This window comes from Triticum aestivum, chromosome 4A, assembly GCF_018294505.1.
Source record: "Triticum aestivum cultivar Chinese Spring chromosome 4A, IWGSC CS RefSeq v2.1, whole genome shotgun sequence".
NCBI lineage: Eukaryota > Viridiplantae > Streptophyta > Magnoliopsida > Poales > Poaceae > Triticum > Triticum aestivum.
In genome coordinates, this window is record NC_057803.1 from 405,664,362 (window position 1) to 405,808,540 (window position 144,179).

The window sequence follows — 144,179 nt, forward strand, 5'->3', positions numbered from 1 at the left end:
TGTTGAACGGAAGGCAATAAAGTGGTCGATGATAACACAAATCATCGAGGGGAAGGATGGTATTTCTCATCATGAATTCGATTGGTATCCTGGAAGGAGTTAAAATGTTGATGATGATCACAACAAATTTTGTCGAGAGGCTCCATGAGGATGCAATCGCTCGGCGATGACATCCAGCTAAAGGGAATGGTGAAGCAAAAGTTTATTATAACCATAGATAAGATGCCATCTCAGAATTCAGAGTTGTCTCTCAAGACAAACAATATGATGATGAAAGTTCGATGTAAGCTTAGAGCACTATCGGGATTGTGTCCCGAGGATGAAGGACATAGGTAGAATGGTCAAGCAGTCAGCCTGACGATGATGATGTGGTCAATCAGCTGGGAATGACACGATCGAGTACAAACTCGTATGCATTGAAGATTACTAAGAGTTGTTGAATCGCAGTGCGGACTCGATTCAGTTATCGATGTCTTTGAGTGTTAAATTACTCAGAGCCCATGAAAAATTGGAATCAATGAGAATGTAGCACTTGATGAAGAACTCATAAGAAGTTATGCAGTTCCATGATAATCTTGAGATACCAGGGGGGTAATACTCGACGCCAAATCAAAGTAGAGGTTGGTCTGGGGTATTACCCCACAGAAGACAAGTGCTTAAACTTGCACGAGAAATGGTATTTAAAGGAGAACATGGTCGGAACTACGATTGGAAAAGGCCAGATCCCAGATATAAGATGAACTTATACCAAAGGAATAATTAATTAAGAGAAGCTTTAGTGATAAGATCTACATCGTGTCCATGGGCATGAACGCAAGGTTCAAGGTCGACTCCCACTTCTTCAATGCATAACCTTTCATTCACTGCTCTAGTTAAAAATGATTTCAGTGTCAAAACCTACCTGGTGAATTACCAGAGGAGTATGACTCGTGAAAACTCTCGGGTTCACACAGATTAAGAAAGGCATAGGTTCAACCCATCGGGGCATCTTAGAAACATATACCACAAGCTTCAAGAGTAAATATCAACAGCTCGAAAGTAAAGCATGGTTGACAAAGCAGAGGATACAATTTACCAAAGGCATTTCATACCCGCGAAAAGGTTCACAATTTTATTGAATATGAAGGACACTGTCGGATAATAAATTCAACAAAGGATCTAAAAGTCCATAACGGAGCTGATGTGAGCACCAACACACAATTAGAGGAAGAAAACAATGCAAGGGCATTGGCTTATAGAAACAACTGACTAAACCAAAGCTCAAACGAAAAGGAATTATGATTTCCAAATCAATGGATCAGAAGCAAACGCTCTGATTAAGGATGGATAAGTTGAGTAAGCATAGGGGTACAATCGACGACAATTGGATTGGTCAAGATCCAGCTCATGTTTAAAATGACGCCTGAGCCGGAAGGACGAATTCTAGGAACTGGCTGAAGATTGCGAGCAACCGCAACATATTGAATCAACGGACTCAAAATAATAATGACAAAGGATGTTAATTTTTTTACTAGACTTATGGGATTAACCATAATGTAAGTAAGCAAGAATTTCAAGAGCAAAAGGCTCTTGAGGATTTTCAGAAGATCGAATGGTATTTTGAAGACTTTTGTGAAACACATGAACAACTGGGGATGAGCGGATACTCGACAAGTGCGAGGACTTATTTGTAGGGGTATTCATGTGGCAAAGAACTGCAAGGCAGTAGGCACAAAGTATTCTCGAAACAATAGAGAAAACTTCGGGGTATCTTGTAATAACCAGATCAATGGGGGATGATCGTATGAATGGCAAGTAGTTATCCATAGGGATTTATCGATGGTCAGGAATAGCCAAAGTGGTTGGCACAAGTCTCGAGAGAATATCGAAGAGTATCTTCGGAATCTTCTAGTGAAGCAGGCGGTCATCGGTAACACAGGGCTCTCCGGTTGGAAGTGATCACGAGATCCTAATGTTAGAGTTAGCAAAATTCATTTAACCTGAAAAGAAGGGAGATCAGAGTCCCAGAGTATAGTCGAGGAGTAAAAGATCCTAATACCACCCAATGGTGACGTGAGCCCGTAAGGTACACAGCCATGTTAGTAAAAGTTTTGTAATGTCTAGACTCGACTTCGGCCAAAGAGTATGGAAGGGGATTCCTACAGGCAGTCGGCTCTGATACCAACTTGTGACGCCCCCAATTTGACCGTACACTAATCATACACGCAAACGTGTACGATCTAGATCAGGGACTCACGGTAAGATATCACAACACAACTATACAAATAAAATAAGTCATACAAGCATCATATTACAAACCAGGGGCCTCGAGGGCTCGAATACAAGAGCCCGATCATAGACGAGTCAGCGGAAGCAACAAAATCTGAGTACAAACATAAGTTAAACAAGTTTGCCTTAAGAAGGCTAGCACAAACTGGGATGCAGATCGAAAGAGGCGCAGGCCTCCTACCTGGGATCCTCCTAAACTACTCCTGGTCGTCGTCAGCGGGCTGCACGTAGTAGTAGGCACCTCCCGAGTAGTAGTAGTCGTCGTTGACGGTTGCGTCTGGCTCCTGGGCTCCATCGTCTGGTTGCAACAATCGGGTTTAGAAAAGGGGAAAAGAGGGAGCAAAGCAACCGTGAGTACTCATCCAAAGTACTCGCAAGCAAGGAGCTACACTACATATGTATGCATTGGTTTCAAATGGAAAAAGGGTATCATAGGTGGACTGAACAGCAGAATGCCGGAATAAGGGGGGATAGCTAGTCCTTTTGAAGACTACGCTTCTGGTAACATCCATCTTGCAGCAGGAGAATAGAGTAGATGGTAAGTTCACCAAGTAGCATTGCATAGCATAATCCTATCCGATTCCTCCCCTCGTCGCCCTGTGAGAGAGAGATCACCGGTTGTATCTGGCACTTGGAAGGGTGTGTTTTATTAAGTATCCGGTTCTAGTTGTCATAAGGTCAAGGTACAACTCCGGGTCGTCCTTTTACCGAGGGACACGGCTATTCGAATAGATCAACTTCCCTGCAGGGGTGCACCACATAACCCAACACGCTCGATCCCCTTTGTCCGGACACACTTTTCTGGGTCATGCCCGGCCTCGGAAGATTAACACGTCGCAACCCTACCTAGGCACAACAGAGAGGTCAGCACGCCGGTCTAAATCCTGTGGCGCACGGGTCTGGGCCCATTGCCCATTGCACACCTGCACGTTGTGTACGCGGCCGGTGAGCAGACCTAGCAACCTCCATTACAAAGGAAGTTGCGTTACGTGGTCCAACCCGGCACGCGCCGCTCAGTCGCTGACATCACGAAGGCTTCGGCTGATACCACGACGTCGAGTGCCCATAACTGTCCCCGCATAGATGGTTAGTGCGTATAGGCCAGTAGCCACACTCAGATCAAATACCAAGATCTCATTAAGCGTGTTAAGTATCCGTGAACGCCGACCAGGGCCAGGCCCACCTCTCTCCTAGGTGGTCTCAACCTGCCCTGCCGCTCTACCGCAAAGTAACAATCGGGGGCCGTTGGGAACCCAGGCCCACCACTACCTGGATGGAGCCACCTGCCCCTTCAGCCCCCATCTCTGAACAGTATCATAAGTAATGTAACAGTATAAGTATATATCATATGCCCGTGATCACCTCCTGAAGTGATCACGGCCAGTAGTATAGCATGGCAGACGGACAACAGTGTAGGGCCACTGATAGAACACTAGCATCCTACACTAAGCAAGTAGGATTGCAGGTAAGGTATCAACAGTTGTAACAACAATGACAGGCTATGCATCTGAATAGGATTAACGGAAAGCAGTAATATGCTACACTACTCTAATGCAAGAAGTAGAGAGAAGAGTAGGCGATATCTGGTGATCAAAGGGGGGGGCTCGCCTGGTTGCTCTGGCAAGAGAGATGGGTCGTTAACTCTGTAGTCGTACTAGGTAGCAACAGCGTTGGTCTCAGTGTCGAGCGAGAGAAGAGGGGGAAGAAACAATAATGAGGCAATACGCGGTGCTAGGTATGCCCTAACACGGTAGGAGGTGATACCGACGAAGGGGAGAAACATCCGGGAAAGTATGCCCGGTGTTTTGCAATTCCGGACAGATGAACTGGAGGGGGAAAGTTGCGTGTTTGCTATGCTAGGGATGTGTGGCGGATGAACGGGCTACGTATCCGGATTCGTCTCGTCGTTCTGAGTAACTTTCATGTACAAAGTTTTTCCATCCGAGTTATGGTTTATTTTATATGATTTTTCAAAGATTTAATCCATTTTTCCAAATTATTTGTATTTCAAAATTAATAGACAAAATGCTATGGGTACCCAGCCCTGTGTACACAGAATGTACACAAAGGCTGACATGTGGGCCAGTGGACCCAGTTGACCAGTCAAACTTTGACTGGTCAACAGTAGGGTGGGGCCTCCTGGTCATTGACTGCTTAGGTTTATCTATTAGTTTATTTAAGTTACTAACTAATTAGTTAGTTAATCAGGCAATTAACTAAGTTAATTAATTAAATTACCAATTAATTAATCTTATTATTATTTTTAGTGCACTGGGGCCCATATGTCATAGATTAATTAGGAGGGGGAATTAGCACTGATTGGGGGTTATCCCCTAAACTAAATGGGGTCGGGCCCATGGGGTAGTGGCCCAAGCCAACCACGACCACCAAGCAGCGCTCGATGCCCTCGCAGGCAACGACGGTGGCGCGGGGCGCCGGCGGCCACGGCAGCAAGGAGGAGCACAGGTGGGAGGCGGCAGGGCGCGCGAGGCGGGTGAGGCCAACGAGGCCGGCGCGTGGGCGTGTGGCCCTGAGGTTGGGGCATGGCCCATCGCAGCAGGGGAGAGGCAGTTGGGGCATGGCTGGGCAGCGGTGCCGGGGCTAGGGGCGGCAAGCGCGAGCAGCAGCAGCAGGAGCAGCAGCTACGAGAGCAGGGGCATGGCCCGGGCGGACATACGCGCGCGAGGGCGCGGCCTGGGGCGCGCCCGGTGTGGGAAAGGGTGGCCAGGGGGCACACGGGAGCGGGCAAAGAGCAGCATGCGGGCGCGCATGCGGACGTGGCGAAGACGAGCTCGTGGACGACGACTACGGCACGGATGGAGGACACAAGCAGGGGGGCATGGAGGAGGAGCTCACCGCGGTGCGGATGACGAGCTCGGGGGGCTGGAGGCGGAGAAACGACGATGAAGGCGATGATGTGTTGTTTCCCTGCTCGAATCAATTGCACTGGTGGATGGAGGAGTCGACGCCGGAGCTCGTGGACATCACCCTGGGCGCCGGGGAGCACGTAGGCCGCGATAATGCGACGGCGGGCGCGGTTACTTCGCGAGTTCTCAAGCTCATTTTAGAGCAGAGGAGGAGGGGGCGCGATGGGGAAAAGGAAGGGATCGAGCGAGGGCATGCTAGGGTTTCGCGGGAGCGCACTTATAGGCCGGGGGGGCACATGGAGGCCATCCATGGCCATGGCGCCATGGATGCACGCCACGCCCTCCCTGCCTCCTATAGCAGGAGGTTGAAGGAGAGAGGGTGGGCTGGGCCTTCTCTTGTAGGCTGTGGGCTTAAGTGCACAGTGTCATTTCCATTTGCTCTTTTTCTTTAATTCTTTTCTATGTATTTTCTGACATTCTCTTGTATTTTAGTTTAGTACCAAATGAATTTTTTTTATAAACGGAATTTTGCGCTTAATTCAAGCACAAAGTTTAGGGACCACCCACAAGTTCTCAAATTATTTTGAAAGGCTTATCTATTTGTTTATTTTGAGAAGGCCAAAATAATTGATGTTGGACCATTTATTATTTTCCTAGAAATTTATCTGTGAGTCAAATGATGTTGTTTTCTAGATGATGATTCCTTAGTGAATATTTGCAACACCACCAACATTTATCCTTTTATTGTTTGAAAAATTAAAATTTTGACATGCAATCTAAATATGATTTCAAACTGGGTTTTGACCAAGCGAGGTTTAGCCAAATAATTGTGATGGCATAACATCATTAGGGTGAGGTTACTGTAGCATAACTATAGGGGTGTTACAGAAAGGGGGTGCCGCCCCCTCCCGTAGTACAATTTGGACTTCCATGGGGGGGCGCAGCCACCCGTTGTGAGCTGCCTCCTCTCTCCCCTATGGCCGATAGTGGGCCATTATTTTCCCCGAGGGGTTCCGGTAACCTCCCGGTACTCCAAAAAATACCCCAAACAATCTGGAACCATTAAAGTGTCCGAATACTATCGTCCAATATATCAATATTTACCTCTCGGTCATTTCGAGACTCCACGTCATGTCCATGATCTCATCCGGGACTCTAAACAAACTTCGGTCACCAAAACACATAAGTCATAATACAAATCATCATCGAACATTAAGCATGCGGACCCTACGGGTTCGAGAACTATCCAGACATGACCGAGACATATGTCTGGTCAATAACCAACAGCTGAACCTGGATGCTCATATTGGTTCCGACATATTCTACGAAGATCTTTATCGATCAAACCGCAATGACAACATACGTTATTCCCGTTGTCATCGGCATGTTACTTTCCCGAGATCCGATCGTCGGTCTCCTCATACCTAGTTCAATCTCATTACCGGCAAGCCTCTTTACTCGTTCCTTAATGCATCATCTCGCAACTAACTCATTAGTCACATTGCTTGCAAGGCTTATCGTGATATGCATTACCGAGGGGGCCCACAGATACCTCTCCGATACTCGGAGTGACAAATCCTAATCTTGATCTATGCCAACCGAACAAACACCTTCGGAGACACCTGTAGAGCATCTTTATAATCACCCAGTTACGTTGTGACATTTGATAGCACACAAGGTGTTCCTCAGATTTTCGGGAGTTGCATAATCTCATAGTCAAAGGAATATGTATAAGTCATGAAGAAAGCAATAGCAACAAAACATAACGATCATTATGCTAAGCTACCGGATGTGTCTAGTCCATCACATCATTCTCTAATGATGTGACCATGTTCATCAAATGACAACACATGTCTATGGTCAGGAAACTAAACCGTCTTTGATTAACGAGCTAATCAAGTAGAGGCATACTAGGGACATACTATTTTGTCTATGAATTCACACATGTATCAAATTTCCGGTTAAAACAATTCTAGCATGAATAATAAACATTTATCATGATATAAGGAAATATAAATAATAACTTTATTATTGCCTCTAGGGCATATTTCCTTCAGTCTCCCACTTGCACTAGTGTCAATAATCTAGTTCACATCATCATGTGATTTAACACCAATAGTTCACATCTTTATTGAGTAGTTCTCATCGCCATATGACTAACATCCAAAGGGTTTACTAGACTCAATAATCTTGTTCATGATGCTATGTGATTAACACCCAAAGAGTACTAAGACGTGATCATGTTTTGCTAGTGAGAGAAGTTTAGTCAACGGGTCTGCCACATTCAGAGCCGTATGTATTTTGCAAATTTTCTATGTCTACATGCTTGGCATGGAGCTACTCTAGATAATTGCTCCCACTTTCAATATGTATCCAGATTGAGACTCAGAGTCATCCGGATCAGTGTAAAAGCTTGCATCGACGTAACTCTTTACGATGAACTCTTTATCACCTCCATAACCGAGAAATATTTCCTTAGTCCTCTTAGGTAACTAAGGATAACTTTGACTGTTGTCCAGTGATCCACTCCTGGATCACCATTGTACCCCCTTGCAAAACTCATGGAAAGGTACACAATAGGTTTGGTACACAACATAGCATACTTTATAGAACCTATGGCTGAGGCATAGGGACTGACTTTCATTCTCTTTCTATTTTCTGCCGTGGTCGGGTTTTGAGTCTTACTCAACTTCACACCTTACAATACAGGCAAGAACTCCTTCTTTGATTGATCCATTTTGAACTTCTTCAAAATCTTGTCAAGGTATGTTCTTTGTGAAAGTCCTATTAAGCGTCTCTATCTATCCCTATAGATCTTGATGCCCAATATATAAGTAGCTTCACTGAGGTATTTTCATTGAAAAATTATTTATTCAAATATCCTTTTATGCTATCCAGAAATTCTATATCATTTCCAATCAATAATATGTCATCCACATATAATATCAGAAATGCTACAGAGCTCCCACTCACTTTCTTGTAAATTCAGGCTTCACCATAAGTCCATATAAAACCATATGCTCCGATCACCTTATCAAAGCGTGTATTCCAACTCCGAGATGCTTGCACCAGTCCATAGATGGATCATTGGAGTTTGCACACTTTGTTAGCACATTTAGGATCGACAAAACTTTCTGGTTGCATCATATACAACTCTTCTTTAAGAAATCCATTAAGGAATGCAGTTTTCACATCCATTTGCCAGATTTCCTAAAATGCGGCAATTGCTAACTTGACTCGGATAGACTTAAGAATCGCTACGTGTGAGAAAATCTCATTGTAGTCAACACCTTGAACTTTTCAAAAACCTTTTGTGACAAGTCTAGCTTTGTAGATAGTAACATTACTATCAATGTTCGTCTTCCTCTTCAAGATCCATTTATTATTAATGGTTTGCCGATCATTGGGCAAGTCCACCAAAGTCCACACTTTGTTCTCATGCATGTATCCTATCACAGATTTTATGGCCTCAAGCCATTTATCAGAATCTGGGCTCATCATCGCTTCCTCATAGTTCGTAGGGTCATCATGGTCTAGTAACTTGACTTCCAGAACAGGATTATCATACCACTCTAGTGCGGAACATGCTCTGCTTGACCAACAAGGTTCAGTAGTAACTTGATCTAAAGTTCCATGATCATTATCATTAGCTTCCTCTCTAGTTGGTGTAGGCATCACTAGAACTGGTTTCTGTGATGAGCTACTTTCCAATTCGAGAGAGGTACAATTACCTCATCAAGTTCTACTTTCCTCCCACTCACTTCTTTCGAGAGAAACTCCTTCTCTAGAAAGGATCCATTCTTAGCAACAAAGATCTTGCCTTCAGATCTGTGGTAGAAGGTGTACCCAACAGTTTCTTTTTGGGTATCCTATGAAGACGCACTTCTCCGATTTGGGTTCGAGCTTTATCATGCTGAAACTTTTTCACATAAGCATCGCAACCCCAAACTTTAAGAAACGTCAGCTTAGGTTTCTTGCCAAACCATAGTTCACACGGTGTCATCTCAACAGATTTAGATGATGTCCTATTAAACGTGAATGTAGCTGTCTCTAATGCATTACCCCAAAACGATAGTGGCAAATCGGTAAGAGACATCATAGATCGCACCATATCTAATAAAGTATGGTTATGATATTCGGACACACCATTACGCTGTGGTGTTCTAGGTGGCATGAGTTGTGAAACTATTCCACATTGTTTTAAATGAAGGCCAAACTCGTAACTCAAATATTCGCCTCCGCTATCAGATCATAGAAACTTTGTTTTCTTGTTACGATGATTTTCCACTTCACTCTGAAATTCTTTGAACTTTTTAAATGTTTCAGACTTGTCTTTCATTAAGCAGATATACCCATATCTTCTCCAATCATTTGTGAAGGTCAGAAAATAATGATACCCATCGCGAGCCTCAACACTCATCGGACAGCATACATCAGTATGTATTATTTCCAATAAGTCAGTGGCTTGCTCGATTGTTCCGGAGAATGGAGTCTTAGTCAACTTGCACATGAGGCATGGTTCACAAGCATCAAATGATTCACAATCAAGTGATTCCAAAAATCCATCTGCATGGAGTTTCTTCATGCGCTTTACACCAATATGACCTAAATGGCAGTTCCACAAATATGTTGCACTATCATTATCAACTTTGCATCTTTTGGCATCAATATTATGAATATGTGTATCGCTACGATCGAGATTCAATAAACCATTCATCTTGGGTGTATGGCCATAGAAGGTTTTATTCATGTAAACAGAACAACAATTATTCTCTGACTTAAATGAATAATTGTATTGCAATAAACATGATCTAATCATATTCATGCTCAACGCAAACACCAAATAACATTTATTTTAGGTTCAACACTAATCCCGAAGGTAGAGGGAGTGTGCGATGGTGATCGTATCAACCTTGGAATCTCTTCCAACACACATCATCACTTCACTCTTAACTAGTCTCTCTTCATTCTTCAACTCCTATTTTGAGTTACTAATCTTAGCAACTAAACCAATATCAAATACCCAGGGGCTACAATTAACACTAGTAAAGTACATGTCAACAACTTGTATATCAAATATGCATTTGTTCACTTTGTCATCCTTCTTATCTACCAAGTATTTGGGGTAGTTCCGCTTCAAGTGACCATTCCCTTTGCAGTAGAAGCAATCAGTTTCAGGCTTAGGTCTAGCTTTGGGCTTCTTCACGGGAGTGGCAACTTGATTGCCATTCCTTTTTGAAGTTCCCCTTCTTTCACTTGCCCTTTTTCTTGGAACTAGTGGTCTTGTTAAGCATCAACACTTGATGATATTTCTTGATTTCTACCTTCGCTGATTTCAGCATCGCGAAGAGCTTGGGAATCGTTTTCGTCATCCCTTGTATATTATAGTTCATGATGAAGTTCAAGTAACTTGGTGATAGTGACTATAGAACTCTGTCAATCACTATCTTATCTGGAAGATTAACACCCACTTGATTCAAGTGATTGTAGTACCTAGAAATTCTGAGCACATGCTCACTAGCTGAGCTATTCTCCTCCATCTTGTAGGCAAAGTACTTGTCAGAGGGCATGAGTCTGAAATATCAAATTTAGCTCTTGAAACATCTCATATGCTCCATGGCGTTCAAAACTTTTTGAAGTCCCGGTTCTAAGCCATAAAGCATGGTGCACTAAACTATCAAGTAGTCATCATACTGAGCTTTTCAAACTTTCATAACGTCTGTATCTGCTCCTGCAATAGGTCTATCACCTAGTGGTGCATAAAGGACATAATTCTTCTATGTAGCAATGAGGATAATCCTCAGATCACGGACCAGTCCCATCATTGCTACTATCATCTTTCACCATAGTTTTTCTCTAGGAATATATCAAAAATAATACAGGGGAGCTATAAGCGAGCTATTGATCTACAACATAGATATGCAAACACTATCAGGACTAAGTTCATGATAAATTAAGTTCAGTTAATCATATTACTTAGGAACTCCCACTTATATAGACATCCCTCGAGTCATCTAAATGATCACGTCATCCATATCAACTAAACCATGTCTGATCATCACATGAGATGGAGTAGTTTTCAATGGTGAACATCTCTATTTTGATCATATCTACTATATGATGCACGTTCGACCTTTCGGTCTCCAGTGTTTCGAGGCCATGTCTGTACATGCTAGGCTCGCCAATTTTAACCTAAGTATTCTGCACGGGCAAAACTATCTTGCACCTGTTGCATGTGAACGTAGAGCTTATCACACCCCATCATCACGTGGTGTCTCGGCACGACGAACTGTCGCAACAATACATTCTCAGGGAGAACACTTATACCTTGAAATTTTAGTGAGGGTTCATCTTATAATGCTACTGCCGAACTAAGCAAAATAAGATGCATAAAAAGATAAACATCACATGCAATCAAAAAATGTGACATGATATGGCCATCATCATCTTGTGCCTTTGATCTCCATCTCCAAAGCACCGTCATGATTTCCCTCGTGACCGGCTTGAGACCTTGCTCTCCATTGTAGTGTCATTGTCATCTCGTCAACTATTGCTTCTACAACTATCGCTAACACATAGTGATAAAGTAAAGCAATTACATGGCGATTGCATTTCATATAATAAAGTGACAACCATAAGGCTCCTGCCAGTTGCCGATAACTTCTACAAAACATGATCATCTCATACAACAACGTATATCACATCAGGTCTTGACCATATCACATCACACCATGCCCTGCAAAAACAAGTTAGATGTCCTCTACTTTGTTGTTGCAAGTTTTACGTGGCTGCTAAGGGCTTATAGTAAGAACCATTCTTACCTACGCATCAAAACGACAATGATGTTTTGTCAAGTTTGTTGTTTTAACCTTCAACAAGGACCAGCCATAGTCAAATTGGATTCAACTAAAATTGGAGAACTAGACACCTGCCAGCCACCTTTATGCAAAACAAGTTGCATGTCTGTCGATGGAACCGGTCTCATGAACGTGGCCATGTAAGGTTGGTCCGGGCCGCTTCATCCAACAATACCGCCGAATCAAAATAATATGTTGGTGGTAAGAAGTATGACTATCATCGCCCACAACTCTTTGTGTTCTACTCGCGCATATCATCTACGCATAGACCTGGCTCGGATTCCACTATTGGGAAACATAGCTTGCAATTTCAAAAAAATCCTACGCTCTCGCAAGATCTATCTAGGAGATGCATAGCAACGAGAGGGGGAGACTGTGTCCACGTACCCTTGTAGACCGAAAGCGGAAGTGTTTGACAATGCGGTTGATGTAGTCGAACTTCTTCTCGTTCCGACCTATCAAGCACTGAACATATGACACCTCCGAGTTCTGCACACGTTCAGCTCGATGACGTTCCTCAGACTCTTGATCCAGCAAAGTTTCGAGGGAGAGTTTCGTCAGCACGACGGCATGGTAACGGTGATGGTGAAGTGGTCCGCAGAGGGCTTCGCCTAAGCACTCCGACAATATGACCGGAGGCGTAAACCGTGGAGGGGGCGCCACACACGGCTAGGAATTAATGTTGTGTCTCCAAGGGGTGCCCTGATCGCATATATAAAGGAGGGAGAGGGAGGAGGCCGGCCCTTAGGTGCGCACCAAGTGGGGGGAGTCCTATTAGGACTCCCAATCCTAGTAGGATTCGACCCCCCTTCTTAATCCTTCTCATGAAGGGGGGAAAGGGGGAAGGAGAGGGTGGAGGAGAAGGAAAGGGGGCGCCGCCTCCTCCCCTAGTCCAATTCGGACTCCCATGGGGGGCCACCCCTTGTGGGCTGCCTCCTCTCTCCCCTATGGCCCATAGTGGCCCATTATTTTCCCTGGGGGGTTCCGATAACTCCCGGTACTCCAAAAATACCCGAAACAATCCAGAACTGTTCCGATGTCCGAATACTATCGTCCAAAATATCAATCTTTACCTCTCGACCATTTAGAGACTCCTCGTCATGTCCGCGATCTCTTACGGGATTCCGAACAATCTTCGCTGTCGTGGAATTTTCACGGCAGATGTCCTGGTGTGAGGACTTAGTCGTGGAGCTATCGCGTTGAAGTTAGCTTAAAGGGGTTAATCAGGACAAAGGACACGAGGAGTTTATACTGGTTCGGCCCCTTACGATGAAGGTAAAAGCCTAGTCTACTTCGTAGTTGGTATTGCTAGGGTTTCGATGAGAAGGGAGCGAATACGCTTGACCCAGCTCTCGATCTGTTGTTTTCTGTCCTAAGCCGCCGCTAGGTCGTCCCCTTATATACACGGGTTGATGCCCTACGGGATACAGAGTCATGGCTGGCTTATACAACATATCCGGCTCGGTGACCTTCCTTACATGCCTTACATTACAAGTTTACATACATGGCGGTTTATATCCATGGGCCTTAAGCCGCCTTCGGGCCTGGGCCCTCTACCAAGCCTATCTATGAACGGCCATATGATCTTGGGATTAACTGCGATGAATCATCATAGGGATGACCCGGCCACTCCTTGGAGGGTCATACCTAATAGTTATATCCCCAACATTAGGCCCCATGTTGATTTGAACTTGTTCATGTCAATCTCTGAGACTTAGAAAAATCCTTCCATATCCACTGCAACAACTTTGTCACCCTCCATGACATCATCTCCAAGAAATTTGGAACCTGTCATGACGTCATCTTTAACGGATATTTATCTTAATGTCTTCCCAAAAATCGAGGCGTCCAATTAGCTAGATAACCATCATTTGGCCTCCTCGTCTTTCGCGCCTACCTGTTTCTTGTCTCCTTATAAATAGGACCCGAAAGCCATCTCCCATTCTTCTCCTTCTTCTTTCTTCCTCCTCACAATGTGACATCCTGCACGAATCTCGCCGCCGTCGACCTTCGTCTTCGACCTCAACTCCGGCTGCTGCACCACCCTGAGTGGACCAGAGAACTGCAGCGCCACCCCGCTGCGTGAACAACATAGGTAAGCTTTCCGCTCCTCATCACGGATCTATCATTAGGGTTTGTTGGTGTTCTTCGCTGTTCGTCGGTGTTCATCACTGTCCTTCCTTTTTCTTTGTTTAGATCCATAGGTTAGATCGAAAATCTATAGGAATCTTGCGCGGCAGCAGTTTCAATACTTGTTTTAATACTAGAACATATACCTACCGTGACAGATCTTCTCTAGGGCTCCCCTGATCTTCCTCTGTCACTTTTTGTAGATGAATTTATCCCCCTTTTTGGAACAGCGGTAGATCCAAATTTATAACCTCAATTTGCAGAATCTGTTTGTCCCAATACTTAGTAAATTATGTTTTCGATAACTCTTGAATATCATAGTCATGGCGGCTTACTCCGCCGGTTTATCTTTACTTCATATATCATTAGCCCTTACCTAAGCCACCATTATAAACACGCACTGTATTAGTTGACTTGCAATCCCACCAACTAACTTGAGCCGACAAATTATTTCCTCTTAGATTGTCCTTTCATCATGCCGACAAAGATGATCACAACTTGCAACTAGGTCCCTTCCACAGTCACAGAGAGCACCTTGAAAGATTTTGTCACTGTCGGATACTTACCGGAAAAAAGTGTCATGCCTTACCGCGCTCCTAACCTGGCTGAAGAGTGACCTTAGCCGAAGGAGGGTGAAATTATTGTCTTCACTGATCATATGAACCGGGGCTTCTCGCCGCCCGACTCAAAATTCTTTAGAGATGTTCTACATTTTTTCAAGCTTCATCCGCAGGATATCGGACGCAATTCCATATCAAACATCTGTAACTTCCAAGTTTTCTACGAGGTTTATCTTCAAGAAGAAACTACTATTGAGATCTTCAGACAATATTTCTACCTGAACCGCCAGAACGAATATACCAACGGTCCCAGCTTGGAACTTGGCGGGATTTCGATTCAACACAGATGAGATGCCATCTTCCCTTTAGTAGTCTTGCCAAGCCATCCGAAGGACTGAATCAAACATGGTTCTACTGCAAAGACACCTCACCGTCTGAAGAAAATCCAATGCCGAGTTACCGCGCTGAGCGTCTTGACACAAAATACCAACTCCCTGATAAACTTACTGCCGCCGAACGCAAGAAACTTTTCCCCACAATCAAAAAAGGTCAAGCCTTGATGGGAAACGGCTTAACTGGAGGTGACTTGATCCACTGTTGGGTCACATGGCGGATCATCCCTCTGAGCCGCCGATCCAATTTGATGTGTAACTATACTGAAGGAACAGATGATCCATTACGTCATAGCTCCCTGCGTCTGACCGAAGAAGCCATTATTGAAATGGCAACCACTCTTGTCAATAGCAAGTTTGAAGACTGCAACATAGTAGGGTTAAATCCTTTTTGCAAGCTTAACCCGGCGCCAGGGGTAAATCTTCTTGACTTCTTTTTCCTCAACAGTTAAGTATTTGCGTGAATTTCAACATGTTATCTTTCCACAGGCTAAATCTGACTTTTGGAAAGACAAATATGACCATGAAGCTATCAAAAAAGCTAGAGCTACTATGATAGCCGCCAAGAAGATAGTCAGAAAGTCGAAGAAGAAACCAACTGCCTCTGATTTACTCAAGCTGGATGACACCTCTGAGTCGGAGGTAGCCATTGACTCTCTTGGCCTGTTTTTTAACAACCTTATTGACACTGACAATTGCCAGGATGACACGGGGACCAGCCAGGCAGTCGAAGACGAGGTAACTATTATTTCCTCCGACTCCAAACCTTTACCAAGGCAGAAACTTTGGCGGGTAACCCGGAAAGTAAGGTTTTCACTCCCCTTGGCTTATTTAGATCCTCATTTTCTTTTGCAATGACAGCAACATGAAAGCCGCTGCTAGACCCGGACTGGTGGAGATGACGATTTACCCTCCGGGTTACCGAAAACTCCTCGGAAACACCAAAACGAGGTTCTCTTTAACCTTAACCCTTGCATTGACCATCGAGTTACTTTTATTAATCACTCAATTGTGATTCCACTGTTGCAGGAGATTTCTCGTTCCTCCTCTAGCGATTCTTCACAAACTCAACTACCGACTTTTAAGACTACCCCCGGGTAAAGATAATTATCCTTCTTCTGCACCTTTATATCCGCATCATTATACTAACTTATCCAAATTCTTTTTAGCGGTCAAGCAAAGCCCAAAAAAGCAAAGGTGACAAATCCAGCTGAGGATCCGAAAAATGCTGAACCGGAGCAGCCAACTCTTGTACCGGAACATTCTGAAGCACTGGAAGATCCTGCTATCAACACTAGCTCGAATAGATTTACCTGAGCCGTCTGTTGACGAAACCATTCCTGATCCATCAACTATTGAACCATCAAGCTCAGCTAACCAGCCATAGACTCATGGCGATGATGTTTTAATCACTGGCTCCAGATTCACTGAACCGGGAAATCCAACTGTGCTGGCAAGACACTCCGCAAAACAAGAAGTCATGGACAGGGCAGAAAGTGAGGTTTGACGTCTCCCACTATACTCATCTGAGTATTAGTGAAGTTCTATCTGGTTATCTCAGTCAAGTGCACTCCAGCTGTGATTTAGAAATTGAGATGGTCAAACAGATGCAGCAAAAATGTGAGGTACGTTCTTCGGCTTATATAAATTATATATCCTGCCAGCCTACAAGTCTTCTGATTATGATAAGATTGAATGATCTGTAGACTTAAAAGACTTATAAGCCTCTACCTTAGACATCCTCCAAGTCTGGATTTCCACTAAACCCGATGCTGATAGTATTTCAATTTGCATGTGTAGCCCCCAAGGGCCGGTTTATTCAGTATGAATGAGCCGGTCCTACTAGTCATTGCATAGAACTAAACCGTATAGCCCTCATGAGCCGGATGAGACTGTTGACAGCTTATCCGGCTCATTTGTAGAAAAAAGTCAAGCAATATGCATTATCCCCCAAGTGCCAACTATTGTTGCCTGCAAAACACTTGGGACTTGTTTTTTATAATCTTCCATGAAACTGAACAACCTTATGCTGTATGCAGGCTGCGACCGCAGAGATGGAATCCCAATTATCTGAGGCTAAGAGCCAGCTGGCGACACAAGAGACTGAAACAAAGAAAGCTGAATCCAAATTCTAGTTTAGTGTGTATGAAATAGGAAAACTGAAGACCAGCTTTACTGTGGAGAAAGAGGCTTGGGCCAATGAGAAGACTGCCTTGACGTAGCGTGCGGAGAAGGCTGAGGCGGCTCTGGAAGAGGTTACCGCTGAACTCACCGGTTTAAAGAACCGTGTGTCTCAGATGGTTTCTGCAGTCTTTGGTAAGTCACCTTGTTACGTACTCAAAGTGAGTAATTTCCATTATAAACCGCCACTTAACCCATTGTGTAAACTTTGCAGGTCCCAGGAGCAGCAATCTGAGCTGAGATACACTGGTAAAGCTCAAGGAGGTTTACACACTTGTGGAGCAATTTTATATTGGAGCTCAACGGACTCTTGCCATTATCTCCCCCATGAATCAAGGACCAAACTTATTAAGCGATGTCTTGAAGAAGCTGTCTATCTTACCCGCTAGGTTCCAAGAAATCAAGCGATCTTATGCTAGAGCCGGAGCCGTGACAGCTTTGAGCCGCTCCAAAGCCTGGGTACCGGTGTTAGACCCGGCGGACGTAGCCAGTGGGTATCCCGGCCTTAAGGAAGATGGAACTCCTTTTGACCAAGAAGACTTTGCTGCCTGCGTAAACGAAATTCGCCCTCATGCGACCATCATTGCTGAAGAAACCAACCTCACCAAGTATCAGCCGGGTTTTGATGTAGACAATAAGAAAATGGTGACTCCTTCATATAAAGCAATGGACTTAATCCCGCCGATTCGTAAGCACACTTTCGCCCCTGAGATTGACCCATCTGGCCTGATTGATGATGAGGCTGAATTCGTCGCCCTTCATGGCTTTGACTGGTCCAAACCCAACTTCTAGACTGTGGAGGAGGACGCACCGGCAAGGGATGAGGCGCAACCATCAAGTCAGCCCAGCCAAGACTCATGAATCGGCTCCGGTTTATCATCTGCTGTATGGGAGACTGAAAAACAGTTTATCATTTTGGGCTCCAAGCGCCTTGTAATAGGCTAGCTTTAAACTTCTCACTCTGTTATGCTCTCGTGCATATTGTGCTACTTATAACACTTATTTATCCGTTATGTGAATATATGCTATATATCCCTTACGGTATTAACAATTTTGAATCTTTTCCTGCATACAACAGATAAAAAGTGTCCTAGCGGTTTACCACTGGATGGGTTATAATGCCCCAACATGAACTTAATATGATTTATAACCAAGGCTAGTCAAAATAATAATCATATATGAAAAAATCTATCATACATGTGATATTTGATCACACTTGTTGATTTTACCAAGCTAGTGTAGTAAGGGTGATAACCCAAGACTTTGGATGCTTATAGTTATCAGAGATTGCCGGCTTATGAACAAAACTGGACCGGGTTAATAAACACCAGATATTAACCTTTATTTTATACTAGTGACTTATAGTCGAAGACCAGGCCAGGTTAATAAACTCTGGTTAATGTCATATATGACTCAGAAGGCATTATAAGCCTTATTGTCTTTCAACCATGTATTACTATGTCGCAAAATAAAAAATCTCAAAAGACATTCAAATCAAAACAACAGAAAAAATCCGAGGCTTTCATAGGCCGCCAAGCCAAAATATCTTCTTCAATGAAACTACCATTAGCCACTGGAAGGTACACGCTTTCCGTGAGCCGACCCTCATTGACCCAATCGACCTTTTAACCTGGATAAGTTCAGTTCTTATTTAAAGATAGACTTATCAGGAGTATGCGGGGTTAGAACAGCATCGTGCATCACAGGCCGATTTATCCAAGTTTCAAGGAAGGCGGCATTACAGCCTGAGCTTCTCCTTGCTATACGTAAACCGTTCCCTCTCATGACAAACCGGCATTTGAACCTTAACGAGTTCAGGGTCTTGTTTAAAAGATTGACTGTTAAGAGTTCGACAGGTCAATCAGGATTACCTGATGGAGAAGCATCTGGCATCCAGGCAGGACAACCCAGGGTTTTAGGTGAATACCCATGGCTTGCAAGCCTGGCTTTTATAGCCTATCCCAAGGTTATGAAATCTTCGTTCTTTAGAACGAAAGAGCCCCGAAGTGATATTTTGAGATGTGCTCAGGGGGTACCTATGTTTGAGTCATGCTTTTGCCACAGACTCTCTTTGGCCCCAAGTTTTTATGTGACCTAAAGGCCGGATCAAAGGGTAATTATAACTTTGTTGTATAAAGCAGAAGCCCCCATGTAATCAAAGACTCATTAATGTAGAGAAGAAAAAATGACAAAGGCCCTGCTTTAGCAGACATGCCGGCTTTATTATCTTGATCATAATATATACCTCATCAAAATATGTACATTGGAAGAGCCGGTGGCTCAGGTGTAGTATGGCCTAAGCTGATCAATATTCCAGGGTCGGCGGGTCTCCTCCTCCGACGAGCGTGAGTCCTTGTGGTCTCGAACATCGATAAGGTAATATGACCCATTGTTTAGATTCTTGCTGACCACAAAGGGTCCTTCCCAAGTCGGGGATAACTTTTGCATATCCGTCTGATCCTGGATAAGCCAGAGCACCAGGTCGCCTTCTTAAAAAGTTCTGGTTTTAAGCCAGCGGCTATGATAACGGTGCAGATCTTGCTGGTAAATCGCCGAACGAGCCGCTGCTATGTCACACTCCTCATCTAACAGATCAAGTGCTTCTAGACATGCTCTTTCATTGTCATCTTCAACATAAGCTGCCACACGAGGCGAGTCATGATGGATGTCACTAGGGAGAATTGCCTCTACTCCATAAACCATGAAGAAAGGTGTGTATCCCGTAGATCTGTTTGGGGTGATATTCAAGCTCCATAACACGAAAGGTAACTCCTCCACTGTAACACCCACGATGCGGCTATATCTCCCATGTGTCGGAGCACGACTTAGAGGCATAACCTCATTGTAGTCATGTCGCAAGAGGGGTAATCTTTACACATCCCATGTACTGAGTAAGAAAGAGGTACAGAGTTGGCTTACAATTGCCACTTCACACAATACATGAATATAGCATTACATCATCCAGATACAATCAAGGTCTGAATACGGAACCAAAATAAAAGAAGACTACCCTAATGCAAAAGATCCCCGATCGCCCCAACTGGGCTCCTCTACTGATCAACTGAAACGAAAACAACACAATGAACGAGATCTTCATCGAGCTCCTCCTTGAGCTCGGTTGCGTCACCTGCACGGTTTCATCGGCACCTGCAAACTGGTTTTGGAAGTAATCTGTGAGCCACGGGGACTTAGAAATCTCACACCCTTGTGATCAAGACTATTTAAGCTTATGGGTAGGATAAGGTATGAGGTGGAGCTGCAGCAAGCACTAGCATATATGGTGGCTAACTTACGCAAATGAGAGCGAGAAGAGAAGGCAAAGCACGGTCGTGAACTAGAAGTGATCCTGAAACTACTTACGTTCAAGCATAACTCCAACATCGTGTTCACTTCCCGGACCCCGCCGGAAACAGACCATCACGGCTACACACGCGGTTGATGCATTTTAATTAAGTTAAGTGTCAAGTTCTCTACAACTGGACATTAACAAATTCCCATCCGCCCATAAACGCGGGCACGGCTTTCGAAAGTTTAAACCCTGCAGGGGTGTCCGAACTTAGCCCATCACAGGCTCTCACGGTCAACGAAGGGTATTCCTTCTCCCAGGAAGACCCGATCAGGCTCGGAATCCCAGTTACAAGACATTTCGACAATGGTAAAACAAGACCAGCAAAGCCGCCCGATGCGCGAACATCCTGATACGAGCTGCACATATCTCGTTCTTAGGGCAACACCGGATAGGTCATGCTACGAGTAAAACCAACCCTCAAGTTTCCCTGAGGTGGCCCCGCAGGCTGCCCATTTCGGACCAACACTTAGAGAAGCACTGGCCCGGGGGGTTAAAATAAAGAGGACCCTTGAGTTTGCAGAACCCAAGGGAAGGTGATAGGTTGTTAGTGCAAATGGTAAAACCAAGGTTGGGCCTTGCTGGAGGAGTTTTATTCAAAGTGAACTATCAAGGGGTTCCCATTATAACACAACCACGTAAGGAACGCAAAATCAAGGAACATAACACTGGTATGACGGAAACTAGGGCGGCAAGAGTGGAACAAAACACCAGGCATAAGGCCGAGCCTTCCACCCTTTACCAAGTATATAGATCATTAAGTGAATAAGATATATTGTGATATCCCAACAATAATCATGTTCCAACATGGAACAAACTCCAATCTTCACCTACAACTAACAACGCTATAAGAGGGGCTGAGCAAAGCGGTAACATAGCCAAACAACGGTTTGCTAGGAAAGGTGGGTTAGAGGCTTGACATGGAAATATGCGAGGCATGATATAGCAAGTGATAGGTATCGCATCATAGGCATAGCAATAGAGCGAGCAACTAGCAAGCAAAGATAGAAGTGATTTCGAGGGTATGGTCATCTTGCCTGCAAAGTTCTCCGAGTTGACGTAAGCTTGGTCCTCGTAAACATACTCAACAGGTCCTCGAACACGAACTCGTCTCCCGGCTCTACCCAAGGCAAGAACACAAGCAAAGAGGACAACAATCAACCACGGTGCAATGCACAAGCAACATGATGCAAAACATGGCATGATATGCGGGATGTGATATGCAATGCATATGCGTGCTCCGGAAGGAAAAGATTGAACCAGGCCTCAACTTGGCAAACCAAGAGTGCCGCTGTAAAGATGAGTTGATTTCGGTCGAAATCGATATAAAGATCACCGGAATCGGATGCACAGTTTGCAAATGGCAAGCAAACCAAAAATGGCAGAAAGCTGCGATTAACAGCATGATGCCATCTAAATGCATCAAGAAACTAAGCTACTGCACTCTAACATAGCAACAAAGCACATGGCAGTGATCTACTCAAGATGCTTGACAAAACATGAACACTGAGCTATGTCTAAATCACACAAGAGCAGGTTCAAACAAGCATGGCAAAAGTGCAAAAGATATCAGGTTCTACGACTTGGTGAAAATAACATGTTAGGATTTAACATCAGGAAGCAATGTTTAGAACAAGATAACAACATGCTACAGGATCAGATCATGGCAAAACAAGGCATGGCATGACTCTACTCAAAGCATATAACAAAAGTCCCTTACTGACCATAAGCCAAAAAGGATCAGAAGATATGATGGCACCCATGTAAACATAGCAAGTTTCGTTAACAGATTCAGACTTAGCAGAAAAACTAGACATGGCATGAACAGAATTACGAAGGCATGTTTGCGAGCTCGATGCACTTAACACAAGGCATGGCATGACAAACTAAGCATACACCTATCAAGAAGACATGATCAATAAGCTAACCATGGCAAGAACAATCTCATAGCATGCATGGATCAACTACAACAACCTTGGCAAAATTGATTAACACGTAAACAATCTTCCAGGAACATTTTATAGCAAAAGTAGAGCAAGATTGAGTCATGCTAGGGCACTCCATAATTGCAAACGAAGACATGGATGGATAGAGCATAACAATATCTCAAAATCATCCTTAATGTACATGCTCAAAAGAGGCATGGATCACTCTGTAGCAACAAGAATACATGGCATAAATATAACAACAGGAAAACGACTCAGTGAAATTCCAAGTCCCTGAAATCAGCAATATCACGAGAGCTACTTTGCATGCTTGTGCTAGTCACCACATTGATCACAAAAATACGTGGCATACACCCGTGTAAAGATGGCATGGCATAGCCCAAAACACATGTAGGGCTCAAGCACATAGGAGGCACACATTAATCATGGCAAAAATGACAAATGTCCATAATCTGTTAAGAAACAGAAACTAACATTACATAGCACTCTTGCAACAGAATTTAGGGCATCAAGATGGACTCAAACAAGCATGATGCAATGGAATGAAATGAAGAGGGCATCCAGACGAACAATTCAATATCTCATGCATGCAAAACGGAGCAACGGATGATGAGATATGGCCTGATGAACATGCATAGAAAATAATGCAGAAAAATGACTTAGAAGAATATTTAGACCTCCAGATCTGAGAAGTAGGATTGACTTGGCACGCAATCCGAGGTTCGTCGAGGAAGTTGATCGGAGATGACGGGGAGAACGCCGGCGAGGTGCGGGGCGGCGGATCCGGCCGGTCGAGGCCCTTCCCGATCAGATCCAGGGCCGATGCGGGTCGGGGAGGCCGCCGGGGACGAGGAAGACGGTGGGGCCTCCAGGCGGCGGCGTGGCGCGCCGACGCGGTGGTGGGATCCGGTGCGCACACAGGGCAGCGCTAGAGTTTTGGCGGCAGGGATGGGGCGCTGAGGCGCGGACCGAGCGGGCGGACGGCGGCGGCGGCACGGGCTCGCGCGGGCCCGATCCGGGTCTCGCGGGCCGCGTGATGAAGGAGAGAGACGCGACGACGCATGGCGGCACGCGATTGGACGTGGCGGCGGCGGAGCTGACGTGGCAGCGCGCTATTGGCCGGGGCGACGTGGCGGCAGGAGGTGGACGTGTCCGGTGCGGACGGACATGTCCGGCAGCGCGGAGGGAGTTGGATCTAGGGTTAGACTGCGCGAAATTTTTGGAGGAGAGCACACATTTATAGGTTGAGGGAGCTAGGAGAGTCCAAATGAGGTGTGGTTTTTGGCCACGCGATCGTGATCGAACGACCAACAGGATGGATGGGGTTTAGGTGGGTTTTGGGTCACTTTGGAGGGGGGTTGGTCTGCAACACACACGAGGCCTTTACGGTTCCCCAGTTAACCGTTGGAGTATCAAACAAAGTCCAAATGGCACGAAACTTGTCAGGAGGTCTACCGATAGTATACCAAGGCCGCTTGGCAAGTCTCGGTCCAATCCGAGAACGTTTAACACCCGCACACAAAAAGAGACAAAAGAGGGCGCCGGAGGACATAGGAGTACCGGAATGCAAAACGGACAACGGGGAAAATGCTCAGATGCATGAGACGAACAAGTATGCAAATGCGATGCACATGATGACGTGATATGAATATGCATGACACACAAATAAATGACAAGGCAACAACAACGAATAACTAGAAGACACCTGGTACAACGGTCTCGGGGCGTTACATCCACCCAACAAACCGGCGTCCTCTGCGGGGGAACCATAAGCCGGGGTTTGATGCCTTTCAAGATCTCTTGGTTTGCTCTCTCAGCTTGACCATTGGATTGAGGGTGAGCCACTGATGATACATCAAGCCGGATATGCTCACGTTGACAAAATTCGTCCATAGCACCCTTAGAGAGATTAGGGCCATTGTCTATTATAATGTTGTGTGGAAAGCCAAAACAGAAGATCACCTTCATCATGAATTGAACCGTCATTGCTGCATCACACTTACTGACCGGCTCTGCCTCTACCCACTTAGTGAACTTATCAACCACCACCAAAAGGTGGGTCTTCTTATCGTTGGATCTTTTGAAAGGCCCAACCATATCGAGCCCCCAAACTGCGATCGACCAAGTAATTGGAATCATATGCAATTCTTGAGCCAGCACATGGGCTCGGTGTGCAAATTTCTGACATCCATCATACCTGCTGACGAGGTCCTCTGGATCAGCATGAGCTGTTAGCCAATAAAACCCATGATGGAAAGCCTTAGCCACAAGGGACTTTGAACCGGCATGATGAGCACAATCTCCTTCATAAATTTATGTAAGATCTCACAACCCTCTTCTGGAGAAACACAACATTGAAACGCCACTGTGACACTATGATGATGTAACTCTCCATTAACAATCGTCATTGACTTAGACTGTCGGGTTATCTGCCTGGCTAAAGTTTCATCCTCAGGTAAGTCGCCCCGGGTCATATAGGCCAAGTAAGGGACTGTCCAATCTGGGATTACATGAAGAGCCGCCACCAATTGAGCCTCCGGGTCAGGGACAGCCAAATCCTCCTCTGTAGGTAACTTGACCAACGGGTTATGTAAGACGTCAAGAAAAACATTAGGTGGCACCGGCTTACGTTGAGAATCCGACCGGCTTAAAGCATCCGCCGCTTCATTTTCCCTCCGATCAACGTGCTCAACTTGATAACCTTTGAAATGACCAGCAATAACGTCCACCTCTCGTCGATAAGCCGCCATGAGTGGATCCTTAGAATCCCAAGTACCAGAGACTTGCTGAGCCACCAAATCTGAGTCGCCGAAGAACCTAACCCGGCTTAAATTCATCTCCTTAGCCATCCGAAGACCGTGGAGCAAGGCCTCATACTCAGCTGCATTGTTAGTACAAGGAAACATCAAACGGAGAACATAACAGAATTTATCACCTCGAGGGGAAGCAAGAATAACTCCAGCCCTCAAGCCCTCCAATTTCCTGGACCCATCAAAGTGAATGGTCTAATACGTGTTATCCGGCTTTTCCTCGGGCATCTATAGCTCTGTCCAATCATTGACGAAATCCACTAGCGCTTGAGACTTGATGGCCGTGCGAGGCATATATTTTAACCCGTGAGGTCCAAGCTCAATGGCACACTTAGCAACCCGGCCAGTTGCCTCCCTGTTTTGGATGATATCTCCCACAGGAGCAGAGCTAACCACAGTGATGGGATGTCGGTGTACAAAAGTAGGGGCTCTCCTTTTGACCCCTTTACTTCTGCGCGGGCGATTAGAGCCACGCACCGCGGCCACACTTAGCAGGGTAGAGGAGGGAAGCCGGAGAGAAGCCGAAGCACCAAGGCAAGCAAGGCAATGCCAAGGCCGAGAGCACAAAGAGCAGAGGGACAAAGCAGGTTCCCCTGGCAAGACCCTTGTCGGGGCAGCTCACCCAACACCAGCGGAGCGTGCCACTCTTGAGCCCATGGTCTCCAACACCATCAACCACGTTGGGCCAGGGCTTGGAAGGCACCTCCATGGTGGCATGCGGATCTTTGTGAAGACAGAGAATACTCAAGATCAGATGAGGACCAGAAGACAGTGACTCTCGACGGGATCCTAGCCGAGGAAGTCCACAAGGCCCCCGGTAAGACCCTTGCCAGGGATGACAGCAAGGCCCCCAGCAAGACCCTTGCCGGGGATGATGGCAACGCCATGGCAGAGACCCTTGCCGGGCCCCCGGCAAGACCCTTGTCGAGAGCATCAGTAGGGCCACTGCCTGACCGGTACTAGCCAAGACTACCATCGCCGTTCGCATGCAGGTGCCAGCCCAACCAGCTAGGCAGGCACCTGTGTGGCAACATGTGACTTCCAGGCCAAATCAGCAGGCACCTGCATGGCGGCGTGCGGACCTTCATGAAGGCCCTACCACCGCGCCACCTCAGCTGCCTGCCTGTCTATAGGGCACTGCATGCATCGCTAGCCTGGGCGCATGTCGAAGCGAGGAGGAGCGGTGACGGATGGGACGGGCCTCGTTCCCATCCCTGATAAAGCTAAGGGACACCTAAGCGATGCATTAAATGCCTTTTGTCATGTAATACGGGTGATAAGCTCGCAGTACTGTAGGCCTTTCCGCCTCCTATGTGCATTGTGGCAGCCCCTTTCGACTATAAAAGGAGGCCTATGCCATATTGGAGGGGGATTCGGCTCTTTTGAACTACACATCCACCATAGCTAGTTCGAGAGCCCAAGAACACTCAATACATCCACCAAAGCAGGACTAGGGTTTTACGCATCCTCGCGGACCGAACCTTGGTAAACGATCTTTGTGCTGACTGTTAATCCTGCTCTTCTCACGACCCCGCGCCCCGGCAACCGTAGTAGGGATTCTTGTGATCCCATAGGTGTCGTTTCCCACCGACATCTTTGGCGTGCCAGGTAGGGGGCTCACTGTTGTGAGAATCTAGTCTAGCAATGATCCTAGAACTTCTTCGTCGCCATGGCTTCCAGAGAAAAGGATGGCCGGAAGGACGACGCCACCTGGAAGCGCGGAAGACGCTAGTGCAGCAACAGGAAAGCTAAGTCATCTGAAACTTTAAGCAATTTCCTTTTTGTATGTGAGATTATTGTCCTCGAAGATCCTGCCCTATGTATGAAAGCTTGCACGCAAAGGGGCCATTCCACAATTGGCAACGCCCTTGTTCCATGTCGAGTCCGCTCAACAACTCAAGTGGCCGCGTCGAGAGTGGTAGGGTAGCCTCCCGCAATCGGCAACCCTCTCGATTCTGACTCGGGTCAAGCTCGACAGTTCGAGTAGCTGTGTTGAGAGTGGTAAGGTGGTTCGCTCCGCAGCAAGCATACCCTGCGGGCCATTGGGAATCCGTCCTCAAGGTACCGCCCTAGGTCTACGCACCGGCAAGCCTACCCATTTAACGTAGAGTAAACATACAAGGGGAAGATTGAATAGGAAGAAGTGGAAAAAGTAGCCTGTTGGTCTGCCTTGTACCATTTCGTCGATGACGTCCTGTACAGAAAAAGACCGAACAGTGTGAAATTGATGTGCATCCCCCGGGAAGAAGGACTGGAGCTGTTGGCAGAGATACACGGAGGCATATGTGGCTCCCACATAGGGTCGAGGGCCCTTGCCGGCAAGGCGTTCCGACAGGGTTTCTTCTGGCCCACTGCCCTCCAGGATGCAACGGCACTAGTAACCAAGTGTGAAGCGTGTCAGTTCCATTCAAAGAAGCTTCATCAACTAGCTCAAGCCCTTCAAACAATCCCTCTCTCCTGGCCATTTTCGGTCTGGGTGCTCGACATACTGGGCCCTTTCCCCCGTGCCGTCGGGGAGTTTGAGTACTTGTATGTTGCGATCGACAAGTTCACAAAGTGGCCGGAGGTGGAAGCAGTGAGGAAGGTAACAGCACAGTCATCCGTCAAGTTCTTCAAGGGGCTAGTCTGTCGTTTTGGTGTACCCAACAGAGTCATCAGTGACAACGGCACGCAGTTCACAAGCCACACCTTCATGCAGTACATCCAAGACCTCGGCAGCAAGGTCTGTTTTGCTTCTGTGGGACACCCCCAGAGCAACGGCCAGGCGGAGAGGGCAAACGTTGAAGTGTTGCGAGGCTTGAGAACAAAGACCATTGACAGGCTGCATAAGAGCGGAAGGCGATGGATTGATGAGTTGCCGGCGGTTCTTTGGTCGATCAGGACGACGCCAAATCGAGCCACCGGCAAGACACCTTTTGCCCTAGTATATGGAATAGAAGCAATTCTCCCCATGGAACTCATATATGGGTCACCTCGAGTGCTCGCTCATGACGAGCTTGAGCAAGAGCAGTTGCAACAAGACGATGCGACGCTCCTTGAGGAAGATCGTCTTCGAGCGGCTGTGAGAGCAGCACACGACCAGCAAGCCTTGCGCCGCTACCATAGCCGCAAGGTTCACGCCCGAAGCTTTGAGGAAGGCAACCTTGTTCTTCGGCGTGTTCAGTCGGCCAAGAATTCCAACAAGTTGACGCCGAAGTGGGAGCGCCCTTATCGGGTCATACGATTCACCAGGCCCGGTGCAGTCCGCCTGGAGACCGAAGATGCCATCCCAGTGAGCAACTCCTGGAACATCGAGCATCTTCGCAAGTTTTACCCATAAGGCGCTCCTTGCCGGGATCCCGGCAAGCCACCTTTTGTACAAGCTTTGCCGGCAAGGCATGTAACCCTCTGTACAGAGCCAGGCGCAGACCCTGAGCATAAATAAATGAAGCGCTGGTGCCCTAAGTTATAGCATGCATGCTAGGTTAAGTCTCTCCCTCGGTTAGGGTCGGTAGTGCTTAGCGGCGACTAACCCCTAGCCTAGAGGTCGAGTGTGTGTCTTTCTGTTCTCTTTGGTTCACAGGGCACTTCTAATGAGCCGCTTGGGAAAAGGAGAACGAATCGGCGCTCCGACCCCGGCAGGGAAAGGCTGCCGGGAGCTAAAGATTTGAGGGTCCAACCACGGCAAGCCCAGGGTTTCCGGGAGCGGCGGATTCAGATAAGTCTTTCATCCCCTTCTTGTGCATTTCCGTATAGAACTGGGATATGTGAAATCTCATTTGTGTTCTTGAAACCACCATGCTCCCCCTTTTCTTTGCCCGAGAGCTACTTCCTGGGTATGAATTTGGTGGTAGTTGCGCTGGCAAGGAGATGAACGAGGGGCCTAACCCTACTTCACCCCCGCCTCCGCCAAGAGCGCGAGAATGGTCAACTGGAGTAGGGAAACGGCAAGGCCTATTGCCAGGCGACAATGTTTACCTTAAAAATAACAAGGATTCGTCCTTGGCATGGGCCTCGCTCACGCGCAAAGAACCCAAAAAGCACCCTTTTCATTAAATGCATCCCATATAGGTACATTTTATACGGAATCAAAAACATGGGCAAGAGGATTACAAGTCTTAAAATTAACAAGTGCCTGCAGGCTTACAAAAAAAGAGAGATAAGGTGCCTGCAATCCCTTTCTTGTCCCTCTCCTCAGAAGATGGAGCAAGACACAGGAGGGCAAAAAGAACGCCTAGGCGAGGTGCGAGGATCAGAGGGCACCAAGAGAACATCTTGGTGCCGGGGAAGGAGCTGGAAGATGAGGCAGCGGGCCGCCAATACACAACAAAGGCATCGGTGCCTGCGTACTCCGACTTGATGGCCACCACCCGCCTTCTTCGCCTCCTCCGGCCTCCTACGCCAACCGCCCAAGGACACAACGGGAAGCGCCCCAATGGAGAGCTTGGTGGGGCAGGCCCTCGGCAGGCCGCATGACGTGGGGTGCGGCGACACGGTCAGTCGGAGACGAGGTCGACGTGACCCCGCCCGACGATCTTGTCGTCGTTGTCGCCGCCCTCCTCATCACTCCTGCTTGTAGAGGAATCTTCATCGTCGGAGCAGCTCTCCACGCAGCACTTCAGGCGAGTTCCGAAATCTTCAAAGACCTTGATGGAGAGCAGGCTGCCCTCCGTTAACTTGAAGTAGAGGACAAGCCCCGCCGTCAAGCTGTGGATGCGAGTGAACGTCTTCCATTCGCGGAGGAGGTACATGACGTGAGGAGCGGGGAAGTCGACGTTGACCCACATGCCACCGCTCCCGCAGCCCTTCATGTGCAACCAGAGGGTATGGGGTGGATCGAGATCCATCTCCCGAGCAAATGCGGTAGCGAGACGGAGGTGGCGACGCGGTGGCCGACACAGCTTGATGAAGAACTCACGAGGCTGGTCCCCGACGTGGCGATCCATTGAGGGAGGCGTCGCTGGCGGAGGCGAGGCCGATGCGCCGCCCCGTCCTCCTCTCCCCTGAGTGCCACGACGACCTCGGCCTCGCCCCCTCCCCATTCCTCTTGTGGCCGGCTCTGCCGCCACGAGCTCTTGGGGAGGAGGAACGCGCTGACGAGCAGCAACCCTCGCTACCACCGTCGATGGGCCAGCACCTCCTCTCGCCATGGCGGGTGGAACAAAGAAGCAGAGGTGGAAGGAGACAGAGGATCGAAGAGTGTGGAATGCTGCCCCCCTCCCCTCCTTATAAAGGGGCGAATCTGGGGCTCTGCCGCCCCACTCGACCAATCCGGTTATTGGGGGCACAGGGAATCAGGACCAGCCCGCTGCCCCAATCAGCGACGGCCCGGTTTCCCGCCTCCACCTCCTGCCACCTGCATGAGGGACACATGGCAAGCAAGCAACATTAAAGGGACGGGCGAAGCGGCCACTCCCCACCCCGTGGTCGTGGGGCATGGGCGCCTTGAAGACCACGACCCGAGTCCATCCATGTAAATGGGTCGTGCCTCTATGCCTCCCTCCTTTTATGGGGAAGGTGCGAGCCGCCTCCTCTCCCATTAACCACGATGTGACGCATGCGTACGGGAACCACCCCATGCATGACCCCCACGTCACGCACGACCCTCCACGTCGTGCGTTCAACATGGGTCATGGGGAAGCGCGACGGACGAGAAGTTACTGCGGTGAAATCCGCCCCACCTGCCCGCGCACCGTTCTGGGCCTAGCCCAACAACATGTCGCGCTTATGTATGGCCCATGCCTAGGGGCTCCTGTTGATGTACAAAAGTAGGGGCTCTCCTTTTGACCCCTTTACTTGTGCGCAGGCGGTTAGAGCCATGCACCGCGGCCACACTTAGCAGGGCAGAGGAGGGAAGCCGGAGAAAAGCCGAAGCACCAATGCAAGCAAGACAACGCCAAGGACGAGAGCACAAAGAGTAGAGGGACGAAGCAGGTTCCCACGGCAAGACCCTTGCCGGGGCAACCTTAGCGGCCCCGACAAGACCCTTGCCGCAGTAGCTCGCCCAACACCAGCGGAGCGCCCCACCCTTGAGCCCATGGTCTCCAACACCATCAACCACGTTGGGCCAGGGCTCGGGAGGCACCTCCATGGTGGCATGCGGATCTTTGTGAAGACATAGAATACTCAAGAATAGATGAGGACCAGAAGATGGCGACCCTCGGCGGGATCCTAGCCGAGGAAGTCCACAAGGCCCACGGCAAGACCCTTGCCGGGGATAACAGCAAGGCCCACAGCAAGACCCTTGCCGGGGATGACGGCAAAACCACGGCAGAGACCCTTGCCGGGCCCCAGGCAAGACCCTTGCCGAGAGCATCAGCAGGGCCACTGCCCGACCCGTACCAGCCAAGACTACCACCGCTGTTCACATGCAGCTGGCAGCCCAACCAGATGGGCAAGCAACTGCATGGCAACATGCGAGTTCCAGGCCAAATCAAGTAGCACCTGCGTGGCGGCGTGCGGACCTTCATTAAGGCCCTACCACCACGCCACCTCAGCGGCCTACCTGTCTATAGGGCACTGCATGCATCACTAGCCTGGGCGCGTGTCGAAGCAAGAAGGAGTGGCGACGGACGGTACGAGCCTCGTTCCCGTCCCCGATAAAGCTAACGGACACCTAAGCGACGCATTAAATGCATCTTGTCCTATAATACGGGCGATAAGCTCGCACTACTGTAGGCCTTTCCGCCTCCTATGTGCCACTGTGGCAGCCCGTTTCAACTATAAAAGGAGGCCTATGGCGTACTGGAGGGGGATTCGGCTCTTTTGAACTACACAGCCACCGTAGCTCGTTCGAGAGCCCAAGAACACTCAATACATCCACCAAAGCAGAACTAAGGTTTTACGCATCCTCATGGCCCGAACCTGGGTAAATGATCTTTGTGCTGACTGTTAATCCTGCTCTTCTCACGACCCCGCGCCCCGGCAACCGTAGTAGGGATTCTTGTGATCCCATAGGTGTTGTATCTTACCGACATGGGATGGCCCAGAAAATAGTGTTTAAGCTTCCGGATGGCCAAGAACACCCCATATACAAGCTTCTACCAGTGTGGATACCACTGCTTGGACTCAATAAGCACCTCACTGATATAGTAAACCGGCCTTTGAACTGGATATTCCTTTCCTTCCTCCTTTCTTTCTACCACAATAGCAACACTGACAGCCTGGCTATTAGCAGCCACATATAGCAACAAAGGCTCCTTATCAATAGGGGCTGCGAGTACTCGTGGCTCAAGCAGCTGCTTCTTCAAATCCTCAAACGATGTATCAGCGGGATCAGTCCGGACAAAGTTATCTGTCTTTTTCATCATCTCATACAGAGGGATGACCTTCTCCCCCAACCGGCTTATGAACCGGCTTCACGCTGCAATACGACCCGCCAGACGCTGTACATCATTGATACACGCCGGCTTAGCCAGAGAGGTGATTGCTTTGATCTTCTCCGGATTAGCTTCAATTCCTCTATTAGACCAAAAAATACAGGAGCTTGCTTGCCGGCACACCAAAAACACACTTGGCTGGGTTAAGCATCATCTTGTAAACCCAGAGATTCTCAAAGGTTTTCTTCAAATCATCTATCAGTGTCTCTTTCTCTCTGGATTTCACCACGATATCATCCACATAGGCATGAACATTGTGCCCAATTTGGTTATGAAGGCAATTTTGCACACACCTCTGATAAGTCGCCTCGGCACTCTTGAGCCCAAAAGGCATAGATACATAGTAGAAGGATCCAGAGGGAGTTATGAAAGCCGTCTTCTCCTGGTCCTTAACTGCCATCTTGATCTGATGATAACCAGAATAAGCATCCAAAAAACTGAAATGCTCACAACCAGCCATAGCATCAATAATCTGATCAATACGTGGGAGAGCAAAAGGATCAGTCGGACAAGCCTTGTTTAAATCCATGTAGTCCACACACATACGCCAATTGCCGTTTTTCTTAAAGTACCAGCACCAGGCTAGCCAACCGCTCAGGATGGAAAACTTCAATGATAAACCCAGCTGCCAAGAGTCGGGCTACTTCCTCTCCAATGGCCTTCCGTCTCTCCTCATTAAAACGGCGAAGAAACTATTTGACCGGCTTAATCTTTGGATCAATATTAAGAGTGTGTTGAGCGAGTTCTCTTGGTACACCTGGCATGTCTGAAGGCTTCCATGCCAAGATGTCCCGGTTCTCACAGATGAACTCAATGAGCGCGCTTTCCTATTTCGGATCCAGATTAGCACTGATGCTGAACTACTTGGATGAGTCGCCAGGAACAAAATCAAACATCTTCGCATCATCTGCCGACTTAAACTTTAACACCGGAACATGCTCTATGGTTGGATTTTTCAAAGACGTCATATCTGTCGGGTCAACATTGTCCTTGTAAAATTTTAACTCCTTAGTTGCACAAACTTCAGCATATGCCGCATCCCCCTCTTCACACTCCAGAGCTATCTTACGGCTCCCATGCACTGTAATGGTTCCTTTGTGACCTGGTATCTTGTGCTGCAGATACACATAACACGGTCGAGCCATGAACTTGGCATAAGCCGGCCGTCCAAACAGAGCGTGATATGGGTTGTGGATCTTTACCACTTCAAAGGTCAAAGTTTATGACCTAGAGTCATGATCATCTCCAAAAACAACTTCCAGAGCTATCTTACCGACTGGATCTGCCGACTTACCAGGCACCACGCCATGGAAAACAGTGTTTGACGGCTTAAGATTTTTATCAGTCAACCCCATGCGACGGAAAGTTTCATAATAAAGGATATTGATGATGCTCCCTCCGTCCATGAGTACTTTGGTAAACTTATACCCTCTGACCGACGGTGCAACCACCAAAGCCAAATGACCGGATTATCAACCCGGGGTGGATGATCTTCCCGACTCCACACGATGTGCTGCTTAGACCAACGTACATAGCGAGGAACTGCCGGCTCAACAACATTGACTAATCTCTTATGAAGCTTCTGGTCACGCTTACACAAGCTAGTGGTAAACACATGATATTGCCCACTATTCAACTGCTTCGGGTTGCTCTGGTAACCAGACTGTTGCTGTTGCTGACCCCCTTGATTACTCTGTTGGTTGTAACCACCCTGGTTGTTGTGATTACCTTGATTTCCTTGGAAACCAGAGTTATAACCGCCACCGCCATAACCTGGACAGTGAGAGCCGGGCCCAGAATCGCCACCTGGCCCGTGGCTGTCATGGAAAAGATTTAAACTTTTGTACTCCTTCATGATGTGACAATCCTTCCATAGATGCCTGGATGGTCTTTCTTTCGTACCATGTCGTGGGCAGGGCTGTTTCAACATACGCTCAAGATTGATACTAGATCCACCGTCTTGTGGGGGCGGTTTACCCTTACGACGCTGACCATTATTTTGCACATTGGTGTTAGCCACAAAGTCAACACTATTATTAACTTTGCGCTTACCGTTTCCTCCTGGGTTATACTGCTGCCCCTTAGCATTGCTGCTCCTCTTCCCCTTCCCCGCTTTATCGTCATCAGACTCGGGGTCTTTGGTACAATCAGAGTCAGCATATTTAACCAGAGCCTCCATGAGTGTCCCCATGTCATTGCAGTGGTGTTTGAGCCACCCTAATTTCTGCTTCAAGGGCGTGAAATGGCAGTTGTTCTCCAACATCAACACCGCTGAGACGACATTGATGTGATCCGATGAGTGTAAGATTGTTGAGACACGGCGCACCCAATGGGTTGTTGATTCACCTTCTTCCGGAACACAGGTGGCCAGATCCACAATCGACATGGGCTGTTTACACGTATCTTTGAAGTTCTGGATAAACCGGGCTTTCAACTCGGCCCATGACCCGATTGAATTGGCAGGGAGCCCCTTCAACTAGGTGCGGGCCATTCCTGCTAGCATCGGGGGAAAATACTTAGCACACGCAGCCTCGCTGACGTCCAGCAATCCATGGCCATCTCATAACTCTCAATCCATGCCTCAGGACTTAAATTAGCTGTATAGTTTGTTACCTTGCGAGGTCCTTTGAAATCTTTGGGCAGACGCTCATTACGTAGATCCAACACCAAGCATGGTACACCCAAGTTTCTAAAGGTTACACCTGGCTCCATCGAGGTGGTCGGACGAACCGGAGTTGGTTGACGAGCCGCATACTGAGCCGCCAGCTCGGCCTCTCGACGTGCTCTACCTTGATCAACCACATCCTAAGCGTTTGCACCACCGCCCACTGGGTCATACACACGGGGAGGGTTACGGTTCCGCCCACTGCTTGATACAGTCAGCTCATCGAGATGCCTGCTGTAACTCTAGCTTGGACGAGGGGTAGAATGAACTTGATCACGGTTGTAAGAGTAAGCCTGCTGTTGAACCAACGCTGTCTGAAGAAGACCTCTTGCCCTCCATGTCTCAACTGGTGCTGGTGATTCACCTTCAATCGAGATAGCCGCCAATCGAGATGCCACAGCAATCATGTTATCCAAAGGATTAGAGTAATGACCCTACGGCATCGGCACATGCTGTGGCGGGTTATTGGTCTGATGGGGCGGATCCGTCGCACGCGGCTGAACCGGCATGCCCGTCCTAGGCGTGTCGACCCAGTTTACCATTGCCGGGTTACTGGTTCCTACTCCTGGCGTGTTAAAAATATTTCTTGCTTCGTAAATTGATGGCAGACAAGTCTGATGCCTCCTTCTCATGACATCGTTTGAAGCATTCTGATCCAACATAAGCCGGTAAAACTCCACCTGAATCTGTTGTGACTGAGCGTCCAAAGTAGCCCGTTCTTTAGCCATCTTAGCGCTTTATGCATTTAGCTCCTCCTTAGCATGTGCTATCTCATAGCGCAATCTTGTGATCGCCGCGTTATGTTGATCTTGATCCGCCGGGATAACCACCGTTGTTAACAGCGTCATCAATTTATCCAGCAAATCAGTTAAAGCCTGAGCCGGCGGGTGCCAGGGCCTCCTGCCCCGGCAGCCGCTCCCGCCCCTGACCCAGAAACCAGCTCCGCCGCAGTTGATGAGTGCTGCATGGGCTGTGTACTGGCCATGAAAGTTGCAACTTGATTCAGCGGCTCACAGGGGTCCGGAATATTGTCGCCATTGGAACGGCCCCCAAGCCGGCCCTCTTGCAGTTGATACAACGATTCAGTCTCACCAGTAGATGACTCGTCATCAGAATAAACGACGGTCTCAGCACCAGATGCCAATCTATCCTCAGGTTCCGCTCCATGGATACATCCCATGAACGCACGATTCATGGTGGGCCGAACCCGGGCGGGTCTCACACGCTGAGCCGTCTCGATGATGTCAGCGTAGATGTCTGGCTCAGGGCCCGGTTCACCGACCTTGCTGATGAAGACGTGAATTCCGCCGAAGGGGACCCGGTACCCGTACTCAATTGAGCCGGCCTTAGGGCCCCAACCTGCGTCATCGATGTAGAGCTTGCCGCAGCGAATCTTGGTCATCAGGACGACGATATATCCCTTTATCCCTTCGAAGTTGCCCTTTAAGAACTCGAAACCATCGTGTGATAGCCCCATAGTGGGCGCCATCTGTCGTGGAATTGTCACGGCAGATGTCCTGGTGTGAGGACTTAGTCGTGGATCCATCGCATTCATGTTAGCTTAACGGGGTTAATCAGGACAAAGGACACAAGGAGTTTATACTGGTTCGGCCCCTTACGATGAAGGTAAAAGCCTAGTATAGTTTGTAGTTGGTATTGTTAGGGTTTCGATGAGCAGGGAGCGAATACGCTTGACCCGGCTCTCGATCTGTTGTTTTCTGTCCTAAGCCGCCACTAGGTCGTCTCCTTATATACATGGGTTGACACCCTGCGGGCTACAGTGTCCCGGTCGGCTTATACAACGTATCCAGCTCGGTGACCTTTCTTACATGCCTTACATTACAAGTTTACATACATGGCGGTTTATATCCATGGGCCTTAAGCCGCCTTCGGGCCCGGGCCCTCTACCAAGCCTATCTATGAACCACCATATGATCTTGGGCTTCACTGCGGTGAATCATCATAGGGATGACCCGGCCCCTCCTGGGCGGGTCATACCTAATAGTTATGTCCCCAATAGTCACCAAAACACATAACTCATAATACAAATCGTCATCGAATGTTAAGCGTGCGGACCCTACGGGTTTGAGAACTATGTAGACATGACCGAGACATATCTCGGGTCAATAACCAATAGAAGAACCTGGATGCTCATGTTGGTTCCTACATATTCTACGAAGATATTTATCGGTCAAACCGCAATGACAACATACGTTATTCCCTTTTGTCATTGGTATGTTACTTGCCCGATATTCGATCATCGGTATCCTCATACCTAGTTCAATCTCGTCACCGGTGAGTCTCTTTACACATTTCGTAATGCATCATCTCACAAGTAACTCATTAGTCACATTGCTTGAAAGGCTTATCGTGATATGCATTACCGAGAGGGCCCAAAGATACCTCTCCGATACTCGGAGTGACAAATCCTAATCTCGATCTATGCCAACCCAAAAAACACCTTTGGAGACACCTGTAGAGCATCTTTATAATCACCCAGTTACGTTGTGACGTTTGATAGCACACAAGGTGTTCCTTCGGTATTCGGGAGTTGCATAATCTCATAGTCAAAGGAATATGTATAAGTCATGAAGAAAGCAATAGCAACAAAACTTAATGATCATTATGCTAAGCTAATGGATGGGTCTAGTCCTACACATCATTCTCTAATGATGTGATCCCATTCATCAAATGACAACACATGTCCATGGTCAGGAAACTTAAGCATCTTTGATTAACGAGCTAGTGAAGTAGAGGCATAACAGGGACACTCTGTTTTGTCTATGTATTCACACATGTATAAAGTTTTTGGTTAATACAATTCTAGCATGAATAATAAATATTTATCATGATATAATGAAATATAAATAACAACTTTATTATTTCCTCTAGGGCATATTTCCTTCAGTTAAGCACAATAGGCTAAATATGAACCAAATATATCCATTGCAGACAAAATAATCTCCAAACGATAGCTTCAGTATGCAGGTTTAAGCATGCTAGTTAAGCAAAACAAGAAGTGGAAAGGTGTGTTAACTGCAACATGCCTAACATTTAACCAGAAGCAAATATAGTCATTCAAACTAGTATTGTGCCAGTCTAAGTACACTAGTTATTGTTAAAAAAACCTGGAAAGGAGTGTTAACTACAACATGCTTAATAGTAATCAAATGTAGTCATTCATACTGGTATTGTTGAAACTAGTATTGATGAAATTAAACTGCATAGTTCATACTTGCACATACAGAACATCACGTTGTGAATAACTAGAATAAACAACGCATAATACAAACAACCAAAGATAGCATTTGAAACTGGACATATGCTAACTACAAACAAACGAACAACAAAAATCTTTAAAAGAGGCATATGCTAGCTATAACAGGCTTAACAACAAGCAAATATATGCATTCTTATCGGTTTGTTTAAAAATGGGATTGATGAAAATGTACTGCATAGTAAATTGTTGCACGTATAGAGCATCACACTGTGAACAATTGAAATAGACAAGGCATACTGCTAACAACCAAATATAGCAATTAAAACTAGACATATTCTCACTACACTACCAAAGGGACTCGACAAAACAAATCATGTATTCCCCCCTATGAAGAGGCACAAAAAACAAATCATGGGTTACCTCACTTGTCAGAGATGGGCTCGTTCCCATGGGAAGAGCATGGACCTTGGGTGCACTCCATGTTGTCGCAAATAGGATCCTTCCCCTTGGAAGAACACGGCTATAGGGTGCCCTCCCTGATGTTGCAGATGGGCTCTTTCCCCTTGGAAGAGCCGGAGAGGGTGCCCTCCTCATGGTCGCCATCGATGAGGCGTGACTAGGCAGATGTGGATCCCAAGCCAGTGTCGTAGAACATGCCCTTAAAAATGACAAAAGGTGCTTGGTGGTGATGTAGGATGGCAAATTCTTGACAGAGAGCCAGAGGAGATCAGCGGCAGGGCCATGGATGAGATCGACGGCGGTTGAACCTGAGGGGTTGGGGGTGGGCCACTTAACCTGTGACATAGCCCATGTCAGGCCGTCAACATCGATGACCTCAGTGTCATAGCCGGCGTCTGCGACCTACCCGCTTACTCTAGCTCGTTGATTGAGAGCCTGCGGCCAGTAATTGTCATCAGCTTCCTTGGCAACCACCTTGGCGACATCGGGCGAAGAGGCCGTGATACACCTCTTTTGGGCCAGTTGCTCCTCGAGCTCCATAGGAAGCGTAGCGGGGCTTAGGCTATGATGCTCTAGGGTGAGGGATGGGGATGGGCATGGGGATGGGGATGGGGATCTATGGAAAAGGGGGTGTTTGGCAGGCGTCATGTAAAGCTGTGTGGAAGCAAATGTTGGTGCCCATGGCCTTCTGGAAGGAGTCCCAGAACTTAGAAGTGAAAATGCTTCCACAGTTTGAAGAGATCAGCTGAGGGATTCCATGCAACAAGAAAATTATAGAGGTGTATAGCTCTGCCAACTGAGCTGCCGTGATAGATTCTTTGATTGGATGGAAATGAGCCACTTTTGTAAGCTTGTCAATGACAACGAAGATATAATCATTCCTATTCATGGACTTAGGAAATCCAGTGACAAAGTCCATTTCGATATGATCAAACTTCCACTCTGGAATAGCAAGAGGTTGGAGGAGACCAGCTGGTCATTGATGTTCTGCTTTCACCCTTCGACAGACATCACATTCATTCAAGAATTGAGCATTCTCTTGCTTCATTCGAGTCCACCAATATGATTGCTTGAGGTCATGGTACATCTTCGAACTACCTGGATGAATGGAAAGAAGAGAATTTTGCGCTTCGTTCATTATGACCTTCCTTAGATCACCTTTAGGAACCACAACCCGGTACTCGAAGAATAAGGTGTCCTTGTCATCAATGCGATAGCACCTGTATTTGGATAAGCCCTTGGCAATACCGTGTTTCACCTTCTTCACCATGGTGTCAAGGAGTTGTTCCTCATGAATTTGGTCTTCCAAAGTAGGAGTGACTTGAAGGTTGGCAAGAAAATCTTGAGGAATAACTTGGAGGTTGAGCTTGCGGAAAGCTTCACAAAGATCAGTTGGAATGGCTTTAGAATTAAGCCATTGCAATAAGCCTTCCTGCTCACAGCATCTGCAATTACATTGGCCTTGACTGGAGTATATTCAATACTTGGGTTGTACTCTTGAATCATTTCGACCCAACGAGTTTTCCTGAGGTTGAGGTTTGGTTGAGTGAATACTTGAGGCTCTTGTGATAGGTGAAAATGTCCACTTGCCCTCCCAACAAGAGATGTCTCCATGTTATTAATGCATGGACAACTGCCGCCAACTCAAGATCATGAGTGGGGTAGTTCCTTTCATTAGGCTTCAACTGGCGAGAAGTATAAGCCACAACTTTCTTCTCTTGCATCAACACGGCACCGAGACCTTGCAATGAGTCATCACATAAAACTTCGAATGGCTTGGATTAATCAGAACGAGTTAGGACAGGAGCTGAGACGAGCTTCTCTTTGAGAGTGTTGAAAGCAACATCACACTCAGGCATCCAAGAATACTTGACATGCTTCTGGAGGAGGTTGGTAAGAGGCTTCGCAATCTTTGAGAAATTCACAACGAATCTTCGGCAATATCTTGCAAGCCCAAGGAAACTACGGAGCTGCTTGACATTCTGAGGAGGTTCCCAATTCACAATTGCAGAAAGCTTCACCGGATTAACAGCAATGCCCTTGGTGGAGATGATATGGCCAAGGTAAAGGACTTCATCAAGCCAAAACTTTGGAAAACTTTGCATAGAATTGATACTCTCTGAGCTTGTCAAGCACCAATTGCAAATGCTTGGCATGATCCTTCTTGTTCTTAGAGAACACCAAGATATCATTGAGATACACCAGGACGAATTCATTCGTGTAGGGGTTGAACATGAAGTTCATCATTCGAGAGAATGTTGGAGGGGCATTGACAAGGCCGAAAGACATGAGAGTATATTCATAAGAACCAAAACTTGTTCTGATTGCTGTCTTGGGGATATCTTCTTCACGAATGCGAATCTGATGATAGCCCATACGAAGGTCAAGCTTGGAGAACACCTTTGCACCTTTAAGTCGCTCGAAAAGCTCATTGATGTTGGGAAGTGGATACTTGTTCTTGATTGTCTTCTTGTTCAATGGACGGTAATCGATGCAAAGTCGGTCCGTTCCATCCTTCTTCTGGACAAAAAGAACACCACAACCCCACGGAGATGAACTCGGTCTGATCAAACCCATACGCTCTTGTTCATCGAGCTGTTTATTCAATTCCTTCACCTCCTTTGGTCCAAGCTTATATGGACGCTTGCAAACGGGTTAAGTACCAGGCTCAAGATCGATAACAAACTCAACTGGCCGGTGAGGAGGCATACCCGGAAGCTCTTCTGGAAAAACATCTTGGTACTCACAAACAACTGGAATCTGAGAGATAGCGTCTAACTCGCCCTTCTCATTGAGAGAAACAACCGAATGGTTACGTCATGAGCAGCATATATGATCACATCCTCAGAAGAGTGTGTCAACTTAATCTCCCTGGCAGCACAATCGAGGGTAGCCTTATGCTTAGAAAGAAAATCCATTCCGAGAACTAGATCGATATCAGAGTCGCCAAGAACCATTGGAGAAGACAGAAATTTATCATTGCCCATCTTGATGGAAACATCCGGAACCATAATTTTGGTATTCATGAACAAACCCGGAGAGGAAACCGCTATCGGCTTAGGCAGATCAACAATATGCAAATTGTGCATGATTGCAAAAGGTCTTGATATGAAAGAAATGGATGCACCAGTATAAAATAAAACTTTTGCAGGAATATCATTAACTAGAAGATTACCCATGATCACTTCTGAAGAATCATCTGCTTGAGATGCATTCATCATGTTCACCCTTTGCAGACTTGGGAATGTGCTTGACCACTGCACTGCTTGAAGACATCACAGGAGGAAGAGGTGGAAGGAGCCTTTAGTTGAAGCACTTGTTTGCATGGTGACCTTTCTGCTGACACTTGTTGCAAGTCACCTCTGAGAGCAGACGATGATAAAAAGCAGGAGCACTTGACCTTAGAGCTTGAGTCTGAGACTTATTCCGATAGCCTGGGTTGGGTGGGTACAAAGATCCATGGCCACCTTTGTTCTTCTGCTGGTAGGGCTGGCGAAACGGAGGAGGATGAAGCCAGAACTTCTGTTGCTTAGCTGCCACTTGTGAGGAAGAAGAAGACTGAACTGCATCAATGATTCTCTTCTTTGAAGCCTCACACTTGAGCTGAGCACCTTTTTGTTTGAGGGCCATGTTATAGAACTGATTGAACTTAGTAGGCTCAACAAGAACGAGAGCTAACTGCAGATCTTCTCTGAGGCCACCCCTGAAGCAAGTTTCTGAAACTGGATGTTGTATTGATACACGGACTTGCTTCCTTGCTTGAGATTGTGGAATTCCTCACGCTCGCTCTCGGCAACACTTGTTGGAATGTGATGAGCTTTAAACTCCCAATAGAAGTCATCCTAGGTAATCACTTGCCTCCTCTGGAATCTTTGTATTCTTGATACCAATCAGCTGCTTGGTCCTTGAGCTGGAACGAAGCGAACTTGACGTAGTCCTCAGGCCAGACATTGCTACATTCAAAATGCTTGCTGACGTCCACGAGCCAATCATCAACATTCATGGCCTCGGCACGGTTGCTGAAAGACTTTGGCTGATTTGTAAGGAACTGGTTGAGGGTAGCAAACTGAGGCTGATTGTTGAACTGCCCTTGACCTTGATTTCCTTGGTTGCCTTGGCCTTGGTTGGACCTCTAGGTGTTGGCATTGGTGGCTGCCATGATAGCTTGCCATGCCTACGGAGGCGGAGCAACTAGCAGAGGTGGAGGGTTCGCCTGATTCCCATCATTGTGGTCCGGATTCAGACGCATTGGAGGATCCATCCTGAAGAGGGTGACATCCGTTAGAACCATGATAGACAGATAGACAAGCTGAATCAACGGATAGAAATTGCAACATATAGTCTTCACAATAAACATTCGAACAGAGTTGAACGAATGAATTCCAAAGTTCACATTACACGACCATTAAGGGGAGAAGCCACTTAGATAACGGTTGATGAATGAAACAACAATGTACGACTGGAACAAATAAGTGGTAAGGATCACCCAATCACATACCAATTATCTGTCAGAAGAATAACTAAGAGCTACTTGAATTCCCACCTATAAACTCCCGAAATTTTTTGGTTATGCAATCTGGTGTTGGGGATATAGGGGGCACAATGTATATCACACAACAAACAAGCCCTACGCTTCAACTGTATCCATCCGTCAACACATAACCAATATAACTCCGGAAATTGTGTACCTCAACCTTCGAAAAAGCATCTATTATACAAGCTATGGCAATTCTCTCGAACTCCCTCCCCGGTACTTTGTGGCATCGAGGTTACCTCACCACTTACTACATAAAAGAGATTTTTGATGTCGGCGAACTCAGGTATTCCAGAACTGCAACGATAAAATTGTGACGACAACACATCGGAGCTCAACTCCTTGGGACACTGCCACAACCCCTAAATGTCAGGAGGCACCAAGAACAATGTTCTTGTCACAAGAATATCGGAAGGATTCCAAGATACCCGTGTGATCCTAGAACAAAGTTTGTAGTGAAAATGAGGAGAGGAAAGTCAAAACATCTACGTCAGGACACCTCACCAGAGTGATGAAGGGGGCTCAGGAGTAAAAAGAATCCTACTCTCCGATATATATAATCCTAAGACTCAAAACTTTTTTGTTCTAGACTCAACAACGTCAGCGATTTGATCAAGCAGGGGGCTCCTAAGTCAGGGATGGCTCTGATTACCAACTTGTAACGCCCAAGATGCGGCTATATCTCCCATGTGTCGAGGCACGACTTAGAGGTATAACCGCATGTTGGTTTTGTTGCAAGAACGGCCATCTTCACAAAATCCCATGTAATGAACAAGGAAGAGATAAATAGTTGGCTTACAATTGCCACGTCACACAATGATCAAATAATCCATACATCATTCAGAGTACACACATAGTCCGACTATAGACAAATACAAATGAAAAGAAGATAACCCCAAATGCTATATCCCGATCGTCCCAACCGGGCAACACTATTGATCATCAGGAAACAAAACATAGTAACGACCAACGTCCTTGTCGAAATCCCACTTGAGTTCGGTAGCATCACCTGCACTGGCATCATCGTCACCTGCAACTGTTTTAGTAGTATCTGTGAGTCACGAGGACTCGGCAATCTCAAAACCCGCGAGATCAAGACTATTTAAGCTTATGGGTAGGATATGGTTATGAGGTGGATTTGCAGCAAGCGCTAAGCAAATATGGTGGCTAACATACGAGTACAAGAGTAAGAAGAGAAACTACGCAACAGTCGTAAAGCTAGAAGTGATCAAGAAGTGATCCTGATCTATTTACGTTCATACATAACCCAACCGTGACTTCCCGGACACTACCGAAAAGAGAGACCATCACGGATACACACACGGTTCATGCATTTTAATTAAGTCAAGTGTCAAGTTATCTACAACCGGATATTAACAAATTCCCATCTTCCACACAACCGCGGGCACGGCTCTCAAAAGTTTATACCCTGCAGGGGTGTCCCAACTTAGCCCATAACAAGCTCTCACGATCAACGAAGGATATTCCTTCTCCTAGAACAACCTGATCAGAATCGGAATCCCGGTTACAAGACATTTCAACAATGGTAAAACAATACCAGCAAGACCGTCTGATGTGCCGACAAATCTCGATAGGAGTCGCATGTATCTCGTTCTCAGGGCACACCGGATGGGCAAGACGTCGGGTTGGCTGAGACCCTGGTTGACCAGGGGCGCCGGACATCGCTCATGTTGGACCAGCACTCAGAGGAACTTTGGCCCGGGGGGTTGAATAAAGATGATCCTCAGGTTAATTACTCCCTAGGCAAAGTTTTAGTTGTTATTAGGCAAATGTTAAAATCAAGGTTGGGCCTTGATGGAGGAGTTTTATTCAAAGTGAACTGTCAAAGGGGGCCCATAACCCCAACCGCGTACGGAACGCAAAATCAAGGAACATAACACAGGTATGACGGAAACTAGGGTGGCAAGAGTGGAACAAAACACTGAGCAGAAGGCCAAGCCATCCACCCTTTGCCAAGTATATAGATGCATTAATTAAAATAAGAGATATTGTGATATGCCAACATATCCATGTTCCAACATGGAACATACTGCAAGGCACCTGCAACTAGCAACACTATTAGAGGGGTTGAGCAAAACCAGTAACATAGCCAAATAACGGTTTGTTAGGAAGGTAGGTTAGAGGCTTGACATGGCAATATGGGAGGCATGATAAACAAGTGGTAGGTAGCGCGACATAGCGATAGAACGAACAACTAGCAAGCAAAGATTGAAGTGATATCGAGGGTAATGGTCATCTTTCCTACATAGTTCTCAAGGTTGTCAAAAGCATGCTCATCATAACCGTACTCAACAGGTTCCTCGTTCCCGAACTTGTCTCCCGGCTCTACCAAAAGCAAGAACACAAGAAATGGAACAACAATCAATCATGGTGCAATGCACAAGCAACATGATGCAAGAGAAGGCATGAAATGCAAGGTATGATGTGCAATGCATATGGGTACTCCGGAAGGGAAAGGATGATCAAGGCATCAACTTGGCAAACCAAGCATGCCACTGGAAGGAGTGAGTGATTTTGGTCGAAATTGATATAGGGATCACCGGAAACGGATGCATGGTTTGCAAATGACAAGCAAAACAAGAACGATGCAAAACTGCGCTTAGCAGCATCATGGCACTTAAGATGCAATAAGAAACTATGCTACCGCACTCGAACAAGTCAACAAAGCACATGGCATTAAAGTACAGGTGAAGCTCCACAAATCTTGAACACTGAGTCCTTCTAGAACTCACTAGAACAATCCTAAAATAGCATGGCAAAAATGCAAATGTTAACAGCTTCACAAACTTAGTGAAAATACTGAGCAGGGCATAATCAGCATCAGGTAGCAATGTTTAGAGCAAGCAAACAACATGCTACAGGAACATACCATGGCAAAAAAAGGCATGGCATGCTAGTACTAAAGGCAAAGAACAAATCTCCCTTACTGAACTTTAGCCAAAGATGCATGGACAAGATGGTAGCATCAATGCAAACATGGCAAGTGATATGATCAGTTTCATACTTAGAAGAAAAACATAGCATGGCAGAAACAGATTCATGATAGCAACTTTGCAAGCTCATGCCACTCACCACAATGCATTTCATGGCATCAAAAGGTAACGAACAGTAAGTAGACACATTCATGAAGCTAAGCATGGCAAGAGAAAGTTCATAGGGTACATGTATCACTAGAAACACACATGGCAAAAATGAACTTCATGTTAATAATCTGCCAGCAAATTTTTTTAGCAAAAGTAGAGCATGGTAATGTCAAGCTACACTAATTCATAATTACCACCAGAGGCATGAATGGATAGAGCAATACCACATCTTCAAAACACTCTTACTGAACAACCTCAAAATGTGCATGGATTTACTAAGTGTCTGAAATCAGCAACATCATATAGCCTACTTTTCATGCATATGCTAGTTACCACAGAGCTCATAAAACTACAAGGCTTGCACCACTATAAAGATGCCATGGATATGCTCCTAAAACATGTAGACATGATGCCCATATGAGGCACACACAAAATGCAATGAAAACGACAAATCTGCAAGTTATGATAAATTCCAGCAGACAACATCATATAGCACTTTTGCAACGAAGATGAGGGCATCAATATGGACAGTAACATGCATGCAAAGGACACTAACATGAAGAGCATCACGAGACGAACATTTAGATATATCATATGCATAAATTGGAGCTACGAACTTGGAGATATGACATGGCGAACATGGGCCAAAATGTAGAAATTCTAGGACTTAGAAGATTTTCAACCTCGCAGATCTAGGGTTTCCTGGCACGGATGACGGTGTTTGCCGGTGATGGAGGCGGCAGCGGCCAGAGTGGTTGCAAAGGTGGCCGGTGAGGTGGGCGTCCAGATCTGAAGCGGCGTTGGTGTTGGCGTTGGCGGCGGCTGGCGAAGGTCGGCGCGGTCCCGCGGCGGCGGTTGGCGGCTTGGTAGGCGGCGTCGGCAGTGAGGCAACGGTGGCCGGCGCAGTAGTAGGTGGCGGCGGAGGCGGCGCTCGACGGCGGCGGAGGCGGCAGCCGGTGCACGAAGGCGGCGGTGGGGAGGCGCGCTGCGGAGGCCCGGCTCGTGCCCGGGGAGGGCCGGATCTGGGCTCCCTAGGGCCCCGACGAAGTGGGCGTGGGTGCGGGAAATAGTGGTAGAAGCGGTGGGGTGCCATGTGGCGCGACGAGATTCGCTGGGGCGCGGCAACGGACATGTCCGGTGGCGCGGGGGGGAGGGGGGAGCTAGGGTTTGGACCGAGAATTTCAGGGGAGATGGCATACTTATAGGTAGGGGGAGCTAGGAGAGTCCAAATGAGGTGCGGTTTTTGCCCACACGATCGTGATCGGACGACGGAGATCATGGAGGGGGTTTAGATGGGCTAGTGGGCTGTTTTGGAGGGGTGCTAGGCTGCAAAGATAGAGGGGCTTTTGCAGTAATCCGATTAACCGTTGGGGCATCAAACGGCGTCCAAATGGAATGAAATTTGACAGGCGGCCGACCGGTGATGTACTAAGGCCACTCGACAAATCTCGACCCATTCCGAGAATTTTTTCTCTCCTGCTCATGAAATGAGATTTGAGGGGTGCAACGGGTGCATGTGGGGGTGTCGAATTCCGACACGGACAATTGGGAAAACTACCGAATGCATGAGACGAAGATGAATGCAAATGAGATGCACATGATGACATGAGATGAAATGCATGACATGAACGAAATGCAAAATGAAGACAAAAACCCAACCATGGAGGAAATAACGTATCACATAGCCGGAAATGGCAAGAGTTTGAGTTACAATTATGGAATGTTACATCCGAGGCATTATAGGGACACAACTAGACAAGATCGGGAGGGCGACGCCCCGGCAGGGAGGGTGAAGATGACATACGGAAGGAGCGGCTAGGCGCTGCCTTGGTCACCACTGCCATGACCATAGGAATGCGGTAGGAAGGACACCGGCAGGCAAGACAAAGCCAGAGTTAACGAGGAAGCCTGTCGGGGTCCAGCTGGAGGAGGCAAAGACATCCACGCCCAATACCCAGGCAAATCACTCTGCCAGGGAGAAGACCAGGTGTAGATGGTGTTGTTGGCGCCTGGCTGACGGTGATGCTGCGTCCGACGTTTAGCTAGAGTCCGTGTCATTGCTTAGCGATTGGGGATTCTCTATCATCGTCCTCTCCACCGGTGTCCTCCTCGTCGCTATGGGTCGAGGAGGAACTTTCATCATCAGTCGAGCTTTCTGCGGAGCACCCTAAACGAGCACCCGAGCATCCGAACACCTTGATGAAGTGCAGATTAGCCTGCATTAACTTAAAATGAAGGACATGCCCCTATGCGAAGCTATGGGCACGCGCGAAGGTTTTCAAACTGCGATGGAGAAGCATAACATGGGGTGCGGGGAAATCAACGTCCACCCGCATGTAGCCATTATAGCAACCTCTCATGTGCAACTTCAACCCTTACGATTGTTCAACCTCCATCACCATTGCGAAAGGGGTAGGAAGCCGAATACAGCTGTGTGGGGCCTCACGCAGCCAAACAAGGAACTCCCACGTCGTGTCACCGACATGGCCCTCCCATAGAGTCAAAGCGGCCGGGGAAGGAGTGGCCGGGGCACCACCGCATCCTCCCTAGCCCCGAGCGCCTCACCGGGCACGACCGTGTCCAGTAGTTTCACCTTGTACATTGGATTCTGCCCCTGTGTCCCCAACAGAGGCAGGGATATGGTGCCAGGAGGAAGCCCTTGTGGCCACCGCCGGAGCTCGACCGTGCCCTCTTCCCCTCACCATGGTGGAAGAAAGCTACAATAAGGAGGAGAGTATGTGTGGGTGAACCCCTCCCGTCACCTCCGCACCTCCTTTTATAGCAGAGCATGGCTGGGGGCTGGCTCGTGACCACCCCAGGGGGCGACCATCCCACTTCGCCTATCTGGTTCTCCTGTGTCACTGACAGCATCCAGATTCGCCAACCGCCCTCCTGCACCAATCCATGGCACCTTGCTAACTGCCATGGCACTCATTCCCGCACCCTACGCATATGTTACCTACCCTACGAAATGCATGCAGCGTACATGGCGGAAAACTGCGGGCGTCGAGGAGAGTGTAAAATGGCAGTTACCTCCTCCTCCCCTAGGGTCGTGCGCAGTTACTTCAATTAACCTCCCATGAACGTGGGCATCCCCTGGCCCTCTACGTGGGTAGACCCACGACATTTGACATCACATGACTCGCAAGAAAACCAAAAATTGATTAAATTCCTAGTTAATGAAGAAGCAAAGAGGATATCAGGGAATATGCTGATCCCACCGCGGCATGGTTGAAGTGCTTTCCTTTGCATTTGTTAGGGCCTACCCCAATGATGCCCGACAACATGTATGGGCTAGGCCCGGGGGATCCTATCGGTACAACAAACATCCCGTTTGTTGGCCGGACTCATGCACAGGTGTGCTGACTATCATACCTCCTGCACCAACATGTAACACAAGGCCGAGCCAAAAAAGCTGCTCTCCGTGAGATCAAGGAGCACATCAAGAAGACCAAGCCAACATACAAGACAAAGATTTTAATAGAAGTGTCCTTTGCTAGTCAGACAAGGCCGCAAGGTTGATGTAGTAGGCAACAGCAGGATCAAGCGGCGCCAGCTGTGTCTCCGGGATGGCTCGAGACCAAAGTGTGCACCCCTCCAAGAAGGCTAGGAAAGCCCAGCCCTCGGCAGGCATAGGTCAGTTACCACAAATCCACCGCACCATTATGCTAGTAACTTATCGATGTGGTGTCGAGCCCCCCAGACGACTAAGTGGCTCTCAGTAAACACATGGCAGTTTGTTGGAAGACAGATCACACCCGTTCGACACCCGTCCAAGGGCGTGTCAAGATGATAAGTAGAAGTTGGCTAAGCGGTGATATAATCCTGCCGGGGATCCATCCCCGCACGCCACCTAAGGTAGCTGTAAGTGCATCTAGTGCCACCCTTAGTTGGTTTTGGAGTATTTACGACAAACTTGGTTGAGGGACTAATGTGTTTGTGAAAATGGCAGCATAACACAGGTAGTAGTCGCATATTGATTCGGTTTACCTACCAGAGATAACCCCTAAAAATGTATGAAAACATTGAAGACAATGGTGGTCTGTGAGGATATTCACAGTGAAGATTATTACATGAGAAGACATTCACATGAAGACTATGGAGTGTGAAGAGATAGTTGTTTCGTAGTTTCCTTTTCATCTTTGTTGAGTCATAGGGACCATCATACTGTTAAGTGGGGTCCAAGTGAACGAAGTTAGAGTGACTGAGGTGATGCTCAACCAAATCCTATGTCTTCGAGCGAAGACAATTGTAGGATCGAAAGTATGTCTAGAGGGGGGGGGGTGATTAGACTACTTGAACAAATAAAAATCTAGCCTTTTCCCAATTTTAGTTCTTGGCAGATTTTAGCTATCTTAGCACAAGTCAAGCAATCTCCACACAATTCAAGCAAGCATGCAAAAGAGTATATGAGCAGCGGAAAGTAAAGCATGCAACTTGCAAGAATGTAAAGGGAAGGGTTTGGAGGATTCAAACGCAATTGGAGACACGGATGTTTTTGTCGTGGTTCTGATAGGTGGTGCTATCGTACATCCACGTTGATGGAGACTTCAACCCACGGAGGGTAACGGTTGTGCGAGTCCACGGAGGGCTCCACCCACGAAGGGTCCACGAAGAAGCAACCTTGTCTATTCCATCATGGTCGTCGCCCACGAAGGACTTGCCTCACTAGCGGTAGATCTTCACGAAGTAGGCGATCTCCTTGCCCTTACAAACTCCTTGGTTCAACTCCACAATCTTGTCAGAGGCTCCCAAGTGACACCTAGCCAATCTAGGAGACACCACTCTCCAAGAAGTAACAAATGATGTGTTGATGATGAACTCCTTGCTCTTGTGCTTCAAATGATAGTCTCCCCAACACTCAACTCTCTCTCTCAGGATTTGGATTTGGTGGAAAGAAGATTTGAGTGGAAACCAACTTGGGGAACGCTAGAGATCAAGATTCATATGGTTGGAATGGAATATCTTGACCTCAACACAAGTGTAGGTGGTTCTCTCTCAGAAAATGTGTATTGGAAGTGTAGGTTTGTTCTGATGGCTCTCTCTTCGAATGAAGAGTGGGTGGAGGGGTATATATAGCCTCCACACAGGATCTAACCGTTACGCACAATTTGCCAAACTCGGTGGGACCGAATGGTTAAACTCGGTCAGACCGATTCAGCAAACCTAGTGACTGTTAGGATTTTCGGTGGGACTGAGATGCAACTCGGTAGGACCGATATGGTTAGGGTTAGGGCATAGCGTAAGCTCGGTGTGACCGATTACACAAACTCGGTGGGACCGATTTTGGTAATAAGCTAGCCAGAGAGTTGGTCAGGTAAACTCGGTGGGACCGATTCGCTCATCTCGGTGAGACAGAAATGTTACAAAAGGGAAACAGAGAGTTTACATTGCAATCTCGGTGGGACCGGTCGCTCATCTCGGTAAGACCAAAACGTTACGAAGGGAAATAGAGAGATTACAATCCCATCTCGATGAGACCGAGATCCCTATCGGTGAGACCGATTTGCCTAGGGTTTGTGGCAGTGGCTATGATATTTGAAACTCAGTGGTGCCGGATAGAAAGAATCAGTGGGGCTGAGTTTGACTTTTGGTTTAGGTCATATGTGGATGTGGGAATGTAGTTGAGGATTTTGGAGCATATCACTAAGCACTTTGAGCAAGCAAGCCATTAAGCAACACCTCATGCCTCCTTGATAGTATTGGCTTTTCCTATAGACTCAATGTGATCTTGGATCACTAAAATATAAAATGTAGAGTCTTGATCTTGAAGCTTGAGCCAAACTTTTTGTCCTTAGAATTTTGAGGGATCCACTTTCCTCATCCATGCCATGCCATTCATTGAGCTTTTCCTGAAATATTAATCTTGGAATAATGTTAGCTCAATGAGCTATATGTTGTTAGGAATTACCAAAACCACCCGGGGATAGTTGCACTTTCAACAATGAGAGCAAATCTTATCCAGAGCTGGATGAGTCAGCTCTACTTGTACCCCAAGTCAAGCTGTCGTTTGTGTTTGCAATCTGACTGTTGGACACATGTAAGTTCCTTAGTGACCCAGGGTCATTTAGGACAAATCAGGTCGGGTTGCCTCCTGGCTATAAATATCCCACCCCCTACACCATAAATTGGTGGTTGCTCAGAGTTGTGCATGGCTTTTGTCATTTGAGAGAAACTGTAACGCCCCGATACCGACGCGCCAGGCGTCTTCCAGTTATTCGCTATTGTTGCCTTGTCTTTCGCTTGCGTGTTGCACCTTGCCATGTCATAATATGCATTGCATCATCATGTTTTCAAAACTTACATCTGTCCCGGTCTCCCAGTTCTTTCCGTTGTCTGTTCTGAGCCCAGACACACTTGCAAGCGCCCGCGGCACGTCCAAAATATTATTTTATAGGTGGCCAGAAAATGTTCTCAGAATGCGAGGAAAGTTGGTGTGTGGTGCTGTTATATTGTTACTAGGTCGCCTGTCAAATTTCATCGCATTCGGAGATCGTTTGATGCCCCAACGGTTAACTATAGCGACAATATAGTCGGTCTAACGTCAGACGTTTTCGGTCGCCGGAAACAGTCATCGGGTCTCTCTCTCTTCTCTTCTCTCAGCCCAAGGCTTTCCGCACAACCCACTACCACTCACCGTCATGCCCAACTTAACCTCTCTCGTCAGCCCACGGCCCTCCTCACGCGCGCGTCTGAAAGTTGTCCCGGACCAGTCCAGGGCAGTTGTCACCGCTGGATTCAGATCATCCCCTAACATCCCTAAAAATCACTGTTTTCTTAATTGGACTCCCTAACCTACTTTTCTCGTCCATTCGATTATGATCGAAGGGCCAGATTAGTCCCTAGTCGAAAACCTATTTGCTTTATATAGTGGACAACCCTAGATCCTAGGGAGCTTGTCCCATCAGTCCCGTCCCGCTGCCAGCCGTGAGATCCACCTAGTTTTCCCCGTCGCTCCAATTAGGGTGCTCCCCTGCGTTCTCGATCCACCCATCGATCCACCACCCACTAAACTCCTCTGCTCGAACCCCAAGCACAGGCACCCAGCATCGCCTCCAGCCACATCCAGCCGCTCACCCAGAGCAAGCAGTAGCCCCGCCGTCGTCAGGCGAGGACCTTCCCGTCGTCGGCGACCACCTTTAGCAGGACCCTTGCGCCCCAGCCTCTTCCTTCCTCTTCCTTCTCTCCTCCCTCTCTCACCTTCTCTCGCTGTTCGTGTAACAAGGAGCCCCCGAGGAGTTTGCACCGGCCATCCTCACCTCCCGCGCCCGGACATCGTCGTCCTCGAGCTCCTCGAACCGTTCCCGCCAAGACTCATCGCCGCCCCGCCGCGCCATGAAGTCGATGCCAGCGCCGCCATGCTTCTGCCGTCCGCGTCGGCCAGTGCAGTGCCCCGCCACGCCGACCTCCTGCAGCTCACCCCAGTGCTGGACCTGGAGCATGTGACTCCAGCCGGAACTTGCCTCGCTGGAGAACGTCGTCCTCGACTGGATCCCCGTCGCCTGGCGCCGCCAAGTCCCGTTCATGCCTTTTGTCGAGAGGAGGAGGCTGCAGTCGTGCAGCCATGTTGACCGTTCCCCTACTTCGCTCGCTCGACGCCCCCCCCCCCCGCATTGACCAGAGAGGAGCGTGCCCGCTCGCGAGGCCAGCCGCACTGCTCCAGCAAGCCGGCCCACATCTGCCAGCCCGCGTCCAGCCTCACCACCGAGCCGGCCCATGAGGCCTGGTGAGCCTCAGATCCAGCGCCCTCACCTTCTGCATTGTTGGGCCGGCCTCTTTTTTGGCCCGTTCATGTTTTTTTCCAGATCTACGATTTTCCTAATATCCCAGAGAACGTTTTTTACAGAAAAGACCCTCATGTTCATACATTTAATATCTCACATTCTATGCATCACATGTAAAAACTTTATATATGAAAAATATTTAAAATTTTGTCTAGATTAATAATATCCAATTTTCAACCATGTTTAAAATATTTAAACTTGCTGTTTGTTCATTTTGCTATATTGCCATGCTAAAATGCTTTAATTCATAACTAAATAACCGTAGCTCCAAACTTAATAAACTTTATATGTAAATGGGGTAGAAAAATGCCTAGTTCAACATGGTGCACTCTTCTTGCATGCTTAACAACTCTAAAATTATGTTTAGGGAAAAACAGTACCAAATCCATAATATGCTCATGAGGATTTCTTCGGACTTGTTGGTTTGTTGTTCCGGCCTCATTTAACCTTGCCTAGATAGGTAGTTTTCATTTGCTTCACCTCTTGCCATGTTTAATAACATTTAGCATTGTTGGGTACATAAACGGGAGAGAACTAAATAAGTCATGTGGTGGTTCATCAATATGCAACTCGTTGCATATTGAGCTCCACTTAATTTGTAGGATTGTTTGTGCATTTTGCCATGCCATGCCTCTTTAAACCGGACATGCATCATACTTGTTTGCGCATCATGCCATGTTTATGTGATGATTGTTTAATATGTTTCTTGCTTCTTTCTGGGTTGCTTCTCTCGTTAGCTTCGGTTTCGTTCCGGATTTGTTAGGATTCGTTCGACTACGTCCGTTTGTCTTCTTCATGGACTCGTTCTTCTTCCTTGTGGGATCTCAGGCAAGATGACCATACCCTCGAAATCACTTCTATCTTAGCTTGCTTAGTTGCTCGCTCTATTGCTATGCGCGATACCTACCACTTGCTTTATCATGAGTCCCGTATTGCCATGTCAAGCCACTAACCCACCTTTCCTAGCAAACCGTTGTTTGGCTATGTTACCGCTTTGATCAGCCCCTCTTATAGTGTTGCTAGTTGTAGGTGAAGATGAAGTTTGTTCCATGTTGGAACATGAATATTGTTGGGATATCACTATATATACATTGTTTAATAAATGCATCTATATACTTGGTAAAGGGTGGAAGGCTCGGCCTTATGCCTAGGGTTTTGTTCCACTCTTGCCGCCCTAGTTTCCGTCATACCGGTGGTATGTTCCTTGATTTTGCGTTCCTTACAAGGTTGGGGGAATGGGACCCCCTTGACAGTTTGCTTTGAATAAAACTCCTCCAGCAAGGCCCAACCTTGGTATTACCATTTGCCACCTAAGCCTTTTTCCCTTGGGTTTCCGGAGCCCAGGTGTGACGCCCCGAGACCGTTGTGCCAGGTGTCGTCCAGTTATTCGCTATTGTTGCCTTGTCATTTGCTTGCGTGTTGCATCTTGTCATGTCATCATATGCATTGCATCATCATGTTTTCAAAACTTGCATCCGCACCGGTCTCCTCAGTCCGTCCGTTGTCCGTTCTGAGCCCAGACAAACTTGCACGCGCCCGCGACATGTCCGAAATATTATTTTATAAGTGGCCGGAAAATGTTCTCGGAATGGGTTGAAAGTTGGCATGCGGTGTTGTTTTGTTGTCATTAGACCGCCTGCCAAGTTTCATCGCATTCGGAGTCCGTTTGATGCCCCAACGGATAACTATAGCGGCACTATAGCCGGTCTAACGTCGGACGTTTTCGGTCTCCGAAAACTGTTGTCGGGCTTTCCCTCTCTTCTCTTCTCTCAGCTCGAGAACGTCCACACAACTCACTACCTACCGCCAGGTCCAACCTAACCCCTCTCGTCAGCCCGTAGCCCCCCCTCGCGCGCGTCCGACACTTGTCCCGAACCGACCCGGGGAGTCATCACCTTTGTGTCCGGATCATCCCCAAACATCTACAAAACGCCACCGTTTTCTCATTTGGTCTCCCTAAGCTTTTATTTTGCGACCATCCGTTTAAGAGCGGAGGGACCAAATGCCCCTATCCAAAAGTCCTTTTGCTATATATATCAGACCAAACCCTAAAACCTAGGGGAGCTGTCCCATCCATCAATCCCCATGTGGCCGCCACCTTCCTCGTTTTCCCCATCGATCCAGTCCATCGATCCACTACCGATTCCCCATCCAACCACGTGCCCGAGCTTCCTCGCCTGAGTTCAGGGAGCACGAGCCCTCGTCAGCGCGCCGCCCGGCGAGCCTACCAGCCGGCGACTTCGACCTTGTCATCCCCGTCGCCGCCGGCGACCTCATCCACCAGGGCGTCGCCCTCCTCCACCAGGCCAGCCCACCCGCTCTTTCTTCCTGTCCTCCTCTTCTTCGCGTATCTCCCTTCTCTAACCTCTCCCTCCCTCTCTTGTGCCATAGGAGCAGCGCCATGGAGGACACGCGCCCGAGCTCCTTGAGCCTCGCTCGGAGCGGCCAAGCCACCGGAGCTCCGTTCCCTCCGCATCTGCTCCGTTCCCTGCCTCGACGACCTTCACCGCTATCGGATCCGGTGAGCTCCGCATCTGAAGTTGCTTCTTGCGTCGAGCACCATGGATTTCCTCCTCCGCTCATCGCTGCCATGGGACACCAGCTCCCCTGACCGATCCCCGCCGCTGACCAAATCGAGCTGCCCCAGGGCCCTCCGTCTTCAGCTACGTTCGATCCGGAGGATCCCGGCCGGTGCTGCCCGCGTTGAACCGTCCCTGCCCAGCACGCCTGCAGCCACTGCCGCGTCGTGCTCTGCATCGAGCTCCAGCGGGCGCCGCGACCCTGCCTCGCTCCCGTTGACCTTTCGTCTGGGTCGTTTCCATCCAGCCGGCCTGCGAGGCCTCTCCACCAGCTGGGCCGCGCCACGGTGAGGCCAACCCCAGCGCTGCCTGGCCTCTTCACTAACTTGGGCCGAGGCCCATGGTGAGCTCCCAATGCCCACCAGTTTCAGCCTGCGCCTTTTTTTTCGTTTTGGCAATTTTATCATTTATTCCTGAGACAACAGTTTTGTAGAAAAGTCCCTCTAGATCATGCATTTAATATCTCCACAACCGTGCATCGGTTTAAAACAAACTTAATATGAAAGTTGCTTAGAATTTTGTCTAGTTTAATAATATGCAACTTTCATCCATGTTTGAAATGTCTAAAATGCAGTTTGATTAAATTTGCCCCTATGCCATGTTAAAATGATTTAATTCATAACTAAATAACCGTAACTCGGTTTGTAATAATCTTTATATGTAAATGGGGTAGAATTTTGCCTAGTTTATCATGGTGACCTTTATTTGCATGTTAAACAACTCTAAAATTGTGTTTAGGGCAGAACAGTACCAAATCTAAAATATGCTATGGGGATTTACCGGAATTGTTGTTCGTTGCTTCCGGCCTCATTTAAACTTGACTAGATAGGTAGTTTTACTTTGCTTCACCCTCTTGCCATGCTAACAACATTTAATCTTGTTGGGTACCTAAACGAGAGAGAACTAAATAAGTCATGTGGTGTTTTCCTCAATATGCAACTCGTTGCATATTGAGCTCCACTTAATTTGTAGGATTGCTTGTGCACTTTACCATGCCATGCTTCATTAAACCGGACATGCATCATACTTGGTTGTGCATCACGCCATGTTATGCTTGGTTGTTTACTATGTTGTGTGCTTCTTTCCGGTGTTGCTTCTTCGGGTTGGTTCCGATAACGTCGCGTTTGTGAGGATCCGTTCGACTACGTCCGTTTGTCTTCTTCATGGACTCGTTCTTCTTCCTTGCGGGATTTCAGGCAAGATGACCATACCCTCGAAATCACTTCTATCTTTGCTTGCTTAGTTGCTCGCTCTTTTGCTATGCCTATGCTGCGATACCTACCACTTGCTTATTATGCCTCCCATATTGTTGAACCAAGCCTCTAACCCACCTTGTCCTAGCAAACCGTTGTTTGGCTATGTTACCGCTTTGCTCAGCCCCTCTTATAGCGTTGTTAGTTGCAGGTGAAGATTGAAGTTTGTTCCTTGTTGGAACATGGTGATCGTTCCTTGTTGAAACATGTTTACTTGTTGGGATATCACTATATATCTTATTTAATTAATGCATCTATATACTTGGTAAAGGGTGGAAGGCTCGGCCTTATGCCTGGTGTTTTGTTCCACTCTTGCCGCCCTAGTTTCCGTCATATCGGTGTTATGTTCCCGGATTTTGCGTTCCTTACGCGGTTGGGCTATAATGGGAACCCCTTGACAGTTCGCCTTGAGTAAAACTCCTCCAGCAATGCCCAACATTGGTTTTACCATTCGCCACCTAGCCTCTTTTTCCCTTGGGTTTCGCGGACTCAAGGGTCATCATTATTTTAACCCCCCCCCGGGCCAGTGCTCCTCTGAGTGTTGGTCCAACCTGTCAGCTGCCGGTGACCACCAGGGGCAACTCTGGGCTGGCCTACCCGTACCTAGGACAATCTGAGTGTGCCCTGAGAAAGAGATATGTGCAGCTCCTATCGGGATTTGTCGGCACATTCGGGCGGTGTTGCTGGATTAGTTTTATCCTGTCGAAATGTCTTGTTGTACCGGGATACCGAGTCTGATCGGACCATCTCGGGAGGAGGTCTATTCCTTCGTTGACCGTGAGAGCTTGTGATGGGCTAAGTTGGGACACCCCTGCAGGGATTTGAACTTTCGAAAGCCGTGCCCGCGGTTATGGGCAGATGGGAATTTGTTAATGTCCGGTTGTAGAAAACCTGAAGTTGACCTTAATTAAAATGCATCAACCGCGTGTGTAACCGTGATGGTCTCTTTCCGGTGGAGTCCGGGAAGTGAACACGGTGTTGGAGTTATGCTTGACGTAGGTTGTTTTAGGATCACTTCTTGATCATACTTTTATCGACCGTGCTTTGCCTTCTCTTCTCGCTCTCATTTGCGAATGTTAGCCACCATATATGCTAGCCGCTTGCTGCAGCTCCACCTCATACCTTTTACCTTACCCATAAGCTTAAATAGTCTTGATCGCGAGGGTGCGAGATTGCTGAGTCCCCGTGGCTCACAGATACTTCCAAACCAGCTTGCAGGTGCCGATGAGTCCGTGCAGATGACGCAACCAAGCTCAGGAGGAGCTCGATGAAGATCTTGTCCTTTGTGTTGTTTTGCTCTAGTTGATCAGTAGTGGAGCCCAGTTGGGGTCGATCGGGGACCGTGTCGCATTTGGGGTTTTTCTTTTACTTTGGTTCCGTAGTCGGACCTTGTTTGTATCTGGATGATGTAATGCTTTATTCATGTAATTGTGTGAAGTGGCGATTGTAAGCCAACTATGTATTTTTTCCCTTATATATTACATGGGTTGGTGAAGATTACCTCACTTGCGACATTGCTTTCAATGCGGTTATGCCTCTAAGTCGTGCTTCGACACGTGGGAGATATAGCCGCATCGAGGGCGTGACAAGTTGGTATCAGAGCCTTCCCTGATCTTAGGAGCCCCTACTGCTTAATCGTTATTAGCGGACGTTGTTGAGTCTAGAAAAATGTTTTGAGTCATTTAGAAATTATATATCGGAGAGTTTAGGAATTCTTTTTACTCCCCAGTCTCCTCATCGCTCTGGTAAGGCATCCTGACGTAGAGTTTTGACTCTTCTCTTCTCAAATTTCACAAAAAAAATTTAGGATCACGCGGGTATCTTGGAATCGTTCCGATGGTTTTGTGACGAGAACATTGTCTTGGTGCCTCCTGTCAGGGGTTTTGTGGAAGTGTCCCGGGGAGTTGAGCTCTGAGGTGTTGTCGTCATAATTTTATCGTTGCAGTTCTGGAATACCTGAGTTTAGTACGCCGACATCGAAAATCTCCTTTATGCAGTTCGTTGGTGAGATAACCTCGACGCCACCCAGTACTGGGGCGGGAGTTCGGGAGTATTGCCATAACTCGTATAATGGATGCTTTTCGAAGGTTGAGGTAGACGATTTCCGAAGGTTTCTTGGTTATGTGTTGAAGGATGGATACAGCTGGATGTAGGATTTGCTAGTTTTGGGTGAGATATTATGCTTCCCCTGTATCCCCAACACCTGATTGCATAACCGGAAAGGTTCGGGAGTTTCATAGGTGGGAATTCAAGTAGCTCTTAGGATATCTTTCCGACAGATGTACGATATGAAATTGGGGTTCGACGTCTAGTGGTCCGCCTATCCACGGTCGGTTTTACAGTGGTCTCGTTGTGTCTTAAAGAGTCCTTGGCTATGCCGACTCGGGGACGCTTCGTATGTCATGTGCACTGCCTTGTACATGATGGTGCTATACGATCGAGCCCGTGTAGGCCCCACCACGAAAACTTCGTACGAAATCTCTATCATATGTTTGTTCCGGCTTATTCTGCAAGCCAATCCTTTGTTTTTGTTTTGAGTTGTGGTATTCGAGTTGCTTCGAAGTTAAATGTTGATTCCATACCTCTTCCTAAGTGGTGTTCTCATATTCCTATGTGAATACTAATCCTTCTTGATAATCGAGATTGTCATGTCAATCCTTTTCAACCGGTGTGTCTCTCTTCAAGTGGATCCAATCATGTCAACATTCGCAAGATCAAGTATCAGGTTTCTTCTGAACGGTGTTTCTTTCATCCATCTCCAAGTTGCCTTTGTTTTTTTCCCGCCCACCCACCCTTGTTTTCTTCAAGGACTCAGAATTATTATTCAACTATCATGTTATTGATGAGAAGTCTCTCCATCCTTTTCCGTCAATATTTTTATCCGGTGATTCTCATGAAGATCCTAACGGAGCTTCAAGTTACAATTCTTTGTTTCTTCTCTTCTCCGGTGGTTTCAAATCAACCTTTTGGTGTTGATCATATCCTTTTTCCCTCGTTTCTAATGCTTTCTCTTGCTGGTGTACCTCTTAATCATCCACTTCTCACTACTCAATTGTTCCGGAGTGCTCAAGATATCTCGAAGATTCGTGTTTCCACTCTGCAGTTGTTTAATATCTTCGAGGACGTTCTCTCATTCAAGTCTTTTAATTCAACGGGTGCAATCTCTCTTTCGAGTAATCATTTCTACTGTGTTTCTCTTGAGTGGGCCCTAACCCACATGTCTTTTTCCAGGATCTTACCTGACTCTTCTTATTTTCCCGGAGCTATCCTCAAATTTCTTTTCGAAGTTTGACGTAAGAATGATTTATCATCAGTCAAATGTCTTTCTCCAAGATCTTCCAAATTCTTTTCATCATTGGTTCAACTTTTATATTCTTCTTTATTCCGGAGTGCCTCAACAATTCTTGATGGTGTTTCTCGTCGTAATTCTCAGATTTTGATGACCGAAGATGAGTTTTTTCTCCATATCTTGTCCGCTCTCTCAGAGATTCGTGGTTCTAGCTTAAATGCCATACTCTCATAATTGTTTTTCGATTGTGAGAATTCTTTTCACCTATCCGGAGCTTAAATCAAGGATTCTCTAGTCAGCTCGTAATCTCTTCGTTCTTAGGAATCTAAATTCTCTCAAGCATTTTCCTTTATTTGCTAATCCTTCCCGGTGTTTCTTCATGTTTTATTCATTCTTTTTTTTAATTCTTATGGTGGTCCGTTCAAGAGTTCTCTTCCTTGGTCACCATATCAATTTATTCGTTGTTTCAACACTTCCGGTGGTTCGTTCAATAACTTCCCAAGTTTGCGCTATATCTCTCTTAATCTTTTCTACGAGAATAAGTAATATGACAAATCTGTTGATTGTCATCAATTTAATTGGTGAAGGATAAGCATAATGTAATTCTTATTCTTGTTTCATCCAAGTGATTAATTCCTTATTCCGGAGGGGCACCATATCACATTCTGGGTTCGAGATGCTTTATCTTTTCTTTTCCCGGAGTTCCTAGCTCTCGCAATTACATCACCATGGAGATTCATTTAAATCATTGCAAGTCTTCACCTTGTGTTTCCATCTTCTCTTGCCTTCCGTTTGAGCATTCTTTTGTTTAACGGAGTTCTTCGGGAAGGTTCTACATGTTGGTTCATAAAGGATTTAATTTCTTCTTGAAGTGTTCATCAAGATTCTTTTCTAAGAAACTCAAGCTTTCTTCATATTGTAATCCGGAGTGCATTCTTTCTATCATATTATTGGAGGTGGTATTATGCCATTCTTGATAATTTGAGTTCATGTTTCATGATTCACATGTTGTCAAGGATGAGATATTTTAAATCCATCATTTTCTTCATTGGAATTATCTTGGGTTATATTTCACCTAAAGCTTTCCTTTAAGAATTGTCGCTCTCATGGTGTTTATCAATGATCCAATTTCTTCATTTATCCTTTCCGGTGCGATATACTTTCTCGTCTCCTTGTTCATATCAATACAATTCTTTTTGCGTTAGTGGCAGAATTTCACCTCATAATTTGAGATGTATTCCATAAGACCATATCAAGCTTATTCTTTTCGTTGTTGGGTTTCCAACAACTCCGTTCGACCACTCTCCTAAGGATGCTTTCCAAGTTCATTTGTGGTAGGAGTTGTCATTTTCTTCCCCGTTCTTTTGTTCCGATGATCTACCTTTGATTCTTTCATCCGGAGGCATTGTGATGTTGCTCTTTTCAACCCATCATCTCGTTTCGTCAAAGATCATGTTCTTTTCATGCTTATCCATTTAACCGGAGTGTCGTGCCCCTTTTAAAGTTCTTTATACTTATCTAGTCTTGCATCTCTTTTCAATCGGAGTGCTGCCCAAAGTTGTTCTTCTTTGTTTCCTCTTTGCTAATGGAGTGCTTTCAACTTCATTTATCTCTGTTGTATTCTTTTCTCGATATGGCTCAACATTTTCAAGGTTCTTTGGTTTCACTCGTTTGTCAAAGAAGCAACTTAGTTTTACCTCTTCTCTTTCTCTTCCGTTTGTCCCTCCGGTGCCATTCTAGATCTCGGGACGAGATCCTCTCGTAGTGGTGGAGTGTTGTGACGCCCCGAGACCGTTGTGCCAGGTGTCGTCCAGTTATTCGCTATTGTTGCCTTGTCATTTGCTTGCGTGTTGCATCTTGTCATGTCATCATATGCATTGCATCATCATGTTTTCAAAACTTGCATCCGTCCCGGTCTCCTCGTTCCGTCCGTTGTCCGTTCTGAGCCCAGACACACTTGCACGCGCCCGCGACATGTCCGAAATATTATTTTATAAGTGGCCGGAAAATGTTCTCGGAATGGGTTGAAAGTTGGCATGCGGTGTTGTTTTGTTGTCAGTAGACCGCCTGCCAAGTTTCATCGCATTCGGAGTCCGTTTGATGCCCCAACGGATAACTATAGCGGCAGTATAGCCGGTCTAACGTCGGACGTTTTCGGTCTCCGAAAACTGTTGTCGGGCTTTCCCTCTCTTCTCTTCTCTCAGCTCGAGACCGTCTACACAACTCACTACCTACCGCCAGGTCCAACCTAACCCCTCTCGTCAGCCCGCAGCCCCCCTCGCGCGCGTCCGAAAGTTGTCCCGAACCGACCCGGGGAGTCATCACCGTTGTGTCCGGATCATCCCCAAACATCTACAAAACGTCACCGTTTTCTCATTTGGTCTCCCTAAGCTTTTATTTCGCGACCGTCCGTTTAAGATCGGAGGGACCAAATGCCCCTATCCGAAAATCCTTTTGCTATATATATCAGACCAGACCCTAAAACCTAGGGGAGCTGTCCCATCCATCAATCCCCATGCCGCCGCCACCTTCCTCGTTTTCCCCATCGATCCAATCCATCGATCCACTACCGATTCCCCATCCAACCACGTGCCCGAGCTTCCTCGCCTGAGTTCAGGGAGCACGAGCCCTCGTCAGCGTGCCGCCCGGCGAGCCTACCAGCCGGCGACTTCGACCTCGTCAGCCCCGTCGCCGCCGGCGACCTCATCCACCAGGGCATCGCCCTCATCCACCAGGCCAGCCCACCCGCTCTTTCTTCCTGTCCTCCTCTTCTTCTCGTCTCTCCCTTCTCTAACCTCTCCCTCCCTCTCTTGTGCCATAGGAGCAGCGCCATGGAGGACACGCGCCCGAGCTCCTTGAGCCTCGCTCGGAGCGGCCAAGCCACCGGAGCTCCGTTCCCTCTGCATCTGCTCCGTTCCCTGCCTCGACGACCTTCACCGCTATCGGATCCGGCGAGCTCCGCGTCTGAAGTTGCTTCTTGCGTCGAGCACCATGGATTTCCTCCGCCGCTCATCGCTGCCATGGGACACCAGCTCCCCTGACCGATCCCCGCCGCTGACCAAATCGAGCTGCCCCAGGGCCCTCCGTCTTCAGCTACGTTCGATCCGGAGGATCCCGGCCGGTGCTGCCCGCGTTGAACCGTCCCTGCCCAGCACGCCTGCAGCCACTGCCGCGTCGTGCTCTGCATCGAGCTCTAGCGGGCGCCGCGACCCTGCCTCGCTCCCGTTGACCTTTCGTCTGGGTCGTTTCCATCCAGCCGACCTGCGAGGCCTCTCCACCAGCTGGGCCGCGCCCACGGTGAGGCCAACCCCAGCGCTGCCTGGCCTCTTCACTAACTTGGGCCGAGGCCCATGGTGAGCTCCCAGTGCCCACCAGTTTCAGCCTGCGCCTTTTTTTCGTTTTGGCAATTTTATCATTTATTCCTGAGACAACAGTTTTGCAGAAAAGTCCCTCTAGATCATGCATTTAATATCTCCACAACCGTGCATCGGTTTAAAACAAACTTAATATGAAAGTTGCTTAGAATTTTGTCTAGTTTAATAATATGCAACTTTCATCCATGTTTGAAATGTCTAAAATGCAGTTTGATTAAATTTGCCCCTATGCCATGTTAAAATGATTTAATTCATAACTAAATAACCGTAACTCGGAATTTAATAAACTTTATATGTAAATGGGGTAGAAAAATGCCTAGTTTAACATGGTGGCCTTACTTTGCATGTTTAACAACTCTAAAATTACGTTTAGGGCAGAACAGTACCAAACCTAATTTATGCACATGAGGAGTTTCCGGATTTGTTGTTCGTGCTTCCGGCCTCATTTAACCTTGACTAGATGGGTAGTTTTCATTTGCTTCACCCTCTTTCCATGCTAACAACATTTAATCTTGTTGGGTACATAAACGAGATCAAACTAAATAACGTGTTGTGGTGTTTTGTCAATATGCAACTCGTTGCATATTGAGCTTCACTTAATTTGTAGTGTTGTTTGTTGCACTTCGCCATGCCATGACATGTATCATTAAAGCGGACATGCATCATACTTGTTGTGCATGATGCCATGATTGTGTGATAGTTGTTTACTATGTTGTGTGCTTCTTTCCGGTGTTACTTCTTCGGGTTGATTCCAATAACGTCGCGTTTGTGAGGACCCGTTCGACTACGCCCGTTTGTCTTCTTCATGGACTCATTCTTCTTCTTTGCGGGACTTCAGGCAAGATGATCATACCCTCGAAGTCACTTCTATCTTTGCTTGCTTAGTTGCTCGCTCTTTTGCTATGCCTATGCTGCGATACCTACCACATGCTTATCGTGCCTCCTATATTGTTGAACCAAGCCCCTAACCCACCTTGTCCTAGCAAACCGTTGTTTGGATATGTTACCGCTTTGCTCAGCCCCTCTTATAGCGTTGTTAGTTGCAGGTGAAGATTGAAGTTTGTTCCTTGTTGGAACATGGTGATTGTTCCTTGTTGGAACATGTTTACTTGTTGGGATATCACTATATATCTTATTTAATTAATGCATCTATATACTTGGTAAAGGGTGGAACGCTCGGCCTTATGCCTGGTGTTTTGTTCCACTCTTGCCGCCCTAGTTTCCGTCATATCGGTGTTATGTTCCCGGATTTTGTGTTCCTTACGCGGTTGGGTAATAATGGGAACCCATTGACAGTTCGTCTTGAATAAAACTCCTCCAGCAATGCCCAACCTTGGTTTTACCATTTGCACTAACAACCTACCACCTTCCCTTGGGTTCTTTAGACTCAAGGGTCATCTTTATTCTAACCCCCCCGGGCCAGTGCTCCTCTGACTGTTGGTCCGAACTGAGCTGCCTGCGGGGCCACCTCGGGGAAACTTGAGGGTTGGTTTTACTCGTAGCTAGTCTCATCTGAGTGTGCCCTAAGAAAGAGATATGTGCAGCTCCTATCAGGATTTGTCGGCACATTCGGGCGGTGTTGCTGGGTTTCTTTTAACCTGTCGAAATGTCTTGAAGATCCAGGATACCGAGTCTGATCGAAATGTCTCGGGAGGAGGTCTATTCCTTCGTTGACCGTGAGAGCTTGTCATGGGCTAAGTTGGGACACCCCTGCAGGATTTTTAACATTCGAAAGTCGTGCCCGCGGTTATGGGTAGATGGGAATTTGTTAATGTCCGGTTGTAGAAAACCTGAAGTTGACCTTAATTAAAATACATCAACCGCGTGTGTAACCGTGATGGTCTCTTTTCGGCGGAGTCCGAGAAGTGAACACGGTGTTGGAGTTATGCTTGACGTAGGTTGTTCTAGGATCACTTGTTGATCATACTTTTATCGACCGTGCTTTGCCTTCTCTCCTCGCTCTCATTTGTGAATAGGTTAGCCACCATATATGCTAGCCGCTTGCTGCAGCTCCACCTCATACCTTTTACCTTACCCATAAGCTTAAATAGTCTTGATCGCGAGGGTGCGAGATTGCTGAGTCCCCGTGGCTCACAGATACTTCCAAAACCAGCTTGCAGGTGCCGATGAGTCCGTGCAGATGACGCAACCAAGCTCAGGAGGAGCTCGATGAAGATCTTGTCCTTTGTGTTGTTTTCGTTCTAGTTGATCAGTAGTGGAGCCCAGTTGGGGTCGATCGGGGACCTTGTCGCATTTGGGGTTCTTCTTTTATTTGGTTCCGTAGTCGGACCTTGATTGTATCTGGATGATGTAATGCTTTATTCATGTAATTGTGTGAAGTGGCGATTGTAAGCCAACTATGTATCTTTTCCCTTATATATTACATGGGTTGTGTGAAGATTACCTCACTTGCGACATTGCTTTCAATGCGGTTATGCCTCTAAGTCGTGCTTCGACATGTGGGAGATATAGCCGCATCGAGGGCGTTACACCGGGGTCATCTTTATTTTAACCCCGCCCCCCTGGGCCAGTGCTCCTCTAAGTGTTGGTCCAAACTAGAGCCCCTTGCAGTGCCACCTCGGGGAAACTTGAGGGTTGGTTTTAGTTGTACAGACTGCTCATTCGGTGTGCCCTGAGAACAAGATATGTGCAGATCCTATCGGGATTTGTCGGCACATTCGGGTGGCTTTGCTTGTCTTGTTTTACCATCGTCGAAATGTCTTGTAACCGGGATTCTGAGTCTGATTGGGTCTTGCTGGGAGAAGGAATATCCTTCGTTGACCATGAGAGCTTGTGATGGGCTAAGTTGGGACACCCCTACATGGTTTGAACTTTCGAAAGTCGTGCCCACGGTTATGTGGCAGATGGGAATTTCTTAATGTCCAGTTGTAGAGAACTTGACACTTAACTTAATTAATATGCATCAACCGCATGTGTAGCCGTGATGGTCTCTTTCCGGCGGAGTCCGGAAAGTGAACACGGTTCTTGTGTTATGCTTGAACGTAAGTAGTTTCAGGATCACTTCTTGATCACTTCTAGTTCACAACCGCTGCGTTGCTTCTCTTCTCGCTCTTATTTGCGTATGTTAGCCACCATATATGCTTAGTGCTTGCTGCAACTCCACCTCACTACCCTTTCCTACCCATAAGCTTAAACAGTCTTGATCTCGCGAGTGTGAGATTGCTGAGTCCTCATGACTCATAGATACTTCCAAACAGTTGCAGGTGTCGATGATACCAGTGCAGGTGACGCAACCCATCCCAAGTGGGAGCTCGATGAAGATCTTGTTCATTGTGTTGTTTCGTTTTCCTGTTGATCAGTAGTGGAGCCTAGTTGGGACGATCAGGGATCTAGCATTTGGGGTTGTCTTCTTTTATTTTGGTCCCGTAGTCGGACCTTGATTGTATTCTGGATGATGTATGTATAACTTGTATTTGTGTGAAGTGGCGATTGTAAGCCAACTCTTTATCCCTTTCTTATTCAGTACATGGGATTGTGTGAAGATTACCCCTCTTGTGACAAACCTACCATGCGGCTATGCCTCTAAGTCGTGCCCCGACACGTGGGAGATATAGCCGCATCGTGGGTGTTACAGCAACCCACCTCCGAAGCATTTGAGAGAGAGAGATCCTTGCGAGGATAAAGCCCAAACACCCAGAGCCAAAGAGTGTTAGGCATCACTGAAGTCTTTGTGTCCGCATGATCTCAAGACTTGTTACACTTGAGGACTGCGAATCCTCCAGCCGGTACTTAATTGAAGACATTAAAAATCTTCATGTTAAGTATGAGGAACTTGAAAGTCGTCATGAAACGCTCTCAACTACTCATGAAAAGCTCTCATACGATTATCTTCAAAGGAAGCAAGAGCTTGAGAACTTGAGATCGGCTCATGAAGATCTTCAAAAAAGGAGAACGAGTCACTCCGTGCTCAACAGATCAGTTCCGCTCAGGAAGACTTTGAGCCACCATGTTTAAAATGTCTTCAGCGTGATAATGTTGCTTCTGTTGCTGGATGTTGTACTACTACTACTATTGCTATGTCTTCAACTGCTGATGTGGAAACTAACCCCTCTTATGAGGATATCACTACTATTGCTGATGAGAATGCGAGGTTGAAGACATTGCTTGAAACAGGGATGTACAAAAGCCTCAAAGGGCATCAGAAACTGTGCGATTTCCTCAAGAAATAGATACTGAACCGAAACCCTAGGAAAGAGGGTGTTGGGTTCGAGAGGAAAATGAATGTTGATGGTTCATACTGGAAGCCTGAGCACTACCCCAAAACCACATGGGTTGCTGCAAAGGAACCTTCAGTGGATCCATCTACCTTATCTAGCTTCACTTGTGCTAAACCTACTACCATTGATGAATCCTTTGATGCAAACTATAAATTGTTTAAGAATCAGAATGGTGAAAGTGTTTTCCAAGTATATTGGTACTAACTGCAGGAATGGCACACCTTTGAAGAAGATCTAGGTGCCCAAAAGTTGTCTTCAGAATCTTCCTGTGAATTTCATCATGACACCACCTGGGAAGAAGATAAAACAAAGAAACACTAGAGAACTTCATCTAGAAGGGGTCGGCGACAAAGTCACCTATGTTTGAGTATATTGATTAAGGAGTCAAGTGATAACACTTCATCGTAGGTCATACTCATCGTTTAAGCTCAAAATGGGGCTACCATTTTTCGTTTAAGCACTTTGATGTATTCACATCATGTTGAGTTGCTTTGCCCCATGTCTTGGGGTAAAGCTTCTCTAAGATGGAATAACATACCTTGGGTGGTGGTATTGATCGTGATCATGTAGTCGAACTTGTGTTGGATGCTCAAGGTTGATGTAGTTCATCAAGAGTTGGGAGCGCCACTAATAGTTTGAGTTCATCTTCCTACATGGGTTAGTCTTGAAAGGAAGAGAACTTGTGTATCCAAAATGAGAATCATGAAACTTGATACCAAATCAAATTTGATATATAGAAATTGTCAAAGGATATGTTGAGTGGATTCATGCTTCCTTGTATTCAACAACCATATATTAGAAACTTGGTGATGTATAGATTGGTCAAGATGTGAGTGACTTGCAATCCCATAGATTTGGGCTCATCCAAGTACCTACAAGGGTTAGATAATATGCAAGGGTACAAGTATAGATCCAAGACATATGATCATCATTATAAGAGAAATGTCAAGAATTAGTCAAAAAGGCTCATGCCTTGCATGTATCCAAATGGAGTTTCTACTCCAAGTTTGAGGCATCAATGATGTTCAATTCACCACTCAAACCGAAAAATAATTTCTCATCAAGCGGTTTGGTGAATATGTTTGCCAATTGCTTATCGGTTCGAACATTCTTAAGACTGATGTCTCATTTAGTAACATGATCTCGAATGAAATAATGACGAACTTCAATATGCTTAGTTCGAGAATGTTGCAGGGATTGTGAGCAATCATAATAGCACTTTCATTATCACAAAGCAATGGAACATGTTTCACATATATCCCATAATCCTTAACGGTTTTGGTCATCCAAAGTAATTGAGCACAACATGATCTGGCAGTAATGTATTCCGCTTTGGCGGTGGATAAGGATACCGAGTTATGTTTCTTGGAGGACCAAGACACAAGAGATCTACCGAGTTTTGCACTTTCTATCAACCTTGTCACCGGCATAGTCCGAATCGGAGTAGCCAACAAGATCAAAAGAAGACCTCTTAGGATACCGAATGCCAGAATTTGGTGTATGAATTAAGTATCTCACTATCCATTTCACAGCCTTAAGATGATATTCTTTAGGGGCCGCTTGCTATCGTGCACACATGCACACACTTAGCATAATATCAGGACGGGAGGCACATAGATATAACAATGAACCAATTATAGAGCGGTAAACCTTTTTGTCAACCGGTTTGCCATCCTTAGTCAAGTCAAGATGTCCAGTAGTAGGAATGTGTGTTTCATACCTTTGCTCTCTTGCATGTTGAACTTCTTGAAAAGTCCTTGGTGTACTTTGTTTGGGAAACAAAGGTTCCCTCCTTAGTTTGCTTGACTTCCAAACCAAGAAAGAATTTGAGTTCACTCATCATAGACATCTCAAACTTCTCTGACATTAGCCTTCCAAACTTTTCACTAAAATGAGGGTTAGTTGAACCAAATATAATATCATCCACATAAATTTGGCACACAAATAATTCACCATTAACCCTTTTAGTAAAAAAGTGTAGAATCAATTTTTCCAATCTCAAAGCATTTTTCAATAAGGAACTTAGTCAAGCATTTATACCAAGCTCTAGGAGCTTGTTTAAGACCATAAAGACCTTTGTGAAGTTTGTAAATATGATCAGGTTTCTTGGGATTAACAAAGCCAGGAGGTTGTTTAACATAGACTTCCTACTCAATTTCACCATTTAGAAGAGCACTTTTAATGTCCATTTGGTATAAAGTGATATCATGGTGATTGGCATAAGCAAGTAAGATGCGTATGGACTCAAGTCTATCAACGAGGGAATATGTCTCACCATAGTCCATACCTTCGACTTGAGTGTAGCCTTGGGCGATGAGACGGGCCTTGTTGTGTACAACTTATCCGTCCTCATCTTGCTTATTATGAAACACCCACTTGGTTCCAATGACATTTTTGTCATCGTTCGGCTTTTCTACCAATGTCCACACTTGATTCCCCTCGAAATTATGTAGCTCTTCATGCACAGTGTTCACCCAATCCGGATCATCAAGAGCCTCTTCAACCTTCATAGGTTCAATACTAGAAATGAATGAGTAGTGTTCACAAAAATTATCCAAATGAGTTTTAGAGCAAGTAATTTTCCCGATTTGAATATCATCAAAGATTTGTTTGACGGGATGATCTCTTGTGACTCTTGCTCTAACTCGTGAGAGCTTTTGTTTGGGTCGGGGTGGAACATCCACTTCATTGTCTTGTTCTTCCTTTTGTCCTTCTTCATCGTTGTTGGCGTTGTTGTTCTCTTGTGGAGGTGGGGAAGGAGGTCGACGAGGTTCATCTTGTTGTAATTCCTCGTTTCCTTCGTCTTAACGTGTTCCACTCGTGGATGCCTCCAAGTCAACTTGCGGTTCACCTTGTCGTGCAGTTGAGGCTTCCACTTGAATTGACAAGGTACTCTCCTTCACCTCCGTTGTGCGAGTCCTGCCAATAGATAGGTCTTGAATTGCAAGGGATCTTTATCTCCTACAACAATTGGCAATTGCTCTACTTGCAAGCTATTAGATAAATCAAACTTCACATCTACCGTCTCTTCAACCTTTCAGGTGAAATTGTTGTAGACACGGTAAGTGTGAGAGTTTGATCCATAACTGAGTAGGAAACCTTCATGAGATTTAGGAGAAAATTTTGAGCGACGATGCTTATCAAGAATGTAAAACTATCAGCCAAATACTCGAAAGTATCGAACTTGGGGTTTGTTACCGGTGAGAAGCTCGTATGTCGTCTTGCCGAGAAGCTTGTGAAGATATAGTCGATTTTTTGCATGACAAGTTGTCTCAACCGCTTCTGCCCAAAAGTCTTTTGGCATCTTGTATTCACCAAGCATCATTCTCTCCATTTCAATAAGTGTGCAGTTCTTCCTCTCAACAACTGCATTTTGTTGAGGTGTGTATGTAGCCGAGAACTCATGTGAAATCCCTTCTTCATCAAGAAAGGTATCCACATTGGCGTTCTTGAACTCCGTTCCATTTTCGATGTGAACCTTCTTGATCTTCACTTCAAATTGATTTTGGGCCTTCCTAGCAAAGTTCTTGAAGATTGTTTGGACCTGTGATTAATCATCGAGAAAGAACACTCATGTAAATCTTGAAAAATCATCAACAATGACCAATCCGAACAAGTTACCACCAAGACTCTTGTAGGCGTTGGGACCAAAAAGATCCATATGAAGTAGCTCAAGTGGTCTTCTCGTGGTCATGATGTTCTTCACGGGATGACTTCCTCCAACTTGTTTTCCTACTTGACAAGCACTGCAAAGTCTATGCTTGTCAAATATAACATCTTTAAAACCAAGGATGAGATCACTTTTTATAAGCTTATCAAGATTTTGCATGCCCATGTGACCTAACCTTCTATGCCACAACCAACCTTTAGAAGATTTAGCAATTAAGCAAGTTCTAGGTTCAGCCTTTTTAGTGAATTCAACAATGTATAGATCACCTATACGTATACCGGTAAAAACCATATTACGATTATCTCTTCGAAACACTTGGCAATCTACTTCAGTAAATAGGACATTGAAACCAAAATCAACTACTCTAGATACGAAAAGTAAATTATATCCAAGAGATTCAACAAGCATAACATTTTGGATGGAGCTATCATGTGAGATGGCCACCTTACGAAGGCCAACCACCTTACCCTTTGAGTTATCACCAAAAGTGACATACTTTCAGTGACCGTCTTTTTCAGCAAGCTCATGAAGTCCTTGTCTCCGGTCATGTGATCGGTACATCCACTATGAAGAACCCATTCCTTTCCTCCGGCCATGTAACCATGAAGGTTAGCCATAAGAACAAAGTGTCTCATTGACTCATCAAGATCAAAGTCACTATCATCATCCTTATCATAATATCCATATTCAACATTGTCTTGTGATTGATCATCACCTAGAGAGAGCGATGCATTAGATTTATGACCATGACAATGCATCTTTACAAATTCTAATGACTAGAGAAATGATGATACTAATGACTCAAACATCTCCTTTGGCACGCATAAGGTCACACAGCTCAAATAGACAATCACCAAATTTTGGATCACTAGGATGCATTTTATGAAAAGCTATGGAATTTTGATCTCATTTGGATTTTTCAAGGAATAATTTGGAAAGCACTCCTCAAGGTATCTCCACATGGTATAAGCACATTCAAATGTAGGCAAGCATACAAGTAAATTTCTAGGCAACCCTCGTATGATAAGATCAATAGCTATAAGATTGTGGGCCATGTCAAGATAGTCATCGGGGGTAGGATGCAAGGGATCAATAAGAGGCGCCAAAGGGATAGTAATATATACTTGTTCAAATGATATTCATTCAAAATCTCAAGCATCTCATTTTTCCATGCACTATAGAACTCTCCATCAATCATAGGTACTCTACGTCTAATACTCCCAATCGTAGACTCATCCATCTTCCTCCAATGGTGATTAAACCATAGCAATGGAGACCAATGCTCTCATACCAATTGAAAGAATCGAGAAGAGGTGTCTAGAGGGGGGCGATTAGAGCCTCAACAAGCAAAAGTAGCAGTTTTTAAGTTCTTCAAGTTGATGTGGAGTTTTAGCACAAGTTTAAGCATTCATAATACATTTCAAGCAAGCATGGCAAGAGTATGAGCAGCAGAAAGAGTAAAGCATGCTATTTGCAAGAAAGTAAAGGGATGGGATTGGAGTGTGCAAATGCAATCAAGACATGGAGATTTTTGGCGTGATTCTGATAGGTGGTGTTATCATACGTCCACGTTGGTGGAGACTTCAACCCTCGAAGTGTAAAGGTTGCGCGAGTCCACAGAGGGATCCACCCGCGAAGGGTCCATGAAGAAGCAACCTTGTCTATCCCAGCATGGCCATCGCCCACGAAGGACTTGCCTCACTTTGGTAGATCTTCACGAAGTAGGTGATCTCCTTGCCCTTACAAACTCCTTGGTTTAACTCCACAATCTTTTCGGAGGATCCCAAGTGACACCTAACCAATCTAGGAGACACCACTCTCCAAAAGGTAATAGACGGTGTGTTGATGATGAAATCCTTGATCTTGTGCTTCAAATGATAGTCTCCACAACACTCAACTCTCTCACACAAATTTGGCTATGGTGGAAAGATGATTTGAGTGGAAAGCAACTTGGGGAAGGCTAGAGATCAAGATTCTTGTGGTTGGATTGGAATGTCTTGGTCTCAACACATGAGTAGGTGGTTCTCTCTCAAAAAATGAGTAGTGGAAGTGTAGGCACGTTCTGATGGCTCTCCCTTGAGTAGAGAAGGGGGTGGAGGGGTATATATAGCCTCCACACAAAATCCAACCGTTACACACATTTGACCCAACTCGGTCAGACTGAATAGGAGAAATCGGTGAGACCGATTCTGTTCAAAATGTGAATGTTAGGAATCTCGGTGGGACCCACATGATCAACTCAATGGGACCGATGTGCTAGGGTTAGGGCAAAACCTCATCTCGGTGTGACCGATTGCATGAACTCGGTGAGACCGATTTCAGCAATGAGCAAATAGAGAGTTGGTCAGGCAAACTCGGTGGGACCGATTGCATATATTGGTGAGACCGAAATAATTACAACACGCAATAGAGAGTTTACAAGGCCATCTCGGTGAGACCGAGATCCCCATCGGTGAGACCGAGATCCCCATCGGTGAGATCGAATTGATTAGGGTTTCCGGTAGTTGCTATGTCAAATGAACTCGGTGGCACCGGATATATCAAATCAGTGGGGCCAAGTTTGACTTTAGGTTTTGGACATATTTGGAAATGAGAAAGTGGTTGAGGGCTTTGGAGCATATCAACAAGCACTTTGAGCAAGTAGATCATTAAGCAACACCTCATCCCCTTTTAATAGTATTGGCTTTTCCTACGGACTCAATGTGATCTTGGATAACTAAAAACGAAATGAAGAGTCTTGAGCTTTAGCTAATCTTTGTCCTTAGCATTTTGAAGGGGTTCCACATCCTCTTGTCCTTGCCACGCCATTGTTGAACTTTCTGAAATATACTAGATAAATATATTAGTCCAACAAGATATATGTTGACATTAATTACCAAAATCATCCAGGGAGCAGTTGTGCCTTCACCTAGTCCCATGCTTGGGAATCCAAGTGATATAACTAGATAGGGCTTACCCAGACTCGATACGAGGGATGAAGTAATGGCGGAAAAGTGCGGTGTTTGGAGTTACCCCAACAAAATTTTCGCAAAGGTGCACAAAAACTGACATACAGGTGACCACATTTGGCGTAAAATAAAGAAGATGGAAGCCATATGTGTGTATAATGTCGTTGAAGAACTCGGAAAAAGCGAGACAAAGCCTGCAGTGGAAGTAAGCAGTGAAGAAATGGTACTTGCTTGTGCTACTCTTGGTGGAACCGGGAAGGACATGTGGGGTGGAGTGAGCTTTCGTCTCCTTCCTCCACATGAGCGAGTACCGTTTGACAAGATCACTCTTGGTCAAGACAGGCTGGAAGACGACATGATGCTTCCGTGCTTCAGCCAGGGCTTCCGCGTCTGCACTGAGGACCTTCCCCGCCTTGCTCTTGTTCACTTTTGGCGCTATGGCGGCTCTGGAAGTGCGGGATTGAGGAGGAGGAGATAGATGCAGAGTGCTCTATTCCAAGGGCGAGAGGAAGAAGATGATGGAAACTGCTAGATGGAAAAGGGGGGAGTAAATGAGCAGTGCCCCTATGGATTCCTTTTTAAGGGGAAGGAGAGAGGCTGGCTCTTTACGATCTAACGTGGACGCGCTTTTGCAGGTGCATTACCGCAGCAGCCGTTTTCATCTACCCCTCCCACGTTCCACATTTAATGAGGATGTCACGAGGGCGTAGTAAAAGAGAAAATTATGACAGATATTGCAATTACCTTCTGCCATGCGTGCATGTGCATCGATTTGGGCCTAGCCCAACGATGCCTCGCATGCACATGTGGCCCAGGACCGGGGGCTCCTGTCGGTGTATTAAGAATGGGGTCCTAATACCACATACTTATGCACAGGCAGTAGTATCCTTCTCAACATCAAGGCTTGATGGACGATAACCAAAGATGAACACAAGACCTTACTAATTAAGAAGCAAAGAAGATCTCAGAAGTTGGAGATCGGGAATGTTGAAGATATGACTCTAGAGCCCGGCAAGATCCTTGTTGGGGAAAGCCGCCAAGACTCGAGCCCGGCAAGCTCCAAGCCTGACAAGAATCCCATTACCTAGCCACTGCTCCACCTCATTGATTAGGTTGTCACTTGTCGATTAGGTGTCGAGCGGGCAAGTAGTTAGGTGAAACTTGTCTAGGCACGTGGCAGCTTGCCTCCGAAGATACAACTTTAATGACAACCGTCCAAGTGATGTGTCGAAGGAATAGAAGGTAGATGAGCGAACGACACAGAAGGATAGACCAACCTTGCCAAGGAGTTCCATCCACAAGACACCTCACAGTGCATTCAATGCATTTGTAGATTTACCATTTACAGTGTAGATTTACCATTTTGCCACTGTGGTGACCCCTTTAATCTATAAAAGGAGGGCCATGGCTACCTTAACAAAGGCCGAAACCTTGTCCATTCTATGCACGTAGATGCACCCCCGAGCACCTTGCTGGACATGCGCTCCTTGTAGCTAGACTCATACACACAATCAATACTCAAAGCAGGAGTAGCGTTTTATGCTTCAGAGCGGCCCAAACATGGGTAAACACCATGTGTTTTCTGCTGACCCTACCTTTGTGCCTGTTGATCCCTCCATTTGAACCGCAAAGGGATCGCCATGATCCCATAGATGATCGTACACACGATATATTTGGTGCATTGGGTAGGCGGATCGCTTGTGCGAACTAGGATCAGCAGTTAGCGTGTTAGCTTCATCGGCAAATTCACCACCATGGTGCCCAAGAAGAAGGGCACCGCGGCGGGCTCCCCGTCGATGTCCAAGCCACCAGTGCCCTTGTAGACAGGTGATGGCATAGGCAGCGGCACGAGTGGCGGAGGCGGGATGGAGGAGGTGGTGAGATCGAAACCTTGCTCCTCGTTAACGTACTCAAAGGGTCCTCGGACTCGAAGTCATCTCCCGGTACTACCAAAAGAAGAACAAGCATCCAATAAACAACCATGTCATGGCAATGAACATTTTCTACATACAATTCTATCATGAATACATATGAAGAATATTATGATCGGGGCTACGGTTCTACCGGAATGAAGGTTACGATGTCGAGAAGGAACTGGTGTAGGCCAGATGGATATGGCAAATTCTTGGCAATCCAATCATGCCACTGGAAAGATTGGAAGATTTGAGATGAAATGTATATGAAGGTCACCGAAAACGGATGCATGGATCTCAAACGGTGAGCAAAACAATATGCAAAGCAAAACTGACAATAACATCATCGTGGCATATTGCAAACAACATAACAACAAACTACAGTAACATAAAGTGCTAAATATTGTTATGCAGCTACTGTAGATGTGGCATAGATCAAAATGTTCCATCGGTGCAAATTCATATGATGCGTGGATTAATCACAATTGAGATCACAAGATGCCACTTTCTGTTAACAGCAATCTATTATATTACCATGGCATCTTTAGGGCAAGATTAAGACATGCTATATTAGACCTACATGACAACAAAAGGTGTGGCCTGAAATTCCTAGTAACATAGAACAAAACATGTTATTTATCATGGTTAAAATATTTATAGATTAATGGGAACCATCATGGAAACATAGCAAGTTTTAATACTAACAGATTCAGACTTAGCAGATTTTAACAGGTGAAAACAGCAACAATATCATAGCATGTTTCCAAGCTTGTGGCAGTCACATAAGGGCATATCTTGGCATGAAATAAATTCTAATAGTAAGATGGCATGAAAATCCTCTACTTTTTGTACAAATATTTCTCATATGATGTATGCATTAATTCACACAAAAATAACAAAATGGCAAGTGTTAGAGTACGTAATGGGCCTAATGGCCTAGGCTGGCGGTATAGCCCATTAGTCTTAGGTTAATTAGAGATAATGGCCGCTTGCTTAGGGGTTAAATAAGCCTTGCTTGGGAGTCAAGTAAACCTCTCTATATAAACAGAGGAGATGTATCAATCTAATCAAGCAAGAATTAAGAAGGAAATCCCTTCCATCTTGCCTGGCCATGGGCAAAAGGCCCCCGGCCGGCCCTCTCTCACCCTCCTTCTAGCAGGACCATAACAATTTGGTATCAGCTAGCTTCGGTTCGATCATGTCTTCACCGCCGCCCAACTTGTCTCTTGCGCTGCCGGTCACCTCGTCGCCTCCGGCGACCACCACGATCGTTACCCCGCTCTTGCCCATGTAGGGATCCTCCGCCGCACCCGCCCCTGCCATCCTCACCTTGGAGGCAGCGTCTGGGGCACGGCGGGACCTAACCCAGGCGGTCCAAGAGATCGGCCTGTTCTTGGCCGGGTCCTAAAGGCCGCACCCAGCTGCGCCGCCCATCGCACCACCGTGGCTTCCGTGGGAGCTGCTCCACCAGGCGGCCCCCGCCGCGCTCGCCGAGCCGCTGCAGCTGCCATCCACCGCCCCGCCCTAGCTGCAGTGGCAGCCGCCGCTCCTGGCGGCCTCCGCCGTGCCCGGCACTCCACCGCGCCCGCCGCTGCCACTGCCGCTGCCCCAGGGCGTCCCCGCCACGCTCGCCGGGCTGCTGCAGCTGCCATCCACCGCCACCACCGACCCGCTTTGGATACAGTGGCAGCAGCCGCTCCTGGCGGCCTCCGCCGTGCCCGGCGCTCCACTGTAGCAGGCACCACCGGTTAGCTCGGGCCCCGCATCGACCGCGCCGGCAGGAGTCTCGATCCACGAGATCAAGTTCCCGTTTTTGCCATTACCGCTTCGCCAGGGCGTCCCCATCCAGCTTATCAAGTTCCCGCCGTCGCCATCACCGCTTCTGGATTGGATCACTACCCGCCACATATGGGCGGTGGTGAGGCTGCAGGCTGCTGCGCGCGGCCTCCTAGCGCGTCGGCGTGTGCAGGAGATGCATGGGCTGCAGCTACCGCTCCTCCCAGCTGCGCTTTGCCGCGCAAAGGACCTCAATCTCGTTCGCTGCGTCGGGGATCTTGGGCATGCCGTTTTCCTCACGGGCAGCAACCTCAAAGTCTGCGACATCGGCGGTTGGGGGGCGCACCCCTCCTCGTCATTCTCCATCGCAAGCCCTCCACTCTTCTTTGTGTGGTGTATACCAATAGTTGTCTGGCGGGGAGAAGGCAGGGTGTCACCGACAGGGGCGCACCGCATAGCACCACTGCATTCCGCCAGCCGCCATGAGGGCGCCTCTGCTGGTCGCTCTTGTGAACAATTCGAGGTGGCCATACACATGCACTCCTTTTGTCCAGATGGTGTCCATGGGAACCAGGTGGCTGTACACGTGCACGTCCGATGTGCGGATGGTGTCCATTTTGTTAAGGGGTTCAAAATAAATCGTCGCAGTCCATTTCAGGTTTGGAGTAATAAAACAAGCCGAGATGTAAAAGGCTTGTTTTTAGGTGTTAGGTTTGTGTTGCGTCGAGTAATGATTATAAGTTGGTTAGGCTGCAGCTCGAGGACAAGCTGCTTGTCCAGGTGGGGTGTAGTGCAAGAGTATGTAATGGGCCTAATGGCCTGGGCTGGCGGTATAGCCCGTTAGTCTTAGCGTTAATTAGAGATAAGGGTCGCTTGCTTAGGGGTCAAGTAAGCCTTGCTTGGGAGTCAAGTAAACCTCTCTATATAAAGAGAGGAGATGTATTAATCTAATCAAGCAAGAATTAAGAAGGAAATCCCTTCCATCTTGCCCGGCCATGGGCAAAAGGCCCCCGGCCGGTCCTCTCTCGCCCTCCTTCTAACAGGACCATAACTGTGTAAATATGGCATGCAATAGAACTTACTCAAATGACAGAACTAATGCCAAACATGGATTATTTGGATTTTTCTACCCCAATTCCATATATAATATGCATATGTTTATGAAAGAAAATGCTCTTAAGTGATATAAGTTGTATGATGCCAGAAATGAAAATAGACAGAAATGGAAAAATGCCTAATGTGGACAATTGCGAGATCAGGTCTTGCTAGATTCGAAAAATGACTGAAATGGTAGATGCCGTTTTGGAAACATGCCAGATCTAGAATAAGACAAGGATAGAGGCTGACGAGTGATGCCAGGGACCCACGGGTCGGGGCTAGCATGGTGCGCAGCCGACAGGTGGGGTCTGTGGTTTGTGTGCATGAAAGTGGGACCCACGGGGCAGTGTTTCAGCCAAAATAGAGGAAGCAGGGGATCGCCGGTGGCAAGCACAACGCGGTGGAGGAGCTCACCATAGTTGCCTCCAGTGACCTATTGGCATGGAGGATGGGTGGAAAAGGACCGCGGGGAAATCCCGCGCACGCACATGACACGCACGGCGCCAGACATCGATGGAGGCGACGTCAATGACAAGGTACAGAGGCGGCGGCGATGATCTGGAACGAGGCGAACTGAGGGACTAAACCCACATCTGCGAGCACGGATCGAGCCTATGCAAAGGGGGAACACAGAGGACATGCTCGGTTAGCATATGGTAGTTGGAGCACTCGCTGGAGGCGAGGTCTGACAGCGGCGGGTATGGGCGCATGTGGCGAGCGGCGTTAGAGTATGCAAAAGAGGGGGAGATGGGCATGGGGTGACGCGGATGCTGACCATGAACATGCACGTTCGGACGGAGGCGACGAGGCCGGGGACGCCGGAATTTTGCCGGAGGAGCTGCAGTGGTTGCAGCAGACATCGGAGAAGGAGGCGATGTGTACTTGGCGTCCTGTGGCGCGGTAGGGGTCGTAGACGATGGCGTGGAACTTTCTAGACATGATCGCCGGGGTGGAGGTCGACGAAGAGCATGGAGGCGACGAGACCGTGCTCTCGGATGCGCTAGGGACATGGCGGTGGCGGCGGATCTGGTGGGCTAGCCTCACCTGGCGGCGGCAGATGGTGAAGAGGGAAACCCTAGAGAGGGCCAGGACACGAAGAGGGTTCTTAAAGGAAGCTAGGGCGAGAAGGTGGAGCTCTCGTGCTCTCGGTCATGGCCATGTGCGCGAGCGGCGAGAGAAGGATGAAATGGAGGGGCGCGGGTGTGCTGTAGCCAAAGGCTTGCAGGCGGGGCTGGGGGCGACACGTGGAGGCGAGCCAACGAGGGTGCAGGTGTTGTTGGGTGAGGAAAGGCTGGGAGGAGGCGCGGGAAGGTGAGCTGGGCCGCGGCGCTGGTGGATGATGCTGGGCCACACTGCTGCTGCTGTTATCTACGTTGCCTCCTTTTCTTTTCCTTTTCAATTTCTTCAAGCAGAAATGAAATAAAAATACTAGGGACATTGGAGAGGGTATGAGATACATAAGAATATCCCCATGATCCTAGATTTATGTAGTATTTGAATAAATTGGTTTGGACATTTTTAGGGAAATAAAATTATCACAAGTTCAAATTAAATTCAAACTTGAGGCAATTTCGGTTCCAACCAAATCAACTCCAAATGAACTGAAATTTGGCAGGGTTTGGACATTTTTAGGGAAATAAAATTATCACAAGTTCAAATTAAATTCAAACTTGAGGCAATTTCGGTTCCAACCAAATCAACTCCAAATGAACTGAAATTTGGCAGAGATGTTAAGAACATGGTCTAGTATTTGTTGGAAAAGAATGAACATTATTGGAGGAGGGGTAAATGGCACTTGCAAAATAAAAGAAATAAGGAGGGGAGAGGTGATGCACGGGCTTGTGTAGAGAGAGATGGCAAGGAGTGGGGCACACACACATCAACTAGAGCAACACACAACATATATAAGGGGTAATGAACAAGAGGATCATTACAACAACATGAATGACCAAATGCAATATGATGAGAGATAGGCATGGCAATGCAATAATTAAAAGAACAGTGCAAAACAAGAAGATGAAACCCAACATGATGGAACCCACATGGAAACAGATCATGGCAAGGTTGGTTATATTACAAGATGGGAAGGATTACATTTGGGGTGTTACACGTGATGAATCAAAGGTTCATTTATGAACTTGGTATGGTTTCTTGATGATTATGCAAATGGAACACTATTCTCAATAGTGGTTCCATAGCTCAATACAAGGAATCGAAGGTCCTACCAGTAATTCAATATATACTAAGTTTGTTTAACATAAATTATAAATTCTTGTGAAAGAATGATAGATGCATAAATATGCAAATGATACACACGGATCTGAAGTTGTCATGATCTGGTAGGAGGAATGCTATACCACAAGCAAAGCATGGACATGCATCGGATTGCCATTGGTGTAAAAGAAGATCTGCTCACTAGATTATTGACTCCGGTGCAAGTGGGAGAATATTGGAAATATGACCTAGTGGCAATAATACTGTATTATTGTATTTCTGTATTCATGACTAAGAGTTTATATTTCATGCTACAACTGTTATTCTCCTGAAATAGGCGATTCAGTGAAATGATAAACAGTAAACAATAGGTTCCTAGTCTTGCCTCTAAGACTGGCTCAAGTGTTGTTGGTGATCATGTTTTCTAGATCTTATGATATTGGTAAGTGTAATAATAGTTATAAAACAACATTGAGAGTATGACGTTAGAAGAACGATCATATTGAATTGACCTAATCTTGTTTGTTATACTTTGAGATAATATCGTCTGAAATCAATTGTTATAACACGGAGTGTTAGTATGTGTTTTTAGTTCCTCATACCATAAGAGTATCATAGTCACTTCTTACCGTACGGTGGACTTTGGGGTTGCTCAAATGTCATATGTAACTAGGTGATCATAATGACAACTTACGAGTTCATCGGAAAGTTTGACAAGGGACTAGATAGCTCGAGAGTAGGATTTTCTCCTTCTATGATGGAGATATATTCTTAGGGCCCTCTTGGCGTGATAGCATCAATCATCTTCTGGCCAGACACAGGTGACTACGTCACGAGGATGCCGGAACACTTCCACGAGAAAGAAGAACAAAACCTGCAACGAGATCAATAGTATAGTGAGCATGTGCATGATTTAGGAGGATATCGATGCACCCCAAGTTTTGTGAAGTATCATGAAGCAAAGGGAAATTCACATGATAACAAAAGGTTCACTCAAATGTCATTCGTGTAATCATAGGTATCGATATGGACGTCCACGGTTCCGCTATCGGTCATTGAACAAAGGGTTTTCTTTCATGCCTATGTTTTACCGAACCTGCGGGGTCACAATCTTAAGGTAATCATGATCTGATAAGTGTTAATAGGACGAGAGTATCGAGGATTTATTTTCGGAATTGTTTCTTTGATATTTTAAATAGTTTCGAGAGGAACCGGAGGCGTTTCGGGGTCACCGGAAGGGTTTCAGAGTTTATCGGGCAATACCAGGTATTACCGATAAATAATATATAGGTGGAAAATGTTTCTGGAAGTGTTACTTTAATAATAAAAGGCTTGAGTAATTGTTAGGAGGCTTTTATATTTAATTTAATATCAATGGGCTTTAAAAGACCAAGCGGTGGAAGGAGTATTGGGCACCCCCTTCTGCTCATGGTAAGGAGGGATGGAGGCCGAATTGGAGGGGGTTTTCCCCTCCTTGGCCAGCGCAAGGGGGAAGGTCCCTTCTCCCCTTGTGGCGCCTCTCGCCTCTCCTCCTAACCTTTATATACTAGAGGTGTTGGCATTTTTTCAAAACAAATTTTGGAGCCTCCTCTAGTTCCTCTAGTTCTAGTTCTAGTTGATCAATTAGAGCTTGACCTAGATCCTCTAATCCTCATAATTAGAAGCTCAGTGTGGTTCTTATCTCCTCCTTCTAATTCTGCAGTGACGATTAGCTCTGGATGGCGAAGCACTGCAGGATCGTTAAGACCGTACACTTGCAACCAAGTAGAGAGGCCGTGTTTTTGTCTTCTATTCGAGGGATAGTCTGAGGGTAGTTCACGGGATCGTCAGATCTACACCGACTTGCTCCTCTTCCGCTGAAACTCGGTGATGCTAATGATCATGATCCCAACCCATAATGCATCTTCATATTGATCTTGGGTGTGTGTCGGTGCAAAAAATTTGTTTTCTAATATGTTTCCCAACACACCAAATATTTGTCTTTCCCAATCCAGTCGGCATTTGCACATGCAATTCTTGTCAGTACGTGGCCAAGGCGTAGGCGTCAAATTCGTGCGCCAAAATATTGGGCATCCCCGCATATTATGCTTCGGTGTTACGTGAGCCGAAAAATTAATAGCTAGCTAGTATATGTACACTTCCTCCAATCGTATCAATCAAGCCGACTAGTATATCTATTTCACTCGGCGAAAAGCATGTACATGCTGCTTCACTGAACTTTTCTTTATTGTTCTTTTTTCTAAATGTTTGATCCTCATGATTTATGGGCTCCTTATATAAAAATTTCAAGTTAAGACCTCAGATGTTGATCTGTGGCTTCTTAATTGGCTATAGACCAAAGTGAGACCCAACCATTTTGCCTAAAAATTGGTCGTGGTATGTCTAAAATCCAAACAACACTACCACACTAAAATTTTGGTCATGCCCTTGCTTTGGCTGCGCCAAAATTTTGGCAGGGCAAGTTGGGGCACAAACCAAACAGCCCATATACCTCTTTAATCTACCATAAAGAGCTCCTACAAAGGAAAATAATGAAACATAATACATCAACCGATGCCTTTAAATATAATTCTTCCATATATATATATAGTGACGCTATTCTGATCCCAGGATCAGAATAGCTATTCGGATCACAGCGCCCCTATATAGGCCCGGTGGGTTGTTTCCGAACTCGAGAAAAAACAAACAAGAACCAGCCCACCTGGCTGTCTTCCACCTCCCGATCCCCACATCTCCCACGGCCGCAGACCCACCCCACGCGCCCCCACCCCCGGACCGCCGCCAAACAACTGCCCCCGGCCCAGTGCGCCTCATCTTGCAACAACCACTGTTGTTGCCTCCTCCCGCAACCGCCGCAATGGCTGCCTCCTCCCCCAACCGCCGCTCGGGCACTTCCTTCCCAGCCTCCTCTGGGGCCACCACCTCCCCCAACTGCCACTGGGGCGCCTCCTCCCCAACCTCCGCCGGGGCTACCTCCTCCCCTAATCGCCGTTGCGGTCCGCGTCTACCTCACCTGCAGCTCCTCCACACGCCCTCGTGCTTCCATCCCCACCATGCAAGATTTGCCGACCCTCCACTGTTGTCGTTTGCCATCACCGGGGACCGTCCCCCACTGGCGACCCTCCCCGGTTGTCGTCTACCTCCTCTCTTCTTCATTCCTCACCACCGGATGTGCTCTGTCGGGATTTTGGCTGTCGGTTCCGGCCGTCCCTACACCATGTGTGTCTCTGATGACCTCAGACGCATGAGATCGATGGACACTGATGGTGACCACCGGTGCACTCGCTACCGCGTTTGGACTGCAACAATGACCAAGTCAGACCTTCCCCGGCATCACAATTCTTCCTTCTCTCTTTCCATCAATGCGCGCCACGGTCCACCCTATCTCCCCGCCCCAGGTGATGAGAGCCCCTGCCAACCTCACTGATGACCAACTCCGGGATCTTGCTGCCCATGAGGAGAGCCCCCGCTCAAAGCTCCGGTGATGCATGCCCCCTCACCCTCGCTCCTGTCTCCACCGGCCCCGACGACGTCCACCACTCCATCTAGCTGTTGCTCCTGTAATTTTCTCTCTTTCTTCTCGGTCTGACGTCGTCGTGCATTGGCATCCACAATCCTGTCGGTAGAGGTCCCCGTGTGGCTTCCTTCATGTAATCGATCCTCGTCCTCTATCCTACAAAACTGAGGCACCGGCGACGAGGACACTGACAGAATCTCGCGGTGCATGCGAAGGAGCAGTTTAGATTCTGCAGTGTGGGTGTGTCTTGCATGAGTTGATGCCTGAACCAAAAAACTGACTTTCAGCAACAGTTGGTTGTACTTTCTAGCAATTCGGTTGTGTTTCAATTAAAAAGACACAAGTTCACCCTGCAAAACGTGCACACTTCATTTTGTAAAAAGAAGATAGGAAATAAAACAACAGAAAAGTTCACTCTAAAAATGCAACTTTTCACAATTCAAAAAACTAAAACTTCTCACTCTACAATTCAGTTTCTATTTCTCTTTTCCAAAATTAGCAATAAAAGTAATTTGTTGAATCTATTTGTGTTTATGTCTCGAATAAATTAAAATAATAAGAACAATTGCCTCTATCTGTGCTATGTGTTACACACCTTCCCAAATAAAAAGAATAGTTTCATGCGTGAGTAGAAAAAGTACAAATTTTCTCAAAACATTTCAATTGATCGATATATGTAAGTCCAAAAGAACAAAAAATATTTCAACAGACAAAACCCATTAGGATTGCAAAAAAAAAACTTTCAGTTAACAGGACGAGAACCAAGAAGTTCATGGATGAAACCTTGGGGAGTTCAAAAAAGGAAGTTAAAAAAGGTGTTTATTGTAAAACTAATATTTTCGGAGTTACTAAAGAATAACCAAGTAATTCAAATAAAAAACTGAGTAGTTCAATGTTTATAAAAATGGATTTTTCTCATTTCTAAAGAGGGTAGAAGTTCAAATTGACAAAACAGAGAGTTCTGATGTTTATTAAAAACTTAGAATTTTTCCGTCACTAGAAGAAAATAGAACAAGTAAGTCCAAATTATAAATAGAACACTAAAGCATCATTAAAAGAAGTTTGAAAAGATAAGACTAAAGCATCATTAAAAAATGTTCTTCAGGCAATTTAAGAAAATAGAGGAAATTCACCCAAGAAGTTCGAATTAAAAAAAATAGTTACAAAAAAACTCAGATTTGTCTCCCGTTACTACAAGAATAAAACGAAGAAGTTCAAATTAAAATAACGAAGCAATTTGATGTTTATATACCTAGAAGAAAACATGGCTCACCCAGAAAATGTTAACTTTCGAAGTTCAAATTTCATAAATTGTAGAGTTCAAAAAAATATAAATAAATTTAATGTGCAATATTTTTACAATACAAAAAAACATATTTATAAAAGGTGGATTTTCTCAAGTTTTTTGAATTAACCTAAGAAGTTCAAATTAAAATAACATATCAGTCCAGTGTTTATTAAAATGGCTTTTCTGTTTCTAGATAATGAAAACAAGATATTCAAATTAAAATAACAAAAGTGGATCGATGTTTTCTTAAGAAAATGGATATTTCCAACATTAAAACAAGACGTTAAAAAAATAAATAACTGAAATGTTCCATGTTATTTCAAAACTTAGGTCTTTTTCCCCGTTAATAAAAGAAATAAAACCAAGAAGTCCAAATTAAAAATAGAGCAGTTTGATATTTATAAATAAAATCTCAGATTTTTCTCGTTACCAAAGTATAAAAGCAAGAAGTTCAAATTAAAAAAATGGGGAAGTTTGATGTATACAAAAAACTCAAATTCTCTGACTTTCTAGGCAAAAATAAAAGTATGAAGTTCAATTTAAAAAAGTTGTTTGATGCGTACTTGACAATCATTTTATTTATTTTCTAAGAAGGAAACTAATAAGTTCAAATAAAAAATGGAGAGAGGTTCGAAGTTTATAAAAACCTCGGGTTTACATGCGCAATTTTGACAGGTACTTTACGAGTTAGGGCAAAAAACAGAGAGCGGTTCAAATTGATAACAAATTTTCTTCGTTTCTAAAAAATAAAATAAAACATCCAAGTTTAAATAGCACAATAGTTTTATTTACATTAAAATACTCCTAGCAAAAATAAAAACTAGGAAGTTCAATTTTAAATAATATAAAAGTTTGATGTATATTAAAACCTCGGATTTTTCTTGTTATTAAAAGAATAAAACCAAGAAGTTCAAACTAAAAATAATGGAGTAGTTCAATGTATATTAAAAACTCACATTTTCCTCATTACTAAAACAATAAATACAAAAAGTTTAATTATAATAGTAGAGTGGTTTGATGTTTTTTACAAAACTCGGATTTCCCCCGTTAATAAAGAATAAACCAAGAAGTTTAATCTATAATAACAGAGTATTTCAAAATTCAAATAACTCGGTTTTCTATACATAAGATTTTCCAAGCTGTATTATAATACCCTGGCCGCCGGCCCATGCCCGACCGGTTGTGGCTCCCGTCTCGGCTACACTGCGCCGCCACCTTGCACCTTAGGGAGCCAAAATATGGTAAGGATACACTAAAAAATTGAAACAAAAGCAGATAGAACTTCAATCTGAAAGCAACCAGCGGCTCAGCTGCTACATGGAGTGTGTTTCATATAAGAAAGAAAGAATAAAAGACAAAGTGTAAGAAGACTTTAGCGAGAAGTTCACGTGGTCGGCCCAGGAAGTTCAAATATTCTTGTAAAGGAGGTTCACCGTCTATTTACTTGTGCAAAAACACACACAAAACTTTGTGCAACTTCGACGAACGGGTGAGGAATTACGAACAAAAATACGTGACCAAAGTTCAATGTGAAAACAGCGAGTAGTTGAACTATTATACGGAATGTGTTTTCAGTTGAGAATAAAAAGAATACAAAACTAAAAGCCTAAAAGGATTGTAGCGAGAAGTCCACGTGATCCTCCCTGCACAGTTAAAAAATGAAATTGCGAGACGTCCGACCTTCAATAACATGTAAAAAAAGGAAAACAATGTTGTTTTCGCCATTTTTAAAACTGCTCTCACGGTAACGAATTTGTAACAAGTGTGTGCATGAAAAAGTTTCTCAAGAATAAAACCAAGAAGTTCCATTTCTGTTACTAAAGCGAAACAGAGAGAAGTTCAAAGAGATAACAGTCAGAAGTTCATGTATTGCATGGTGTGTGTTTTCATATGGGAAAATAGAATAAAAAACTAAAAGTATAAAGATTTAGTTGCAAGGAGTTTAGGAGCTCGGCATGGGAAAGTTCTGAACTTCTTGTGAGAGAGGTAATTGGCACGGTATATCATTTGTGCAACTCCGATGAATGGGTGAGAAATTACAAACAAAAATATGTGGTAGAAGTTCAAAGTGAAAATAACAGGAAGTTCAACTACTACATGGAATGCATTTCAAATGAGAATAAAACAAATAAAAAACTAAAATCCTAAAAGGTTTGTTGCAATAAGTTCACGTGCTCCTCCCAGTGCAGTTCGAGATCTCTAGTGCGAGACGTCCGACCTTCAATTAATGTTAAAAACAAGCAAAAACGATGATGTTTTTTCCATTTTTAATATTGCTCTCAAAAGGCAACGAATTTCTAACGATTGTGTCGATTTAAAAAGTTGCTCCTATTCATAAGCTTTCCAACGGTATATTATATCCTACATTCTGATAAATGGTTTAAAATTTTATGTATACCGTTAAAAACACATTTTTTAGGCATTCAAAAAATATTTTGAACCGTTGCAAGTATGAAAAAATGATCAACATGAAAAAGTTTCGTGTTTTCAACAGCTTTCCATAGGTATACCATTTGCTCAATTCTGGTAAGTGGTTGGGGAATTACGGGGAAAAACAGCATGTCAAAAACATATTCAAGTTCAAACATACATGCCCCAGAAGTTCAACTACTTCCCACCATGCATTTCTGATAACCCACAAGTATAGGCGATCGCAAGAGTTTTCGAGGGTAGAGTATTCAACCCAAATTTATAGATTTGACATAAGGGGAGTCAAGGAATATTTGCAAGTATTAGCAGTTGAGTTGTCAATTCAACCACACCTGGAGATTAATTATCTGCAGCAACATGATCAGTAGCAAACTAATATGATAGTTTTGATAGTAGTGACAGTAGCAATATTAACGGTAAAAGTGATAACGGAATTTTTTTAGCAAGTGCAACAATAATGATAGCAGTAGTAACTTAGTAGAAACAATATAAGATAAATTCGTAGGCATTGGATCGGTGACTTGTTGGATGATATTCATCATGAGATAGTTATAACCTAGGGCGATAAGGCACTAGCTCCAGTTCGTCCATATAACGTAGGCATGTATTCCGTAAATAGTCATACGTGCTTATGGAAAGAACTTAGATGACATCTTTTGTCCTACCCTCCCGTGGCAGCGGGGACCAATTGGAAACTAAGGGATATTGAGGCCTCCTTTTAATAGAGAATCGGAACAAAGCATTAGCACACGACGAATACATGAACTCCTCAAACTACGGTCATCACCGGGAGTGGTCCCGACTATTGTCACTCCGGGGTTGCCGGATCATAACACGTAGTAGGTGACTATAATTTGCAAGATCGGATCTAGAACATGGATATAATGATGATAACATAAACGGTTCAAATTTGAAATCATGGCACCCGGGCACAAAGTGACAAGCATTAAGCATGGCAAAGTCATAGCAACATCAATCTTAGAAAATAGTGGATACTAGGGATCATGCCCTAATAAAACTAACTCGATTACATGATCAATCTCATCCAACTCCTCACTGACTAGCGAGCCTTCGAAGAAATTACTCACTCCCGATGGGGAGCATCATGGAATTGGCGATGGAGAAGGGTTGGTGATGACGAAGAATGAAGATCCCCCTCTCCGGAGCCCCAAAAGGACTCTAGATCTGGCCTCCCGATGAAGAATAGCAGGTGACGGCGGCTCCGTCTCGTGGATCGCAATAATTCTTTCTCCCTGCTTTTTTTTTCTCTGAATATGTTATTTTATAGTATCAGGGTTGTGGTTTGCAGGTCCACCAGGTGGGGACAACCCACCTGGGCACGCTAGGAGGGGGTGCACCCTAGTGTGTTGTGCCCAACCAGGTGCCCCCTCCGGTGGATCTTGGCTCCAGAAATTCTCTTTATTGATATAAAAAATTCTCGCAAAGTTCTGTACCATTCCGAGAACTTTTATTTCTACACAAAAACAACACCATGGTAGTTCTGCTGGAAACTGCTTCAGTCCGGGGTTAGTTTAATTGAAATCATGCAAATTAGAGCCCAAAACAAGAGGAAAAGCGTTAGGAAAAGTAGATAAATTGCAGACGTATCAACTCCCGCAAGCTTAAACCTTTGCTTGTCCTCAAGCAATTCAGTTGATAAACTGAAAGTGAAAAAGAAAAACTTCTACAAACTCTTTTTCTCTTGTTTGCATAAATAAGCTTAAACATCACCCAGGTTTTTAGCCAACATTATAACTAATCATGCCGACAATAACTCTTAAAGATTATATTAACTCATATCAGTGACATAATCAGCTAGCGAGCAATAATAAAATATCTCAAACAACAACATGTTGTCAAAACAACCATGTTATAATATGACAATAGTGGTATCTCGCTAGCCCTTTCTGAGACCGCAAAACATAAATGCAGAGCACCTCCAAAGTTCAAGCAGCGAATAAACATTGTAATTCATGGTAGAAAAGATCCAGTCATGATGCACCCAACATTAGCTACACACAACGCATCAGCATGACAGCAGTGCTCTCAAGTTCTGGCGCTTATTTTAGAAGGTGATGACACAACATAAAAGTAAATAGACAGTCCCTTCACAGAGGGAAGCAGTGATTTGCAGAGGTACCAGAGCTCAAGTTTTAAAACATAGGTAAATTATATTTTGAGACATGCACATTTCTTTTTTACTTCACGACCATCAAATATCAATATCTTCCATGCTAAGCATGCTAGTGGCCGTTCCCAAGCGATAAAAGTAAAGGTTTACTCCCCCTCCACCAACAATCACACTCCATGGCTTCTCCGAAACAACGAGTGCCGTCCATACCAACAACAGTCCCGAGGGAGTTTTGTTTAATTATTTGCATTTTGAGTTCGGGACTGGGAATCCCTATTACCGCCCATTTCGCATGCGATAGTGAGTGAATAAACACTCAACCTAAGAATAACCCGCTTAGCATGGAAGATACCAACCACCTCATGTCGTTCCATGAACAATCCAGGCACACAAAAAGGATATGTATTAGAAGTTTTTAGAGGTGGCACATGCAAATTTACTTAGGACGGAAAGGTAATACCGCATATAGGTAGGTATGGTGGACTCATCTGGAATAACTTGGTATCAAGGTTTTTGATGTACAAGCACAATTCCCACCTGGTACAGGCAAAGGCTAGCAATTAGATTGAGAAGCGTCCAACTAGAGAGCAACAACGGTCATGAACATGCATTATGCATAAGTAACATCGGACACTAGCATGAGTAGGATATGAACACTATGAACATAAATATCATAGAGGCTATGTTGGTTTTGATTCAACTACATGCATGAACATGTGCCCAGTCAAGCCACTCAAACATTCAGAGGAGGATACCATATCATCATACTACATCACAATCAATTTAACACTATGTTGATATCCAAGATAAAACATTATCCACTCCTAGCTAATTATGCATGGCATTACAAACTATAATATCTAATTGTCATTGCAAACATGTTTAATCATAATGGACTGAATCATGGATACTAGGTTAAACATATTTACAAAAATAGTACAAGTCGAGTTCATACCCGTTTCTCTCTGCCACGGCCAGTTCATCGAATATCGTCATTATTTCCTTTCACTTGCATGCCCGAACAATGTGAAAATAATAATAGTGCAAGAGTGTCGTGGACTAAGCTAGAATCTACAAACATTTTACTCAACAGTAGAAGACAAGGTAAAATGGGCTCTTTATTTGATCAACAATTATGCAAGTGAGAGCCACTCAACATTTTCATCGTGGTATTCTCCTCGGTACGACTCGAATAAAAAGAAAAGAAATTCAGAGAAACACACTGAAATATTTTTGGAGTTTTTGGTTTTCTTGAACAAGCAAATAATTGGGAAAAAGCAAAACAAGAAAACTATGTACACGGGAAAGCTCCCAACAAGCAAAAGAAGAACAAGGAAATATTTTTGGGTTTTCTTTTTAGTGCTACAGCTAACTACTCTAGAAAGAAAAATAAAAAACAAGCAGGAAATATTTTTGGATTTTCTCAAAGTTTTTCAAACACACAAGAAGAAAGCGAGAAAATAAATTCAACATGGATAATACAATGAAAAGTGTGGACACCGACAATTGGAATGGAATGTGTGAACATGAATGTAATGTCGGTGGAAAACACATACTTCCCCAAGCTTAGGCTTTTGGCCTAGCTTGGTAATCGATCAGTAGCCTGGATAGTAGTCGGAGTGGTAGCTAACGGAGGCTCTCGGTGCGGATTCCTCGGCCTGTCGTGCCGCCTCGACCACATCGTTGTGGGCCCGGGCCTCGCTCTCAAGGACGAAATATCTTCCCTTGTTGTGATAATCAAAAAGAGCAGGCGCAGGCAAATATGTGTGCACAACAGACGCTTGGTCAAACAACAAGTTATAGGTGAAATTATGAAAATTTCCTTTAAGGATCTTATGATATTTCATAGCATCAAAATCTAAATATTGCGTGGGTAGGATAGGGTCAAAGGGCAAAGGTGAAACACCTAGCTCTCTTGCTAAACGTGTGGCATAAATTCCACCATAGAATAGTCACTATTAGCATTGTGTTGTAGCTTCAAGATTATAACTTCTATCACCAGTGAGAGCAGCGCATACGAGGCTCAAGTTTGGAGCCCAAAGTGTACCACAATCTTGTTTGCCTACAATACACTTCCCATTGAATAAATCAAAGTATTGAATTGCGCGAAAATGAATGCTCTTTATTCTACCTTGCGTCACTCCCCTCGTCTCATCGTAGCAAAGACTAGTCAAGAATGATTGGTACTCAGCCCTTGGCGATTCGTTAAGCGAACCCCAGAATGGGACTTTGCAGTGGTGCGCAAATCTCTCTAGTGGTAAGGTAAATGAATTTTCATACAGTTTAAATGACACCCTAGACTCACAATGATGGAATTTAAATCCTTTGAAAAATGATTCAGTGAGGGTGTGGTGTTGATCGCACTTATCTGATATGTAGGGACCGAGACCGGCATTGTGAACATATTGCTCAAATTCCTCCTTAATGCCAACATGTACCATATAATCATCGCATGGCCATAGGCATGTTTTGGTGGCGGCATCTCGAATGGAACTTTCACTTGGTTAAACATAAGACCGATGAGCGGAGCTATCACTAGAAGATACCCCCGAGGATCTCCTCCTTGAAGAACTCCTTCCAAATTCGTTCATCATGTTCGCGTACAATTTTTTGAAAATTTTTGGGTGACAAAAATTTATCAAGAAAACTTTACAATATTGATAGCAACTACTCATAGGGATACATAGAGTCCATAGCAAGCATTGAAACTACTTAGAAATCTAAGAATTCAACATGCAAGCTCATCTACAGTAGCACTATGAGTAGCTAATTATTCAAATTATAAACCACTAAAACAAAAACTAATTGGACAAACGGTGGAGTCACATACCAAGCAACAATCCCCCGAAACAGTTTCAAAAATGGAGCTTCGAGCAAAGAGATCAAAATCTGCGGGTTTGAGAGTAAGAACACGAGAGAGAGAGAGAGAGAGAGAGAGAGAGAGAGCAATGGGGATTTTTTTCTGGAGGTAGGTGATGATGTGGTGTGAAAAGATAAGTGAGGGGGCCCACGTGGGGATCATAACCCACCTGGGGGCGCTTGGGGGTCCTGGCATGCGCAGGTGGGTTGTGCCCACCTGGTGCACCTCCCTCTGATGTTATTTGCACCAAAAATTCTTAAATATTCATAAAAAATCATATTAAATTTTCAGGGCATTCTGACAACTTTTATTTTGGATCATTTTTTATTGCACGGCAAATTCAGAAAATAGACAAAACATGGCATTTTATTTTATTTAACTAATAAAAACAGAAAACAAAAGGTAGGGACAGAAGTTAGTGCTTACTAAATTCATCAACTTCATACCTCTCAAAAATGATCAATTAATAAGGTTGATCAGGTCTTATTACTAACCACTTTCGATTATCATGAAACCGAAGAACTTTCGTAAATCACTAAGTTACCTCGACGGGGATATGAGTGTCCCCTACAATAAGCATTTCATATTTCTTTTTAACCGTAGGTAGAGGTAGTTGAAAACTTCCAATAGTGATTGTCAGAGATTTTTCAATAACATTAATACCATTCACTTGGAATTGTTTCTTTGGAAAGTGCACCGTATGCTCATTACCATTGATATGAAATGTGACCTTGCTTTTATTGCAATCAATAACAGCCTCTGCAATATTCAAGAAGGGTCTACCAAGGATAATCGACATGTTTTCGTCCTCGGGCGTCTCAAGTATAACAAAGTTAGTCAAAATTGTAACATTAGCAACAACAATGGGCACATCCTCAGAGATACTGATAGGTATGGCAGTTGATTTGTCTGCCATTTGCAAAGATATTTCAATAGGTGTGAGTTTATTCAAATCAAGTCTTTTATATAAAGAGAAAGGCATAACACTAACACCAGCACCTAAATCACATAAAGCAGTTTTCACATAGTTTCTTTTGATGGAGCAAGGTATAGTTGGTATTCCCGGATCTCCAAGTTTTTTAAGTACTCCATCTTTAAAAGTATAATTAGCAAGCATAGTGGAGATTTTAGCTTCCGGTATTTTTCTCTTATTGGTGATGATGTCTTTCATATACTTTGCATAAGGAGGCATTTTAAGGATATCAGTCAAGCGAGTACACAAAAAGACTGGCCTCGGAATTTCAGCAAACCGTTCAAATTCTTCATCATCTTTATTTTAGTTGACTTAGGTGGAAAGGGTATAGGTTTTTGAACCCATGGTTCTCTTTCCTGCCACGCCCAATATGCGACTCTATCCTAAAGGAACTCGAAGGTCCCACCAAGGACAGAACCGCATATTGACACGCTTTTGCATGGTGGATATCATTACATCATACCATTACGTAAATAGTTGGGGATACATACAAGGCATACGAATGCCACAAGAATACATCATACATGAGAACAACATCAAACTATGGATGAAACACAAATAGAAGCTCAAACGATATCCACCCTGCTAGCCCAGGCTGCCGACCAGAAACCTAACCCAAGATCGACGAAGAAGAAGAACTCTAAGACAAGCAAAACATCGCTCTCACGTCATGATCATTGCATTACCTGTACGTGCGACTGTTGGTGTAGTAAACTGTGAGCCACAAGGACTCAGCAATCCCATTACCATGGGTATCAAGACTAGCAAAGCTTAATGGGTATGGAAAGGATAAGTGGTGAGGTTGCAGTAAGCGGCTAAGCATTGTATGGTGGCTAACTTACGAGTACAAGAGTAAGATGAGAAACTACGCAAGACGGTCACATACTAGTAATGATCAAGAAGTGCTCCTAAACTACTTATGTTCAAACATAACCCAACCGTGTTCTCTTCTCGATCGCACCCGAAAAGAGACAGTCACGGTTACGAACACGGTTGGTTTATTTTAATTGAGTTTACTTCAAGTCCACTACAACCGGATATTAACAAATTCCCATCTGCCACATAATCGTGGGCACGACTCTCGAAAGTTTAAACCCTGCAGGGGTGCCCAACTTATCCCATGACAAGCTCACGATCCGTGGAGACAATCCTCCATCGCGGGGCCCTCCGATCAGACTCGGAATCCCGATGCACAAGACATTTCGACAATGGTAAAACAAAACCAGCAAGACCGCCCGATGTGCCGACAAATCCTGATAGGAGCCGCACGTATCTCGTTCTCAGGGCACACCGGATGGGCAAGACGTTGGGTTGGCTGAGACCCTGGTTGCCCAGGGGGCGCCGAACATCGCCCAATTTGGACCAACACTCGAATGAGCACTGGCCCGGGGGGTGATTAATTATCCTCGGGTGCTAGCCGATCCCTATGCAAGTGTTAGTTGTTATTAGGCAAATGGTAAAACCAATGTTGGGCCTTGCTAGAAGTGTTTTATTCAAAGCAAACTGTCAAGAGGGGCCCATAAACCTTCATCGTGTTAGGGACACAAAATCAAGGAACATAACACTAGTATGACGGAAACTAGGGCAGCAAGAATGGAACAAAACACTAGGCAAAAGGCCGAGCCTTCCACCCTTTACCAAGTATATATGTGCATTAATAAAATAAGAGATATTGTGATATCCCATGATATCCATGTCCCAACATGGAACAACCTGCAACTGCACCTGCAACTAGCAACGCTATAAGAGGGGCTAAGCAAAGCGGTAACATAGCCAAACAAAGGTTTGCTAGGAAGGGTGAAAAGGTTAGAGGCTATCATGGCAATTTGGGAGGCTCAATAAACAAGTGGTAGGTAGCGCGACATAGCGATAGCATCAAGACAACTAGCAAGCAAATATAGTAGTGAGATCCAAGGTGAAGGTCATCTTTCCTGAAATCCCGCTAGTAAGAAGAACGAGTCCATGAAGAAGACGATCCCACGTAGTCGAACGAATCCTCACAATCGCAACGAAACAGGAACTATTGAGAAGGACCACAACCGAAAATAAGCAAACAACATGGTAAACACGCAACACATAAACACGACATGATACTCAACCAAATATTATTCATGACAAGGCTACATGATGCTACTCATGGCAAGAGATGATGCATACAAGAACAACACATCAAAGCAAGTTTAAATGAGGTCGGAAACAATATATAACAATTCCGGTAAGTCCTCATATGCAAATTTCAAAATTGGTCCAGAACTAAACAAAACATTATGTTAAATTGGTTAAACAGCAAGTTAAAGTGCACCAAGATGATCTACGCGTCTTTCTAGTCAAGTTACATATAAAGTTCGTTTGATTTGGAGCTACGGCCTAGAAGATATGAGCATAACAAGTTAAACATGGCATTGATGCAAAAGCAAGCAAAACAAAACCACAAACACTCCAAAACATGGATGCAACATGGCTTGATGAAACTACATGCAAAACCAAGCAAGTTTCATATAGATCATGCTCAAAATAGAGCAACGGTTCAACACATACACTCAATACAAGTTTCAAACACAATCTGCCCAAAACAGCAACTAAGCACTTTGCAGTCAAGGAAACAACATGCTATAGGAAACATGTGGGCATAAACATGATCTGCACTCAAGTTACAGATAACATACTTCAAATATCATCAAGGTTTGGGTTCATAGGCATCAGGATTAATCAAACATTATTAATGCAAAAGCAACTTGATAACACAGATTATGACTCGGTGAAAAGCAGAGCATATGCATGAGCAGAGTTTATATGATGGCATGTTGGAGGCAAGAAATAATTAAGCTATAGTGCAAAAACATGGCAACCAAAAGCATGGAATTAAAGTACAGGTAAAACATGGCAAAACATGATTACTAAGCATCTCCATATAACCCCTAGATCAATGGAAATCAACAAGACATGATGCAATATGATATAAGATGATTCTCAGACTTATGCTTAAAATAACATCAATGTTCAAGTTCATAGGCATCAGGATTAAACCAATATGATCAATGCAAAAAGCAACTTAATAACATAGATTTTGAGTTAGTGAAAAACAGGGCACACATGTCAGCAGAAATAACATGTTGACATGTTTGAGGCATGATACAATGATGGTAAATTGCAAGATCATAACAAGCAAAAGCATGGCATTAAAGTACAGTTTTAACATGGCAAAACATGATTACTAAGAATCTCCATATAACCCATAGATCTATTGCAATCAACAAGAAAAAAATGCAACATGATATAAGATGATTCTCAGACTCAGGAAAACTGGGAATGCAAAACAATAACATTATAATGCTGACTTTGGAGGCACATAACAGCAAGCATACAAACTTTAATAGTTATTCAAAAGACATGGGCATGCAGTAGACATGATATACTTCAACTTAGTCCATGGGAACAAGTTCATATGATGCATTGAGTAATCACTATGATAATTGCAAAATGGAACATACTATTAACAGGTTGACAGATTTAGCATGATGGCAAATTGAGAGTAAGAAAGAGACAAACTACAACAAGTTATATGGCAACCAAGGGCATGGCATCAAAGTAAACATATCAAAGAGAAAATAACATCAAGGCATCATAACCATATGGCTCATGGACTAGTGGGAACCATCAAGACAAGTTTGAATCCTGTAACCGTTTCAGCACGTGTAAAACAGCAATATCATCATGGCATGTTTGGAAGCTTGGAACAGTGGTCATATGAAGTCTAAAATTATCAAACTTGGCATGTGGACAAATTATGCATAGCATAGTTCAAATCATGTAATTGGGGCATCTCCAAAAGAGGCATAGATTAATCAATAACAAGCTCCCAACATCACATCATGAAGTTAACAGAACACTGGAACATCATTTAGGCATGTTCATGGCAATGAAAACATATGCTACATGACATATATGAGGCATCAAAAGGCAAGGCATGATAGAGAATAACATGGACATCAAAATATGTCAACTAGGCATCTCCAGATTATGTATGGAATAGATGGTAGCATCAAGTGAACATGGCAACATAATGTAATAGTTACAGACAACAAAAATCACTAAGTCTCAGAAAACACCAAACATCAAGTACCCTAGTTTGCATGCTTGTGCTAGTCACCACAAGGCACATAAAAATACATGGATTGCACCACTGTAAATATGGCATGAAGATGCTCCTAAAAGATGTAGACATGATGCTCAGAAGATAAACTCACAAAACGCTATGAAAAAGACAAATCAGCAAGTTATGACAATCTTCAGCAGTTAAAAACACATGGCACTTTCGCAACGATGATTAAGGCATCAAGATTAACATTAACATGCATGCAAACTAATCCATCATCTAGAGCACTCAAGGAGGAAAATTTCCATGTATCCTACATGCAAAACGGAGCAACATGCACAAGGATAGAGCCACCCAAACATGCACATATAATGCTGACTTGCAGGGACTTAGCAGAAAAATGACAAGCCTGGAATGAGCGTTAGATAACTAAACGACACACAGGGCGAGGGATTGGAGGGGGACGCTCACATTGGGCCCGTGGACCGGTCCAGGTCGGCGGGGACGAAGCGGGCCGGCGCTCTCAGGCTAGCTGGGCCTCTCGTGGTCGGCCGACGCACGAGGGTGCTCGAGCGGAGGGAGACGGGATCGGGGCTCCTCCCGATTTGAACGGCGCGTGGCGGTGCTCGCCGGTGAGGGCGACTGGGACGGTGAGGTCGGAGGCGGATCCTGCAAGGGGAAGGCGGCAGAGGCGGGGCACGACGTCGGAGAAGCACGGCGGCGGGGCGGCACCGGAGACGTGGAGGCGGCGAGCGGTGGCGTGCTCGGACGGCGGCGGGGTCGCGCAGGGCACCCTGCGAGCGAAGGCGGCGGAGGGAGGCACTGCGGAGCAGGAAGTGGGAGGCGGAGGCGCGGGGATGGTGGCTGGACGGGAGCGTGGATGGCGCGTGGGGCGTGACCGGACCGCACCTGGGCTCGGGCGGGCTAGGGCCGAGGCGGGGCTGACTGGTGGCGGGGAATGGCGACATGGCACGCTCCGGTTGGCCGGGAGCGTCCACTGGGGTGAGGTGGCGCGCGGAGATTGGCCGGGCGACGTGGTCGGCGAACGTGTCTGGAGCGGGCGGACGTGTCCTGCGGCACGGGGAAGAGGAGGCTAGGGTTTGGACTGCAAATTGGACGGGGAGGACCTATTTATAGGTAGAAGGAGCTAGGAGAGGCCAAAAGAGGTGCGGTTTTCGCCCACATGATCGTGATCCAATGAAGGAAAGCATGGAGGGGGTTTAGATGGGCTAGTGGGCTGTTGTGAAGGGGTGCTGGGCTACAAAGAGAAGGAGGGCTTTGGTGACGATGTTGTGCACCTAGGGTAGGGCAATTGACCTGATCTAAACACCCCCCCAGGACACTGCCCTACAGTCAAAGATAATCAAAGGATAGGAGATTCTACCGACTGGAGTCACCTCAACACATGAACACTCGACCAACATCTCCACTCGGATATCCCAATTCCATTCCACTAGTACATCATCACTCGACCGTACAGGAACCACTCGGAGTATAGAAGGCCTAAAGTCACTCCAGATAGCAACAGTCAGGCATTCACTCTGCAGCATTAATGATCAGTTATATGACTTAATTACTGGCGTTACCAGTAATGCCTCATCTTTATGTACATTGAACCCTATGTAACGTGGGATGGCTGGGGTCCTAGCGCACTCTATATAAGCCGCCCCCTCCTCTGGCACAAGGGTTCGCACCCCATATAACTTCATGCATAATTCAATCAACCGAGCCTCCGGGCACCGAGACGTAGGGTTGTTACTTCCACCACGAAGGGCCTGAACTTGTACATCTTGCATGCACAATCTCACCGTAGCTACGATCATGCCTCTACATCCCTACCCCCTACTTTACTGTCAGACTTAGAACCACGACAGTTGGCCCCCACCGTGGGGCAGGTGTCTTAGCGACTTTTTGGTGAGGTTGAGATTTCTCCGAGTCCTTTCATCATGGTTTCAGGAGGAGGTTTGGCTAAGAGCCGCGAGATCCGTCTCAGCGCGCTCGTCTTTATCGCCGACGACTCTGCTTGGCTTCAGGAAGCTCCTCTCGACGTCGAGGTGCTCCCCGTCTGCGGGGCGACGCACTTTCGCGCGTGCGTTCATGACATCCTTCTGCGGCAGCCGTCACCTCAGTATCTGTCGGCCCCTGCAGCATCTTCGCTCCCTACTGTTCGTCGTCACAAGCGATCCGGTCGGTCACGGCTTCAACGGTGGGTGAAGCACGCGGTGGCGCATTAGTTGGCCACCCCTCAAGTCACGACAATCGAGCCCGACGAATCTCTCTACGTCCTGTTCGACTGGCTCCGTCTAGACCCTGTCCGAGTGTGACAGCAGCGACCCGGTGGCAGAGGTCCTGATGGTCGACACACCTTGCAGTCCACCTGGCATGCATCACAACGATGGCGACGATGGTTGCGGCGATCCGTCGCGCGTTCATGAAGAGTACCACCCCAAAACTCTCTCTTCTCAGCAGAGGGAGGAACTTCACCGTTGCAATGTGGAGGCCCTCCACACGCCCATTGTCGGCGAGTCCTCTGAGGCTCGGGCCTTGGAGGTAGCGCGTTTGGCCACTTTGACTGAGCGCACCCGACTGGAGAATCTTCAGCATGCACTCGACGATCGTGCTTGCTGATAGATCCCCGAGTCCAGTCGACGACAGCATCAGCTATTTCCACCCGAACCATAGGTATACCACACTCCGATTCAGAATCTTACTACTGCGGCCCGTATAGAAGAATGCATTCAGCTGTCCCAATCGGAAGCTGGTACAGGTTTGATGCAGATTAGAGCGCTGCTCCGCGCAGCAGGAGAGCAGAACACTGCAGTATCTCAGTCGCGCAACAGAATTCATAGCAGATTTGTGGTGGCTGATACTGTTCAGTCGGCTCACAGCCCAAGATCGCCCTGCGGCGTGAGGGACGTGGGCATCAGCAAGGGCAGTATATGGGTCGGAATCATGAGCAACAAGATCATCGGCTCGACCGTGTTGACCGCCGTCAAGTGCCTATGCCCTCTCCGAGGGGCGAATCATACGTGCCACAGCATTATGATGATAGGCGCTCGTACAGTGAGGAGCGGAGGAGGCTAGTCGACCCAAGAGAAGCAGGGTTTGACGCAAGGTCTATTTTGGGAAAAGGTTTGGTGGACAGGAATCGGGCACATAGAGAAGGGCAAGACAGAGATCACCCGACTGGAAGCAGAGTACATGTTTCTGGTCCCGAGTGTTTTAGCAGAGCCATCAGGGCTGTAGAGATGCCTCCCAACTTTAGGTTGGTGACTAGGGTCATTAAGTTCACTGGTGAATCAAAGGCTAACACCTGGCTTGAGGACTACCGAGTGGCTGTGCAGATCGGTGGAGGAAATGATGAAGTTGCCATAAAGCATCTTCCCCTAATGCTTGAAGGGTCAGCTAGAGCTTGGTTGAATCAGTTGGCTCCAGGAAGTATTTTCAGATGGGAAGAGTTGTCCCGAGTGTTTGTCAGAGCGTTTGAGGGCACGTGCAAACGGCCATCAGGATTGACAAAATTGCAACATTTCATGCAAAAGCTGAATGAAACTTTGAGGGATTACATCGAGAGGTGGTCCACTTTACACCACACTATGGAGAATGTGCCTCACCATCAAGCAGTTTGCACCTTCAAGGAGGGCGTTCGGTACCGGGAGCTCAACCTGAAATTCGGTCGGGCAGGAGACATGTCTTTGACTCAAATGATGGAGATAGCCACTCGGTACGCCAACGGCAAAAAGAAGACCGACTCCGAAGTGGCAAGAGCAAACCAGTCGGCCAGGACACTGGAGGAGGTAATTCCAATCGGAAGTAGAAGCACAAAGCAGATCATGCGGCACTTGGAGAGGTTGCAGTTGCAACCCATGGGAAACCTAAAGGAAATCCTAAAGGACTCTGGACCCCTAAGAAGGTTAAAGATTCAGCGGGGAACGACGTGTTGGATTTACCATGTCACATTCACATCAAGAAGGATGAAGAGGGAAATATTATCTATCCCAAGCATACCACTCGGCAGTGTCGAGTCTTTATTCAGCAGTTCCGAGAAAAGCAACCCAGTGAGAAGGAAAAGGAGTCCGATAAGGATGAGTACAAGGAAGAGGATGATGATGGATTTCCAAATATCAATTCCACTTTGGTGATTTTTCCTGATGTTGAAAGAAAAATTCGACTGAAAGTCATCAACAGAGAAGTAAACATGGTTGCTCGGGCAACGATGACGTATCTAAAATGGTCAAAGACTCCTATCACGTTCGACCAGTCAGGCCACCAGCCACACGTTTCCACCCCTGGGAGGCAAGTGTTGGTGGTCGACCCAGTCATTGGAGGCACCCGACTGACCAAAGTCTTGATGGACGGTGGCAGCGGATTGAAAATTTTGTATGCTGAGACCCTCCGAGGGATGGGAATTTTGATGTCCAAACTCAGTGAGAGTAGCATGCAGTTCCACAGAGTTATACTGGGAAAGGAAGTCGATTCAGTCGGCCAGATCACTCGTGATGTGGCTTTCGGTGATTCAAAGAATTACCGGAAGGAAAAGTTGACATTTGAAGTCGTGGAGTTTCACAGTGCCTATCATGCTATACTGGGCAGAACTGCGTACGCTCGTTTCATGGCTCGACCATGTTATGTGTATCTTAAACTCAAGATGCCTGGCCCTAGGGGCGTGATTACAGTCACTGGTAATCGGCAGCGAGTAGAAGAGTGCTTCCAGAAGGGCTCGAAGATTGCCGATGAACAGATGGCAGCAATAGAAATGGAGGAATACAAGAAGACAGCAGATCCGAGTGAGTTGTTGAGAGCTAAGAAGCCTGCTTCAGAGTCTGCATTTAAGTCGTTTGGTGAAACAAAGTCAGTTCATATTCACCCGACTGATCCCAACGCTGCTCCGACTCATATATCAACAACACTCGACAACAAATAGGAAGATGCGCTCATCCAGTTCCTTTGTGAGAACTGGGACATCTTCGCATGGAAACCTTCTGACATGCCAGGTGTGCCTAGGGGACTGGCTGAGCACCGTTTGCGAGTCGACCCAAAAGCAAGACCCATCAAAGAGCATCTCCGACGGTCCGCCGTGGAGAAGAGAAAGGCAATTGGCGAGGAAGTGGCTCGGCTTCTGGCAGCCGAGTTCATCCGACAGATTTACCACTCCGAGTGGCTCGCCAATGTCGTCATGGTTCCCAAGAAAGATGATTCACTCCGTATGTGTATTAACTTCAAACACATTAATCGGTCCTGGCCGAAAGATCATTTCCCTCTCCCCCGCATCGATCAAATAGTCGACTCGACTGCGGGATGTGAGCGATTGTCTTTTCTGGACGCATACTCCGGGTATCATTAGATCCGACTGTATGGACCCCATGAAATAAAAATAGCTTTTATCACCCCATTCGGGTGTTTTTGCTATGTTACCATGCCCTTTGGTCTCAAAAATGCTGGCGCCACATTCATGCGCATGATACAGAAGTGCCTGCTCACTCAAATCAGTCGGAATGTGGAAGCGTACATGGATGACATCGTGGTTAAGTCACGTAAAGGTTTCGACTTGCTGACTGACGTCGCTGAAACCTTTGCCAACCTGAGAAGATATGATATCAAGCTTAACCCATCAAAGTGTACATTTCGAGTTCCAGGCGGAAAGTTACTTGGTTTCCTCCTTTCCGAATGTGGGATCAATGCTAACCCAGAGAAAGTTGGCACAATACTCTGAATGAAAAGCCCTATGCGCATACACGACATTCAAAAGCTTACTGGTTGTTTGGCCGCCTTCAGTCGATTCATCTCTCGTCTTGGTGAAAAGGCATTGCCTCTTTACCGATTGATGAACAAATCTGATAAGTTCGAGTGGACTCCTGAAGCTGATGCAGCATTTTCAGAGCTCAAAACCCTACTTTCCACCCAGTCGGTGTTCGCTACTCCAATCAGCAAAGAGCCTTTACTGCTTTACATTGTAGCCACCGGACAAGTTGTCATTACAGTACTCACAGTTGAGCGGGAAGAAGAAGGTAAAGCCTATAAGGTTCAGCGCCATGTGTATTGTATTTCTGAAGTCTTAACTCCGTCCAAGCAGAGATATCCGCATTATCGGAAGCTTGTCTATGGAATTTACTTGACTTCAAAGAAGGTGGCACATTATTTCTCAGATCACTCCATCACAGTCGTCAGCGATGCTCCATTGTTAGAAATTCTGAACAACAGAGATGCAACTGGTCGAGTGGCAAAATGGGCGATTGAACTCCTTCCGTTGGATATCAAGTTTGAGGCAAAGAAAGCAATCAAGTCCCAAGCAATAGCAGATTTCCTCGTCGAGTGGATTGAACAACAGCAGCCGACTCAAGTTCAGTCAGAAAATTGGACTATGTTCTTTGATGGATCCAAGATGTTGAGTGGCTCTGGCGTTGGAGTTGTTCTAGTATCCCCGTGAGGTGATAAACTCAGTTATGTCCTTTAGATTCACTCTGACTCCTCCAACAATAAAGCTGAGTACAAAGCACTTCTGTATGGGTTGCGAATGGCCATTTCGCTCGGCGTCCATCGCCTAATGGTCTACGGCAACTCATATTTGGTGTTTAATCAAGTAATGAAGGAGTGGGATGTCAGAAGCCCATCTATGACTGGCTATTGCAATGCAGTGAGAAAGTTAGAAAAGAAGTTTGAAGGGCTAGAGCTTCACCACATTACCCGACTGAAGAATCAGGATGCAGATGACCTGGCAAAGATAGGTTCCAAGCGAGAGCCCATTCCCAGCAATGTGTTTTCGGAGCATCTTCACACACCATCAATCCAGGAGACTCCCTTCACAGAAGAGCCCCCAGAACCTAAAAGTTCTACTAATCCGACTGAAGTCAAAGTCCCAGCTGTGGTCGACTTAGTCATGGAGGTTTTGGTCATCATCCCTGACTAGACAGTGCCATATATCGCATATATCCTCAGGAAAGAACTTCCAGAAGACGAAGATGAAGCGCGATAGATTGTCCGTCGATCTAAAGCCTTCACTGTGATAAGTGGTCGACTGTACAGGGAAAGTGTGATCGGAGTTGCCCAGCGATGCATTACCCAAGAGGAAGGTCGAATGATTCTCAATGATATCCACTCGGGGACATGTGGTCACCATGCGTCCTCACGGACAATTCTGGCCAAAGCATAGCGAGCAGGTTTTTACTGGCTGCGAGCAAATGAAATGGCAAAGGAAATAGTCGACAAGTGTGAGGGTTGCCAGTTCTACTCCAACATGTCTCACAAGCCCGCTTCAGCCTTGAAGACCGTTCCACTCGTCCGGCCATTTGACGTTTGGGGGTTGGATATGGTTGGACCCTTGAGGACTGACAGAAGTGGTTTCACTCACTTGCTTGTTGCAGTCGATAAGTTCACTAAATGGATTGAAGCCAAGCCCATCAAGAACCTCGATTCGGGCACTGCCGTCATTTTCGTCAGGGGGTTAACATTCAGATTTGGAGTCCCATACAGCATCATCACAAACAATGGTTCAAACTTTGATTCGGATAAGTTTGGAGCTTTTTGTGCTTCCCAAGGCACTCGGGTTGACTATGCTTCAGTTGCTCACCCATAGTCGAATGGACAAGCAGAAAGAGCAAATGGCTTGATCCTCCAAGGGTTGAAGCCCAAATTGATGCGAGACCTCAAGCATGTAGCTGGCGCCTGGGTAGATGAGTTACCATCAGTACTATGGGGTTTGAGAACAACACCAAATCAGTCTACTGGCAGGACTCCCTTCTTGATGGTATATGGAGCTGAAGCGGTACTACTGACTGATTTGCTTCACAACGCCCCAAGAGTAGAGCTTTTCTCAGAGGCAGAAGCAGAACAAGCCCGGCAAGATGTTGTTGACCTTATGGAAGAGGAAAGAGAGATGGTCCTGATCAAGTCGACCATCTATCAACAATACCTTCGTTGGTTCCACGCCAGAAACGTTACGGGTCGAGCATTTCAGGAAGCGGACTTGGTTCTTTGAGTGGATCAGCAACGACCACACAAGCTGGCTCCTGCTTGGGAGGGCCCTTTCACCATCACCAAAGTGCTTCACAATGGAGCATACCACATGTATGATGTGGAACACAAGAAGGACGAGCCACGCGCTTGGAATGCGGAGCTTCTCCGCCACTTTAACACTTAAGCATTCAGACTGTCGAGATGTAATAAGAAGTACCTTTCAATTTGTTTATCAAAGACATGGTTTTGCAGCCTCCTGAATGATCGTTATTACTTATGCATGTGTCCAAAATCCCCCAGTGGGAGGCTTAGCCGCGAATCCGATTTGCCTAAGTTTCAAAAAACAAAATCCCACCGAGTGAGGAGCAATCCTCTCACACGGGGGCTAGCTGTGAATCCGATTCTCCTAAGTTTAAAAAATCCTACCGAGTGGTGAGCAACCCTCCCACTCGGGGGCTTAGCTACTGTCCAGTACTTGCCTAAGTTTCAAAAATCCTACCGAGTGGTGAGCAACCCTCCCACTCGGGGGCTTAGCAGTAGTCCAGTACTCGCCTAAGTTTCAAAAATCCTACAGAGTGGAGAGCATGCCTCCCACTCGGGGGCTTAGCTACAGTCCAGTCCTCACCTAAGTTTCAAAACTCCTACCGAGTGGAAAGCATGCCTCCCACTCGGGGGCTTAGCTACAGTCTAGTACTCGCCTAAATTTAAAAAATCCTACCGAGTGGTGAGCAACCCTCCCACTCTGGGGCTTAGCTGCAGTCCAGTACTCGCCTAAGTTTCAAAAAATCCTACCAAGTGGTGAGAAACCCTCCCACTCGGGGGCTTAGCTGCAGTCCGGTACTCGCCTAAGTTTCAAAAATCCTACCGAGTGGAGAGCATGCCTACCACTCGAGGGCTTAGCTGCAGTCCAGTACTCGCCTAAGTTTCAAAAACTCCTACCGAGTGGTGAGCAACCCTCCCACTCGGGGGCTTAGCTGCAGTCCAGTACTCTCCTAAGTTTCAAAAAATCCTATCGAGTGGAGAGCATTCCTCCCACTCGAGGGACTTAGTTGTAGTCTCGTACGCTCTATCCTTATCCGCAAGGACTATGAGGTGCAGGTCAACCATGACCTTATCCTCGGAGCTGCGGCACAAATACAACGTCCACTCCATCCTTTTCCGTAAGGACGACGAGGTGCAGGTCGACCACAACCTTATCCTCGGAGCTGTGACACAAATACCACATCCGCTCCATCCTTATCCGCAAGGACGACGAGGTACAGGTCGAGCACAACCTTATCCTCGGAGCTGCGGCACAAATACAACGTCCGCTCCATCCTTATCCATAAGAACGACGAGGTGCAGGTCGACCACGACCTTATGCTTGGAGCTGCGACACAAATACAACGTCTGCTCCATCCTTACCTGCAAAGAAGACGATGAGCAGGTCATGGACGGCACCGAATGGCCTTGTCTTTGATCCACTCGACTGAGCTGCACCACAAAGTAAATAGCAATTTAGACTGAAGAATCAGAGTCAAGAGATTCAAAAACAACCAAGTTCAGATAAAACCTAAGAGGTTCTAGACCACAGTTCAAAGTACTCAGGCATCAGACCCGAAAGAGTTTAACGGTTACAAGACCACTCGACATACCGATGCAAATTCAATCGGATTATAAAAGTTTGTTCACTCCGCGGGTGGAGGACTGGCAGGATCGACAAACTCGTCCAGGTCGATTCCATCTGCAATTCGAGTGGCGGCAGCAATGAAGGTCTCCATGAAAGACTGGAAGTCGTGTCTCCTGGTATTGGCAACCTTGATCGCTGCTAGCTTTTCCTCCTTGGCCTCCTTCCAGTGGACTCGAACTAGCGACAGAGCTACGTCAGTACCACAGCGAGCAGATAACTTCTTCCACTCCTGCACTCGGCTAGGGATCTCATTGAGTCGAGTCAACAAAGACTCGAGGTCATTCTGGGGTGTCTCCCATGGCCAAAGCGCTGAGTCAATCCGCGACACCGCAACCTTCAGGCGAGCAAGGTAGTCCATAACACTGGCCATACGGGATTCCAGTTGGAGCACGTTCATGGCAGCTTCATCACCGACAGGGGAAAGGATGGGGTCCAAGCCTGTCTCGATCCGCCCAGTTTCTTCCTCAAAGTTTTGACAGAATTCTACAAACACAAAGAAATAATGAGTCAACGGTTTTATGGTGAATCGACGATAGCTAAACAATCGGATAAGGAAAAAATACCTTCGAGCATAAGGAACAACTTCTTGGCGAGTGCCCCCAGATACCGTCCAGGTCATTCATCTTACGAGAAATGCCTTAAATATTCTCGTTAAAAGAAACTTTGTCTTTCTTCAGACGGGTCACTTCTTTGTTGGCTTCGGTGAGGGATACCTTTAGCTTGGCGTTATCTTCCTCCAGTGCCCCGACTGAAGCCATCTTCTTGTCGGCGAGTGTTGTCTTCTCCCGAGCCTCCTTCTGTGTAGCTGCAAGGTCAAGGTCCTTCTGTACCAGAGCTTGCTTCATTTCTCTGAAGAATATGCATTCGGGTCAGAGAGAAGAACGAAGAGATAACTTGAGAGATGGTAAAGATAGACAGGCTACAGGTCGTTACCTTTCGTACCAGCTACTTTGTCTTTAGCCTTTTTCAAATTCTGATTGGCCAGCTCAAAGTCATGGTTGAGCTGTCTCTGCTTCTCCTCGAAATCGGCAAACTTGGAGATGAGCTCACAGGATTTCTGCAGTGAGCAAAAGATACATCAATGGACAGGATCAAAGATTATTCTCTTGCGAGTGAAAAGAACTCTAAGACTACTGCGGAATCAAACATTCAACAGTAGTCTCAGGGACTACACCCAGTGGGTGCACTTAGCGTGCCCCCACTGGTTCAGATTCCACTCGACATGGTCCGCCCGGACTGAGTGGAAGAATAAAAAAACAACAAAACACGATGGCCAGCAATAGTCATTTTCAGACCCCAACCGACTGCCCGCAGTCGACCGCGGCCTCGGGGACTACACCTAGTGGGTGCACTCTGTGTGCCCCCACTAGTTCAGGTTCCACTCGACATGGTCCGCCCAGACCGAGTGGAAGAACTGAAGGATAAGATATTTTTTGTCAGGGCCCCCGCGGAATCACACATTCGACAGCGGCCTCGGGGACTACACCCAGTGGGTGCACTCTACGTGCCCCCACTAGTCGAAAAGCTACAATCGACACAACCTAGTCGACTCAACTAGAAAAATTGTTTGACATAAACTGAAACACCAGTGGGTGTGCAGATGCAAAGTGCAGACTAACAGATGGACACACAAAGAAGAGTTTTTTCGGGTAGCATATCCTAACAGAACAAGCGTCAAGAAAGGAGTTCAGTCAGAAACCAACTTACCTGGACATTCGCTCGGAGGGCTGCGCTAGCATCATAAGCAGCTTGACTATTCTCGTGCACAGTCTTCACCGCTCCATCATTAGGCCCGCTTGGCATATAGCTTCTGCAGCGGCGCTTGCCTGGTCCTCCGGGACATGATGGGTGGTGAAGAACGGAGTCGGCGGTTCAGTCGCGGTAGCCTGATAATCCGAGGCGTGACGTTGAACAGATGAAGCAGGGAAGGGCACAGTCGATGATGAAGGGCGTTCACTCGACACTAGGATAGCAAAGGTGACAAAAGTCCGGTTCGCATCTCCGGGCTGTTGAACCACTGGCTCTGTCACCGGCACCGATTGAGACGTTTGGCCAGCGGATGCCTTCTTGCTCGAAGCCTTGCCCCTCCTTCCCATGGCCCTCTGGGGCACGTCTTCGTCATCATGTGGAAGTTCAATGACATTGGGCGGAGCTGCAAAGCAATCGTTTCCAGAAGTTCACTCGACCGTTAAAAGAGCAGATTAAGTAATGACAGAATGGCAAAGAGTTATACCTGCATGAGAGGTGACCGCATCTTCCATCTCCTCATCACCGTCATCTTGGTAAATAGAAGTCTCAGAGGCGGCACTACAAAATTCAGAATTCCCTCGGTCAAAACAAGAAAGTGAGTCAACCAAAGTTTGAATCATGCAAAAACTAAAGAGTTGGGCTCAGCATGTCAGGACCCCGACTCGATGTCACATCGATCTAGCCGGTAACACTTCATATCACTTTGCGGCCTCACGCACGGTGTTCCCACGGGTGTCGCCTTACCTTTGCCCGGGACCGTTTGCGCCTTTTGGCTCACGTATATGATAGTGTCGCTAGCATCCATATGATAAAGAGCCCGGGCTGACATGACTAGTCGTAAACCCAAAGTGGCACAGACTTACAGGGACAGGCATCCATGACCCAGCTTCGAACGTGTCGGTCATCAGCAAGTGGGTCCGGGCTGTAGCACTGGGCTAGCAGGACTCCGGTAAACCGGGCTGTAGCGGGCTAACAGGACTCCGGTACCCAAAGCGTGACATTTCCCCGAAGGGACAGACACAGGAACGAAGAAGGACACATGCCGGCCAGCCTAAGTGTTCCAGAGCAGTAGCAAGCTACTATGGCTCAGCGGTAACACTAGGAGACATTTCCCGGTAAGAGAGGCTACTAAATATAACTCTAAGCCTAGCTATACTACGTGGTCCTTCACAAGCTCAGGGTCACCACCTGGGTCTTTAGCCTACTCGTTGATGTCGACGTCTACATAGAACCCATCAGAAGGGGTTGCAGCGTCTTCTGTAACAATGTAGATTATAGCAACATGAGTACAAAGGTACTCAGCAAGACTTACATCAGATCCTACATACATGCATAGTATCAAGAAGGGTTGGTGGAGTTATTGCAGCAAGCCATCTTTGACTCTTGGCTAGGCTATCCTACGATACTCCAACTTGAAATGGTTTTGCGCACACGAGTCCACTACTCACCACTTCAATACACTACCGAGGATCCACCTCCGTCTTCCTACGGAAGAGCCATCCTCGGCACTCACACTTATCTTGAGGCTTTTAGTAGTTTCCATTTACTTGTCTATGAACTGTATAGGCAACCAAGTAGTCCTTTACCGCGGACGCGGCTATTCGAATAGATCATGTTAACCCTGCAGGGGTGTACTCCTTCATACACGCTCTCACCACTTACCGTTGTTTACACGACATGTACTCGGCAACCTTCAAGCGGAAGCCCAACGTGGGTGTCGGCCACGACCTACCTAATCACCTAAGCCTCCAGTCCAGGTTTATCGCCTATCCAGGTTCCATCCGCAGGGAGTCCGGCCGAGGTTTCCCATACGGCCCCGAACGATGTGAACAGGGTTCCCGAGATACCTAACGGGTATTCGATACACCCGGCCACGTACCTACCGCATCACAGCCCACCCCTACGGTCAGCGCTGTCCACGGCCTCCAGTAGGCTACAAACACCAGAAACTACTTGCAACTCCTGGACGGAGAACTAGGGTGAATAAGAAGCCGAGAGGGTCCATTGGTTTCGGGCCCAATGCATGGTAGTAGCTGATTCTTAAATCACACATACAGATCTCAGTGCTTAAGGTCGGCTTCAATGAAACAACCCACCATGTACTCCTACATGGCCTCTCATCGATACCTTTACCAAATCGTGTTCACCACACCACTCTCATTACCAACATTAACATTTCACTCTAGCCCATCACCCAGATGAACCAGACCTGACACGACTCTAAGCATAGCAGGCATAGCAAGGTAGGAACAACACATACATATGGCTCAATCAACTCCTACACATGCTAGTGGGTTTCATCTAGTTACTGTGGCAATGACAGGTCATGCAGAGGAAATGGGTTCAACTACCGTAGCACACAGCAGTTTGAATCGCGTTGTCTTAATGCAGTAAAAGAGAGCAGGAGCGAGAACATGGGATTGTATCGATATGATCAAATGGTTGGTTGCTTGCCTGATGGTTCGATGCTCGGATATGATTCTTCGTTAGGGTAATCACGGTACTCCTCGGGGGCAGAACCTGTCGCAAAGGACATCGACACGCAAACATCACCAAACAATGTGCAACAATATGATGCATGCATGAGACATGGCAAGATGAGTGTGTTGGGCTAATGCAACTAAAACCAGAAGGGTTTGAACAAATTTGAATCAAAGATTCAAATTTCAAACTCAAACATGGCCTCTTTAAGTGCTTTTTCTTGTTCTGCTTAAAACATCAATTTAACTTGTTTGATCATGCATGAAAATAGTACAGATGGATAGATTGGATTTTTCTGATCATTTTTCATATATAATTTGTCCAATTTGGAGTTACAGAATAAAAGTTATGAATTTTTGAAGTTTAAATAATATTCTGGAATTTCCTGATTTAAATTAAATCCAGAAATTATAATTATTGCGCCAGCATGACGTCAGCATGACGTCAGTAGTCAACTGCGGCTGGCTGGGGTCAAACCTGACGTGTGGGGGCCACACGTCAGTGACAGGGGGGGTTTAACAGGGTTAAATTAATCCTAATTAGGGATTAGTGGCGCTGGGGCCCACTGGTCAGTGTCAGGGGGTTAACTAACAGTGGTTAGCGCTAATCCTAATTAGCTACAGGGCTGGGCCCACCTGTCAGGGACTCAGGGGGGTCCTGCCGTGGTCAAAGTGGGTCAAACCCACCGGCGACGTGACGCCGGCGAGGCCCGAGACGGCGGCGCGATGCGGGATCGCGCTACAGGGCACGGGCGAGGCCGTTCTTGGGCTCGTTGGAGAGCTCTTGCTCCCACGCGTCGAACGGTGGTGGTGGCCGAGCCTGGGGTGGCCGGTACCGTCGACGGCGAGCTCGTGAGCGGCGGCCGGAGTTCGGGTGCGGTCGGAGTCGGCGTTGCAGGGTGTTTGGGGAGGCGTTGGTGCGTGCTGCGTGCTCCTAGTGAGGCGTGGAGCACGATAGTGTGCTCGGTTGGGCGCTACGGTGACCGTGGCCACGACGGCGACATCGCCGGCGGCGTGGAGCTCTCGGCCAAGGTGGGGCTAAGGCCTAGAGGTCGAAAGAGACCAGGGGAGAAGGGGGAAACGACTCGGGGGCTCACCGCGGTTGCAGTGGGCGTCGAAGCGGGCTCGGAGACACGCTGGAGACGGCGAATTCGACGGCGATGATGGTCGGAGCCCGAAGAGGGGAACGGCGACGTGGCGGTGATGCAGGGCTTCCGGAGGCCCGTGGAGCGGTGGGGAGGAAGAGGGGGTTGTGGTGGAGCTTCTGAGCTAGTCGGGGGAGCGAGGGGTGGCCGGAGACGGCTGCTATGGCGAACGGCGGCGACGGTGGTGTTCGGCCGTGTGAGAGAGAGAGCGAGGGAGAGGAGGGAAGAGCCGAGGGCGAGTGAGAGAGAGTAGGGGGGAGGCGTGGCGTCGTCCGGGGCATCGAGCGAGGAGGGGAGGGCAGGCAAGCAGGGAGAGAGGTGGCGTGGCGCGGTGGCGCGCGCGCGCCGGCCACACTCCCCTCCCTCTGTCGAGGACGAAGACGACAGAGGAGGGAGGTGGGCTGGGCCGGCTGCGGGCTGGGCCGGCCAGCTGGCTGGGCTGCACAGGGAGGAGCCCAGGTAAGCTTCTCCCTTTTATTTTTTTATTTTTTCTAATTTCTGACATTTGTTTTGATTTAAATAATATATTAAATCATTTATTTAACTTATGCCAATTTTTGCAGGGGCTAGATATATTATTTCAGAGCTCCTTTATAAATGGCATAATATTTGGACATATATTAATATATATAATTAATATATTTCCAAAGCAAATATTTATGCATTAATTCCAAATGCCCAAAATAAATACCTATGAGCTCTTAAAAATATTGGTTTGATTATTATCTCTGTCCAATATTTTCAGAGAGCAACATGAGCATTTTCTTGGACCCTTTTGGAGAAATTTTTATTTGGGTCATTTTCAAAATGATTCTGAGGGTTTCACAAATCCCCATTTCAAATTAAATGGAATTTTAAACATGATGCACACACTCTGATGCATGACTAGCTAGGGTGTGACAACTCACCCCCACTCAAAAGAATCTCGTCCCGAGATTTGGGTTCCTCCGGGAAGAAGGCGGGGTACTCGAGTCGAAGACGATCCTCCCTTTCCCAAGTTGCTTCATCCTCAGAATGGTGCGACCATTGTACTTTGAGGAACTTGATGTTCTGACGTCGGGTGATACGTTCGGCCTGATCGAGGATACGAACGGGGTACTCTCGATATGTAAGATTATCTTGGAGATCAAGCGTTTCGTGGTCCACTTCACGGATAGGATCCGAGAAGCAACGCCTGAGTTGAGAAACGTGGAAGACATCGTGGACTCTTGAGAGATGCGGAGGTAGTTCCAGCTGGTAGGCAACTTCTCCTCGTTTGGCGAGAATGCGAAAAGGTCCAATGTAACGAGGAGCCAATTTGCCTTTGATACCAAAACGATGGGTTCCCTTCAGAGGGGTGACCCGAAGATAAGCCTTCTCGTCAACCTCGAAAGTCATAGCCTTATGCTTTCGGTCATATTGACTCTTTTGACGGGATTGGGCTGTTTTCAACTTTTCACGAACGATACGAACTTGTTCTTCTGCTTCCTGAATCATATCCGGGCCAAAGAATTGTCTTTCCCCGGTCTCTGACCAGTTAAGGGGTGTTCGACACCGTCGTCCATAGAGAACTTCAAAAGGGGCTTTACCCAAGCTAGATTGATAGCTGTTGTTGTAAGCGAATTCGGCAAATGGAAGGCACTTCTCCCAGTCCATTCCGAATGAGATGACAGAGGCTCGAAGCATGTCTTCTATAATCTGGTTGACGCATTCCACTTGACCACTCGACTGAGGGTGGAAGGCGGTGCTAAAGGAGAGACGGGTTCCCATAGCATTTTGAAAACTTTCCCAAAATCGAGAGGTGAAAAGACTTCCTCGATCCGAGTTAATTTCCAAAGGAACACCATGAAGGGACACTATTCGGGAGATGTATAAGTCTGCCAGCTGACTAGCAGTTATACTCTCACGAACAGGTAAGAAATGGGCTACTTTGGAAAGACGATCGACCACGACGAAAATAGCATTATTCCCTCTCTTGGTCCTGGGAAAACCGGTAATGAAATCCATACCAATTTTATCCCATTTCCATTCAGGAATAGCTAAGGGTTGAAGGGTGCCAGCAGGCCGTTGATGCTCTGCTTTTACACGACGACAAACGTCGCAATTAGCAATATACTGAGCAATTTCTCTCTTCATCCTAGTCCACCAGAACCTCTGGCGTAGATCCTAATACATCTTAGTACTACCGGGATGAATGGCGAGAGGGGATTCATGAGCTTCCTTAAGGATCAAACGCCTCAGGTTCCGCACTTTGGGAACCACTAGTCGATTCCCGAAGTATACGACCCCTTGATCATTAATGGAGAAGCAATTCGCAATTCCTTTCTGAATGTTTCTCTTGATGCGGGAGATTCCCAGATCTACCTTCTGTGCTTTGATAATCTGATCCGTAAGGGTAGGTTTTGCCACCAAGGTGGAAAGAAAACCTTGAGAAACAATGTGAAGGTTAAGCTTCCGAAATTCCTCATGGAGAAGCGGTTGACTTTGTTGTAACATCAGGTTGTTACAATAAGATTTACGACTTAGCGCATCAGCCATGACGTTGGCTTTCCCTGGGGTGTAGGTTATCCCTAAATCGAAGTCTGTGATCAACTCAACCCAACGTCTTTGCCTGAGGTTCAGATCCGGTTGGGTGAAAATGTACTTCAGACTTTGGTGATCAGTGAATATTTCGCAACGATTACCGAGGAGGTAATGTCGCCAAGTCTTAAGTGCATAGACTACGGCTGCAAGCTCTAGATCATGAGTAGGATAATTCTCCTCATGTGGGTGCAATTGCCGTGAAGCATAAGCAATTACGTGTCGATCTTGCATGAGAATGCAACCTAGTCCTTGTCGCGAGGCGTCGCAGTAGATAACAAAGTCCTTGGAGAAGTCTGGCGGTACCAGTACGGGAGCAGAGGTCAGGCGTCTTTTCAGTTCCTGAAAGTTGTGCTCACATTGTGGAGTCCATTCGAACTTCTTATCTTTCTTGAGGAGTTCGGTTAGAGGTTTGGCAACCTTGGAGAAGTTCTCGACAAAGCGACGACAATAGCTCGCTAAGCCTAGAAAACTCCGAACTTGCTTGACCGATTCAGGTGGAGTCCAATTAAGGACGGCTTGAACTCGCTCGGGGTTAACAGCAATACCTTTACCAGATATTACATGACCCAGATAGGTCACTTCTGACAACCAGAATTCACATTTCGAAAATTTGGCATAAAGGCGATGCTCTCGAAGTTTCTTCAACACTAGCCTTAAATGTTCGGCATGTTCTTCCTCGTTCTTGGAGTAGATGAGTATATCATCGAGATAAACTACGACGAATTTATCCAAATACTCCATGAAGATTGAGTTCATTAACCGAGAAAAGGTGGCTGGAGCGTTGGTTAAACCGAAGGACATGACGGTGTACTCGTATTGGCCATAACGAGTAACAAAGGCCGTTTTAGGAATGTCCCCGTTTCTGATTTTGATTTGATGGTAGCCCAACCTCAAATCCATCTTGGAGAAGACTGAGGATCCAGCGAGCTGATCATACAGGTCGTTGATCCTGGGAAGTGGATATTTGTTCTTGATTGTGACCAGATTGACAGGTCGGTAATCTACAACCATCCGGTCCGTACCATCCTTCTTCTTGACGAAGAGGACGGGGCAAGCCCACGGAGATGAGCTAGGTCGGATGAAACCCTTTTTCAAGGACTCATCGAGTTGTTTCTTAAGCTCGGCTAGTTCTAGGGGTGCCATCTTATAGGGTCTTCTAGCAATCGGAACGGTTCCTGGAATGAGATCTATTACGAACTCAACATCCCTGTCAGGTGGAACCCCTGGCAATTCCTCTGGGAAGACATCCGGGAAGTCACAGACTACCGGCACGTCCTCAAGGTCTGGCAAAGGGCTGGCGTTAAGAGAATATAATTGTCGCTTGGCTATTCGGGTCAAGACATTGACTATCTTCCCCGAAGGATGGGTGAGTTGAACAGTCCTAGAGAAGCAATCAATTTTGGCTTGATGAGCTGACATCCAGTCCATTCCCAAAATGATATTAATATCTGAAGATTTAAGGGCTATCAAAGATGCGAGAAAAACAAGTCTGTCGACTTGGATTTCATTTCCATGGCTTACTCTAGAAGTTTGCCATTTGGATCCCGGAGTTTGAATTACCATAGAGGTTGGCATATCACCGAATGCGACGTTATGCAAGCGAGCATAGTTTTCAGATATAAAAGAATGAGAGGCTCCTGTATCGAAAAGAACAGATGCCGGGTGGCAATTAACAAGAAGCGTACCGAGAACAACGTTGGGATCCTCTTGAGCTTCTTCGGCAGAGATACAGTTAACATGGCCACGTGAAGTGGTGACCGGTTTGGCGTGGAATATTTTCCCTATCGGCTTGCCACGGCCAACAGCTTTAGCAGACTGGTTGGGGTTGGTCTGGGGACACTCACGCATATAGTGACCAGATTCCCCACACTTGAAACAAGTCACGGAACTGGTACGTGGAGGAGCATTGTTGGTTGGACCCCCATAGGGCTTGGCCGGTGCAGACTGTTGAACAGGGCGAGGCGCCTGGCAAGATGGCCTCGGTGTGAACCTGGGTGGCAGGGCGGTGTTGGGCACCCACACGCGGCGCTTCTGAGGACCAGCACCGGATGAGGAACCCATATCACGGCAATGCTTGCATGTTCCGTCATAGCCAGTCTGACCAGTTTCAGCACTGATGGCTTTGTTGACAAGTTTCTGAAAAGATGTGCACTCATGCAGACGGAGGTCGCGGCGAAGCTCAGGACTAAGGCCCTTACGGAACCTTGCTTGCTTCTTGGCGTCAGTAGACACTTCCTCAGTTGCATATCGGGCGAGATTACCAAACTCCCTGCTATAGGCATCCACAGAAAGTCGGCCTTGGGTGAAACTGCAAAATTCTTCACGTTTACGGTCCATGAGACCCTCCGGAATGTGATGTTCACGGAAAGCCTCGCTGAATTCAGCCCAGGTAGTGACATGGCCCGCTGGGCGCATAGCTCCATAATTCTCCCACCATAGACTGGCGGGGCCTTCAAGATGATATGCAGCAAAGGTGACCTTGTCAGCCTCCGCTACCAGTGCGGAACGCAGTTTGTGAGCGATACTGTGAAGCCAGTCATCAGCGTCGAGAGGCTCGACGGAGTGGTGGAACGTGGGTGGATGCAATTTGATAAAATCACTGAGTGACACCACGTTAGCCCTCTGATGGTGTGCTGTATTCTGTTCAATACGCTCCAACAAATGGTTGGTCTCCCACTTGTTTCTCTCAGCTTCCATCATAACCTCGGCTAGTGAAGGAGGATGAGGCAGATTTTCATTCCTGCCTTCACTGCCTTCGGCCTGCTCTTGAGGAGCAGGGTTAGTGCGCGTGTTGACCATCCTAGGTAAACAAGACAATGATTTAGTCAGGATGATAAAATTCCGACATAGGACATAAAATGTAAGGAATAATTCGGAATGCAAGATGATCATCCGTATGACATGGTAAATACAGAAACTGCTTCTTTATTCCATCGTCATACACACCATACAGGGTTTAGTACAAGACCAAACAAAGTACTATTACGGTGAAAGAGGATTACATCTCATCAGAGGCATTCCAAGCTCCTATACATTATTTTTCTACACCTCCGGAAAGAGTACAAACTAGGTCATATCCCACGAGTCACGCGGGACGATAGACGACACAGCTAGTGCGAACTAGTGATACTATCGCTAACTCAGACCGATCCGTAGTAGTCCTCGTAGAAGTCGCCTCCATATCCTGGAAGCTCAACATGATCATCCGGAAACAGACGATCTCGCGGAGCTTGTGGACCATAGGGGCTAGGATGAGGTCTTGGACCAACAGACGGTGGCCTGCGGGGACCGCGAGGTGGGGTGATGCCTCCTACATCACGCCAAACCATCACGTCCGGCAGAGCAGATCTCACAGGATAGAGATCGCGCATATCCGAATATCCAGCTTGCACCGCCGGTGCGAACCGAGTCAAAGTGGCCCAGTGGCCAGCACGGGTATTGAAGAGCTCTAATCTTAAGGCCCGATTTTCACGGTCCTTATCCTCGAGCATCTCAGCAGTGGTGCGAGTCCGTGAATCCTCCTGAGTGGGGTCAGCATAGATAGCCTGGAGATACCCTTGTGCTCCCGGAAGTGATCCTGGCATATACCGGAAATCAGAGTCCCGAAATAAACCAGATCTGACTCGCATAATGGTCATCATAGAGTAGGCGGCGTCCTGCACAGCCATCTCAATAGTAACCCCGAGTCCATAGGAGCAGTGAAGAGGCTCGGTGGATCCAGGATAAGATGGAAATATCCTGACAGTGCAGAGATACTGGCTTTGATTAAAGTCTCGGAATTGCTCTTCGACCGTGTACTTAGGATACCAGCGGTATCCAGCCTCAGTCATTACCCTGACCAACTTGGCAGTATGGCCGGGTACATCTAGGCAATGAGTCAGGCGAACCACTTGATTGAGGTCGCGAGTGGCCATCTGAAAGCACAATCATAATGCAAAGGCATTAGAATTTCTAGCAAAATTTTGGCAGCATAACAGCTTTAAATGCTCAAAAAGGATTTTGAGACATTTGACAAAGGATTTCGTACACACTCAACATCATCATATCAAAGTTCTGAAACCATTCTAACAACATAATGTGGTAGTAGAACTGAACTAGGCTTGTATCCATCAAACTTATAAGGTACTACTGATTAGTAACACGTGATCCTGATAGAGAGAACAGATCCTAATTCCTTAACCCCCGGTAGAAGAATGGACTGACTCAGATCAGAATGTCATAAGATAGAGAAGTAAAAAGAGCCTTATGTTCCAACCCACAAACAATTCCCCTACATATAACTAAAGAATTTCTAGACTCAACATCGACCAGTTTGGCTTGAAGAACCTACAGGCAGTCCGGCTCTGATGCCAACGCTGTCAGGACCCCGACTCGATGTCACATCGATCTAGCCGGTAACACTTCATATCACTTTGCGGCCTCACGCACGGTGTTCCCACGGGTGTCGCCTTACCTTTGCCCGGGACCGTTTGCGCCTTTTGGCTCACGTATATGATAGTGTCGCTAGCATCCATATGATAAAGAGCCCGGGCTGACATGACTAGTCGTAAACCCAAAGTGGCACACACTTACAGGGACAGGCATCCATGACCCAGCTTCGAACGTGTCGGTCATCAGCAAGTGGGTCCGGGCTGTAGCACTGGGCTAGCAGGACTCCGGTAAACCGGGCTGTAGCGGGCTAACAGGACTCCGGTACTCAAAGCATGACATTTCCCCGAAGGGACAGACACAGGAACGAAGAAGGACACATGCCGGCCAGCCTAAGTGTTCCAGAGCAGTAGCAAGCTACCATGGCTCAGCGGTAACACTAGGAGACATTTCTCGGTAAGAGAGGCTACTAAAGATAAACAACTAGATAGTCAGATCCCACACATACCAAGCATTTCAATCATACACACAATATGCTCGATATGTGCAAATACAACGAAGCATCACAACATGACTCTACGACACATGTACTTTATTTAAGGCTCAGGGAGCCCTACATAACATACACCAAGGTACGGGTCTCACGACCCAACATACAAGTCATACAGTCATACAAACCAGCAGCGGAAGTAACTTGTCTGAGTACAGACAACTAGTAAAATAAAAGAGGCTTGGAAAGCCTAGCTATACTACATGGTCCTTCACAAGCTCAGGGTCACCACCTGGGTCTTTAGCCTACTCGTTGATGTCGACGTCTACATAGAACCCATCAGAAGGGGTTGCAGCGTCTTCTGTAACAATGTAGATTATAGCAACATGAGTACAAAGGTACTCAGCAAGACTTACATCAGATCCTACATACATGCATAGTATCAAGAAGGGTTGGTGGAGTTATTGCAGCAAGCCAGCTTTGACTCTTGGCTAGGCTATCCTACGATACTCCAACTTGAAATGGTTTTGCGCACACGAGTCCACTACTCACCACTTCAATACACTACCGAGGATCCGCCTCCGTCTTCCTACGGAAGAGCCATCCTCGGCACTCACACTTATCTTGAGGCTTTTAGTAGTTTCCATTTACTTGTCTATGAACTGTATAGGCAACCAAGTAGTCCTTTACCGCGGACGCGGCTATTCGAATAGATCATGTTAACCCTGCAGGGGTGTACTCCTTCATACACGCTCTCACCACTTATCGTCGTTTACACGACATGTACTCGGCAACCTTCAAGCGGAAGCCCAACGTGGGTGTCGGCCACGACCTACCTAATCACCTAAGCCTCCAATCCAGGTTTATCGCCTATTCAGGTTCCATCCGCAGGGAGTCCGGCCGAGGTTTCCCATACGGCCCCGAACGATGTGAACAGGGTTCCCGGGATACCTAACGGGTATTCGGTACACCGTGCCACGTACCTACCGCATCACAGCCCACCCCTACGGTCAGCGCTGTCCACGGCCTCTAGTAGGCTACAAACACCAGAAACTACTTGCAACTCCTGGACGGAGAACTAGGGTGAATAAGAAGTCGAGAGGGTCCATTGGTTTCGGGCCCAATGCATGGTAGTAGCTGATTCTTAAATCACACATACAGATCTCAGTGCTTAAGGTCGGCTTCAATGAAACAACCCACCATGTACTCCTACATGGCCTCTCATCGATACCTTTACCAAATCGTGTTCACCACACCACTCTCATTACCGACATAATCATTTCACTCTAGCCCATCACCCAGATGAACCAGACCTGACACGACTCTAAGCATAGCAGGCATAGCAAGGTAGGGACAACACATACATATGGCTCAATCAACTCCTACACATGCTAGTGGGTTTCATCTAGTTACTGTGGCAATGACAGGTCATGCAGAGGAAATGGGTTCAACTACCGTAACACACAGCAGTTTGAATCGCGTTGTCTTAATGCAGTAAAAGAGAGCAGGAGCGAGAACATGGGATTGTATCGATATGATCAGATGGTTGGTTGCTTGCCTGATGGTTCGTTGCACGGATACGGTTCTTCGTTAGGGTAATCACGGTACTCCTCGGGGACAGATCCTGTCGCAAAGGACATCGATACACAAACATCACCAAACAATATGCAACAATATGATGCATGCATGAAACATGGCAATATGAGTGTGTTGGGCTAATGCAACTAAAACCAGAAGGGTTTGAACAAATTTGAATCAAGGATTCAAATTTCAAATTCAAATATGGCCTTTTAAAGTGCCTTTTCTTGTTCTGATTAAAACATCAACTTAACTTGTTTGATCATGCATGGAAATGGTACAGATGGATAGATTGGATTTTTCTGATCATTTTTCATATATAATTTGTCCAATTTGGAGTTACAGAATAAAAGTTATGAATTTTTGAAGTTTAATTAATATTCTGGAATTTCCTGATTTAATTCAACGCTGTCAGGACCCCGACTCGATGTCACATCGATCTAGCCGGTAACACTTCATATCACTTTGCGGCCTCACGCACGGTATTCCCACGGGTGTCGCCTTACCTTTGCCCGGGACCGTTTGCGCCTTTTGGCTCACGTATATGATAGTGTCGCTAGCATCCATATGATAAAGAGCCCAGGCTGACATGACTAGTTGTAAACCCAAAGTGGCACAGACTTACAGGGACAGGCATCCATGACCCAGCTTCGAACGTGTCGGTCATCAGCAAGTGGGTCCGGGCTGTAGCACTGGGCTAGCAGGACTCCGGTAAACCGGGCTGTAGCGGGCTAACAGGACTCCGGTACTCAAAGCGTGACATTTCCCCGAAGGGACAGACACAGGAACGAAGAAGGACACATGCCGGCCAGCCTAAGTGTTCCAGAGCAGTAGCAAGCTACCATGGCTCAGCGGTAACACTAGGAGACATTTCCCGGTAAGAGAGGCTACTAAAGATAAACAACTAGATAGTCAGATCCCACACATACCAAGCGTTTCAATCATACACACAATATGCTCGATATGTGCAAATACAACGAAGCATCACAACATGACTCTATGACACAAGTACTTTATTTTAAGGCTCAGTGAGCCATACATAACATACACAAAGGTACGGGTCTCACGACCCCACATACAAGTCATACAGTCATACAAACCAGCAGCGGAAGTAACTTGTCTGAGTACAGACAACTAGTAAAATAAAAGAGGCTTGGAAAGCCTAGCTATACTACGTGGTCCTTCACAAGCTCAGGGTCACCACCTGGGTCTTTAGCCTACTCGTTGATGTCAACGTCTACATAGAACCCATCAGAAGGGGTTGCAGCGTCTTCTGTAAAAATGTAGATTATAGCAACATGAGTACAAAGGTACTCAGCAAGACTTACATCAGATCCTACATACATGCATAGTATCAAGAAGGGTTGGTGGAGTTATTGCAGCAAGCCAGCTTTGACTCTTGGCTAGGCTATCCTACTATACCCCAACTTGAAATGGTTTTGCGCACACGAGTCCACTACTCACCACTTCAATACACTACCGAGGATCCACCTCCGTCTTCCTACGGAGGAGCCATCCTCGGCACTCACACTTATCTTGAGGCTTTTAGTAGTTTCCATTTACTTGTCTATGAACTGTATAGGCAACCAAGTAGTCCTTTACCGCGGACGCGGCTATTCGAATAGATCATGTTAACCCTGCAGGGGTGTACTTCTTCATACACGCTCTCACCACTTACCGTCGCTTACACGACATGTACTCGGCAACCTTCAAGCGGAAGCCCAACGTGGGTGTCGGCCACGACCTACCTAATCACCTAAGCCTCCAGTCCGGGTTTATCGCCTATTCAGGTTCCATCCGCAGGGAGTCCGGCCGAGGTTTCCCATACGGCCCCGAACGATGTGAACAGGGTTCCCGAGATACCTAACGGGTATTCGGTACACCGTGCCACGTACCTACCGCATCACAGCCCACCCCTATGGTCAGCGCTGTCCACGGCCTCCAGTAGGCTACAAACACCAGAAACTACTTGCAACTCCTGGACGAAGAACTAGGGTGAATAAGAAGCCGAGAGGGTCCATTGGTTTCGGGCCCAATGCATGGTAGTAGCTGATTCTTAAATCACACATACAGATCTCAGTGCTTAAGGTCGGCTTCAATGAAACAACCCACCATGTACTCCTACATGGCCTCTCATCGATACCTTTACCAAATCGTGTTCACCACACCACTCTCATTACCGACATAATCATTTCACTCTAGCCCATCACCTAGATGAACCAGACCTGACACGAATCTAAGCATAGCAGGCATAGCAAGGTAGGAACAACACATACATAGGGCTCAATCAACTCCTACACATGCTAGTGGGTTTCATCTAGTTACTGTGGCAATGACAGGTCATGCAGAGGAAATGGGTTCAACTACCGTAGCACACAGCAGTTTGAATCGCGTTGTCTTAATGCAGTAAAAGAGAGCAGGAGCGAGAACATGGGATTGTATCGATATGATCAAATGGTTGGTTGCTTGCCTGATGGTTCGATGCACTGATACGGTTCTTCGTTAGGGTAATCACGGTACTCCTCGGAGGCAGAACCTGTCGCAAAGGACACCGATACACAACCATCACCAAACAATGTGCAACAATATGATGCATGCATGAAACATAGCAATATGAGTGTGTTGGGCTAATGCAACTAAAACCAGAAGGGTTTGAACAAATTTGAATCATAGATTCAAATTTCAAACTCAAACATGGCCTCTTAAAGTGCTTTTCCTTGTTCTGCTTGAAACATCAATTTAACTTGTTTGATCATGCATGAAAATAGTACAGATGGATAGATTGGATTTTTCTGATCATTTTTCATATATAATTTGTCCAATTTGGAGTTACAGAATAAAAGTTATGAATTTTTGAAGTTTAAATAATATTCTGGAATTTCCTGATTTAAATTAAATCCAGAAATTATAATTATTGCGCCAGCATGACGTCAGCATGACGTCAGTAGTCAACTGCGGCTGGCTGGGGTCAAACCTGACGTGTGGGGGCCACACGTCAGTGACAGGGGGGGTTTAACAGGGTTAAATTAATCCTAATTAGGGATTAGTGGCGCTGGGGCCCACTGGTCAGTGTCAGGGGGTTAACTAACAGTGGTTAGCGCTAATCCTAATTAGCTACAGGGCTGGGCCCACCTGTCAGGGACTCAGGGGGGTCCTGCCGTGGTCAAAGTGGGTCAAACCCACCGGCGACGTGACGCCGGCGAGGCCCGAGACGGCGGCGCGATGCGGGATCGCGCTACAGGGCACGGGCGAGGCCGTTCTTGGGCTCGTTGGAGAGCTCTTGCTCCCGCGCGTTCGAACGGTGGTGGTGGCCGAGCCTGGGGTGGCCGGTACCGTCGACGGCGAGCTCGTGAGCGGCGGCCGGAGTTCGGGTGCGGTCGGAGTCGGCGTTGCAGGGTGTTTGGGGAGGCGTTGGTGCGTGCTGCGTGCTCCTAGTGAGGCGTGGAGCATGATAGTGTGCTCGGTTGGGCGCTACGGTGACCGTGGCCACGACGGCGACATCGCCGGCGGCGTGGAGCTCTCGGCCAAGGTGGGGCTAAGGCCTAGAGGTCAAAAGAGACCAGGGGAGAAGGGGGAAACGACTCGGGGGCTCACCGCGGTTGCAGTGGGCGTCGAAGCGGGCTCGGAGACGCGCTGGAGACGGCGAATTCGACGGCGATGATGGTCGGAGCCCAAAGAGGGGAACGGCGACGTGGCGGCGATGCAGGGCTTTCGGAGGCCCGTGGAGCGGTGGGGAGGAAGAGGGGGTTGTGGCGGAGCTTCTGAGCTAGTCGGGGGAGCGAGGGGTGGCCGGAGACGGCTGCTATGGCGAACGGCGGCGATGGTGGTGTTCGGCCGTGTGAGAGAGAGAGAGCGAGGGAGAGGAGGGAAGAGCCGAGGGCGAGTGAGAGAGAGCAGGGGGGAGGCATGGCGTCGTCCGGGGCATCGAGCGAGGAGGGGAGGGCAGGCAAGCAGGGAGAGAGGTGGCGTGGCGCGGTGGCGCGCGCGCGCCGGCCACACTCCCCTCCCTCTGTCGAGGACGAAGACGACAGAGGAGGGAGGTGGGCTGGGCCGGCTGCTGGCTGGGCCGGCCAGCTGGCTGGGCTGCATAGGGAGGAGCCCAGGTAAGCTTCTCCCTTTTATTTTTTTTCTGTTTTCTAATTTCTGACATTTGTTTTGATTTAAATAATATATTAAATCATTTATTTAACTTATGCCAATTTTTGCAGGGGCTAGATATATTATTTCAGAGCTCCTTTATAAATGGCATAATATTTGGACATATATTAATATATATAATTAATATATTTCCAAAGCAAATATTTATGCATTAATTCCAAATGCCCAAAATAAATACCTATGAGCTCTTAAAAATATTGGTTTGATTATTATCTCTGTCCAATATTTTCAGAGAGCAACATGAGCATTTTCTTGGACCCTTTTGGAGAAATTTTTATTTGGGTCATTTTCAAAATGATTCTGAGGGTTTCACAAATCCCCATTTCAAATTAAATGGAATTTTAAACATGATGCACACACTCTGATGCATGACTAGCTAGGGTGTGACACAGCAATTACCTAGAAGCGATGGGGCAGACACTTTAATCTTGGGCAGAGCCTTCCGGGGCTTTGTACGTCACGACTTTGGTCTGCTTAGGAGATTTTACGATCGTCACAGGAGAAGACGTCCGAGTACGCTTTGGAGGCTGTCCAGTCGGAGGAGTTTCTTTGCCCCAAATGCTTGCTCGATCCTGCCTCTGTTTGGAGCGCCTCTCCATGCGAGGCGGAGAGTCGAGATCCTCGCCACTGCTCCAGTCCTCGCTCTCCTTGTCTCCTCCTCTGTCAGAGTGCCAGTCACTGTTGTCACCCCAACTCACCTCTCCCTCCTGCTCCTGCTCCCTCTTGGGCATCGAGTACATTTCAGTAAAGATCTGCAAAGGATAGAGTCGAGTGGATATTAATCAGTTTCAAGAGCACCACATATCAGAGAAAAATACACTCGGAAGGAAAGAATTGAACCTTGTCGGGTTCAATGGTGTTGTCGAGTGGAGGAACCCTTCTGGACCCCCTGGGGTTGTCCTTATTCCCAGTGATGCCTTGTAACCATAGCTCCATTGTCTACTCGTTGACTTCCTCCGGGTGGATTCGAGTGTTGTCCTCAAAGCCCGACTACATCCACATTGGATGGTGATGAGCTTGGAGCGGATGAATGCATCGACTCAGAAATGCTTCTAACAAATCCATGCCAGTCACGCCATCGCGAACAAGTTGGACCACTCACTCAACCAGCATAGCAACCTCCTCTTTCTTTGCTGGAGTCACTCTCAACGGAGAAGGCTTCTCGACTCGCTCGGTGGAAAACAAAGGAAGACTATTCAACTGACCTGGGGTCGGTTCATCCTTACGATAGAACCAGGTCGACTGTCACCCCCTGACTGACTCGGGAAGAATCATGGCAGGGAAAGTGCTTTTGTTTCTCATCTGGATCCCTAAACCCCCACACATCTAGATCACGTGTGTCCTCTCATCACTCGAATTGGCCTTTTTAACCGACTCAGAGCGGCAGGTGAAAATGTGTTTGAAGAGGACCCAGTGCGGTCGACAACCCAGAAAGTTCTCGCACCTGGACACATAGGCACTGAGGTACGTGATTGTGTTGGGGGAAAAGTGATGAAGTTGGGAACCGAAGAAATTCAGAAAACCCCAGAAGAAAGGATGGGGGGCAAGGAAAAACCACGGTTGACATGGGTCCCAAGAAGGACGAACTCACCCTCTTGCGGTCGCGGCTCGATATCGTCCCCCGGAAGCCGCCAAGACTCATGGGAGATCAGCCCTCCATCAACCAGATCCTCCATGTCTTCTTTCAAGATGGTCGACCGGATCCAGTCGCCTTGGATCCAGCCACGCGACAGAGCGGATCTCTACAATGACCCGCCCCAGCTCGTCTTCTTCCCCTTCGCCTTCGTCGTCGCTTTCTCCGCACGCTCCAGAGCGGCGGTCTTATCCTTCCCCATTGTGGTGGAACGGGCTCGAGCTGGGCGGTGGCGCCAAAAGCGGAGGCGGGAGCAATGGGGAGCGGAGGTAGGAGGAGGAGAATGGGGCGCACAGTGCGAAGGCATCGGCCTTGGCGCCTTATATGGCCCCGCTCCCCGGGTGGTTGACCGATGGACCCAGGCGATCCTGTCAAATCCCACAATAGGTGCGCGTGCAGTACATGGTGAAAAAGGTGGCGCGAGAATCAAGGCACCTCTACCTAATCTGCTCCGATTACCATGACCCTCTCCGCCCCGCGCACTTCCCCAAATTTCGAATCCCGCTAGATCCAGATACGGCAGGGCAGTATATCATACCGAAGAATTTATGCAACACTAGCAGTCGAAACTCATCAGCAGAAATTTCACTCAACAATCTCTGAATGGCTCAAGGCGACTGAAAACGAGGTCGAAGTTGTTGCATGGTTCACCAATCCAGTAGTATGCTTCCACAGCATAAAGGTTGGGTCGGAACCGTCATCAACTCTATTTTCCACTCGAACCCAGAACCATTCGGGGGCTAATGACGATGCCGTGCACCTATGGTAGGGCAATAGACCTTATCTAAACACCCCCCAAGGACACTGCCCTACAGTCAAAGATAATCAAAGGATAGCAGATTCTACGGACTGGAGTCACCTCAACACATGAACACTCGACCAACATCTCCACTCGGATATCCCAATTCCATTCGACTAGTACATCATCACTCGACCGTACAGGAACCACTTGGAGTATAGAAGGCCTAAAGTCGCTCCAGATAGCAATGGTCGGGCATTCACTCCGCAGCATTAATGATCAATTATATGACTTAATTACTGGCGTTACCAGTAATGCCTCATCTTCATGTACATTGAACCCCATGTAACGTGGGATGCCTGGGGTCCTGGCGCACTCTATATAAGCCACCCCCTCCTCTGGCACAAGGGTTCGCACCCCCTGTAACTTCACGCATAATCCAATCGACCGAGCCTCCAAGTACCGAGACGTAGGGCTTTTACTTCCACCACGAAGGGCCTGAACTCGTACATCTTGCATGCACAATCTCACCGCAGCTAGGATCTTGCCTGTACATCCCTACCCCCTACTTTACTGTCAGACTTAGAACCACGACATTTGGTTAACACAGTTAACCGTTGGGGCATCAAATCACCTCCAAATGGAATGAAATTTGACAGGCGGTCTACCAGTGATGTACCAAGGCCACTCAACAAATCTCGTCCCATTCCGAGAACGTTTTTCTCCCACTCACGGAACTAGATCTGGAAGGTGCAATGGGTGCATGTGAGAGTGACGGATGCCGAAACGGACAACAGAGAAAGTGACCGGATGTATGTTTTGAAAGCATGAGGATGAAATGCACATGATGACATGGCAATATGCAACACGCAAGCGGATGATATGGCAATGACGGCGAATAACTGAAAGACACATGGCACATTGGACTCGGGGCATTACATTTCCTTACCGTGTTTTCTAGCAACAAAGTCTCTTTTATCATACCTTTTATTTTTAGTTTGTGGGTTATCAAGATCAAGTGGTGGTTCCATCTCAACATCATTTTCTGGTTCATTACTATTTGTTTGAGTATTTTCATGAACCTCATCATTATATTTTTCATTATCAGAAGGTGAGTGTTCATTACCAGACTGAGTTTCAGCATTAGAAATAGAAATTCCATTATCATTATCAGGAGGTTTTTCTACTTTAGGTTCTCTAGAGACATGCAAAATCATATCATTTTTCTTCTTCTTTTTCTTTTTAGAAGGACTAGGTGCAGTGGTGTTGTTCCTTTGTGAATCTTGTTCAATTATTTTTGGGTGTCCCTCAGGATAAAGTGGTTCCTGAGTCATTTTACCTCCTCTAGTTGCTACTCTAACAGCAAAGTCATGTATGTTATTGTTCATTTCATCTAGCAACTCTCTTTGAGATTTAGCAACTTGTTCTAACTGGGTTTGAACCATAGAACATGTTTTCCAACACCTCTAACATCATTTGAGATTCTAAATAACAAGTCACTCAAGCGAGCAATCATATCAGAGTTGTAATTAAATTGTTTCATAACATTTTCATTGAAGTGATCTTGTTTTCTAATATAGTTTTCAAACTCATAAAGGCATTAACTAGGGTGCATATTGTGAGGATTGTCATTATCATTAAACTTCATTAGAGAATTTACCTCTACCACCTTAGGCAGTTGTGGTGTATCAAGCCCATGTATTTCTTCAATACGAGGTAAATTTTTAACATCCTTAGCATTAATACCTTTTTCCTTCATAGATTTCTTTGCCTCTTGCATATCTTCAGGACTGAGATATAATATACCCCTCTTCTTCGGAGTGGGTTTAGCCGGTGGTTCAGGAAGAGTCCAATCATCATGGTTTTTCAATATGTTATTCAATAATTCTTCAGCTTGCCCAACAGTTCGTTCCCTCAAAACACAACCAGTACAACTATCCAGGAAATCCCTAGAAGCATCAGTTAGTCCATTATAGAAGATATCAAGTATTTTACTTTTCTTAAGAGGATGATCAGGAAAAGCCTCCCCCAAGCTTGTGGGAGACTCTCTTCTTTAATTTTCACAAAGTTAAATATTTCCTACAAGGCAGCTTGTTTCTTATGAGCGGGGAAATATTTTTCAGAGAAGTAATAAATCATATCCTGGGGACTACACACACAACCAGGACCAAGAGTATTGTAAAAAGCTTTAGCATCACCCTTTAATGAGAACGGAAATAGTTTGAGAATGCGCAGCAGCAAACTCCAGCGAATGCGCCGCGACAACTCCAGTGACCCCGTGCCCCAACTCCGGTGACCCAACCCCGGATCCCGCGCCGCGGCAACTCCTTCCTCCTCTCCGGCCTCATCTCTGCCATCACGACCTCCAACTCCGGCGAGTTGCTCTGGTGAACCTCGACATCCGTGCCCGAACCCTAGATCTAGGATTTTAGAGGTGATTTTTCCACCAAGTCTTTTCCCGTGTGATATTTTGAGGCCCTGATCATCATGTCGTATCTCGGTTCCGTAGCTCCGTTTCATGCATATGATATATCAGAATGTTCATTGTGAGATGCTCTCCATTTCACTCCAGTATGGAATGCTTGTTTGAGTTCATCTTGATGCCCTAATCATTGATGCAAGAGTGCTATAAAATGTTTACTGTTGCTACTTATCAAATCATTGGGTTTTGTCATTTTTGTCACATTTGATGTGTGCTTCATATGGACATGAGCTCTACATGTGTTTTGATCTACAACATGCCATCTTTACAGAGGTTCTTGCCTTGTATTTTTGTGATCAATGTGGTGACTAGCACAAGAATGCAAAGTAGCCTCCACAATGTTGCTGTTTTTAGGGACTTAGGATTTTGCTAAGTCTTTTGCCTGCTGCTATTTTGATGCCATGTAAACTTGATGCTACATTGAGATACATGCTTGTTTTGAGTTACTTAATTAAGGATGTTTTGAACATATGGTTATGCTCTATCCATCCATGCCCCTGTTTGCAATTACGGAGTGCACTAGCATGTCTTATTCTTACTCTATTTTTGCTATGGTTTTTGCTAGTGATGCATGCATGCTATGAACTTGCTCTTGCCATGGTTAGCTTCATGAACATGTCATCTTGCTGTTTATATGCTTAGATTGTCATGCAAGGCTTTCTGATGAGTGTTTTGAGCTCGCAAAGATGCCTTCATAATTTTGTTTATGCCATGCTCTGTTTTTCTGCTAAGTCCGAAACTGTTAATAAAACTTGCTATGTTTACATGGGTGCCATCATATCTTCTTTTCCTTTTTGGCTCATGATCAGTAAGGGACTTTGTCCTATGCTTTTAATAGAATCATGCCATGCCTTGTATTGCTATGATATGTTCCTGTGGCATGTTGTTTGCTTGCTCTAAACATGGCTTCCTGATGTTATGTCTGGCATGTTAGTATTTTCACTAAGTCTGTGAAACTGATATCTTTTGCACTTTTGCCATGTGTTGGTGTCAAAACCGATGGATCTCGGGTAGGGGGTACCTAACTGTGCGTCTAAGGCGGATGGTAACAGGAGGCAGGGGACACAATGTTTTACCTAGGTTCGGGCCCTCTTGATGGAGGTAAAACCCTATGTCCTGCTTGATTAATATTGATGATATGGGTAGTACAAGAGTAGATCTACCACGAGATCAGAGAGGCTAAACCTTAGAAGCTAGCCTATGGTATGATTGTATGTTGTCCTACGGACTAAAACCCTCCGGTTTATATAGACACCGGAGGGGCTAGGGTTACACAAGGTCGGTTACAAAGGAGGAGATATACATATCCGTATTGCCTAGCTTCCCTTCCACGCCAAGTAGAGTCCCATCCGGACACGAGACGATATCTTCAATCTTGTATCTTCATAGTCTAATAGTCCGGCCAAAGGATATAGTCCGGCTGTCCGGAGACCCCCTAATCCAGGACTCCCTTAGTAGCCCCCGAACCAGGCTTCAATGATGACAAGTCTGGCGCATAGTATTGTCTTCGGCATTGCAAGGAGGGTTCTTCTCCAATTTCCAAGTGTTTGTAAATAGTATCCAGCCCCATAAATGTTGATCCTCTTGGCTTCTGCGCCCTAATAAGGGCAATTTCTCTAACGAATACGAGGCGCCAGGGCATTTTTACATGCACCCCCTAGCCAGATAAATAAATTGTCTATTAAAGGGATTGGGATTCTTAGATCCGATCCACACCATCCTCCCCTCAGCGAGAATTCATCAGAGCGCGTTTCAGAAAGATCCATTCTAGCATGGCCAACCTCCGCAGCTCCTCCTCCTGCCCCGTAACCCTAAGCTTGGTGATTGGGAGAGGTGTTCAGTTCCACATAGTCGATTGGTCAAACTGCAGACCAAAGGATTTCTTCCTCTGGCATACATGGTGCCCGTTCGAGCCGGGCTTGCCACCTACAATGGCGGAGAGCAAGCGCAGAACTTTCCCTGTCCCTCCATGGGGGAACGGGTTTGCCTTGTTCCTTATTTACTAAGGGGACTCGGATTTCCAATTCATCCGTTCCTCCGCGGGCTCCTGGTGTTCTATGGCCTCCAAATACACAATCTCACCCCTGCCTCCATCCTACACATCGCCGGCTATGTTGCTCTCTGCGAGTTGTTCCTGGGCTGCGAGGCTCACTTCGAGCTATGGAAAAGGCTATTTTGCCTTGTCCCTCACACACAGAGGGAATCACTTTATCAAGTGGGCGGAGCCGAAGTATGGCGCATCGCCAATACCGGATATCTGTCCGGTATCCCGAAGAAGTCGTTCGAAGATTGGCCTTCAGAATGGTTTTATATGAAGGACGTTCCCCTTCCGGACCCTGTTCGGTGGGGTCTTCCTGAGTTCAACAATGCTCCTCTGAAGAAGCGCCGAAGTTGGCGCCCGCGGAGCCCCCAGGTGGAAGACGACAGAGAAGTCCTCTGTCTGATGAACCGGATTAAGGCACTACCTCGGTCAGGTTTGACAATAACCGAAGTTATGTCAACTTGCATAATGCGGGGAGTGCAACAACTTAAATATCATGGGCATCCCTTATGGTGTTTCAACGGGGAGGATGACGCCACCCGCTACGGGCGTAAGGGTCCGGGCGATGCTGCCGCATTAGCCAAAATGCTGTCTGAACTGTTCAAGGGAGAGGAGGAGGAGTTCACCCGCATCAAGCCACGGGATGGATTCTCCATGTACAATCCTCCAAGCTGAGTAAGCTATATCCTCTTACTTCCATCTTCCCGCATTTTTCATTGTAAGTATTCACCTTGCCAATTTACGGCAGGAACTGCGAAAGGCCGTAAAGGAGGTCTGCATCCCTTCTCCACAACCGGAGGACCCTGACCGGGCCCTCGACTCCGGACTCGAAGAAGATCTGGTTATCTCCATGGAGCTGATAAACCGGCAGTTCTATCAGTTAAGTTGCAACGATGCCATGGTGGCCATTACGACCGACTGTCCCGGACTGCTCCCTGCATCGCACGTAAGAAAAACCGAAAAGTCCCAACTCAAAAAAGTAGGATCCCCTTTTAGACACTTCACCCACCATATTCACATGGCCTTTTTATAGGGAAGGCATTCGAGACGCCCTGCAGCAACGCGCCAACAGGAGGCGCCGAGGCCAGGTAGGCCAAAAAGGAAGGCGGTTAGGACGGAGACGCCGGCGCAAAGGTACAACAAAGCCCGTTCCGTGGTTGTCGTCTTTCTCAAAATATAATGAAGCCCGTGTTTCTTTAACAGAAAAAACGCTCGCTGGAATGTGTGCGGCGATGTCGTCGATCACGCTTCCACCAGTCGGGCACTAGGACCGGACACGGAGGCAGAAGTCGGTATGGGGTAGGCGCCGGATAATCCCCCTATAGAGGATGTAGATAGGTTATCTGCTACAAACTCAGAAGTGGAAAGCGCCATGAATCATAGGCGCCGCCGGGCCGTACTCCGTGACGCTTGTTTCTCACCAGAGGCGTTTGATGCCTTTAATTCTAGAGAGGCGTACCTTCGTGCTGCTCAAGATGGTCTAGCCAGAGCCACGGATCAGTATGTAAAGGATGTACGGGTGAGTGAATATGACGATTTGTATGTATCAGTAGCCCCTGAGACTTGAAATAGTTAGCAGAACTGATTTAAGGATCATCTTTATTGTGCAGGTTCTTACAGAGAAGAATACTAGGCTGTCCCAGGAGCTGGAGGAATGCAAGACCCAACTGCGGGACGCCATTGCCGCATTGCAGGAACAGAAAAAGCCTCCCGCTGGTAACATTTTAAAGAATGATGGTTACCATATAGTGCACGGCGTGGCTGCAGATTTAACAATAGATTTTACAGATGAATCCGGAGAAAATCCGGGGGACCAGCATGTTATGCAGCAGCTAGAAGCTGGCAAACGTGTGCTGACTGAGGTAGGTGGGAGAAAAACAATGTCCAAGACGCCAATATAAGGCTGAACGTGGAACTAAAATACGTTCGGGGCCAGCTTGCAGACTCCGAGAAGGAGAATAAGAGGCTTCGACGCGGCATTTTTAGTAAGTGCTTGAACGAATCCTTTAAAGGTATTCGGCGAAGAAGCCGACTAACAGTGTTATGTCTGTAGGTATGCTGACTGGTCGTCCCGTGGAGGAAATGCTCGGGTCTGTGGGTGATCTTCTGTCCGAGCTATCACATCTGCACAAACAAGTTCGGCAGGTGATGCAGGGTGTTGCCTAGGCCTTGTGGCCGTCCGTCTCCCTGCCAGAGGGTGTTGTGGAGCTTGCGGAGAAGCTCAAAGGAGCACGGCGGCGCTTCCGATTATGGAAGATATCAGCCTGCCGATAGGGTGCCAGAAAAGCCTGGGCCATGGTGAAGACGCGGTATACCAAAGCAGACCCAAATCACATGGCTGAGGTCGGACCTGTGGGGCCTGACGGAAAAGAGATTCCCGTTAGCTTAGTTTATAGGCAAGTAGAATTAGCCACAAAGTATTCCCAACAGGATTGTAAGCTTGACCGCCTGTTGGATGGTATAGAAGAAGAATTTAGTCATTCTGCATGACTATGTAATTGAAGTGACATGTATAATGCCTTCTAGCCGGATTGTAGATTATTTGTCGTTGCGGACCTTTTCGCTTCAGCCTCCGGGCCCAATAGTCCAGAGTGTATCTGAATACCCGCTCAGTTATACAAGAACCGGGGTATGCGTGGAGACTAGGCGTAGGGGTCATTAGTGCTTTATCAGACAAGTGCCCAACTAGTTATGTTATATTACATGGGTAGTAAGAAACATCTTCCAGGGAGAATAGTTTCATGAAGGGTTCCTTTTCCTGGGCAAGCATGCCCTAAAGTGCATGTTCAGACTGCGATAGGAAACGCAGGAAAAACATCTGGGGGCAGATATGAAAAATAAAAATCATCTTTTGTTCATCGACCGAATATTCCCTTAAGAACGCTAGCTTTCGGCTTCACCCAGTCTGAGGTACACATTCGGCTGACCCGGCGGTAACAATCGCAAAGGTGCTCCCCTTATGCCCTAGCCGAATTAACGGGAACGTAGGGCATAAATACAAGAGCCAGGCAACCCAGCTTGGCCAATACTTAAGTCATATTGATGCATATAATGGTAAAAAAAGGTACATGCGGAAGTATAATACATGTGTTGGGCATGAAGCCCGGATAAATAATTTAAGCTTCTGTGAAAGAAGCCCCCAGGTATGAAGAGTGCGGCTAGCGCATCTGTAATGTGCAAACAAGGCACAAGGTGACCCTTGAAGGCCTAGAGAAATAAGAAAAGAAAGAAAGAAAGAAAGGAAAACAAGTCAGATAATGTATTTGTGAGAAATGGACAAAGGGAGGGGACTAACATAGAGTCTGATGCTAGGCGTAGAATTTTCGGAGCCTGGCCGCGTTCCATGGGTTCGGCTCGAGTCGACTAGTCGATGCATCCCGCAGTCGGTACGCTCCACTGGTCAGAACTTGGTCGATAATGAAGGGACCTTCCCATTTGGGCTCGAGCTTGTTCTTTTTCTTATCCGGTAGGCGTAGAACTAGTTCGCCAATGTTATAAGTTTTGGCCCGTACTTCTCTGCTTTGGTATCTGTGAGCCTGTTGCTGATAAAATGCGGAACGGGCTTTGGCTACATCACGCTCCTCCTCCAAGGTGTCCAGACTGTCCTGTTGATCGAGATCGGCTTCTCTTTCTTCGTACATGCGCACTCTAGGTGAGTCATGAATTATGTCACAGGGCAAGACTGCCTCTATGCCGTACAACATAAAGAAGGGTGTATATCCGATACTACGATTCGGCGTGGTCTGCAGCCCCCAGAGTACGGAGTCGAGCTCCTCTACCCAGTGCGTGTTAGACTCCGTTAAGGAACGCACTAATCTAGGTTTAATGCCGCTCATTATAAGACCGTTTGCTCTCTTGACTTGATCGTTGGTTTGTGGGTGATAGACTGAGGCATAATCGAGCTTGATGCCCATTTTGCTGCACCAGAGTTTTACCTCGTCGGCCGTGAAGTTCGTGCCATTACCAGTGATGATGCTGTGGGGGACGCCATAACGGTGTACAACCCCGGATATGAAATCTATCACCGGTCCGGATTTAGCTGTTTTAACTGGTTTGGCCTCTATCCATTTGGTGAATCTATCCACCATGACCAATAAGTATTTTTTCTTGTGGGTTCCCCCTTTAAGGGGTCCAACCATGTCAAGCCCCCAGACCGCAAAGGGCCATGTAATGGGGATTGTTTGGAGGGCGGTGGGTGGCATGTGGCTTTGATTTGCAAAGAGCTGGCAAGCGGCGCAACGTTGGACCAAGTCCTGTGCATCTGCCCGGGCCGTTGGCCAATAGAATCCTATATGGAAAGCCTTGCTTACAAGAGCCCAGGCTGCAGCGTGATGACCGCCGAGTCCGGCGTGAATTTCTGCCAAAAGATCCTGCCCGTCCTCTTCGGAGATGCACCTGTGAAGGACTCTGGTAGTGCTTTTCTTGTACAATTCTCCCTCATGGACCCTGTAGGCCTTGGATTGCCGCAGTATGCAGCGTGCCTCATTTTTGTCCTCCGGAAGCTCCTGTCTACGGGGCAATAATGGCCATTATTTCGTGGGCTGAAGGTGTTATTTCGGTGGCGGAGCCTTCGATTGTGTCAGAGAGTTCGGTATCGGGTATTTTGGTCGGGTCCGGACTGCTATTACTGGTGTCCCCTTCCCATACTACGGATGGCTTGAAAAGCCTTTCCAAAAATATGTTGGGGGGGGGGGACCGCTTCACATTTTTCCCCGATACGGGCGAGGATATCCGCCGCCTGATTGTTTCCCCGAGCCACATGGTGAAATTCGAGTCCCTCGAACCAAGTTGTCATTTTTAGGACGGCGTTTTGATAGGCCGCCATTTTCGGATCCTTGGCGTCAAAATCTCCGTTTATTTGGGATATTGCGAGGTTTGAATCCCCATGCACCTCCAGGCGTTGAATGCCCATGGAGACTGCCATCTAAAGACCATGCAACAGAGCTTCGTATTCGGCTGCATTGTTGGAATCTGTATACAATATTTGCAGTATGTACCGAACGGTATCTCTGGTTGGGGACGTCAGGACGACGCCAGCCCCTAGACCGGCCAGCATTTTAGAACCGTCGAAGTGCATGATCCAATTGGAGTATGCACCGTACTCTTTAGGGAGTTCGACCTCCGTCCATTCGATGACGAAGTCGGCCAATACTTGCAATTTAATGGCTCGGCGAGGTTTGTATGTTATGTCGAATGGGAGGAGCTCAATGGACCATTTGGCAATCCAGCCCGTAGCGTCGCGGTTGTTGATAATATCATTATGCGGCACTTCCGAGGCTACTGTAATCGAACACTCTTGAAAGTAGTGTCGTAGTTTCCGTGATGCCATGAATACCGCATATGCTATCTTTTTGGTAATGCGGGTACCGTGATTTGCATGGACTGAGGACAGTGGATACATAGTATACCGGCTTTTGAAGAGGGAATTTGTGTCCGTCCGCTTCCTGTTCGACAACGAGCACCACGCGTACAACTTGATGAGTTGCCGTAATGTACAACAACATTGGTTCGCCGATGTTTGGCGCGGCCAGGATCGGGTTGGTTGCCTGAATGGCCTTTATTTCTTCCAATCTGGCTGTGGCCGCGTCCGTCCACTCGAAGTGTTCGGTGCGTCGAAGGAGGTGATAAAGGGGTAAATCCTTTTCTCCCAAGCGGGAGATAAAGCGGCTTAGAGCCGCCACGCATCCAGTTAGCTTCTGAATTTGTTTGAGGTCTATTGGGGTAGCCAACTGTGACAACGCTCGGATTTTGGCCGGATTAGCTTCAATACCTCTACTGGAGACAATGAATCCCAGGAGCTTTCCGGCTGGTATGCCAAAAACGCATTTTTCCGGATTGAGCTTGATGTCATATGTTCGGAAGTTGTCGAATGTGAGCCTCAAGTCGTCTATCAAAGAGTCGACGTGTTTGGTTTTGACGGCCACATCGTCTACGTATGCCTCTACTGTTTTGCCAATTTGTTTCTCAAGGCATGTCTGAATCATGCGCTGATATGTTGCGCTGGCGTTTTTGAGCCCAAAAGGCATTGTGTTGAAACAGAAGGGGCCGTATGGTGTGATGAATGCCGTTGCGGCTTGGTCGGACTCCGCCATCTTGATTTGGTGGTAACCGGAGTATGCGTCGAGGAAACACAATTACTCATGTCCTGCGGTAGCGTCAATGATTTGATCAATGCGTGGGAGGGGGAAAGGATCCTTTGGGCAAGCTTTATTGAGGTCTTTAAAATCGACGCAAAGACGCCAGGATTTGTCCTTCTTTGGTACCATCACCAGGTTTGCTAGCCAGTCTGGATGTTTTATTTCTCTGATGAATCCGGCCTCCAATAACTTGGCTAGTTCTTCTCCCATGGTCTGTCTCTTAGGTTCGGAGAAACGCCAAAGAGCTTGCTTGACCGGCTTGAATCCCTTTAGGATATTGAGGCTATGCTCGGCCAGCCTGCGTGGGATTCCTGGCATATCTGAAGGATGCCAGGCGAATATGTCCCAATTATCGCGCAGGAACTCTCGTAGTGCGGCGTCCACAACGGGGTTTAACTATGCCCCGATGGATGCTGTTTTGGTAGGGTCCGTTGGGTGGACTTGGAATTTGACTATTTCATCCGCTGGTTTAAAAGAGGTGGACTTGGATCTTTTGTCGAGTATCACATCGTCCCTGTCCACTGTGGAGTGTAGCGTGGTTAACTCCTCGGCCGAGAGGGCTTCGGATAATGCCTCGAGGGCCAATGCCGCTGTTTTGTTTCCGGCGCCGAGTGCTGTGTCAGGATCACTGGTGAGAGTGATGATTCCGTTGGGCCCGGGCATTTTAAGCTTCATGTACCCATAATGGGGTACGGCTTGGAAGATTGTGAACGCCTCCCGTCCTAAAAGAGCATGATAGCCACTGCTGAACGGGGCCACTTGGAATGTAATTTCTTCGGACCTCTAATTGTCCGGCATGCCGAATACCACATCTAGTGTGATTTTCCCAGCACAGCGTGCTTCTCGACTGGGGATAACTCCTCTAAAGGTTGTGCTACTTTGCTCGATGCGGTTCCAGTCTATTTCCATCTTTTGAAGGGTTTCCTCATAGATGAGGTTTAGTCCGCTGCCGTCGTCCATGAGTACTTTGTTGAGTCGAAAGCCGTCCACGATTGGACTGAGGACCAGTGCGGCTGGTGCTCGGGCTGTTCGGAATTTGGGTTCATCACTGGCATTGAAGGTAATAGCCGTGTCACTCCATGGATTTGTTGCTGCTACGTGGCAGATTTCGGCCATGCTGCGGAGTGTTCTCTTGCGCCTATTATTTGATGCAAAGGTCTCGGACACTGTTAACACTGTCTTGATATCCAATGGATGGTGCTCTGTGGTATGTGGGATAAGAAGATCGTCACCACTTTTGGCCACCTGCCGGAGTATCCAACATGCTCTAAGGCTGTGCGTTGGTATTATATCCGTCATGCTATGAATTTTGCAGGGTCCGCTGAGCCATCCCTCCAGTACGGTTCCTTGCCATGTCGAGGGTTTTTGCTTTTTGGTAGTTAACCCGGGTGTATTGCGATAATGCACCCTTTTATTTCGGACTGGGTTTGTGTTTAGGGCTGGATTATCCCAAAAGTTTCTTTCGGTTTTCTAGGCACTTTCCATCGCACGGTCCTTTCGTACTATGGACGCCAAGTCAGCGAAGCATGTTATCTCACGGTGATTTACGGTGTTAAGGATTCCCTTGTTCGTGCAATTATTGCAGAAAAATAAGATTGTGTCTTCCTCGCGACAGTCCTTAACCTTGTTCATCGCAAGGAGGAATCTGGCCCAGTAATGATGTACTGTTTCCTGGGGCTCTTGCCTGATATGGGAAAGGTCGCTTGTGTTTGGGTGGGTGGGTGGAATTGAATCCAAACCCCTACCCGATCTGGGATCCAGGGGCCAAGGAGTAATTTTGGAAGTTCCGATTCCGGGATGTTACCCGCTAATCCTGGTCCGTTGTCTGACTCTAAGTTCAGGGATTGGATGTTGTCCTCCCGTGAATGGGTGTCCAGCTCGGAGAGCTCGGAAATCCGGACATAGTTGGTCCTCAGGATAGAGGAAAGGTCGCCGCATTGTTCCTCCACCACTGCAATATGATGGGTGACCGGTGGAGAGTTAATCTCCCTTTGATCGGGTTTAAGCCCAATCCGATCATAGTTCGTAGCGACTCCCAAGGTGGCGATGCGATCCAAGAGCTCATTTAAGGAGGAGAGCTCCATTGGATCCATCTGTTCGGCGAGTGCCGATTTGACATGGAGGCTGTTTTCGATGACCCAAGAATTCATCGTCAGCACGGCGGCCGAACAGGCGGTCATGATGAACCCGCCTAGCCAGAGAGTTTGGCTGACAGCCAAAGCTCCCCCAACAGTAGTACCATCTTTAAAGACGAGCTGAGACATCCTTCCTTCTGGCGACGGCACAAAGGAACTCTCAATTAAAGCACCAATGTCGGTGTCAAAACCGGCGGATCTCGGGTAGGGGGTCCCGAACTGTGCGTCTAAGGCGGATGGTAACAGGAGGCAGGGGACACAATGTTTTACCCATGTTCGGGCCCTCTTAATGGAGGTAAAACCCTACGTCCTTCTTGATTAATATTGATGATATGGGTAGTACAAGAGTAGATCTACCACAAGATCGGAGAGGCTAAACCCTAGAAGCTTGCCTATGGTATGATTGTATGTTGTCCTACGGACTAAAACCCTCGGGTTTATATAGACACCGGACGGGCTAGGGCTACACAAGGTCGGTTACAAAGGAGGAGATATACATATCGGTATTGCCTAGCTTGCCTTCCACGCCAAGTAGAGTCCCATCTGGACACGAGACGAAGTCTTCAATCTTGTATCTTCATAGTCTAATAGTCCGACTGTCCGGAGACCCCCTAATCCAGGACTCCCTCACCATGCTTGTTTGAACCGGCTCTTGTGTGATTTAGCCATAGCTCAGTGTTCATGTTTTGTCAAGCATCTTGAGAACATCAATTCCATATGCTTTGTTGCTAT